The 138,425-nt window shown below is 51.0% G+C and overlaps 5 protein-coding genes across 5 annotated transcripts; 3 read left to right on the top strand and 2 right to left on the bottom strand.

Annotated features, from left to right (window-relative positions):
• The first annotated feature begins 3,489 nt into the window (after window positions 1–3,489).
• LOC116958159 (uncharacterized) lies at window positions 3,490–16,321 on the top strand. Its single transcript, XM_032980657.2, has 5 exons — window positions 3,490–3,845; window positions 4,351–5,905; window positions 9,000–9,364; window positions 10,314–10,480; window positions 11,420–16,321. The coding sequence occupies exons 2-5, from the start codon at window positions 5,534–5,536 to the stop codon at window positions 12,682–12,684; spliced, it is 2,169 nt and encodes a 722-aa protein (XP_032836548.2). The 5' UTR covers window positions 3,490–3,845; window positions 4,351–5,533; the 3' UTR covers window positions 12,685–16,321.
• A 19,168-nt stretch (window positions 16,322–35,489) lies between these two features.
• CCT8 (chaperonin containing TCP1 subunit 8) lies at window positions 35,490–53,548 on the top strand. Its single transcript, XM_032980646.2, has 15 exons — window positions 35,490–35,582; window positions 37,923–38,013; window positions 38,326–38,405; window positions 40,825–40,974; window positions 41,435–41,615; window positions 42,509–42,570; window positions 43,581–43,718; window positions 44,153–44,331; window positions 45,919–45,985; window positions 46,826–46,913; window positions 48,635–48,750; window positions 49,304–49,375; window positions 50,962–51,156; window positions 52,321–52,440; window positions 53,029–53,548. The coding sequence occupies exons 1-15, from the start codon at window positions 35,523–35,525 to the stop codon at window positions 53,110–53,112; spliced, it is 1,683 nt and encodes a 560-aa protein (XP_032836537.1). The 5' UTR covers window positions 35,490–35,522; the 3' UTR covers window positions 53,113–53,548.
• Window positions 53,549–60,661: 7,113 nt separating this feature from the next.
• LOC116958153 (sodium/hydrogen exchanger 2-like) lies at window positions 60,662–103,945 on the top strand. The gene is given in 15 exon segments (XM_076055843.1): window positions 60,662–61,275; window positions 64,052–64,341; window positions 67,620–67,793; window positions 70,522–70,772; window positions 74,536–74,753; window positions 76,018–76,082; window positions 76,084–76,221; window positions 85,667–85,756; window positions 87,570–87,640; window positions 90,301–90,450; window positions 95,851–95,959; window positions 97,619–97,720; window positions 99,536–99,641; window positions 101,418–101,570; window positions 102,227–103,945. Coding segments are annotated over 15 exon segments (2,439 nt in total). The 5' UTR covers window positions 60,662–60,914; the 3' UTR covers window positions 102,388–103,945.
• Window positions 73,549–78,994, bottom strand: LOC142906977 (uncharacterized). The gene is made up of 2 exons (XM_076055845.1): window positions 76,034–78,994; window positions 73,549–74,757 (listed from the first exon to the last, which is right to left on the bottom strand). Exon 1 carries the CDS (start codon window positions 77,935–77,937, stop codon window positions 77,005–77,007), a length of 933 nt encoding a protein of 310 aa, XP_075911960.1. The 5' UTR covers window positions 77,938–78,994; the 3' UTR covers window positions 73,549–74,757; window positions 76,034–77,004.
• LOC142906976 (uncharacterized) lies at window positions 101,517–116,428 on the bottom strand. The gene is made up of 2 exons (XM_076055844.1): window positions 114,631–116,428; window positions 101,517–101,588 (listed from the first exon to the last, which is right to left on the bottom strand). Exon 1 carries the CDS (start codon window positions 116,081–116,083, stop codon window positions 114,722–114,724), a length of 1,362 nt encoding a protein of 453 aa, XP_075911959.1. The 5' UTR covers window positions 116,084–116,428; the 3' UTR covers window positions 101,517–101,588; window positions 114,631–114,721.
• Between the last annotated feature and the right edge of the window lie 21,997 nt (window positions 116,429–138,425).

Genomic DNA, 138,425 nt, shown 5'->3' with positions numbered 1-138,425 from the left:
CCTAACCCCTAACCCTAACCCCTAACCCCAAACCCCTAACCCCAACCCCTAACCCCAACCCCTAACCCCAACCCCTAACCCCAACCCCTAACCCCAACCCCCTAACCCTAACCCTAGCACCTAACCCAAACCCCTAACCCCCAACCCCTAACACCAACCCCTAACCCATAACCCTAACCCCCTAACCCTAACCCCAACCCCTAACACCAACCCATAACCCTAACCCCCAGCCCCAAACCCCTAATCCTTATCCTAACCCCTAAACCTAACCCTAACCCCTAATCCTAACCCCTAACCCTATAACCCTAACACCATAACCCTATAACCCTAAAACCCTAACCCTATAACCCTAAAACCCTAACCCTAAAACCCTAACCCTAAAACCCTAATCCTATAACCCTAACCCTAAAAAACCTAAAACCCTAACCCTATAACCCAACCCTAACCCTAAAACCCTAACCCTAAAACCCTATAACCCTAAAACCCTAACCCTAAAACACTAACCCTTACTCTAAAACCAAAACCCTAACCCTAAAACCCTAACCCTAACCCTATAACCCTAACCCTAAAACCCTAACCCTATAACCCAAACCCTAACCCTAACTCTAAAACCCTAAACCTATAACCCTAACCCCAAAACCCTATAACCCTAACCCTATAAACCTAACCCTAAAACTCTAACCCTATAACCCTAACCCTAAAACCCTAACCCTATAACCCTAAAATCCTAACCCTAAAACCCTATAACCCTAAAACCCTAACCCTATAACCCTAAAACCCTAACCCTAAAACCCTAACCCTAAAACCCTAACCCTAAAACCCTAACCCTAAAACCCTATAACCCTAAAACCCTAACCCTAACCCTAAAATCCTAACCCTATAACCCTACAACCCTAACCCTAAAACCCTAACCCCTAACCCTAAAACCCTAACCCTTACCCTAACCCTGACTCTAACCCTAAACCCTAACCCAACCCTAACCCCTACCCCTAACCCCTAACCCCTAACCCCAACCCCTAACCCCAACCCCTAACCCCAACCCCTAACCCTAACCTCTCACCCCTAACCCTAACCCTAACCCCAACCCCTAACCCCAACCCCTAACCCCAACCCCTAACCTCTCACCCCTAACCCTAACCCTAACCCCAACCCCTAACCCCAACCCCTAACCCTAGCACCTAACCCCAACCCCTAACCCCAACCCCTAACACCAACCCCTAACCCATAACCCTAACCCCCTAACCCTAACCCCAACCCCTAACACCAACCCATAACCCTAACCCCCAGCCCCGAACCCCTAACCCTTATCCTAACCCTAAACCTAACCCTAATCCTAACCCCTAACCCTAACACCATAACCCTATAACCCTAAAACCCTAACCCTATAACCCTAAAACCTTAACCCTAAAACCCTAACCCTAAAACCCTAATCCTAAAACCCTAACCCTAAAACCCTATACCCTAAAACCCTAACCCTATAACCCAACCCTAACCCTAAAACCCTATAACCCTAAAACCCTAACCCTAAAACCCTAACTCTAAAACCCTAACCCTAAAACCCTAACCCTATAACCCTAACCCTAAAACCCTAACCTTATAACCCTAACTCTAAAACCCTAACCCTATAACCCTAACCCCAAAACCCTAACCCTATAACCCTAACCCTATAAACCTAACCCTAAAACTCTAACCCTATAACCCTAACCCTAACCCTAAAACCCTAACCCTAAAACCCTAACCCTATAACCCTAACCCTAAACCCCTAACCCTATAACCCTAACTCCAAAACCCTAACCCTATAACCCTAACCCTATAACCCTAACCCTATAACCCTAAAACCCTAACCCTATAACCCTAACCCTATAACCCTAACCCTATAACCCTAACCTTAACCCTAAAACCCTAACCCTATAACCCTAACCCTATAACCCTAAAACCCTAACCCTATAACCCTAACCCTATAACCCTAACCTTAACCCTATAACCCTAACCCTATAACCCTAACCCTATAACCCTAACCCTATAACCCTAACCCGCGCGGCCTGGCTCCGCCTTGGCCCTGCCTCCCTTCTCGAATCAGCCGTCCCGGCTGACATCACTCAGCTGCGTTGCGGGAAGCTTCAAGAACAATGTAAACAGAAGAGCGAGAATGAAAAGTTTCCAGCGAGAACCCACAGTCGTGAACCCATACCCCAGGGGTTAAACAGAGCGGCGGGTTATCGAAAGCTCACACTTCTGGAGCAGGTCCTCGTCGCTGGGGCCCCAGGTGGGACGATCATGGACTTCCTGGGGACCCCCGGGACGATGCGTAAATAGCCAAACGTTCTATACATGTTCTATTAATAAGGGCCATTAGCAGAAACGTTGCATATTACACTTTCATTGAGCGTCTGTGAAAAAGAGATTCATATTTCATAGCTCACCGGATTCCTCTAGTCGAACTCATGATTCGGACCCCAAACCCCCCCCCCTAGATTATGCACACCATGTAACACGTGGGTAATTATGCACACTTTGTAACACGTGGATAGTTATGCACACTTTATAACACGTGGATAATTATGCACACTTGTTGCGTTATTTAGTTTTGAAGTGCCGTTTATTGGTCGTATGGCAGTTGCTCACAAAGATGAATATCTCCGTAGATAAAACTCAAATCCATCCTAAATATTCATAACCCAGTAGAGTAACGGGTCCGTATTAATATCATATTCAAATACGACCGAATAATACCTTAACAAAATAAATTGTTAAATGTCGTGTATTGCACTGTGAACGGGACGGAACGTTGCTCCATGAAGTAGCGCGTCTTGTTTGCATACAGTCGCTGCAATACTTGAATATCTTCGTAAATGAAACTCGAATTAACATTTACACTTCACATTCCGGTAGAGTAAGCTCCCGATATCATTTCCAAATCCTTAAACCGCGAGCGAAAATGACTTTGAGCAAAATACAAATTAATAATATTTACTCATTTTTGACCATAGGGCAATGCTGGCGGGCCCTTATCGCATACAGCCGCGCTAAGCGTTCACCATCTCCGAAGATAAAACTAAAATTTACTTTTAAACTCCACAGCCCCGTAGAGTAAGCACGCGACGTTAATTGTAATTCATAAAACCTCGAGCGAAAAAGAATTTGAACAAAATAAAGTAAATAAAATATACCACTTTAGCACGCGAGCCTTTTTCCGCTATACGCTACCAACGGGTCGAAATATCCCCCGCAGACACAAAAAAACTAAAACTCAAATGAACTTTTAAACCCCGCGGCCCTCACAGAGCGAGCAGCCGATGTCAATTCCAACGCCGACCGGCGCGAGATTTTTTTAAAAAATGTACCTTAAATAAATAAAAGATTCGATGCGTTGTTCAGGTTGCTGAGTCGGGCGTCTTGTCCGCGTGCAGTCGCCGGCGGTGCGGCGTTAGCTTGGCTTAGGGGCGGCTTAGCTAAGCCGGGTGGGTGGGGGTGGGAGTCTAGGGGGAGGGGGCACGGGACGGTGGCTGCTGCTGCTGAGGAGGATGGGGGGAGGTTTATCCCTTCACGCCGCCTCCACGCCGCCGTAAGCCCGGACAGTAACCCCGGCCAGCACCACCACCACCAGCACCACGGCCGTCGCCTGCCCGCCAAGGCGCGACTACGAGAGGCGCGAGGTCCGAGTCGGAGTCCCCCCGAAGTCTCCCCGCCCGCCGCCTTCCTCCTACCCGGCTCCGTGTCGCTCTCTAGACCCCCCCCCCCACAACAAGAACAACAAGAAGCACTGGCCTAGAGGCCTTGCGAGTTAACAAGAGGTGGGGGGCGGCAGCCCCCCCACACCCCCCCCCACCATCGTCGTCGTGACGGTGAGTCAGGTGGTGGTGGTTTTGTTTGTGTGGCGTTTTACTGCGGCCCCGCTCGGCGAGTTTTTTTAATCCGATTTGAAAGTCGCGGCCTAGCGAGCGCCTCGCCTAAGCCCCCCCCCCCCCCCTTAGCAAGCGCTAGGCCGCGGTCTCCTCTTAACCCGCTCGCAAACGACAACAAACAAGGCTAACTCACTGCAGGTTGGTTATAGATCACTAACTACTCACTGCTGCTGCTGTTTGTTGTTGTTAGTGAGCGGCAGTGGTGGTCACAGTCGGCGTCGATTTCGATGGGGCTTTTGCAACCGGGGTCTTCGCTGAATCAGTCGGCTCCGTAGTTTTTGTCTTTATAGTGACCTTTTAAGAAGCGTCATTCGCGTCGTTTTAGTGTTTGTATGTCGTACATAATGTCGCGTGTAAACACAACTACGTCGTCAATATCACTGAATAGTTATCGATTTGACGAGAGGTTGTGTGGGTTAAGTTTCTACTTTTCGTATTTTTTTAGACTTTCGCTGCCGGATGAGGTGGAGGTTGGTGGTGGCTACTGGGTCACTTTGACCATACTTCACCAGTCTGGTTCGCACGTGAAGATCTCATCCTTGATCGATCCACTGCTGGATGAGAGCGGTGGTGACTGGCTGGGTCACTTTGACCATACTTCACCAGTCTGGTTCGCACGTGAAGATCTCATCCTTGATCGATCCACTGCTGGATGAGAGCGGTGGTGACTGGCTGGGTCACTTTGACCATACTTCACCAGTCTGGTTCGCGCGTGAAGATCTCATCCTTGATCGATCCACTGCTGGATGAGAGGGGTGGTGACTGGCTGGGTCACTTTGACCATACTTCACCAGTCTGGTTCGCGCGTGAAGATCTCATCCTTGATCGATCCACTGCTGGATGAGAGCGGTGGTGACTGGCTGGGTTACTTTGACCATACTTCACCAGTCTGGTTCACGCGTGAAGATCCCATCCTTGATCGATCCACTGCTGGATGAAGCCGCCCACAATGATGATGTGCCGCTAATCCGCACAGGGCCACTTCTGGTAACCACACGAGGTGACGGGGGCGCCATTCCTACTGCGGTGATCCTCAACACCCCTTGAGGATTCTGTGGCTTCATCCGATTCTGTCGGTGCTCGTAATTGGGATGTTGGCAAAGGTGGAGATTTTCTAAGTCGCCGAACGATTAAATTCTTTTATTTTACCGTCATAGCCGATGAGCGTCGTCATCCGATCGTAGCTGTCCGTGACAATCGGCAAGGCAAGCATCACGACCTTCATAACGACTGTCATCAACAAGCGCTCGATCATCACCGTCGTCGTCGTAGCTATAACCACAATCGCACGATAACAGTCGCCATCGTCACCACGGTCGCACAGAAACAACCACAGTCACCAGTCATAATCACCACCACCAGTCACCACCACCAGTCATCACCATTGCCACCAATCACCACCACCACCAGTCACCATTGCCACCAATCACCACCACCAGTCATCACCATTGCCACCAGTCACCATTGCCACCAGTCACCACCACCACCAGTCATCGCCACCACCATCAACCACCACCACCATCAGTCACCACCACCAGTCACCACCACCACCAGTCACCACCACCATCAGTCACCACCACCAGTCACCACCACCACAAGTCGGCACGAGTCAGCAGCAGCAGCACAACATGGCGACCATGCTGAGACGAATCCGCACGGAGAACTACTCGGAGGAGGAGAAGCGCGTCTTCCTGCGACTCCTCGCCGGGGAGTCGGGACTCCTGGACGAGACTTCAAGAGGAGGAGGAGGTGGTGGGGGAGGAGGTGGAGGAGTGGGGGATGGAGGGGGTGCTGGGCCTCCCCACCCCGCCGGGGTGGTGCTGGGGGGCGGAGGGGGTCCCTCCCCAGTGCCGCCGCGCGCCTCTCCGCTGTCCGACCGAGCGGCCGCGTGGCACCGCCTGTCGCGCCGCTACAACGCCATTCTGGCGGGCAGGGCGGCCAGCCGCGACCCCTGGCAGCTGCGGGCCCTCTGGAAGAGACTCAAGCTCAAGGCCAGGAAGGTGAGGAAGAAGCGGGTGGAGAGGGGGCGAGGGGAGGGACTTATGGACAAGGGGAGGGGCGTAGAGACCACGAGAGGGGCTTAGGGACACAGGAAGGGGCTAAAAGAGATGTATGTTGAACTTATAAAATAGAGGTTTCTGGGTTAAATCGCGTAAATATAAATTTGTCGTTAAACCCGCCACCACCCGACACAACCAATTATTAAGGGCTTGTCACGTAACACGAAACATGCTAATTCGTTACAAGTACAGCACTAACCAGTGTTGGAGAGTTAACTACTATACACTACACTACTATACACTATACACTACACCACAATACGCTTCACCAATATATACTGTTTAACCACGTAGGTTTTCGCAACCAATATCCATAAGAGGTTTTTTGGGTTAGATCGCTTAAATATTTAAATGTTGTGTCGTTAAAACTCGCCACCACCCGATACAGACAACTAGTCAGGGTTGTCACGTGAACAGAACGTGGCCAATTCGTCACTAGTACAGCACACCGGTGTGTTGGAGAGCCAAGCCACAATATTTACAATCCGAGTACTACATTTCACTAGCTTCATCACCAACCTGATGTCCCATTAAGACCCATCGTTAGTACAATAGGCTCTGCTACGTACAAATTAGCACAATGTGTAACGAAACAAATACAGCCCTACATCGGTAGGACCTCTTCGTTCATCAAAAACTCTGAACATCTCGTAAATATAATTAAACATATTAAGTTTAACTCTAATGATATTCTTGTAAGTTTTGATGTGACTTCTCTGTTCACAAGGGTTCCGGTCAACGAGTCAATTAAATTACTTGACACTGGTAACGAACAAAGGTTTAGCCAAAGATATCCCAAGACTAGCTGAACACTGTCTAAAGAACACCTACTTCTTGTGGCAAGGTGACTTCTATAAACAAAAGGAAGGAGCAGCAATGGGCTTTCCTAGATCTCCTGTGATAGCGAATTAGTACATGGAAGATTTTGAAACAAAAGCAATAGCTTGAAGCACACTAAAACCATCTGCTTGGTTTAGATATGTGGATGACACATTGGTGGTCTGGCCACATGGCAAAGATACACTGAACGCATTTCTAAATCATCTCAACTCGCAAAACCCATCCATCCAGTTCACCATGGAAGTGGAAGCTGTCAGAACGCTACCATTTCTGGATATTCTGCTCAGACGGGGTCCAAATGGTAAAATAACACACAGCATTTACCGAAATAAAATGCATGCTGATGCGTATCTGAATGCGGAGTCACACCATCACCCCGCACAGAAATATTCTCTTATCAAGACGCTCATTCACCGAGCTAAGAAACTGTCAGATGGTGACAGTCTGAGAAGTGAAATTCAACATGTTAAAGAAGCGCCGCAAATGAACGGTTACAATGATGCACAAATTAAAAAGGCATTGAATGCCAAAATCAAGTTAAATAACACGAGCGTTGAAACTGCCCAAGTTATTAAAACGATCAAAATACCGTACATTGTGGGAGTAACTGATTAACTGGCCAGATGTTTGGAAAAACCAAACATCCGAGTCAGATTTGGCACGGTACATAAAATACAAAAATCAATATCTGGTACAAAAGATGTATTACCGAAGCTATCGACAGACAGTGCGTACAGGATTAACTGCACGTGTGGCAAATGTTATGTTGGGCGAATGATCAGTACGAGACTAAAAGAACATCAGAAAAATATAAAATTCTCCCAAATACAACTGTCAGCAGTAGCAGAACACGCGTGCCAACAAGGACACTCAATTGATTTTAACAATTTTGATTTAAAGCTTTCGTGACTGCAGGGATTCATATTATTGGTTCTTTCGATAAAGTCATGTTAAAACCACACCTGATGATGATTGCTTGTGTTACAGTCGAAATGTCGTGAGAATTTTATTTATATTTTTATTATTTTATTGTTCCTCTTCTACGTGACTTTACTGAAAGAACCAAGAATCTGATTTTAATAATGTTGAAGTTTTGTGCAAAACTGGCTACTACTGGCCAAGACTAATTATAGAATCTATGGAAATTGAAAGAAATAAAATGATTTGTAACCGTTCAGATAGCTACTGCCTTAGTGCTGCACGGAAGCGAATTATCAAATAATACATTGTTTAAAAGGACCACTATACACTACACCACTATACGCCACCACTATACACTACACTATACACTACACCACTATACACCACAACACTACACCACTATACACTACACCACTATACGCCACCACTATACACTACACTATACAGTACACCACTATACACTACACCACTATACACTACACCACTATACACTACACCACTATACACTACACCACTATACACTACACCACTTTACGCCACCACTATACACTACACTATACACTACACCACTATACACTACACCACTATACACCACACCACTATACGCCAGCACTATTCACTACACTGTACACTACACTATACACCACACCACTATACACTACACCACTATACACCACCACTATACACTACACCACTATACACCACACCACTATACACTACACCACTATACACCACCACTATACACTACACTGTACACTACACTATACACCACACCACTATACACCACTATACACTACACCACTATACACCACCACTGTACACTACACTGTACACTACACTATACACTACACCACTATACACTACACCACTATACACTATACCACTACACCACACCACTATACACTACACTATACACTACACCACTATACACCACACCATTATACACTACACTGTACACTACACTATACACTACACCACTATACACTACACCACTATACACCACACCACTATACACTACACCACTATACACCACACCACTATACACCACCACTATACACTACACCACTATACACCACCACTATACACTACACTGTACACTACACTATACACTACACCACTATACACCACTATACACCACCACTATACACTACACCACTATACACCACCACTATACACTACACTGTACACTACACTATACACTACACCATTATACACAACAAAAATATACACTGCACTGCTCTACCCACTCCCCACTCTCTCACCCCCACTCCAGGACCTGGTGCTCTTCCACAAACACGGCTCGACGGGCGACCCCTCCACCTCCTCCTCATCCCTCTCGTCCCCCGCGGATGCCACACACCTCGTCGGGGTGACCAACCTCTCTTCCTCGTCGGCGTCGCCGCCCTCGTCGTTCGAGCCGGACCCCACGTCGCTGCGCGTGTGGGAGATGGCTCCCCAGTGCTTCTCTGACCTTGCCGTCTTGGGGGGCGGGGCCTCTGAAGGGGGTGGGGCCCCGTGCATTGTGGGCGGTGGCCTCGGAGGATCTGGAGGAGCTGGGGGAGGGTGGTACCAACAGGAGGTGGGGTCGGTCCTGCTCAGACCCAAAGCGGAACCAGAGGACGACCTGGGATACGAACGGTGAGTGGTGAGCGGTGAGCAGAGTGTGTGTAGGGGCGCTATGGTGGCGAGATATTATCATCATCGCCTGGTACGCAGGAGGTCGTGGATTCGATCCCGACCCTAGCGATGCTTGTTGTATAGATGGCGAAATGTTAGCACCATTGCCTGGTACGCAGGAGGTCTTGGAGTCAATCCTGACCCTAACGAAGTCTGTTGTATATTTGGCGATATGTTAACTACCTTGCCTGGTATGCAAGAGGTCGTCGGTTCGATTCCGACCCTGACGATGTCTGTTGTTTATTTGGTACCAAGCGTTGTGTACATATATTTATATATAGCTGGAATGCTGCTATCGAGCACCTATGAAGGCCGCCACTGTGGCACAAGAGGGGGTGGGTGGCAACACCACGCCCGGCCGCCTTTGTCTCCCTAGCAGCGATGTTTTCACACACCGCACCAGGGATCATTTGAGGCTGAGTCGACCTTCGGGAGGCTCAGTACCGGTTCAGATAATCACTATCACCGGTGTTGGTGGCCGTGAGTGGGAATCAGTCTTGGGTCTCTACGGGATTTGTAGCGTAGCATAGCGCTAACCGTTACACTCCCACTCCTCATACTCGCAAACAACAACCGTAATTCGCCACTAAGTGGTGGTGACATCACCATGGCGCTTGTGCCAGGCTATGTGCATGTTAAGGCCACGTGAAGTGTTAAACGTCCGCCGGCAGAAGGTCACGGAGCAGACCCAGGTGCCATGGGTCGACCAACTAAGATGACTGGCCGATGCACCACCTGTGCCCCCTACTGTGCCACACACACGTGTACACACACATACATATACACACACACATGTACATACTCACACACGTGTACACGTGTACCAGTTTGACCTCTGGCACGCTTTGAACTTTGAATTTCTGGTTGTTCGCTTTGACCCCCCCCCCCCCCCCCCCCACTATGCGTGCAGGGCCATGTCCGGGGTTATTGGGTCGGCAGAGGTGTCCTCGGTCCTTTCCGAGCTGCCCGTCATCAGCTCCGTGATGTCGGTGGGCGGAGGGAGATCCATCGAGTCGTCTGTTGTTGGGGAATCATCTGTTGGGGAGTCCGTGGATCTAAAAGGATCGCACGGGGGAGGTACGCACATGGTCGGGAGGGGGGGGAGAGGGTGGGACACCTGTGAGTGAGTGTGTATGCATTGTGTGTGGTGTGTGTGAGTGTCTGTGTAGTATGTTTGAGTATGTGGCAAGTGTGTGAATCGTGTCTTCGTGTGCGGCCGGTTGTGGTGCTGGCCACCCACCCCCTTGTGTGCTGTGCTGGCCTTCATAGGTGCTACTTGCTAACAGATCTTGCCCCAACAGTGTTAAGGCTATGCAGGGGATCTGTGTCTTTTGTGTGTACGTGTGTACGTGTGTACGTATGTATGTATGTGGTGTCTTTGTGTGCATGTGGTGAGTGTAGGTGTGGTACCTTTGTGGCATGTGTGAGTGTGTAAAGTCCGGGACCACCTCCTCCATGGTGCCGGACGGTAACGCTGTGGTGGATGTGAGAAATGCCATAAAGGAAAGGCCAATTTAATCAGCTGATCCCCTCATGGCACTTGTAGCCACCACAACGGCCAACCTGGGCTCTGGACAAGTGCGAGGGGCTGGTAACCCCTCCACCTTCAATTTAATTACCGTACAATCACGCACAAAATAAATTACTTCAGCTTTTACCGAAGGCTCTGCGGGGACAGGCGTCTATGACGTATCCTGGCCAAACCCCATTTGGCGGAACCAGGAGACTGAATCCGTATCCTCTGGGTTCCTCCAGAAACAGCAAAAGACCACTGCAAGTGGCCATGTGGAATGTCCGAACGCTCACTGTGGAGGAGAGGCTGTCGCCTGATGAAGCAAGTTGTAATGACACATTTTATATTTACGTGATCTAACCCAAAAAACCTGTTATGGATGATATTGGTCACGAAAGTCTACGTGTCGTAGTGAAAGTACCTACAGTGGGAGGGCATAGATCGGGGCGGTGGTTTCTGTAATTCTATTTTTTCTTCGTTGAATTATAATCTCCACTCCGTAGCCGGGCTCTCAACGGACGCCCTCTCCTCCCCTTGCCGCCGCCTCCTCGACAACGACGACGGCGGCAAGGAGGCGACCTCCCGCGGCGTCGCCATGGAGACATCGCCGCCGTCGGACCACCCACGCATCGGCAAGCGCGAGGAGGAGGAGGAGGAGGAGGACGACGAGGTGGAGGAGCTGCAGCAGCAGCAGCAGGAGGAGGAGGTGGAGGGACGGCGAGAGAGGTTCTCTCCCTACGAAGGGGACGGCAAAATGGCGTCGGAGGGAGGGAGACCCGAAACGTCGGACGCCGCCGCCAACGTCTCTCGCGGCAGGCCGGAGGCTTTGGGCTCGCCTAACGGCAACGGCGGCAACGGCGGCAACGGCGGCAACGCCGGTCGTGGTGACGGAGACGACACCGGTGGTGGCGGCGGTGGCGATGGCAACGACGTGATGGTGGTGGACTCCTCTCCTAGCGCGTCTGCTGCCTCCACCCTCCTCTCCCTGGCCGTGGCTCACCCCCACCCCCCCCTGCCCCCCCTCACCGCCACCCCCGCGTCTGCAAGGACGTCCGGGCAGAATGGCACCGGCGGTGGCACCGGCGGCAGAGGCGGCAGCGGCAGGAATCCGACCCTCTCGCAATCCGTGCCGCCTCTGACGCCAAACAACGCTCTGCCGCAGAGGCGGGGGATGTCCGGATTTCGAGATGGCCACCTGCGGAACGTCGCTCCCTTCAACCATCACCATCAGAACCAGCAGCAGCATCATCAGCACAGGCAGCAGCCGCAGCCGCGCAACGATAAGATAATCGCGGCGATCATGTCGAGGGTCCGCGCTCAGAGACACCGGGACCACCCGGGCCTGGCGTTCTCTCGCGACTCCCGGCGGTTTGCGGCAAACTTTTCGGCTTCTCCATCCTCCTCCTCGTCCGCCGGCACCGCCGCGAGCGCCCAGCTGTCGGTAGCACCTTTGGCTTCGGTCGGATCGGCGTCGTCGGCGGTAGCGGGAGGAGGACCACCCGGGGCTCCCGCGCCGGACGGAGAGACGCCGTCGTTCTCCGGCGTCGCCGCTCCGCCGCCGCCGTCGTCGTCGTCGGCCGCGCAGAGGCACGCGGCGGCCGCGACGCTGGAGTTTGCGCGCCGGGAGCACGTGGCCAGGATGGAGAACCTGCGGCTGGAGCGCGAGATCCTTGAGATGAAGCGCGACGTGTGGAGGCTGCGCCGGCAGAGCCTGCAGGCCGGAGTCGAGGTCTACCCACTGGAGGGGGACGACTGCGACGGGCTGTGACGCCGGCGGGGGTGGGTGGTGTGACGGGGATGATGATGGTGACGATGGTGACGACGGTCTGAGTTAGTCGGTCCGAGTCGGTCCGCCCGAGGCAGTCGGCGTCGGTCCGCCCGAGTCAGTCTGAGTCGGTCTGCCCGAGGCAGTCTGAGTCGGTCCGCCTGAGGCAGTCCGCCCAGAAGCTCAAACGGACGCAGTCAGGTCGGCGGTTCGCTTTTGGCGTTGGGCACGGTGGCGGTGGGGTAAAGTCCTGGTTAGTCCCCATTACCCTCCCTACTACCTCCCCCCACCTCCATTGTCAGGAAGGGCGCCTCGACAAAGACCCTGGACGCCCGCCTGAGCCCCCACGCCCTCCCCCCCACGCCCCCCCCCCACCCCTTCTGAAGCGGCACTCCGCCAGCGTTTGTGAGCCGGAGGAACTTTTCGCCGGCAGCGGCGCCAACGAGCCGGGCGGCTGCTGGGAGGCAGCGGTCGTAGCCGCACCTTCGTGCCGCCGCCCGTCGTGTTTGAACGCCGGATTTTAAGGGGCCCGCGGCGTCCGCCGGCGTGAAATTTTTATTTATTTCGTTTGCAAGGAAGGAAGCCCCGAGGCAAAAAAACAAAAACGGTGCCTCCTTAAACTAAACTCATTTTTATTGTTACCAAGTGGAAGGCACCCACTGAGCCCCGTAGCTTTTATCAGAAGTGGCCTGCCCATCACAAATGGCAGCAGCTCAACCAAGTGGCTGACATCACCATCACGTGGACATTGATAGCAGAAGCCAAATACTCTAAACGTGTGTTTATACAGACTCCTAGAGACCCATAGATATCCATAGACTCACATACACCCATAGAGACCCACATACACCCATAGAGACCCACATATACCCATAGAGACCCAAATATACCCATAGAGACATACACCAATAGAGACCCACCTACACCAATAGAGACCCACATACACCAATAGAGACACACATATACCCATAGAGACCCACATATACCCATAGAGACATACACCCATAGAGACCCACATATACCAATAGAGACTTACACCCATAGACACCCACACACACCCATAGAGACCCACATATACCAATAGAGACCCACATATACCCATAGAGACCCACATATACCCATAGAGACATACACCAATAGAAACTTACACCCATAGACACCCACACACACCCATAGAGACTTACACCCATAGACACCCACACACACCCATAGAGACCCACATACACCCATAGAGACAACCACCCATAGAGACCCACATACACCCATAGAGACACACACACCCATAGAGACACACACCCATAGAGACGTACACCCATAGAGACACACACCCATAGAGACAACCACCCATAGAGACCCACATACACCCATAGAGACAACCACCCATAGAGACCCACATACACCCATAGAGACCCACATACACCCATAGAGACACACCCATAGAGACTCACATATACCAATAGAGACACACCCATAGAGACTCACATATACCCATAGAGACCCACATACACCCACATACACCCACAGAGAGCCATAGAAATCCACCGTACTTATGGAGACCCATACTAAAACTAAACTATATTTATTGTTACCAAGTGTAAGGCCCCACTGATCTGCTGTTTAGCTGCTTTTCTCATAAGCGACCTGGCCTTCACTAATGATAGCAGCTCATCCAAGTGGCTGATAACATCATCACCATGTGGACATTGATAGCAGCAGGCACATACTCTTGAGCGTGTGGTGACGAACGCAGGAACCCTTTGTTCCAATGGGAAAGCAATGGGGGGTTAGCGTACTTGGAACGAGTGAAGGACATCTGTGGGGTAGGGGCGGAAATGGTAAATGTTGAAGAACAATTACGACAATAAGTGATACATTGTAAATAATGTTTTCTTTTCTATTAACCGTTGATGATTTTACGACGATGAAGGAGGAGATGGCGGTGAGGAATTCAGGAGGATGACTCCCCGGGAGATGCAGATGTTTCATTAAGAATGACGCACGGTTTATGTGGGAAAATAACGTTCAGTCCGGTTCTCCTGTAACGCGTTGGTCGTAATAACAAATAATGACACGTGACATCGGGGTGTAAAGCACAGTCCGCGATAACGCGTGAGATGCGTACGCAGGCAGAACAAAGACTCAGGCGCGTGGGTACCACCTTGAAGGATCCAGCAGCATCTCAATACCTTGTGCGATGATGATGATGATGATGACGATGATGATGCTACTTTGAGGCAGCCGTACAACCGCTAATTCCTACTCGCGTGACGTAGTTCCTTTCGCTCGATCGCGTTATGTATCCAATTCGCACCTAAGTTTCTGTACAAACGTGTTCCCTATCATTCATCATCGCGTTATGTATTCACTTCGCGTTGTGAAAACAACACGCAGCGTTGCAGCGGCAAGGGACTGTATTTGGAGGTCGGTGTCTGCGGGACGCGCTTGGATGTTGTCGGGTTACTGTTGTTTATATACTCGCGTAGGCAATTGTATAGTTTTCTAAATGCACTTGGGCATATCACTGTCGGGCGTTCAGACGCATACCGTGCGCTCCGTCGAGATACGCCTGGACGTCTGTAGAGCGTCCGGTTGCACCAATTTATTTATACTCGCCTGTCTATAGAGCCTCAATCACTTGTCCATAGATTTCAGCAGGGTGCTTCGTGTACGTACGTGTGTGTGTGAACCGCTTTGGGCACCGTACGTAGCCGACCGTGCTAATCGGGAGGTGCGGTGGGGGGGACAGCGTAGCGTCTAGATGCGGTGATGGGAAGTTTAGATTAACCTGAGTTCGTCTCAAGAGCATTGATTACCACCCACAGCAGTCGAGATTCGCCAGTTAGAGGTTAATCCGTCTGATAGAAATCCAATTATTGTAGTCCGAGATGCATCTAGGATATCACTCAGCGGTCCAGATGCAGAGATAATCGCGTTCGTTTTGCATTCTTTATTGTCGGCGGGGCGACCAGGATGCGCCATTCCGTTTGCAGGTTAACTTATTGTCTACGGAGCGTCGAGAGCAAGGGGGTCGGCAAACCCGCGGCTCCAGAGGTGCACGCGGACTCTTAAGGGCTGCTATGTGACAGCGTTTATTGTTCACGACCTTAAAATTTGACTTAAAACTTTCCTGACTGCAGGAATTCACATTCTTGGTTCTTTCGGTCAAGTTACGTAGGTAGAAAATAAAAAGTAACATAATAAAATTAAATAAAGTATAATGTTTAAGTAATGATTTGCTTTTATTATTTTCAATACATTTTTCTTTTTTCTGTTATTAAATTTTATTTTATTTTCTACCTACGTGACTTTACCGAAAGAACAAAGAATATGTTAACTACCTTGCCTGGTATACAGGAGGTCATGGGTTCGATCCCGACGATGCCTGTTGTATATTTGGAGTCCGCGTGTTTCTCTCCCCGGTGGTCGTGTGGATTTTCCCTCGACGTTTAGAATCGGTGTTCAGAGTATTTGGCTATTGCTATGAATGTCCACGTGATGATGGTGATATCAGCCACTTGGTTGAGCTGCTGTCATTTGTGATGGCCAGGTCGTTCTGAAAAAGTGCTCCGTAGCAGCTTTGTTAGGGGGGGGCCCTCATACGTGGTAAGAATAAAAAATATAGTTTCAGTTTGTCACGGACCACCGTCGTCGCGTATTCACGTTTCATTGCGGCTCTCGAAGGACTGAGTTTGTAAACGGATTTACCCCCAAAAAATGGCCCTCGTCATATCGGCTTGCCGACCCCCCTCGTCGAGTCACGTTTCATTGCGGCTCTCGAAGGACTGAGTTTGTAAACGGATTTACCCCCAAAAAATGGCCCTCGTCATATCGGCTTGCCGACCCCCCTCGTCGAGACGCGCTGATTTTCCTCCATCGTCTGCAGGAGTTTGCTCGCGGGTGGAGGGGCGTCGAGATGCGCGGCCGGTCACCTTTGAATGAACCCAGTTCCTTGCCCGCGTTGGCGTTGTTTTTAGTTTAGTTTGTAGAGCGTCGTTGTCCGGAGAGTCGGTGGACGCACTGAGTAATGTTAACCTCGCCATCCGGTTATTCTGTGATATCAGCAGGCCGCGTACGGTGGGGTAAAGTGTGGGTATGCGCAACCTCTGTTAAGACGTACCGGCCAGCGTGGAAGAAGAGTAGGCCAAATACCGCCCTACAGAGGGGCTCCGTACGGGGCAGCGCCTTTTATTAATCAGCCTGTCTACAGGGCATCTAGATCCAGTGAGACAGTGCCTACAGGACTTCTAGATCCAGTAAGATGTCTACGGGACTTCTAGATCCAGTGAGACAGTGGATACAGGACTTCTAGATCCAGTAAGATGTCTACAGGACTTCTAGATCCAGTAAGATGTCTACGGGACTTATAGATCCAGTAAGATGTCTACAGGACTTCTAGATCCAGTAAGATGTCTACAGGACTTCTAGATCCAGTAAGATGTCTACGGGACTTCTAGATCCAGTGAGATGTCTACAGGACTTCTAGATCCAGTAAGATGTCTACAAGACTTGTAGATCCAGTAAGATGTCTACAGGACTTCTAGATGCAGTAAGATGTCTACGGGACTTCTAGATCCAGTGAGATGTCTACGGGACTTTAGATCCAGTAAGATGTCTACAGGATTTTAGATCCAATAAGATGTCTACAGGACTTTAGATCCAGTAAGATGTCTACAGGACTTAAGATCCAGTAAGATGTCTATGAGACTTTAGATCCAGTAAGATGTCTACAGGATTTTAGATCCAATAAGATGTCTACGGGACTTTAGATCCAGTAAGATGTCTACAGGACGTAAGATCCAGTAAGATGTCTACAGGACTTGAGATCCAGTGAGATGTCAACAGGACTTCTAGATCAAGTGAGATTTCTACTGGACTTCTAGATCCAGTAAGATGTCTACAGGACTTATAGATCCAGTAAGATGTCTACGTGACTTCTAGATCCAGTAAGATGTCTACGAGACTTTAGATCCAGTAAGATGTCTACAGGACTTTAGATCCAGTAAGATATCAACAGGACTTCTAGATCAAGTGAGATTTCTACAGGACTTCTAGATCCAGTAAGATGTCTACAGGACTTATAGATCCAGTAAGATGTCTACATGACTTCTAGATCCAGTAAGATGTCTACAGAACTTCTAGATCCAGTAAGATGTCTACAGGACTTTAGATCCAGTAAGATGTCTACAGGACTTCTAGATCCAGTAAGGTGTCTACAGGACTTCTAGATCCAGTAAGATGTCTACAGGACTTCTAGATCCAGTAAGATGTCTACAGGACTTCTAGATCCAGTAATATGTCTACAGGACTTCTAGATCCAGTAAGATGTTTACAAGACTTCTAGATGCAGTAAGATGTGTACGGAACTTTAGATCCAGTAAGATGTCTACAGGACTTCTAGATCCAGTAAGATGTCTACAGGACTTCTAGATCCAGTAAGATGTCTACAGGACTCCTAGATCCAGTGAGATGTGTACAGGACTTCTAGATCCAGTGAGATGTCTACAGGACTTTAGATCCAGTAAGATGTCTACAGGACTTTAGATGCAGTAAGATGTCTACGTGACTTCTTGATCCAGTAAGATGTCTACATGACTTCTAGATCCAGTAAGATGTCTACAAGACTTCTATATCCAGTAAGATGTCTACAGGACTCCTAGATCCAGTAAGATGGCTACAGGACTTCTAGATCCAGTAAGATGTCAACAAGACTGCTAGATGCAGTAAGATGTCTACAGGACTTCTAGATCCAGTAAGATGTCTACAAGACTTCTAGATGCAGTAAGATGTCTACGGGACTTTATATCCAGTAGGATGTCTACAGGACTTCTAGATCCAGTAAGATGTCTACAGGACTTCTAGATCCAGTGAGATGTCTACAGGACTTCTAGATCCAGTAAGATGTCTACAGGACTTTAGATCCAGTAAGATGTCTACAAGAGTTCTAGATCCAGTATGATGTCTACAGGACTTTAGATGCAGTAAGATGTCTACGTGACTTCTTGATCCAGTAAGATGTCTACATGACTTCTATATCCAGTAAGATGTCTACAAGACTTCTATATCCAGTAAGATGTCTACAAGACTTCTAGATGCAGTAAGATGTCTACGGGACTTTAGATCCAGTAAGATGTCTACAGGACTTCTAGATCCAGTAAGATGTCTACAGGACTTCTAGATCCAGTGAGATGTCTACAGGACTTCTATATCCAGTAAGATGTCTACAGGACTTTAGATCCAGTAAGATGTCTGCAGTACTTCTAGATCCAGTAAGATGTCTACAGGACTTCTAGATCCAGTAAGATGTCTTCAGAACTTCTAGATCCAGTAAGATGTCTACAGGACTTTAGATCCAGTAAGGTGTCTACAGGACTTCTAGATCCAGTGAGATGTCTACGGGACTTTAGATCCAGTAAGATGTCTACAGGATTTTAGATCCAATAAGATGTCTACAGGACTTTAGATCCAGTAAGATGTCTACAGGACTTAAGATCCAGTAAGATGTCTATGAGACTTTAGATCCAGTAAGATGTCTACAGGATTTTAGATCCAATAAGATGTCTACGGGACTTTAGATCCAGTAAGATGTCTACAGGACGTAAGATCCAGTAAGATGTCTACAGGACTTGAGATCCAGTAAGATGTCTACGGGACTTTAGATCCAGTAAGATGTCTACAAGACTTTAGATCCAGGAAGATGTCTACAGGACTTCTAGATCCAGTAAGATGTCTACGGGACTTCTAGATCCAGTAAGATGTCTACGGGACGTCTAGATCCAGTAAAATGTCTACAGGACTTTTAGATCCAGTGAGATGTCTACGGGACTTTAGATCCAGTAAGATGTCTACAGGACTTCTAGATCCAGTAAGATGTCTACAGGACTTCTAGATCCAGTAAGATGTCTACAGGACTTTAGATCCAGTAAGATGTCTACAAGACTTTAGATCCAGTAAGATGTCTACTAGACTTTAGATCCAGTAAGATGTCTACAGGACTTCTAGATCCAGTGAGATGTCTACAGGACTTTAGATCCAGTAAGATGTCTACAGGACTTTAGATCCAGTAAGATGTCTACAGGACTTCTAGATCCAGTAAGATGTCTACAGGACTTTTGATCCAGTAAGATGTCTACAAGACTTTAGATCCAGTAAGATGTCTACAAGACTTTAGATCCAGTAAGATGTCTACTAGACTTCTATATTCAGAAAGATGTCTACAGGACTTCTAGATCCAGTAAGATGTCTACAAGACTTCTATATCCAGTAAGATGTCTACAGGACTCCTAGATCCAGTAAGATGTCTACAGGACTTCTAGATCCAGTAAGATGTCAACAAGACTGCTAGATGCAGTAAGATGTCTACAGGACTTCTAGATCCAGTAAGATGTCTACAAGACTTATAGATGCAGTAAGATGTCTACGGGACTTTAGATCCAGTAAGATGTCTACAGGACTTCTAGATCCAGTGAGATGTCTACAGGACTTCTAGATCCAGTAAGATGTCTACAGGACTTTAGATCCAGTAAGATGTCTACAAGAGTTCTAGATCCAGTATGATGTCTACAGGACTTTAGATGCAGTAAGATGTCTACATGACTTCTTGATCCAGTAAGATGTCTACATGACTTCTATATCCAGTAAGATGTCTACAAGACTTCTATATCCAGTAAGATGTCTACAGGACTTCTAGATCCAGTAAGATGTCTACAGGACTTCTAGGTCCAGTAAGATGTCTACAAGACTTCTAGATGCAGTAAGATGTCTACGGGACTTTAGATCCAGTAAGATGTCTACAGGACTTCTAGATCCAGTAAGATGTCTACAGGACTTCTAGATCCAGTGAGATGTCTACAGGACTTCTAGATCCAGTAAGATGTCTACAGGACTTTAGATCCAGTAAGATGTCTGCAGGACTTCTAGATCCAGTAAGATGTCTACAGGACTTCTAGATCCAGTAAGATGTCTACAGGACTTTAGATCCAGTAAGGTGTCTACAGGACTTCTAGATCCAGTAAGATGTCTACAGGACTTCTAGATCCAGTGAGATGTCTACAGGACTTTAGTTCCAGTAAGATGTCTACAGGACTTTAGATCCAGTAAGATGTCTACAGGACTTCGATATCCAGTGAGATGTCTACGGGACTTCTAGATCCAGTAAGATGTCTACGGGACGTCTAGATCCAGTAAGATGTCTACAGGACTTCTAGATCCAGTAAGATGTCTGCAGGACTTTAGATCCATTAAGATGTCTACGGGACTTGTAGATCCAGTAAGATGTCTACAGGACTTCTAGATCCAGTAAGATGTCTACGGGACTTTAGATCCAGTAAGATGTCTACAAGACTTTAGATCTAGGAAGATGTCTACAGGACTTCTAGATCCAGTAAGATGTCTACGGGACTTCTAGATCCAGTAAGATGTCTACGGGACGTCTAGATCCAGTAAAATGTCTACAGGACTTCTAGATCCAGTGAGATGTCTACAGGACTTTAGATCCAGTAAGATGTCTACAGGACTTCTAGATCCAGTAAGATGTCTACAGGACTTCTAGATCCAGTAAGATGTCTACAGGACTTTAGATCCAGTAAGATGTCTACAAGACTTTAGATCCAGTAAGATGTCTACTAGACTTTAGATCCAGTAAGATGTCTACAGGACTTCTAGATCCAGTGAGATGTCTACAGGACTTTAGATCCAGTAAGATGTCTACAGGACTTCTAGATCCAGTAAGATGTCTACAGGACTTCTAGATCCAGTAAGATGTCTACAGGACTTCTAGATCCAGTAAGATGTCTACAGGACTTTAGATCCAGTAAGATGTCTACAGGACTTTAGATCCAGTGAGATGTCTACAGGGCTTCTAGATCCAGTAAGATGTCTATAGGACTTCTGGATCCAGTGAGATGTCTACAGCGCGTCTAGATGCAGTCTGGTTACCACCTGCAACCCTTTGCGACGAATTTTATCGACAATAAAATGAAGAGAATTCTACAATGATGTCGTTGTCATCCTTCACGTCGACGGTTACTCGCCCGCTGCCCCCAGGAGGTCGTCCGTGGGTTCGATGCCCGACCTCCGACGATGCCCGTTGCATTAACGGAGTACGTGAGTCCTCGTCATCATCGCTCGCTCTCCACCGTGGTGGTCTCGTGGATCGGTGTCCGGCTCCTCCGGGTTTTGCCTCCACCTCCACGTTCCGTAAATGAAGCGGGTTCAGATTGCTCGAGGTCGGATCAAACGTTGTGCGGGGGGGGAATCGTTGCGGCTCCGAAACTCTCCGTCTACAGCCCTGAAGCTCCACCATCACCACTTCCTCCACCACCTCCACCACTTCCTCCACCACCTCCACCACCATCACCACCACTTCCTCCACCAACTCCACCACCACTTCCTCCACCAACAACAACAACTGCCATTCGCCACTAAGTGCCAGGCCATGTGCACCTTGAGGCCACGTGAAGTGTCGAACGCCCGCGGGCAGGAGGTCACGGGGCAGACCCAAGTGCCACGGGTCGACTGACTAAGATGACTGAGATGACTGGCTGATGCACCACCTGTGCCCCCTACTGTGCCAACCTGCTATGCTTTAGCCACCCGGCGCTCCGCTCGTTGTTGTGAGCGTCACTCCGCCCTCCCTTGTTGTTGGAGGGCGACTACCTCCAACTGCCCAGTAGCGTCCTTCACGAGCCTCCTCCACAGAGGCCGATCTTGACACCGCTGGTACCAGTCATCGGCAAGTCCACTCAGCTCCACGTCCTCCTGTACCACATCACTCCATCTCTTCTCTAGCCCATGCCGCACCCGTTTAGCCCCCTCGATCCGGCCGAACAAAAGCTGTTTCGGCATGCGGTGGCTGGGCATGTGGGCTACATGACCCAGCCAACGCAGCCTTGCCTGCCAGAGGAGCTCAGCGATGGGACCTTGCCCAGATCTTTCAAGGATTTGTGAGCTCCTCACATAATCCAGCCTGGTTAAACCCAGGATGGATCGTAGGCAGGCCAGCCTAAATGTTTCCAACCGGCGAAGATGCTCCATGAAGGGGGTCCACGTTTCGCAAGCGTAGAGAAGGGAGGGAATGACCGTGGCCGAGAAGACCTGAAGCTTAGTGCGGAGCGACAGACCAGGTAGCTTCCACACAGCATTACGCAAACGATGAAAAGATATTGCCGTTCGACTGATTCGGAGTGAGACTTCTGCTGTTAAACTGGAGCCGGTCATAAGCACACTGCCCAGGTATGGGAAACTCTTCACTCTCTCCACAACTGCCCCATCACCGATTGGAAGTTGTGGGGGTGGAGTTTCCGATGCTACAAAATACCCAGGCAGGTGCTTAGTTTTGGTGGGGCTGATGGTAAGGCCCCATCTCTTAGTGTCACGCTCCAGTCTCAGCAGCAGCGTCTCCAACTCCTTTTCTGAATGAGCAGCTATTACCAAATCATCGGCATACATAACGTGATTTAAAGCTTTCGTGACTGCAGTAATTCATATTCTTAGCTCTTTTGGTAAAGTCAGGTTGAAGGGAAACAATAAAATAATACAATATATATAAAACAATACAAATTCTCACGACGTTTCGACCATCACACAAACGGTCGTCATCAGGTGTGTCGGTTTGAATTGATTTATTTATTTTTAAACGATGTATTTATTTATTAAAACACATCAGCGCCACGTGCAGCGATTTGGCAGTTCATTTAGAAGGACTAGTCCATCTATGTTCTGAAAAGAGGAGGGGGGAGACGAAAAATTAATGTATGCTGTCTGAAAAGCCACTGTAAGCGTGAACAATAAATTAAGACCTGAAATGGTTTATCAAATCTTTCCAATGGTTGCTAAGCCAGAATCCATCTTCTCGGTTGAAATTGTCTCTGTGCTTGTATATTTGGATAGCCTCATGAACGAATCTCTCATGGCAGCCAGATGGCTTACAAAGAACCTCTGTCTTGGAAAAGTCAATGTCATGTGAGCCTACTGAATTATAACAATGATCTGCCACGGCCAAGGTGTTGGTCCTACCGTGTTTAAGGTCTGCTTTGTGTTCACGAATGCGGTCCGAGACATGGCGTTTGGTTTCTCCAATGTAACTACTACCACAGAGGCAACTTAGTTTGTAGACACCAGGGTACTGTATGCTCGGAATCACATCTTTTACAGACGGAACCAGATCACGGATTTTATGTAATGTGTTGAAACGGACCTGGATCTTGTGTTTATTCAAGATTTTTGAGATCTTTTTTTTGGCTCATTGAACCATCATGTCTCTTTTTTATTAGGACATCCAAAAAAGGTAGCTTGCCATCTTTTTCGACTTCCATGGTAAATCTGATGGCTGGGTGTATGGAATTGATGTGGTCGAAGAATTGGTCTAGAACAGGCCGGCCATGTGGCCAGATGACAAAAGTGTCATCCACGTACCTCTTCCATAAGGTTGGGCGCAGAGTGGCAGTCTGGATGGCGTCAGTCTCAAATTTCTCCATGAAAATGTTAGCTATAACCGGAGATAGGGGGGAGCCCATTGGGGTGCCCTCAGTTTGTTTGTAGAAAGTTCCATTCCAAGTGAAGTATGTATTGGTTAAACAGTGTCTCACCAGGGGGGGTACCTCAGTGTTTAGTCCTTGATGAACCAAGTCTTCAATGATTGCGATGGTGTCAGGTACAGGAACCTTGTTGAATAAGGAAACTACATCAAAATTGACAAGCAGGTCGTCTGGGGACAAGGAAATACCCTTGATTGTCGATACCAGGTGAGTAGAATTTTGTACCGCAGAGGTGGTTTTTCCAGTGAAAGGACGCAGGATTTCAGACAAAAAACGAGCCAGTTTCTAGGTGGGGGAGTTGATAGTAGAGACGATGGGACGAAGGGGTGTATCTACTTTATGTATTTTTGGTAAGGCGTATAATCTTGGTGGCCTGGCAGCAGAAGGTTTCAACGAAAATTGTTTAGATTGATCAATTAATGCGGTTGAATCAGAAATTATTTTGTTGGTTTGTGTGACGAGGCTGTTGGTGGGATCTCTTTTTATTTTTGTATAACTACCATTGTCGAGTAATTCTTTAATTTTGTTGTTGTATTCTATTTTATCCATGATGACAGTAGCATTGCCCTTGTCAGCTGAGAGGACTACAATGTCATCCCTCTTTTTTAATTTATATAATTCAAAACGCTCATCTTTGCTGAGGTTGCTAGCTGGCATCTTAGCGTGTTTGAGGGTTGCAGCGATTTCAAATCTTGCTACGTCTGCAGCGATGTGACCCAGGCCCCTGAGAGCAACGTCTACTTGGGCAATTATATCATTAACTGGTATGTGTTTAGGTGTGACTGCAAAGTTTAGACCTTTAGCTAAAACGGATTTCAGACCATCGGAAATAGAACTGTTACTGCGATTAATTACGACTTTGTGTGTGGGTCCGGTCTTTTGTTGAAGAGGAGGTTAAATTTGGAAATCAGGTTGTCCTTACATTTGGTCGATATAGTAGCAGCTGAAGAGGCAGTCATATTGTCTACATGTTCCCAATCCGATGTGGACATTGTTGCCGTCAATGATAAGTGTGATTTGTAGAGTGTCTTGTCTAACTGATCTAGTTCGGTGCGTATAAGTCTGATTTTTTCTGAGATAAGAGCTAAGCTAGTTTTGAAAATAATTCGTTTCGCATTAGAAGTTACAGCAGCAGAGGTCAGTGTAAATGCGATTGGTATTACCCCAGAGTCAAATCAATTCCTGTCTCGTCCCTTCACCTGATGAAGGCCGCTTGTGTTGTGGCCGAAACGTCGTGAGAATTTTATTGCGTCATTTTATTTTATCAATTTATTATTTTATTCTCATTCCACGTGGTAGTGACTTTACCGAAAGAACCAAAGAATACGAATCCTTGCAGTCACACGAAAGCTTTCAATCGAAATTTTATTTTATTTTACGCCAATGAATAGCAGTGGCAGCTAAGGGGGTGTACAACGCCTCTAGAGCAGTTTTGAGAGAAGATCTCATTGGTAGCGATTCGATTTGCAGTTTATTGGCAATAGCATTCCAGACCCTGGGGGCATCAATAACAAAGGCCCTTCCTCCGGTTTTTTGTACCGCTAGAGGCTACACACGGAGGAGAGAGCTTTGTCTTTGGGGGAAAGTTGTCCCGCTTCCAAGACTGTCCGGGGGCTCGGCGTGGAAGAGTAGACCAAGCACCGCTCCCGTGAACAAGCACTCACGCTCCAAACCCCCTCCCTCGCGGCTCGCCGAACCGGTAACCGATTCGCGCAACGTTAACCGGCTTCGCGATCCTTAGGGCCTTTATTTTTTTTGAAAAAAAGCGCGGGAAGATTTGCCGCCAAAGTTCTCCGGGGGGGCAGTCGCCTAGCAACCCTGAGCGATCTTCCGGAAGAACTCTACCGACTCTTCCGCGAACCAAATAAAACGATCGCGGTAGAAATCTTCCGGAAGATCGGCAGGCGCAGATCCTTCTGGATGCAACGTCCTTCCGGAAGACGTAGTCGTGTTTTTTTATATTTATGCTACTTCCTCTTCCGGCAGGGATTATCCCCCTTTCTTCTGGAAGATGGTAACAAAACAACTTCCATTATTCCGGAAGATCGGTAGAATCTTTCCAGACTGCAGGAATTGGTATTAATACTCTTTGGTTCTATTCGGTAAAGTCACGTAGGTAAAAAAAAATCACGCCGTTTCGGCCACAACACAAGCGGCCTTCATCAGGTGAAGGGACCAGCCTGTCTCGAAGACTGCGCTGGAGTGAAACAGACTACGACCTTTAAGCTGTGTGAGAGGGATTAAGGTGCCTCGACAAAGGAATTAACATAAAAAATAGCATTTGATTGGGGGAATTAGCATGATGAAAGGTGTAGCACGCGGCAGTGCACCTTTAAGCTGTGTGAGAGGGATTAAGGTGCATTGACAAAGGAATTAGCGCAAAAATTAGCATTTGATTGGCGGACTTATCATGATGAAAGGTGTAGCACAGTGATCGGCACCGGCAGTGCACCAGCCTGTGCTGCGAAAGTTTGGGGTACCACTACTTGAAAAAATATACTGTACCAATGAAAATTAGTTTAATGTTTGGTTCGATTTAGAACATCTTTCCAATGTATTCTTAGTTTTTTCGGTAAAGTCACGTTGAAGAGAAACAACAAAATAACAAAATATATATAAAACAATAAAAAAATTCTCACGACGTTTCGACCATAACTCAAACGGTCATCATCAGGTGTGTTGGTTTGCATAAATTTATTTTTAAACGGCACATTTATTTATTTATAAAAAACGTTGGCGTCACGCGCAGCGATTGGCAGTTTGCCCAGGACTAGTCCATCTTTTTTTTTTAAAAGAGGAGGGGGGAGACGAAATTTTTTATAATGTATGCTGTCTGAAAGCCACTGTAAGCGTGAACAATCAATCAAGAACTGAAATGATTTATCAAATCTTTCCAATGATTGCTAAGATAGAATCCATCTTCTCGGTTGAAATTGTCTCTGTGCTTGTATATGTGGATAGCCTCATGAACGAATCTCTCATGGAAGCCAGATGGCTTACAAAGAACCTCCGTCTTGGAAAAGTCAATGGCATGTGAGCCTACTGAATTAGAACAATGATCTGCTAAGGCCGAGGTGTTGGTCCTACCGTGTTTAAGGTCTGCTTTATGTTCACGAATGCGGTCCGAGACATGGCGTTTGGTTTCTCCAATGTAACTACTACCACAGAGGCAACTTAGTTTGTAGACACCAGGGTATTGTATGTCCGGAATCACATCTTTTACAGACGGAACCAGATCACGGATTTTATGTAATGTGTTGAAACGGACCTGGATCTTGTGTTTATTCAAGATTTTGGAGATCTTTTTTTGTGATCCCAGCAATGTAGGGTAAAGTGATGGTTTTGAAAGGCTCCTCAAGAGGGTTCTTCTTCATGGTTTGAGTGATAGCTTTGCGGATTGTATAGTCGGAGTAACCATTAGCCCTAAGAGCTTGGTGTACGTGCTTGAGTTCACTGCTTATGTGTTCCTGGTCGGATATGCATTGGGCTCTATGATACAGAGTCTTGATGAGAGAATTCTTCTGTGATGGATGGTGGTGGGAATCCGGTTTCAGATAAGCATCCGTATGGGTAGCTTTCCTGTAGACAGAGTGGCTCATTGAACCATCAGGTCTCTTTTTAATTAGGACATCCAAAAAAGGTATCTTGCCATCTATTTCGACTTCCATGGTAAATCTGATGGCTGGGTGTATGGAATTGATGTGGTCGAAGAATTGGTCTAGAGCAGGCCGGCCATGTGGCCAGATGACAAAAGTGTCATCCACGTACCTCTTCCATAAGGTTGGGCGCAGAGTGGCAGTCTGGATGGCGTCAGTCTCAAATTTCTCCATGAAAATGTTAGCTATAACTGGAGAAAGGGGGGAGCCCATTGGGGTGCCCTCAGTTTGTTTGTAGAAAGTTCCATTCCAAGTGAAGTATGTATTGGTTAAACAGTGTCTCACCAGGGGGGGTACCTCAGTGTTTAGTCCTTGATGAACCAAGTCTTCAATGATTGCAATGGTGTCAGGTACAGGAACCTTGGTGAATAAGGAAACTACATCAAAACTGACAAGCAGGTCGTCTGGGGACAGGGAAATACCCTTGATTGTTGATACCAGGTGAGTAGAATTTTGTACCGCAGAGGTGGTCTTTCCAGTGAAAGGACGCAGGATTTCAGACAAAAAACGAGCTAGTTTGTAGGTGGGGGAGCTGATAGTAGAGACTATGGGACGAAGAGGTGTATCAACTTTATGTATTTTTGGTAAGCCGTATAATCTTGGTGGCCTGGCAGCAGAAGGTTTCAACGAAAACTGTTTAGATTGATCAATTAATGCGGTTGAATCAGAAATTATTTTGTTGGTTTGTGTGACGAGGCTGTTGGTGGGATCTCTTTTTATTTTTGTATAACTACCATCGTCGAGTAATTCTTTAATTTTGTTGTTGTATTCTATTTTATCCATGATGACAGTAGCATTGCCTTTGTCAGCTGAGAGAACTACAATATCATTCCTCTTTTTTAATTTATATAATTCAAAACGCTCATCTTTGCTGAGGTTGCTAGCTGGCATCTTAGCGTTTTTGAGGGTTGCAGCGATTTCAGATCTTGCTACGTCTGCAGCGATGTGACCCAGGCCCCTGAGAGCAACGTCTACTTGGGCAATTATATCATTAACTGGTATGTGTTTAGGTGTGACTGCAAAGTTTAGACCTTTAGCTAAAACGGATTTCAGACCATCGGAAATAGAACTGTTACTGCGATTAATTACGACTTTATTAACGTCTAACTTTTTGGTGTGTGGGTCCGGTCTTTTGTTCCCAATCCGATGTGGACATTATTGCCGTCAATGATAAGTGTGATTTGTAGAGTGTCTTGTCTAACTGATCTAGTTCTGTGCGTATAAGTCAGATTTTTTCTGAGATAAGAGCTAAGCTAGTTTGGAAAAGAATTCGTTTCGCATTAGAAGAAGTTACAGCAGCAGAGGTCAGTGTAAATGCGATTGGTATTACCCCAGAGTCGCGGCATCTCTTCAGGAAGGTGAGAGACTCGATCAGCTGAGCTTTCTTATCCCGGAGTTTGTTGAAGGATCTTAAAGTTATGTGAAAACCCTCCCCGTAGAGGCGATTAAATTTTGATTTAAAGCTTTCGTGACTGCAGTAATTCATATTCTTAGTTTTTTCGGTAAAGTCACGTTGAAGAGAAACAACAAAATAACAAAATATATATAAAACAATAAAAATTCTCACGACGTTTCGACCATAACTCAAACGGTCATCATCAGGTGTGTTGGTTTGCATAAATTTATTTTTAAACGGCACATTTATTTATTTATAAAAAAAACGTTGGCGTCACGCGCAGCGATTGGCAGTTTGCCCAGGACTAGTTCATCTATTTTTTTTTAAAAGAGGAGGGGGGAGACGAAATTTTTTATAATGTATGCTGTCTGAAAGCCACTGTAAGCGTGAACAATCAATCAAGAACTGAAATGATTTATCAAATCTTTCCAATGATTGCTAAGATAGAATCCATCTTCTCGGTTGAAATTGTCTCTGTGCTTGTATATGTGGATAGCCTCATGAACGAATCTCTCATGGAAGCCAGATGGCTTACAAAGAACCTCCGTCTTGGAAAAGTCAATGGCATGTGAGCCTACTGAATTAGAACAATGATCTGCTACGGCCGAGGTGTTGGTCCTACCGTGTTTAAGGTCTGCTTTATGTTCACGAATGCGGTCCGAGACATGGCGTTTGGTTTCTCCAATGTAACTACTACCACAGAGGCAACTTAGTTTGTAGACACCAGGGTATTGTATGTCCGGAATCACATCTTTTACAGACGGAACCAGATCACGGATTTTATGTAATGTGTTGAAACGGACCTGGATCTTGTGTTTATTCAAGATTTTGGAGATCTTTTTTTGTGATCCCAGCAATGTAGGGTAAAGTGATGGTTTTGAAAGGCTCCTCAAGAGGGTTCTTCTTCATGGTTTGAGTGATAGCTTTGCGGATTGTATAGTCGGAGTAACCATTAGCCCTAAGAGCTTGGTGTACGTGCTTGAGTTCACTGCTTATGTGTTCCTGGTCGGATATGCATTGGGCTCTATGATACAGAGTCTTGATGAGAGAATTCTTCTGTGATGGATGGTGGTGGGAATCCGGTTTCAGATAAGCATCCGTATGGGTAGCTTTCCTGTAGACAGAGTGGCTCATTGAACCATCAGGTCTCTTTTTAATTAGGACATCCAAAAAAGGTATCTTGCCATCTATTTCGACTTCCATGGTAAATCTGATGGCGGGGTGTATGGAATTGATGTGGTCGAAGAATTGGTCTAGAGCAGGCCGGCCATGTGGCTAGATGACAAAAGTGTCATCCACGTACCTCTTCCATAAGGTTGGGCGCAGAGTGGCAGTCTGGATGGCGTCAGTCTCAAATTTCTCCATGAAAATGTTAGCTATAACTGGAGAAAGGGGGGAGCCCATTGGGGTGCCCTCAGTTTGTTTGTAGAAAGTTCCATTCCAAGTGAAGTATGTATTGGTTAAACAGTGTCTCACCAGGGGGGGTACCTCAGTGTTTAGTCCTTGATGAACCAAGTCTTCAATGATTGCAATGGTGTCAGGAAACTACATAAAAACTGACAAGCAGGTCGTCTGGGGACAGGGAAATACCCTTGATTGTTGATACCAGGTGAGTAGAATTTTGTACCGCAGAGGTGGTCTTTCCAGTGAAAGGACGCAGGATTTCAGACAAAAAACGAGCTAGTTTGTAGGTGGGGGAGCTGATAGTAGAGACTATGGGACGAAGAGGTGTATCAACTTTATGTATTTTTGGTAAGCCGTATAATCTTGGTGGCCTGGCAGCAGAAGGTTTCAACGAAAACTGTTTAGATTGATCAATTAATGCGGTTGAATCAGAAATTATTTTGTTGGTTTGTGTGACGAGGCTGTTGGTGGGATCTCTTTTTATTTTTGTATAACTACCATCGTCGAGTAATTCTTTAATTTTGTTGTTGTATTCTATTTTATCCATGATGACAGTAGCATTGCCTTTGTCAGCTGAGAGAACTACAATATCATTCCTCTTTTTTAATTTATATAATTCAAAACTCTCATCTTTGCTGAGGTTGCTAGCTGGCATCTTAGCGTTTTTGAGGGTTGCAGCGATTTCAGATCTTGCTACGTCTGCAGCGATGTGACCCAGGCCCCTGAGAGCAACGTCTACTTGGGCAATTATATCATTAACTGGTATGTGTTTAGGTGTGACTGCAAAGTTTAGACCTTTAGCTAAAACGGATTTCAGACCATCGGAAATAGAACTGTTACTGCGATTTATTACGACTTTGTGTGTGGGTCCGGTCTTTTGTTGAAGAGGAGGTTAAATTTGGAAATCAGGTTGTCCTTACATTTGGTCGATATAGTAGCAGCTGAAGAGGCAGTCATATTGTCTACATGTTCCCAATCCGATGTGGACATTGTTGCCGTCAATGATAAGTGTGATTTGTAGAGTGTCTTGTCTAACTGATCTAGTTCGGTGCGTATAAGTCTTGAGTTGTACCTGCGGTGATTGCTATATCGGGGAGACGAAACGACATGTCTCTGACCGAATTCGCGAGCACAAATCAGATTTGAAACACGGCAGAACGAATTCTTCTGCCGTGGCTGATCACTGTTACAACGCTGTGGGTGATCACGATATAATTTTCTCCGATACCAAGGTTCTTTGCAAACCTACAGGTTTTTTATCAGAGATTTGTTCATGAGGCAATTCAGATCTACAAGCACAGACACAATTTCAACCGAGAAGATGGTTACTAATTAAGCAACCATTGGAAAGATGTTCTAAATCGAACCAAACATTAAACTAATTTTCATTGGTACAGTATATTTTTTCAAGTAGTGGTACCCCAAACTTTCGCAGCACAGGCGGGTGCACTGCCAGTGCCGATGACTGTGCTACGCCTTTCATCATGATAAGTCCGCCAATCAAATGCTAATTTTTGCGCTAATTCCTTTGTCAATGCACCTTAATCCCTCTCACACAGCTTAAAGGTGCACTGCCGCGTGCTACACCTTTCATCATGCTAAGTCCGCCAATCAAATGCTATTTTTTATGTTAATTCCTTTGTCGAGGCACCTTAATCCCTCTCACACAGCTTAAAGGTCGCAGTCTGAGCTTGGCTCTGTTTCACTCCAGCGCAGTCTTCGAGACAGGCTGGTCCCTCCACCTGATGAAGGCCGCTTGTGTTGTGGCCGAAACGTCGTGATTTTTGTTGTTTTTTTTTTTACCTACGTGACTTTACCGAATAGAACCAAAGAGTATGGATCCTTGCAGTCACGAAAGCTTCACATCTAGAATTGATATTAACTTCTAGATTTGAAGCTTTCGTGACTGCAAGGATTCATACTCTTTGGGTTTTTTTGGTAAAGTCACGTAGATACAAAATAAAATTAAAATAAATGAAAAAAATAAATTTTGTTGTTTTTATTTACTTTTTACCTACGTGACTTTACTGAAAAAAATCAAGAAGAGTATTATTATTACTCTTTGGTTCTTTCGGTAAAGTCACAGAGATAGAAAATAATAAAATAAACATTTAATTTAAATGGAAGCCAAAAACTTACGACGTTTCGATCGCAACAAAAGCGGCCGCCTGATGACAACCGCTCGTGTTGCGATCCAAACGTCGTGAGTTTTTGGTTTTTATTAATTTTAATTTTATTATTTTCTAGCTACTTGACTTTACCGAAAGAACCAAAGAGCATGTCCAGATCCTCCGGGATATTTGGCGATGGAAAGGGTGCTCCAGATGTCTTGTGACCCCACATTTTAATGAACTAAAACTTAATACTCTTTGGTTCTTTCGGTAAAGTCACGTAGTAGGTATAAAATGAAATAAATTAAATCACGACGTTTCGAGCGCAACACAAGCATCCGTCATCAGGTGGGACAACCATAGCAAGAAACAAATTGCTGAAGTGGGCAAAAGGGCTCCTGTGACAAGAGGCTTTATAGGTAAGAGAGGGGGGAGGAGCCAGGGAGGAGAGACAGAGAGGGGGGGTAGGGGGAGTGGAGTGCTGAAGTGAGTGGTTGAGGGAGTCGGAAGGTGAAGAAGAGAGGGGGGAGGAGCCAGGGAGGAGAGGGGGGGGGTAGGGGGGTGCTGAAGTGAGTGGGGCTGGGAGTGGGAAGGTGAAGAAGAGAGGGGGGAGGAGCCAAGGAGGAGAGAGGGGGGGGTGCTGAAGTGAGTGGGGCTGGGAGTGGGAAGGTGAAGACGAGAGGGGGGAGGAGCCAGGGAGGAGAGAGGGGGGGGTGCTGAAGTGAGTGGGGCTGGGAGTGGGAAGGTGAAGACGAGAGGGGGGAGGAGCCAGGGAGGAGAGAGGGGGGGGGGTGCTGAAGTGAGTGGGGCTGGGAGTGGGAAGGTGAAGAAGAGAGGGGGAGGAGCCAGGGAGGAGAGAGGGGGGGGGGTGCTGAAGTGAGTGGTTGTGGGAGTGGGAAGGTGAAGAAGAGAGGGGGGAGGAGCCAGGGAGGAGAGAGGGGGGGGGGTGCTGAAGTGAGTGGTTGTGGGAAGGTGAAGAAGAGAGGGGGAGGAGCCAGGGAGGAGAGAGGGGGGGGGGTGCTGAAGTGAGTGGTTGTGGGAGTGGGAAGGTGAAGAAGAGAGGGGGGAGGGGGTAGGGGTAGTGGGGAGCTGCAAGACGACAAAATGTCGGGTCTGGGAAGTGAGCAGGGCTGGGGGGTAGGAGGCTGAAGAGACTGGAGATGCGGATACAAAGGCAAACTATAAAGCAAATTTTGATTTAAAGCTTTCGTGACTGCAGTAATTCATATTCTTAGCTCTTTCGGTAAAGTCACGTTGAAGGCTCACATGACATTGACTTTTCCAAGACAGAGGTTCTTTGTAAGCCATCTGGCTACCATGAGAGATTCGTTCATGAGGCTATCCACATATACAAGCACAGAGACAATTTCAACCGAGAAGATGGATGCTGGCTTAGCAATCATTGGAAGGATTTGATAAACCATTTCAGGTCTTAATTGATTGTTCACGCTTACGGTGGCTTTCAGACAGCATACATTAATTTTTCGTCTCCCCCCTCTTTTCAGAACATAGATGGACTAGTCCTTCTAAATTAACTGTCAAATCGCTGCGCGTGGCACTGAGTTTTTTTTAATAAATAAATGCACCGTTAATAAATAAATAAATGCGAACCACCCCTTCTTTCACATGTTTCTTGCCGTTGTTTTTTTCACACCTGATGACGACCGTTTGTGTTATGGTCGAAACGTCGTAAGAATTTATTATTGTTTCATATATACTTATTATTTTATTGTTTTCCTTCAACGTGACTTTACCGAAAGAGCTAAGAATATAAACTATAAAGCAGTTAAGGTTTTACCTGGTTAATAACATTCTTCAAATGATTGCTCAATTTGTACCCATCTTCTCGGTTAAAATTATGTCCACGTTTATATATCTGGATGGCTTCATGAACAAACCTTTGATGGTAGCCCGAAGATTTGCAGAGCACCTTGGTATCGGGGAAAAAATATCATGAGAGCCCTCAGCGTTATAGCAATGGTCAGCCATGGCGGAGGAGTTGGTTCTGCCGTGTTTCAGATCTGCCTTGTGTTCGCGAACACGGTCTGAGACATGACGTTTGGTTTCCCCAATGTAACAATCACCACAGGGGCAACTTAGTTTGTAGATTCTAGGATATTGCATGTCAGGAATGACATCCTTCACAGATGGGATTAGATCACGGATTTTGTGTGCTGCACGAAAACTTCAAATCTAGATTAAAACTTAATATTTTATTCATTTACTTTTTATGCATACCATTGTTGTATTTGAGATATTTCGGATTCAAGCAGCGGTTTTGAAGGAACATTTGACGTATTTTATGTTGGCATGTGAATAATTCTAAAAACTATCAAAGATCGCAGTTTCCCCTCATAAGAAGTGTTCATATTCTTAGCTCTTTCGGTAAAGTCACGTTATGGTCGAAACGTCGTGAGAATTTTTATTGTTTTATATATATTTTTATTATTTGATTGTTTCCCTTCTACGTGACTTTAGCGAAAGAACCAAAAATATAGTGTTCGCTCATTAAAAGTACTCAAAACAGCATTTTCCGGAAGATCGTTCAGGCGTCTCCCAGTGTTCTTACCCAACAACACAAAAAAACGCGACCCGATCTTCGGGAAGATGGACAAGGCGTAGATCCTTCTGGAAGACCGAGCTACCGGAAGACGTGGTGGTGTTTTTTTGTCCTCCAACTCCCCCTCCCATCTTCCTCTTCCGGCAGACTCCCCTCTCTCTCCTCCAAGACGCAGCAGCAATGGCGCTCCACGTTCCTAAGGCCCCCGGCTTTGCGCAGATGCTGAAGGATGGAGCCAGGGTGAGTCTTCGAGGAGCTTCCTCGCCGCCGCCTTCTACTCAGACCGGGCTCCTTGTTAGGGAGGGGGAGCAGGAGGGGGAGCAGCAGGGGAGGAGATTTTCATTGTGAAGTACAACACCCTAAACCCACGCGGTCTGGGTTTGTCACTCGCGTGCGTGATTCTTACCCATTAAAAACAAGTTTAATGAGGTGGAGTTGTGCTTAACTTCGTTGGGAATCGAACTAAACATACGAGGTTGCGAATGTAGGGATCTATGTTGGTTGGTGATGCTTTTAATAGCTGACGCGGCATGGAGCCGTTATCCGTTACCACGCGAAGCCTTCACCCACCAGGCCGCAAGTCGGGTTCCGAATTGGAGATTAAACATCGATTTAGCGAATAAACGTTCAGGTTTAGTGGTCGTGTAGCGATAGTACCGCTTGCCTCGACGGAGCGGCTGCCGTAATTGTTGAATGATTAAATTAATTCTGGAGAAATCCGCAGATTTGAATGGAATCTGTCACTGACGCTGCACCACAGACTCAGCACTGCCACCCATAGACTCAGCACTGCCATAGACTCAGCACTGTCACCCATAGACCCAGCACTGCCATAGACTCAGCACTGTCACCCATAGACCCAGCACTGCCATAGACTCAGCACTGTCACCCATAGACCCAGCACTGTCACCCATAGACCCAGCACTGTCACCCATAGACCCAGCACTGTCACCCATAGACCCAGCACTGTCACCCATAGACCCAGCACTGTCACCCATAGACCCAGCACTGTCACCCATAGACCCAGCACTGCCATAGACTCAGCACTGTCACCCATAGACCCAGCACTGCCATAGACTCAGCACTGCCATAGACTCAGCACTGCCATAGACTCAGCACTGCCACCCATAGACTTAGCACTGCCATAGACTCAGCACTGCCACCCATAGACTCAGCACTGTCATAGACTCAGCACTGCCATAGACTCAGCACTGCCATAGACTCAGCACTGTCACCCATAGACCCAGCACTGCCATATACTCAGCACTGCCATAGACTCAGCACTGCCATAGACTCAGCACTGCCATAGACTCAGCACTGCCATAGACTCAGCACTGCCATAGACTGAGCACTGCCATAGACTCAGCACTGCCAGACTCAGCACTGCCATAGACTCAGCACTGCCATAGACTCAGCACTGCCATAGACTGAGCACTGCCATAGACTCAGCACTGCCATAGACTCAGCACTGCCATAGACTCAGCACTGCCACAGACTCAGCACTGCCATAGACCCAGCACTGCCATAGACTCAGCACTGCCACAGACTCAGCACTGTCATAGACTCAGCACTGCCATAGACTCAGCACTGCCATAGACTCAGCATTGCCATAGACTCAGCACTGCCATAGACTCAGCACTGTCATAGACTCAGCACTGCCATAGACTCAGCACTGCCATAGACTCAGCACTGCCATAGACTCAGCACTGCCATAGGCTCAGCACTGTCATAGACTCAGCACTGACATAGACTCAGCACTGTCATAGACTCAACACCGCCATAGACTCAACACTGCCACCCATATACCCAGCACTGCTATAGACTCAGCAATGCCACCCATAGACTCAGCACTGCCATAGACTCAGCACTGTCACCCATATACCCAGCACTGCCATATACCCAGCACTGCCATAGACTCAGCACTGCCATAGACTCAGCACTGCCATAGACTCAGCACTGCCATAGACTCAGCACTGCCATAGACTCAGCACTGCCATAGACTCAGCACTGCCATAGACTCAGCACTGCCACAGACTCAGCACTGCTATAGACTCAGCACTGCCATATACTCACACTGCCATAGACTCAGCACTGTCACCCATATACCCAGCACTGCCATAGACCCAGCACTGCCATAGACTCAGCACTGTCACCCATAGACCTAGCACTGTCATAGACCCAGCACTGCCATAGACTCAGCACTGTCACCCATAGACCCCGCACTGCCACAGACTCAGCACAGACCATAGACTAACACTGCCCATAGACTCACATTTTCCATAGACTCAACCTTTGCCAAATTCGATTCCAGCTCACGGCCAACCCCAGAGACGATTATCTAACCTGTCCTGGGCCTGCCCTAGGTGGACTCAGCCTTAAATGAGTACCTGGTGTAGCGGTGTGTAGTGAACATCGCCACTGGGGAGACAAAGGCGGCCGGGCGTGGTGCTGGCCAACCACCTCGTGTGCCGTGCTGGCCTTCATAGGTGCTGCTCACTAACAGGACTTGCCCCAGCAGTCTGTTAAGGCTACACGGGGGATCTTTGTCTTTTTGTGTCTGTGTGTGTGTGCACCCTGCAGCATTACAGTGGTCTTGAGGAGGCTGTGTACAGGAACATCCAGGCCTGCAAGCAGCTGGCAGAGACCACGCGCACAGCCTACGGACCATTTGGTGAGACCAGCTGATGATGATGTTCCAGCTGATAATGATGATGCTGCTGCTACTGATGATGACGATGACTACGATGATGACGCTCCAGCTGATGATGATGGTGACTACGCTGATGCTGATGACGCTGCTGATACTGTTGATGATAATGACGCTGCTGATGATGACGCTACTACTGATGATTATGACGCTCCTGCTGCTGATGATTAGGCTGATGATGATGACGCTACTGATGATGATGACGCTACTGATGATGATGACGCTGCTGCTGCTACTGATAATGATAACAATGCTGCTGCTGCCGCGTGCCAACAGGGATGAACAAGATGGTGATCAACCACCTGGAGAAGCTGTTCGTTACGAGTGACGCAGCCACCATCGTGCGCGAGCTGGAGGTGGCCCAACGCTCACCGCTCGCTCAGCACTCGCCGCTCACTCAGCACTCACTTATCGCTTTCACACGCTCACTCACTGCTCACTCAACACTCACCGTTCACTCACTGCTCACTCAACACTCACCGTTCACTCACCACTCATTCACCGCTCACTCACCTCTCACCACTCGCACTCATCGCTCTCTCACACTCACTCACACTTGTGTGGTGTGTACAATGTTAATATACAAAGAGTGTGTGTACTGTGTGTGTGTCTATACAATGTGTGTGTGTACAATGTGTGTGTGTACAATGTTAATATACAAAGAGTGTGTGTACTGTGTGTGTATATACAATGTGTGTGTGTACAATGTTAATATACAAAGAGTGTGTGTACTGTGTGTGTGTTTATACAATGTGTGTGTGTGTGTACAATGTGTGTGTACAATGAGTGTGTGTACAATGTGTGTGTACATTGTTTGTGTACAATGTTAATATACAAAGAGTGTGTGTACTGTGTGTGTGTATATACAATGTGTGGTGTATACAATGTTTGTGTACAATGTTAATGTACAAATAGTGTGTGTACTGTGTGTGTGTATATACAATGTGTGTGTACAATGAGTGTGTGTACAATGTTAGTATACAAAGAGTGTGTACTGTGTGTGTATATACAATGTGTGTGTGTACAATGTGTGTGTACATTGTGTACAATGTTAATATACAAAGAGTGTGTGTACTGTGTGTATATACAATGTGTACAATGTGTGTGTGTACAATGTGTGTGTGTACAATGTGTGTGTACAATATGTGTGTACAATGAGTGTGTGTACAATGAGTGTGTGTGTGTACAACGAGTGTGTGTGTGTACAACGTGTGTGTGTGTGTGTACAACGTGTGTGTGTGTACAACGTGTGTGCGTGTACAACGTGTGTGCGTGTACAACGTGTGTGCGTGTACAATGTGTGTGTGTACAACGTGTGTGTGTGTGTACAAAGTGTGTGTGTGTGTACAACGTGTGTGTGTGTGTACACAGTGTGTGTTTATAATGATCAGCCTCCCATATAATGGGAGGCTGATCGATGCCCGGGTGCGGTCAAGGGATGGCTCCCTATTGCTCAACCACGTTATGTATGCCGATGATTTGGTAATAGCTGCTCATTCAGAGGAGGAGTTGGAGACGCTGCTGCTGAGACTGGAGCGTGACACTAAGAGATGGGGCCTTACCATCAGCCCCACCAAAACTAAGCACCTGCCTGGGTATTTTGTACCATCGGACACTCCCCCCCCACAACTCCCAATCGGTGAAGGGGCAGTTGTGGAGAGAGTGGAGAGTTTCCCATACCTGGGCAGTGTGCTTATGACCGGCTCCAGTTTAACAGCAGAGGTCTCACTCCAAATCAGTCGAGCGGCAATATCTTTTAATCGGTTGCGTAACGCTGTGTGGAAGCTACCTGGTCTGTCGCTCCGCACTAAGCTTCAGGTATTCTCGGCCACGGTCATTCCCTCCCTTCTCTACGCTTGCGAAACGTGGACCCCCTTAATGGAGCACCTTTGCCGGTTAGAAACATTTAGGCTGGCCTGCCTACGATCCATCCTGCGTTTAACCAGGCTGGATTGTGTGAGGAGCTCACAAATCCTTGAAAGATCTGGGCAAGGTCCCATTGGTGAGCTCCTCCGGCAGGCAAGGCTGCGTTGGCTGGGTCACGTAGCCCGCATGCCCAGCCACCGCATGCCGAAACAGCTTTTGTTCGGCCGGATCGAGGAGGCTAAACGGGCGCGGCACGGGCTAGAGAAGAGATGGAGTGATGTGGTACGGGAGGACGTGGAGCTGAGTTGACTTGCCGATGACTGGTACCAGCGGTGTCAAGATCGGCCTCTGTGGAGGAGGCTCGTGAAGGACGCTATTGGGCAGTTGGAGGTAGTCGCTCTCCAACAACAACGGAGGGCGGAGGAGCGACGCTCACAACAACGAGCGGAGCGCCGAGTGGCTAAAGCACAGCAGGTTGGCACAGTAGGGGGCACAGGTGGTGCACCAGCCAGTCATCTCAGTCAGTCGACCCGTGGCACCTGGGTCTGCCCTGTGACCTGCCCGCGGGCATTCGACACTTCACGTGGCCTCAAGGTGCACATGGCCTGGCACAAGCGTCGTGGTGACGTCGCCGCCACTTAGTGGCGAATGGCGGTTGTTGTACAACGTGTGTGTGTGTTTACAACGTGTGTGTGTGTACAACGTGTGTGTGTACATACAACGTGTGCGTGTACAACGTGTGTGTGTACAACGTGTGTGCGTGTACAACATGTGCGTGTACAACGTGTGTGCGTGCACAACGTGTGTGCGTGCACAACGTGTGTGTGTACATACAACGTGTGTGTGTACATACAACGTGTGTACATACGTGTGTGTGTACATACAACGTGTGTGTGTGCGCGTGTGCAGGTGCAGCACCCTGCAGCCCGCATGGTGCTCATGGCGAGCGAGATGCAGGAGAGGGAGGTTGGTGACGGCACCAACTTGGTGCTGCTGCTGAGCGGCGCCCTGCTGGAGCAGGCCGACTCCCTGCTGCGCTCCGGCCTCTCTGTGCCGGAGGTACGCACAGTGAAGACAAAGATCCCCCGTGTAGCCTCTTAACAGAGTGTCAGGGCAAGTGCTGTTAGTAGTAGTAGCGAGTAGCTACCTACACAGATACAGGTCCCCTGTGTAGCCTTAACAGACTGTTGGGGCAAGTGCTGTTAGCGAGTGGCCAACACCAAATACACACAGATACACACACAGATGGTTGTGGTAGTGACACTGAGTGTGCGTGTAGTCCAGGTGACTGAGGGCTGTAAGGAAGGCTTATTGTGGTTGTAGTAGTGACACTGGCCGTGTGTGGTTGCAGGCTACAAGAAGGCCGAATGTGGATGGTAGAGTGGGGGTAGTAGTGACACTGGTTGCGCGCGATTGCACGCATGTTTGCGCGTCGTGCTTGCAGGTGATTGCGGGAAACAAGAAGGCTTAGTGCAGTGGTGGCGGTAGTGCCGCTGATTGCGCGTGGTTGCGGTTGCAGGTGATTGCGGGCTACGAGAAGGCGTGCGACAAGGCTCTGGAGCTGCTGCCGTCGCTGAGCGAGCGGGCTCTGGGCAACGAGCGTGACGAGGCCGAGGTGGCGGCCGCCATCCGCACGGCCGTCTCCTCCAAGATGTACGGCATCGAGGACTTCCTGGCCAAGCTCATTGCCTCCGCCTGTGGTGAGGACGGGAGCTCACACTCAGACTCACACTCGGACTCGCACTCAGACTCGCACTCGGACTCACACTCAGACTCACACTCAGACTCACACTCACACTCAGACTCACACTCAGACTCGCACTCGGACTCGCACTCGGACTCAGACTCACACTCAGACTCACACTCACACTCAGACTCACACTCAGACTCAGACTCACACTCACACTCAGACTCACACTCGGACTCAGACTCAGACTCACACTCACACTCAGACTCACACTCAGACTCACACTCGGACTCACACTCGGACTCAGACTCAGACTCACACTCAGACTCGCACTCAGACTCGCACTCAGACTCGCACTCGGACTCAGACTCACACTCAGACTCACACTCAGACTCACACTCAGACTCACACTCAGACTCACACTCAGACTCACACTCAGACTCACACTCAGACTCACACTCAGACTCACACTCAGACTCGGACTGACACTCAGACTCAGACTCACTCACACTCAGACTCACACTCAGACTCGCACTCAGACTCGCACTCAGACTCGCACTCAGACTCGCACTCAGACTCGCACTCAGACTCACACTCACACTCAGACTCGCACTCAGACTCACACTCAGACTCACACTCAGACTCGCATTCACACTCAGACTCACACTCGGACTCGCACTCACACTCAGACTCACACTCACACTCAGACTCACACTCAGACTCAAAATCAGACTCACACTCAGACTCACACTCACAAGAGGACTCGCACTAACACGAGGACTCACACTAACACGGGGACTCACACTAACATGGGGACTCACACTAACACGGGGACTCGCACTAACACGAGGACTCACACGGGGACTCGCACGTAGACTTGCATGCTGTGCGTTTTCTGTCTTCCAGTCTCGATTCTGCCCAGCAGTGGCAACTTCAATGTGGACAACGTACGAGTTTGCAAGATATTGGTAAGAGTCTGCGTGTGTGTGTCAGTGAGTGTGTGTGTGAGTGTCGGTGTGTGTGTTAATGTGGGCAGTGTGCTAGCCTCATATGAGTAGCTGGTGCGGTGTGTAGTAAACATCGCCTGCACTGGGCAGACAAAGGTGGCCGGGCGTGGTGCTGGCCACCCCACCCCCCTTGTGTGCCGTACCGGCCGTCACAGGCTATACGGGGGGGGTCTTTGTGTGTTAGTGTGGGCAGTGTGGTTATGACCAGTTCCGGTTTGACAGCAGAGGTCTCTGAATCAGCTGAGCGGTATTATCTTTTTCATTGGTTGCGTAACGCTGTGAGAAGCTACCTGTTCTGTTGCTCCGCACGAATCTCGGCCACGGTCATGCCCTCCCTTCTCTATGCTTGCGAATGGAACATCTTCGCCGGTTAGAAACATTGAGGCTGGCCTGCCTACGATCCATCCTGGGTTTAACCAGGCTGGATTGTGTGAGGATCTCACAAATCCTTGAAAGATCTGGGCAAAGTACCATCGGTGAGCTCCTCTGGCAGGCAAGGCTGCGTTGGCTGGGTCATGTAGCCCGCATGCCCTGCCACCTCATGGCCAAGCAGTTTCTGTTTGTCCCCATAGAGGGGGCTAAACAGGCGCGCCACGGGCTCGAGACGAGGTGGAGTGATGCGGTCAGGGGAATGTGGAGCTGAGTGGATTTGCCGATGACCGGTGTATATCTAGCTCTGGTGTTCAGGTGCCCACGGTAATGAGGTGAATGTCTCTGTGTGTGTATCTGTGTGTGTAACTGTGTGTGTGTAACTGTGTGTGTGTATCTGTGTGTGTATCTGTGTGTATATCTCTGTATATGTGTGTGTATCTCTGTGTAACTGTGTGTGTCTGTGTGTGTATCTGTGTGTGTATCTGTGTGTATATGTGTGTGTATCTCTGTGTGTATATGTGTGTGTATCTCTCTGTGTATCTGTGTGTATATCTCCGTGTGTAACTGTGTGTGTAACTGTGTGTGTGTCTGCACCACAGGGCTCCGGTGTTCAGGCATCCACGGTAATGAGGGGGATGGTGTTCAAGCGCGAGGTGGAGGGCGACGTGAAGACGGCCAAGGCGGCGCGCATCGCCATCTACTCCTGCCCCTTCGACTCCATGAACACCGAGACCAAGGTGGGCGTCTGTGTGTGTCAGTGTGTGTGTGTCTGTGTTTGTGTCAGTGTGTATGTCAGTGTGTGTGTGTGTCAGGTGTGTGTGTCCGTGTTTGTGTCAGTGTGTGTGTGTCAGTGTGTGTGTTTGTGTCAGTGTGTGTGTCAGTGTGTGTGTTTCAGTGTGTGTGTCAGTGTGATCTTTGTCAGTGTGTTTGTGTCAAGCGTCGTGGTGACGTCACCGCCACTTAGTGGCGAATGGCGGTTGTTGTTGTTGTCAGTGTGTGTGTGTCAGGTGTGTCAGTGTGTGTGTGTCCGTGTTTGTGTCAGTGTGTGTGTTTGTGTGTGTGTCAGTGTGTGTGTCAGTGTGTGTGTGTCTGTGTGTGTGTATATCTGTATCTACGTACATATATCTGCGTGTGTGTGTGTATCGCTATCTCTGTGTGTGTGTGTGTGCAGGGCACGGTGTTGATCAGGAACGCCCAGGAGCTGGTCTCCCTCACCCAGGGCGACGAGTCCCTGCTGGAGTCGCAGGTGGTGGCGATCGCCAGCACCGGTGCCACCGTGGTGGTGACGGGCGGCAAGGTTGCCGACCTGGCGCTGCACTACGCCAACAAGCACGGGCTCATGCTGGTCAGGTGCGGCCCTACAAAGACAAAGATCCCCCGCGTAGCCTTTAACAGGGCTGTAGGGGCAAGTGCCGTTAGTGGCGAGTAACAGCGCCTGTGAAGGCTACCGGCACTGTGGCACACGAGGGGGTGGGTGGCCAGCACCACGCCCTGCCGCGTTTCTCTCCCCAGTGGCAATGTTCAATACGCACCGCGACACCAGGTACTCATTTGAGTCTGAGTCGACCTAGGGGAGGCCCAGGACCGGTTTAGATAATCGTCAGCGGCGTTGGTGGCCGTGAGCGGGAACTGAACTCGGGTCGCTGGGTTCGTAGCGCAGCGTAGCGCCAACCGCTACGCCAACACGCGCAGATGGAGATGTATAGAGAGATGGTTAGATACAGACAGAGAGCGATGCATAGAGAGAGAGAGATGCCCATAGCAGCTTCAGTTTGGCTGGATAGAGGGGGCTAAACGGGCGTGGCACGGGCTGGAGAAGAGATGGAGCTGATGCGGTACAGGAGGATGTGGAGCTGAGTGGACTTGCCGATGACTGGTACCAGCGGTGTCAAGATCGGCCTCTGTAGAGGAGGCTCGTGTAGGACGCTAATACTGGGCAGTGCCAGGCTAGGTGCGCTCTGAGGTTACTGGGCAGTTGGAGGCAGTCGCCCTCCAGCAACAACGGAGGGCAGAGGAGCGACGCAGCAATGAGCGGAGCACCGGGCGGCTAAAGCACAGTGAGTTGGCACAGTAGGGGGCACAGGTGATGCATCTACCGGTCATCTCAGTTGGTGAACCCATGGCACTTGCAGGGTCTGTCCCGTGACCTCCTGCCAACAGTGAGCCTTAGACACTTAATGTGGCCTCAAAATGCACCTAGCCTGGCACAAGCGCCGTGGTGATGTCACCGCCACTTCGTGGCGAATGGGGAGCAGTACCACAGCAGTTAGCGCGCTGCACTAAAAAACCTGGTGACCCAGTGATAGCGATTATCTGAACCGGTCCTGGGCCTCCCCTAAGTCGACTCAGCCTCAAAAAAGTACCTGGTGTAGCGGTGTGTAGTAAACATCGCCACCAGGGAGACAAAGGCAGCCGGGCGTGGTGCTGGCCACCCACCCCCTCTGTGTGTGCCAAAGTGCTGGTAGCAAGTGCTGCTACTAACAGCACTTGCCCCTACAGCCTGTTAGATGCTACACAGGGGATCTTTGTGTAGGTAACTACTTGCTACTAACAGCACTTGCCCCTGCTGTCTGCTAGAGGTTACATGGGGGACTTTTGTCTTTGTGTCTATATATCTTATCTTGTGGGGAGCGGTAGTGTAGCGGTTAGCGCTACGCTGCGCTATGAACCCGGCGACACGGGTTCGATTCCCGCTCATGGCCAACATCAGTGACGATTATCTGCACTGGTCCCGGGCCTCCCCTAGGTTGACTCAGCCTCAAATGAGTACCTGGTGTAGCAGTGTGTAAACATCGCCACCAAAGAGACAAAGGCGGTCGGGCGTGGTGCTGGCCACCAACCCCCTCGTGTACCGTTCTGGCCTTCATGGGTACTCGCCAACAGCACTTGCCCCTACAGTCTGTTAAGGCTACACGGGGGATCTTTGTGTCTGTCCAGGCTGAATTCCAAATGGGATCTAAGAAGACTGAGCAAGACGGTTGGGGCCACTGTCCTGCCTCGTCTGGTGAGAGACAGAGACACACGCAGGGACGCAGAGACACATGCAGAGAAACACAGAGACACAGAGACGCACACACAGAGACGCACACACAGAGACGCACACACAGAGACGCACACACAGAGACGCACACACAGAGACGCACACAGAGAGACGCACACACAGAGACGCACACACAGAGACACACACACAGAGACGCACACACAGACGCACACACAGAGCCACAGATATGCAGATACACAGAGACACAGACGCACACACAGTGACGCAGACAGAGATGCAGACACGCAGAGATGCAGACATGCAGACACACAGATATGCAGACACACAGAGACACAGACATGCAGGGACACAGAGACACATACATAAATATCCCCCATATAGCCCACACGTGCTATTGGGGCAAGTACTGTTAGTCAAATCATTGACACCCTTAGCTGTGGAGGGATAACAACGGAGCCTCTGCCACATCCTCCTACATCCTTCTTCCTCCTCCACTACCATCACCACCTCCACATCCTCCACCACGTCCACCACCATCACTTCCACCACATCCATTACCTCCACATCCATCACTACCTCCACTCCTCCACCATCACCACCACCACATCCACCACCATTTCTCCACCACCTCCCACTACATCCACCACCACATCCACCACCACCTCCTCCACCACTACATCCACCACCACAACCTCCACGTCCTCCTCCACCTCCTCCTCCACCTCCTCCGCCACCTCTTCCGCCACCTCCACCACATTTACCACCTCCATGTCCTCCACCACCTCCTACACCACCACCGCTACCACCTCCTCATCCTCCTCCACCTCCTCCTCGGTGATGCAGACCCCACCCACGGCGGATGATCTGGGTCACTGTGACAGCGTCCACCTTGACGAGGTGGGGGACACGCAGGTGGTCGTCTTCAAGCAAGGTGAGGGGTGGTGAGAGGTGGTGAGTGGTGATCGTGGTGAGTGAGTGTGGTGAGTGATTAGCGTGGTGAGTGAGTTGAGTGGTGAGTGAGTGAATGAGTGGGTTGAGTGGTGAGCGTGGTGAATGAGTGGTGAGCATGGTGAGTGGTGATCGTGGTGAGTGGAGTGGTGAGTGAATGAGTGGTGAGTGAATGCGTGAGTGAGTGGTGAGCATGGTGAGTGAGTGGTGAGTGTGGTGAGTGAGTGGTAAGTGTGGTGAGTGGTGAGTGAGTGTGGTGAGTGATTAGCGTGGTGAGTGAGTTGAGTGGTGAGTGAATGAGTGGGTTGAGTGGTGAGCATGGTGAGTGAGTGAGTGGTGAGTGAGTGGAGTGGTGAGTGAGTGGTGAGCATGGTGAGTGAGTGAGTGTGGTGAGTGAGTGGTGAGCATGGTGAGTGAGTGGTGAGCAGACAAGGAGGAGAGCGGATCTTCACCGTGCTGCTTCGTGGTGCCACCGATAATGTGATGGTGAGTGAGTGGTGAGTATGGTGAGAGTGAGTGGTGAGTGTGTGGTGAGTGTGGTGAGTGAGTGGTAAGTGTGGTGAGTGAGTGGTGAGTGAGTGTGGTGAGTGATTAGCGTGGTGAGTGAGTTGAGTGGTGAGTGAATGAGTGGGTTGAGTGGTGAGCATGGTGAGTGAGTGGTGAGCATGGTGAGTGAGTAGTGATCGTGGTGAGTGAGTGGAGTGGTGAGTGAATGAGTGGTGAGTGAGTGAGTGGTGAGCATGGTGAGCATGATGAGTGAGTGGAGTGGTGAGTGAATGAATGAGTGGTGAGCATGGTGAGTGAGTGGTGATCGTGGTGAGTGAGTGGAGTGGTGAGTGAATGAGTGGTGAGTGAATGAGTGAGTTGTGAGCATGGTGAGAGTGAGTGGTGAGTGTGGTGAGAGTGAGTGGTGAGTGGTGAGTATGGTGAGGGTTTCAAGTTTCAAGTTTTTTTCAAGTTTCATTTATTAGGTATAGCCCTGTGAGCCATGCGGCTCTTAAGTCGGGTGCAACCGCAACAAACAAAATTTGAACACAGAACATCTTAAAGCGACAACGCATAACACAAACATTCTGGAATAAACCAGCAAATATGCCACACAAAAAAACGTATTAAAACGCTGTGTGCAAAAATCAATGTGGTGCAAGCCAACAACAACAACCATAAGACAATTTGGATTAACCATATGTTTTCGAATCACCAAAATAAAGCTAAGAAAACAATGTAACAACAGTAATCATAGGAACTGTGATTTTAAATTTAACAATAAACGACATATATAACACGGACGACAAAAAACTGCAGCCATAGCTGGCAGCACAACACTCCCAGTGTATGATGTGTGAGTGAGTCAGCAGCAGCGTTAGTGTATGATGTGCGAGTCGGTGTATGATGTGTGAGCGCGTCAGCGGCAGTGTGAGTGTATGATGTGTGAGTGAGTTGAGTGGTGAGTGAGTGGAGTGGTGAGTGTGGTGAGTGAGTGGTGAGTGAGTGGTGAGTGAGTGGTGAGCCTGTGTGGTGAGCAGACAAGGAGGAGAGCAGATCTTCACCGTGCTGCTTCGTGGTGCCACCGATAATGTGATGGTGAGTGAATGAGTAGTGAGTGAGTGGTGAGTATGGTGAGAGTGAGTGGTGGGTTAGTGGTGAGTGTGGTGAGTGAGTGGTGAGTGTGGTGAGTGAGTGGTGAGCGTGTGTGGTGAGCAGACAAGGAGGAGAGCGCGATCTCCACCGTGCTGCTGCGTGGTGCCACTGAGAATGTGATGGATGACGCGGAGAGAGCTGTGGACGATGGAGTGAACTCTTACAAGGTCCTCCTGCGGGTGAGGAACGCTCACCACTCACTTACTACTCAATCACCCCTCACCCACTGGCACCGTCACCATGGCTACCATTACCGCCACTATCACGACCGTCACCATCACTGCCACCATCACCGTCACCATCGTGACCACCGCCACCAGCACCGTTACCGCCACCATTGTCGCCACCATCACCGCCACCATCATGACCACCACCATCACCACGGTGCTATGCTGATGTTGTAACATTGTGAAGCTGATGATGATTTGATGATGATGTGATGTTATTATGATGATGTGATGATGATGTGATGATGTTGTGATGATGATGTAATGATGTTGTAGTGATGTGATGTGATGATGTGATGTTATTATGATGATGTGATGATGATGTTGTGGTGATGTGATGTTGTGATGATGATGATGTTGTGGTGATGTGATGATGATGTGATGTTGTGGTGATGTGATGATGATGTGATGATGATGTGATGTTATTATGATGATGTGATGATGATGATGTTGTGGTGATGTTGTGATGATGATGTGATGATGATGTGATGCTGCTATGCTGCAGGATCGCCGTCTGGTGCCCGGTGCTGGCGCTACGGAGATTGAGCTGGCCCAGCAGATAGCAGCCTACGGGGAGGTGAGGATCGCTCACCACGACCACTCACGCATCACCACTCACCATTCACGCATCACCACTCGCCACTCATCACGCATCACCACTCACCATTCACGCATCACCACTCACGCATCACCACTCACCACTCATCACCACTCACGCATCACCACTCACCATTCACGCATCACCACTCATCACCAGTCACGCATCACCACTCACCATTCACGCATCACCACTCACGCATCACCACTCACCATTCACGCATCACCACTCATCACCACTCACGCATCACCATTCACGCATCACCATTCACGCATCACCACTCATCACCACTCATCACCACTCACCCACCACGATCGCTCACCCACCACGACCGCTCACCCACCACTCATCACCACGCACTGACCCACTGACGACTCACTCACCATGACCGCTCACCATGACCGCTCACCATGACCGCTCACCATGACCAATCACCACTCACTCGCCACTCATCACCACTCACTCACCTGTGTTTATGTGTGTGTCGATGTCTATATGTGTGTCTATGTCTATATGTATTTGTGTGTGTCTATGTCTATATGTGCGTCTATGTGTGTGTCTATGTATGTGTCTGTCTATGTGTCTGTGTGTATGTCTATGTGTGTGTGTGTCTATATGTGCGTCTATGTGTGTGTCTGTGTGTGTGTATGTGTGTGTGTCTATATGTGTGTATGTGTGTGTATGTGTGTCTATATGTGTGTGTCTGTGTGTTTGTCTATATGTGCATCTATGTGTGTGTGTCTATATGTGTGTCTGTGTGTGCGTCTATGTGTGTGTGTCTATATGTGCGTCTGTGTGTGCGTCTATGTGTGTGTGTCTATATGTGCGTCTATGTGTGTGTGTCTATGTGTGTGTGTGTCTATGTGTGTGCGTCTATGTGTGTGTGTGTCTATGTGTCTATGTGTGTGTGTCTATATGTGTGTGTGTGTCTATATGTGCGTCTATGTGTGTGTGTCTATATGTGTGTGTGTGTCTATATGTGCGTCTATGTGTGTGTGTGTGTCTATGTGTGTCTATATGTGCGTCTATGTGTGTGTGTGTCTATATGTGTGTGTCGATATGTGCGTGTCTATGTGTGTGTGTCTATATGTGCGTCTATGTGTGTGTGTGTCTATGTGTGTTTGTCTATATGTGCATCTATGTGTGTGTCTATATGTGCGTCTGTGTGTGTGTCTATGTGTGTGCGTCTATGTGTGTGTATGTGTGGCTGTGTGTGTCTGTGTCTATGTGTGCGTGTGTGTGTCTATGTGTGTATGTGTCTGTGTGTGTGTCTATGCGTGTGTGTCTATGTGTGTGTGTGTCTATGTGTGTGTGTGTCTATGTGTGTGTGTCTATGTATGTGTGTGTCTGTGTCTGTCTATGTGTGTCTATGTGTGCGTATGTGTGTGTGTGTCTATGTGTGTGTGTGTCTATGTGTGTGTGTGTCTATGCGTGTGTGTCTATGTGTGTGTGTGTCTATGTGTGTGTGTGTGTCTATGTGTGTGTGTGTGTCTATGTGTGTGTGTGTGTCTATGTGTGTGTGTGTGTCTATGTGTGTGTGTGTCTATGCGTGTGTCTGTGTACAGGCGAGTCCCGGCCTGGACCAGTACGCCATCAAGAAGTTTGCCGTGGCGTTGGAGGCGGTGCCGCGTGCACTGGCGGAGAACGCCGGAGTGAAGGCCAACGAGGTGGTGTCCCTGCTGTACGCCGCTCACCAGCACGTGGCGCCAGCCACCGCGGGCACCGGCGTCACGGGCACCGGCGTGGGCATCGACATTGAGGTGGGCCACCGGGGTGGAGCCGAGAATCCCCGGCACTGTCCGCCGCCGTCGCCGCCGGCTACTGTCACCAGCATCGTCATCGGCACCGCTAGCGCTATCACCACCGCTATCACCACCGCTAGCGCTGTCACCACCACTAGCACTGTCACCACCGCTATCACCACCGCTAGCGCTGTCACCACCGCTATCACCACCGCCAGCGCTATCACCACAACCGCTATCACCACCACCGCTGTCACCACCTCTAGCGCTGTCACCACCACCGCTATCACAACCGCTATCACCACCGCTAGCGCTATCACCACCGCTAGCGCTATCACCACCACTATCACCACCTCTAGCGCTATCACCACCGCTAGCGTTATCACCCCCGCTATCACCACCGCTAGCACTATCACCACCGCTAGCGCTATCACCACCGCTAGCGCCATCACCACCGCTAGCGCCATCACCCCCGCTATCACCACCACCACCGCTATCACCACCGCTAGCGCTATCACACCACCGCTATCACCACCGCTAGCGCTATCACTGCCAGTACCAACATTATCACCACCACCGCTATCACCGTCATCAGAATCACCACCACTATTATCACCACCAGCACCACCACTATCACCGTCACCAGAATCACCACCACCACAACTATCACTGCCAGCACCACCACTATCACCACCAGCATGTATCCGTCTCTGTAACTCTCTATATCTCTATATATGTATATGGCTCTGTATCTCTCTTTATCTCTCTATATATCTGTGTCTCTAAAAATATCTGTGTATGTATTACATATCTATGTGTATATATCTCTCTATCTGTGTGTGTCTGTGTGTGTGTCTGTGGGGAGCGGTCGTGTAGTGGTTAGCGCAAAGCTGCGCTATGAACCTGGCGACCCAGGTTCGATTCCCGCTCACGGTCAAGACCAGTGACGATTATCCAAACCGGTCTTGGGCCTCCCCTAGGTCGACTCAGCCTCAAATGAGTACCTGGTGTAGCGGTGTGTAAACATCGCCTTTGGGGAGACAAAGGCGATCGGGCGTGGTGCTGGCCACCCACCCCCTCGTGTACCGTTCTGGCCTTCACAGGTGCTCGCGAACAGCACTTGCCCCTACAGTCTGTTAAGGTCTACACGGGGTGTCTTTGTGTGTGTGTGTGTCTGTGTAGGGAGAGGGTCCCACGGTATTGGATGCCAACGTCGCAGGGATTTTGGAGCCGCTGCTGCTCAAGCACTGGGCCCTGAAACTGGCCACCAACGCGGCCACCACCGTGCTGAGCGTAGACCAGGTCACTACCACCACCACAACCACTATCACCACCACCAACTACCGCAACTACCACAACAAACACAACCACAACCACCAACGCGTCCACCACCGTGCTGAGCGTAGACCAGGTCACTACCACCACCACCACAACCACTATCACCGCCATCAACTTCGGCAACTACCACAACCAACACAACCACCAACGCGTCCACCACCGTGCTGAGCGTAGACCAGGTCACTACCACCACCACAACCACTATCACCAACCAACACAACCACCAACGCGTCCACCACCGTGCCGAGCGTAGACCAGGACACTACCACAACCACCACTGTGCTGAGCTGCAACATCATCACCACCACCCATATCAACATGACCACTCTGTGTTCAGTTGCTAACTTAATTGTACTGCTGTTGTCTCCGTACACACACACACGCGTACACTCAACAACAACCGCCATTGTACACTCGCACGCGTACACACACACGTACTCACACACATACTCACACACACATGTACACACATACTCGCACACTCTCACTCACGTACCTGCACACTCTCACTCACACGTACTCACGCGTACTCACTCCCGCGTACTCACACAGATCATCATGGCAAAGCGCGCAGGAGGTCCCAAGGCTCCGGAGAAGAAGGCCGACTGGGACGAGGATAGAGACACGGCAGAGTGAAGAGGAGACACAGAGACGACAGAGAGACACGGGGACGACAGAGAGACACTGGGACGACAGAGAGACGGGACAGATGCTGAGACACGGGGATAGGCAGACACGGGGACAGAGAGACACTGGGACAGATGCTGAGACACGGGGATAGGCAGACACGGGGACAGAGAGACACTGCGACAGATGCTGAGACACGGGGATAGGCAGACACGGGGACAGAGAGACACTGGGACAGATGCTGAGACACGGGAATAGGGGGACATAGGGACAGAGAGACACGGGGTTAGGGGGGCACAGGGGCCGATTTGGAGACAGTGTTGAGACACTTGGTGTGAGTCCAGGGACCGTGTCTCTCTCCTCATCTGCACGCTGTCTTGGTAATGTCTCGCTGCGCACTGTTAAGTTATCACTGCAGTTAATAAACTCAGAGACGTGAACACCAGCATAAGTGTACGTGTGTGTACATGTGTGTGTGTAGTCATGCACCGGTTGGAAACATTCAGGCTGGCCCTGCCTACGATCCATCCTGGGTTTAACCTGCAGGCTGGATTGTGTGAGGAGCTCACACAATCCTCAAGATCTGGACAAAGTCTCATCAGTGGGCTCCTCCAGCAGCAGGCTAACGCTGCGTTGGCTGGGTCATGTAGCCCGCATGCCCATCCACCGCATGCCCAAGAAGCTTCTGTTTGGCCGCATAGAGGGGGCCAAACGGGCGCGGCACGGGCTAGAGAAGAGATGGAGTGATGCGGTACGGGAGGATGTGGAGCCGAGTGGACTTGGCGATGACCGGTACCAGTGGTCGCCAGAGACGCCGTCGCTAAGGCTGAACCAAAGGTCACCGACGGGTCAGCCTCAGCGACGGCGTCCCTAGCGACGGCGTTCCCAGCGACGCCATCCCCAGCGACGTCATCCCCAGCGACGTCGTCCCCAGCGACGTCGTCCCCAGTGACGTCGTTCCCAGCGACGTCATCCCCAGCGACGTCGTGCCTAGCGACGTCGTTCCCAGCGACGGCGTCCCCAGCGACGTCGTCCCCAGCGACGTCGTTCCCAGCGACGGCGTCCCCAGCGACGTCATCCCCAGCGACGTCGTCCCCAGCGACGTCATCCCCAGCGACGTCGTGCCTAGCGACGGTGTCCCCAACGACGGTGCCGTTGGAACCAACTGCCTCAGCGACGGTGTCCCTAGCGACAGCGTCCCTAGCAACGGTCAGCCTCAGCAATAGCGTCCCCAGCGACGGAGTCTCCAGCGACGGAGTCCCCAGCGACGGCGTCCCTAGCGATGGAGTCCCTAGCGACGGTGTCCCCAGCGACGGAGTCCCTAGCGAAGGTGTCCCTAGTGACGGAGTCCCTAGCAATGGTGTCCCTAGCAACGGAGTCCATAGCGACGTTGTCCCTAGTGATGGAGTCCTTAGCGACGGAGTCCCCAGCGACGGAGTCCCCAGCGACGGAGTCCCCAGCGACGGAGTCCCCAGCGACGGAGTCCCCAGCGACGGAGTCCCCAGCGACGGAGTCCCCAGCGACGGCGTTCCCAGCGACGGTGCCATTGGAACCAACAGCCTCAGCGACGGAGTCCCCACCGACGGCCGGCAATTGCAAATGGGGTGGTTCAGGCGTGTGGTGAGCGGGGTGGTGTAGTCGTGATATTCATGTAGTGGTGTGGTGGTTGTTGTAATTGAGGCTAAGCAGACCTAGGGGGGAGGCCCAGGACCGGTTCAGATAATCGTCAGCGGTGTTGTCGGCTATGAGCAGGAATCGAACTCGGGCCGCCGGGTTCGTAGCGCAGCGTAGCGCCAACCGCTGCTCCACCGCTCCCCCGCATCTAGACACACAGACATGAACACGCCAATAGCCGCCATTAAGTGATGGTGACGCCACCGCGGCGCCTGTGCCAGGCTTGGTGCACTTTGAGGGCACGCGAAGTGTCAAAGGCTCTCTGCTGGCAGGAGGTCACGGGACAGATCCAGCAGGTGCCATGGGTCGACTGACCGGTGCTCCGCTCGTTGTGAGCGTCGCTCCTCTGCCCCCCGTTATTGCTGTAGGGCGACTGCCTCCAACTACCCAGTAGCCTCGCAGTGCACCTAGCCTGGCACTGCCTAGTAGCAGCGTCCTTCACGAGGCCGATCTTGACACCGCTGGTACCGGTCTCCAGCATAGACACGTAGACAAACGCGAACAGACACAAAGACACACACACATACACGTCATAGATAAAGACACGCAGACATATGGTGTACACGCGAGTAGCACCTATGAAGGCCAGAACTGCACACGAGGGGGTGGGTGGCCAGCACCACGCCCGGCCGCCTTTGTCTCCCCAGTGGCGATGTTTACACACTGCACCAGGTACTTATTTGAGGCTGAGTCGACCTAAGGGAGGCCCATGACCGGTTCAGATAATCGCTATCACTGGTGTTGGCCGTGAGCAGGAATCGAACTCGGGTCGCCAGATTCGTAGTGCAACATAGCGCTAACCACTACACTACCGCTCCCCACTGAGACACAGAGACACACAAAGACACACACAGAGACACAGAGACGCACACACAAACACAGAGACACACAGACACAGACGCACACACAAACACAGAGACACACACACAAACACAGAGACACACAGAGACGCACAGATACACACAGACACACACAGGGACACACAGAGACACACATCACTAGAGTGTCACTCTGCACGTATATTTATAAGTGAGGCGATCAACATTCGCCTGGAGGAATTTTAATTCGCAACTAAACATTACTTTGGCGATTCAAGATGACAAGGAGACGTTAACCACCTTGTGGATTCGATGTTGAGATGTTAACGACCTCGCTTGGTATGCAGGAGGTCTTGGATTCGATATTGAGATGTTAACTACCTCGCCTGGTATGCAGGAGGCCGTGGATTCGATGTTGAGATGTTAACTACCTCGCCTGGTATGTAGGAGGTCGTGGATTCGATGTTGAGATGTTAACTACCTCGCTTGGTATGCAGGAGGTCGTGGATTCGATGTTGAGATGTTAACTACCTCGCCTGGTATGCAGGAGGTTTTGGGTTCAATCCCGACACTGAAGATGCCTGCTGCTGTATATTTGGAGTCTGCGTCTCTCCTCTTCCTGCATTGATTGTTCTCTCCGGCTTCTCCCCTACACATTAAGAATCAAAGTCACCACGAGTTTAGAGAGTTTGTCTGCTGATATGAATGTCCACGTGGTGGTGATGATGATATCAGCCACGTGACTGAGCTATCATTCGTGATGGCCAGCTCGCTCAGTGGGATCTTAGGTTTGATGACAAGCATGGAATAGATATAGAGCTCTGTCGTCCCGACAGGTCTGTTCCTTTCACCTGAAGAAGGCCACTTGGTGTTGTGGTGACTTTACCGAAATAGCCAAAGATGAAGGCCGGAATGGTACACGAGGGGGTGGGTGGCCAGCACCACGCCCGACCGCCTTTGTCTCCCCAGTGGCGATGTTAACACACCGCACTAGGTACTCATTTGAGGCTGAGTCGACCTAGGGGAGGCCCAGGACCGGTTCAGATAATCGTCACTGATGTTGGCCGTGAGCGGGAATCGAACCCGGGTCGCCAGGTTCGTAGCGCAGCGCGCTAACCGCTACACTACCGCCCACACATACACACAGACACACACACCCACCCACAGACACACACCCACACAGACACAACAACCACACAGACACAACAACAACCGCCATTCGCCACTAAGTGGCGGTGACGTCACCACGACGCTTGTGCCAGGCTGTGTGCACCCTGAGGCCACGTAAAGTGTCGAACGCCCGCTGGCAGGAGGTCACGGGGCAGACCCAGGTGCCACGGGTCGACTGACTGAGATGACTGGCTGATGCACCACCTGTGCCCCCTACTGTGCACACACACACACATACTCACAGACACATACCCCCACACACACAGACACACACATACAGACACACACATACAGACATTCCTACACACACAACAACAACAACAACCGCCATTCGCCACTAAGTGGCGGTGACGTCACCACGACGCTTGTGCCAGGCTATGTGCACCCTGAGGCCACGTGAAGTGTCGAACGCCCGCTGGCAGGAGGTCACGGGGCAGACCCAGGTGCCACGGGTCGACTGACTGAGATGACTGAGATGACTGGCTGATGCACCACCTGTGCCCCCTACTGTGCCAACCTGCTGTGCTTTAGCCACCCGGCGCTCCGCTCGCTGTTGTGAGCGTCGCTCCTCCGCCCTCCGTTGTTGTTGGAGGGCGACTGCCTCCAACTGCCCAGTAGCATCCTTCACGAGCCTCCTCCACAGAGGCCGATCTTGACACCGCTGGTACCAGTCATCGGCAAGTCCACTCAGCTCCACGTCCTCCTGTACCACATCACTCCATCTCCTCTCTAGCCCGTGCCGCGCCCGCTTAGCCCCCTCAATCCGGCCAAACAAAAGCTGTTTCGGCATGCGGTGGCTGGGCATGCGGGCTACATGACCCAGCCATCGCAGCCTTGCCTGCCGGAGGAGCTCACCGATGGGACCCTGCCCAGATCTTTCAAGGATTTGTGAGCTCCTCACACAATCCAGTCTGGTTAAACCCAGGATGGATCGTAGGCAGGTCAGCCTAAATGTTTCTAACCGGCGAAGATGTTCCATTAGGGGGGTCCACGTTTCGCAAGCGTAGAGAAGGGAGGGAATGACCGTGGCCGAGAAGACCTGAAGCTTAGTGCGGAGCGACAGACCAGGTAGCTTCCACACAGCGTTACGCAACCGATGAAAAGATATTGCCGCTCGACTGATTCGGAGTGAGACCTCTGCTGTTAAACTGGAGCCAGTCATAAGCACACTGCCCAGGTATGGGAAACTCTCCACTCTCTCCACAACTGCCCCATCACCGATTGGGAGTTGTGGGGGTGGAGTGTCCGATGGTACAAAATACCCAGGCAGGTGCTTAGTTTTGGTGGGGCTGATGGTAAGGCCCCACCTCTTAGTGGCACGCTCCAGTCTCAGCAGCAGCGTCTGCAACTCCTCCTCTGACTGAGCAGCTATTACCAAGTCATCAGCATACATAACGTGGTTGAGCAATAGGGAGCCATCCCTTGACCGCACCCGGGCATCGATTAGCCTCCCATTATATCTGTACCATATGGAGATTCCCCCGGTACAGCTATTGAAGGCTTCACGAACTACGTGGTCAAAATAGATGTTAAATAATGTGGGAGCCAGAGGACATCCCTGTCGCACCCCAAGGTGTACAGGGAATGGCTCTGACTCCCGGCCACGTAGTTTTACCCGGGCCCGCTCACCATCATGAAGGTCCTTAATGATCGTGAGCAGAGGGTCAGGTACTCCAAAAGCACGAAGAACGACCCAGAGCCCAGGCCTACTGATGGTATCATAGGCCTTGACCAGGTCAATAAAGCAGAGATGTAGGTCTTGTTGGAATTCCCTACACCTCTGCTGTAGCAGACGGACAGAAAATATGGCATCTGTGCAGGACCGCCCTTTCCTGAAACCGCATTGGGGCTCCGCAAGCCTCTCCTCAGCGTGCCTGGCAAGGCGATGCTGAATAATCCTTGCCAGGACCTTTCCCGGCACACTGAGGAGTGAGATGCCCCTGTAGTTGTTACAGTCTGTGCGGTCCCCCTTCTTAAAAAGGGGGACCACCAGGGCATCCTTCCAATCCTGCGGAACCCGTCCAGTGGTCCAGACTGTTGTTATGATGTCATATAGGGCAGTCTGTGCACAAACGCCACCCTCCCTCAGCATTTCGCTTGGGAGATCATCTCTGCCCGCTGCCTTTCCTGGTCTCAGACTCCGGATCGCCTTCAATACTTCCTCAGCAGATGGCACCTCAGCCAGCCACTCACAGGGGGTGACTTCATCCAATATTTGAGGCACCGCAGCCTCAGCAGGGTCATCCTCACTTTGTGCCACGATGTTTTCCTGGCTGTGGGATTTTCCCTCCCCCAGGACCTCACAGAAATGCTCAGCAAATCTGCGAACCTGTTCCTGGGGGTCGGAAATTGGATCACCGTTTTTTCCCCTAATGATGGTAATAGGTGTGGCGCTGCAGGTTACTTTTTTGATGGAGTTAAATAGCGATTTGTGATCACGGGCCACTGAGGCAGACTCCATCTCCTCAGCAACCCGCGACCACCACCCATCCTTGCAGCGCCTCACGGCTCTCCGAACCTCCGAGCGAAGGCTGCGGTAAGCCTCCTCATTCTCTGACGTGGGATTCTGTAGCCGATGACAGTGGGCCTGTCGCTTTTTCTCAACCATCCTGAACAACTCCTCTGTCATCCAGGGTGTCTGGGGAGGTCTGGACCGCGTACCCAAAGCAGCCATTGCAGCTGCATGAGTCACAGTCCTAAACCTCGCCCATTTACCCTCGACATCAGGAGGAGTCGGGGACGATGCCAATCCCAGCCGCAAGCGATGATGAAATTCTCGCTTGCAACTTTCATCAGATAACTGAGACCAGGCCACTTTAGGTTGGAATGGGGTCCTGGGTGTACACCCACCACCGGAGTGGAAGAATGGCAGGCGCATCTTACAGATGACTAGTCGATGGTCAGAGGGCAGATCAGCTCCACGGTAGGTCCTGGTGTCAAGGACATGGGCTCGCATTCGCTGGTCCGTCACTATGTAGTCCAGCAGATGTTCTTGCTTGGACCCGGCATGCATCCATGATGTTGTGTGGATGCGCCGATGCCGGAACAGCGTGTTGGTAATTACAAGCCCATGGGCTGCACAAAAATCTAGCAGCCTCCTACCATTGTTATTGAGCTGATCTGGCCCATGCCCTCCAATCACTCCAGACCAGGTGCCAGTATCATGACCAACTCGGGCATTGAAGTCACCCAACATGATGACTCTATCCCGAGGGGCCACTTTAGCCAGCACCTGTGACAGGAGGTCATAGAAGGCATCTGACTCATCGGCTTTGCCTGCATCCCTCCACGGATGTTCATCTTCGGTGGGGGCATAAGTAACCACGACCACCATTCCTCGCCTCCGGTTGATGGGAAGGCGAGCCCAAAGTAGCCTGGGGCTTACAGCTTCCCACACCTCACCGCCACGCTCCCACGCCCCCTTCATTCTTTTGTTCAAAAGAAGACCCACACCCTGTTGTTTGGCAGTCTGCTGCCCCGAGTAGAGGACTGTCCACCCCTCATGGTGGCAGGAGCCAGAGCCGGTCCACCGGACCTCCTGAATGCCGCATAGATCCAGGCGGTACCGGTCCAGCTCCCGACAGAGGAGTGGCAGCCTCTCCTCTGCAGTGAGCGTTCGAACATTCCACGTGGCCACACACACACACCCACACACACACAGACATTCCTACAGACACATACACAGACACACACACAGACCCACACATACATTCCCACACACACCCACACAGACACACAGACAGACACACACAGACACACACATACAGACATTCCTACAGAAACATACACAGACACACACAGACACACACACCCCCACACACAGACATTCCCACACACACACAGACACACCCACACACACCCCCACACACACCCCCACACATACATATACACACCCCCACACACACACAGACACACACAGACACACACACACCCACAGACACACACACACCCACAGACACACACCCCCCACACACACACACAGACGCACACACACACAGACGCACACACACAGACACACAGACATTCCCACACACACGCGCACCGCGCTCACCACCGCTCCACCTCCACCACACGGGGAGCGAACCTCCAGGGCGGCACCGCGCTCGCTCTCTCCCCTCTCTCTCCTCGTCCCGCGGGGAGTGCGAGGAGATGGCGACTCTCACCTCTCCACCGCCGTCGTCTACCTCGTCGAGCCTCCACCACAACCACCACCGCCTCCACCTCGCATCCATGGCCACCACCATCATCATCATCGCCCTGCCCACGATCGTTATCGCGGCCTACGCCTCCCCGGCGTCCGCGCAAACGCCTCGGCCTCGCCTGGACTCGCCGCCGCAGGCGACCCCGGGGCCCGGGGACGCGGGTCACGGCGATGCGGGTCACGGCGACGCGGGTCACGTCGACGCGGGTCACGGTGGCGGGATCCACGTGGTGAGCCTCGACTACGCCCACGTGCAGGTCCCGTTCGAGATCACGCTGTGGATCCTGCTCGCCTCGCTCGCCAAGATGGGTGAGGAAGGGGAGAGACGATGCGAGACCCCCCGCTGGGGCCTGCGCTCTGTTGTGAGCCACGCCGGGCCAACACTCGGTCGAGTCGCACCCGCTCAGTCGCTCACTCAGTCACTCAATCAGTCAGCCACTCAGTCAGTGAGCCACTCACTCAGTCAGCCACTCAGTCACCCACCCACTCACTCAGCCGCTCAGCGACCCACTCACTCAGCCACTCACTCACCCACCTACTCACCCACTTACCCACCCACTCATTCACCCACTCACTCAGTCACTCACTCACCTACTCACTCACCCACTTACCCACCCGCCCACTCATTCACCCACTCACCCACTCAGTCACTCACTCACCCACTCACTCACCAACTCATTCACTCATCCACCCACTCACTCACCCACTCACTCACCCACCCACTCACCCACCCACTCACTCACCAACTAATTCACTCACTCACCAAGTCATTCGCTCACTCACCCACCCACTCACTCACCAACTCATTCACTCACTCACCAACTCATTCACTCACTCACCCACCCACTTACTCACCCACTCACTCACCCACTCACTCGCCCACCATTCACTCAGCCGCCCACCCACCATTCACTTAAACCACCTAAGCCTATGGGAGGGAGCCTTATTTTGTCTCTGTGAGCCTCAGTGATTAACATTGAACCCTATGGGAGAGGAGCTTTAGTCTGGTTCTGTGAGCCTCAGTGATTAACATTGAACCCTATGGGAGAGGAGCTTTAGTCTGGTTCTGTGGGCCTCAGTGATTAACATTGAACCCTATGGGAGAGGAGCTTTAGTCTGGTTCTGTGAGCCTCAGTGATTAACATTGAACCCTATGGGAGAGGAGCTTTAGTCTGGTTCTGTGAGCCTCAGTGATTAACATTGAACCCTATGGGAGAGGAGCTTTAGTCTGGTTCTGAGCCTCAGTGATTAACATTGAACCCTATGGGAGAGGAGCTTTAGTCTGGTTCTGTGGGCCTCAGTGATTAACATTGAACCCTATGGGAGAGGAGCTTTAGTCTCGTTCTGTGGGCCTCAGTGATTAACATTGAACCCTATGGGAGAGGAGCTTTAGTCTGGCTCTGTGAGCCTCAGTGATTAACATTGAACCCTATGGGAGAGGAGCTTTAGTCTGGTTCTGTGGGCCTCAGTGATTAACATTGAACCCTATGGGAGAGGAGCTTTAGTATGGTTCTGTGGGCCTCAGTGATTAACATTGAACCCTATGGGAGAGGAGCTTTAGTCTGGTTCTGTGAGCCTCAGTGATTAACATTGAACCCTATGGGAGAGGAGCTTTAGTCTGGTTCTGTGAGCCTCAGTGATTAACATTGAACCCTATGGGAGAGGAGCTTTAGTCTGGTTCTGAGCCTCAGTGATTAACATTGAACCCTATGGGAGAGGAGCTTTAGTCTGGTTCTGTGGGCCTCAGTGATTAACATTGAACCCTATGGGAGAGGAGCTTTAGTCTCGTTCTGTGGGCCTCAGTGATTAACATTGAACCCTATGGGAGAGGAGCTTTAGTCTCGTTCTGTGAGCCTCAGTGATTAACATTGAACCCTATGGGAGAGGAGCTTTAGTCTGGTTCTGTGGGCCTCAGTGATTAACATTGAACCCTATGGGAGAGGAGCTTTAGTCTGGTTCTGTGAGCCTCAGTGATTAACATTGAACCCTATGGGAGAGGAGCTTTAGTCTGGTTCTGTGAGCCTCAGTGATTAACATTGAACCCTATGGGAGAGGAGCTTTAGTCTGGTTCTGTGAGCCTCAGTGATTAACATTGAACCCTATGGGAGAGGAGCTTTAGTCTCGTTCTGTGAGCCTCAGTGATTAACATTGAACCCTATGGGAGAGGAGCTTTAGTCTGGTTCTGTGGGCCTCAGTGATTAACATTGAACCCTATGGGAGAGGAGCTTTAGTCTGGTTCTGTGAGCCTCAGTGATTAACATTGAACCCTATGGGAGAGGAGCTTTAGTCTGGTTCTGTGAGCCTCAGTGATTAACATTGAACCCTATGGGAGAGGAGCTTTAGTCTGGTTCTGTGGGCCTCAGTGATTAACATTGAACCCTATGGGAGAGGAGCTTTAGTCTGGTTCTGTGGGCCTCAGTGATTAACATTGAACCCTATGGGAGAGGAGCTTTAGTCTGGTTCTGTGAGCCTCAGTGATTAACATTGAACCCTATGGGAGAGGAGCTTTAGTCTGGTTCTGTGAGCCTCAGTGATTAACATTGAACCCTATGGGAGAGGAGCTTTAGTCTGGTTCTGTGAGCCTCAGTGATTAACATTGAACCCTATGGGAGAGGAGCTTTAGTCTGGTTCTGTGAGCCTCAGTGATTAACATTGAACCCTATGGGAGAGGAGCTTTAGTCTGGTTCTGAGCCTCAGTGATTAACATTGAACCCTATGGGAGAGGAGCTTTAGTCTGGTTCTGTGGGCCTCAGTGATTAACATTGAACCCTATGGGAGAGGAGCTTTAGTTCTATGAGCCTCACCCGCACCATCGCTCCGCGTAGCCTGCAGCAGACTGTTGGAGGCCAGCGCTGTTAGTAGGCCGGCACTGTGGCGCACACAGCCACAGAAGGGCGGTGGTGGGTGGCCAGTGAGCGCCACGCTCGGCCGCCTTTGTCTCCCCGGTGTAAACTTGCGTGGGGGACGAGGCCCCCCGGGGTCAACCGGTTCGGACGGCCGCCACCACCGGCGGGGGAGCCGAACCCCGGGTGCTCGGGGCTCGGGGGCAGCGCCGGCCCGACGCTCGCTCTCGCCCCGCGCGCAGGCTTCCACCTGGCGCCGAAGGTGTCGTCGCTGGTGCCCGAGAGCTGCCTGCTGATCGTGGTGGGCCTCCTCGTGGGCATGATCATCCTGGTGGCGCGCGAGCAGTCGCCGCCCGTCATGAGCACCGACGTCTTCTTCTTCTACCTGCTGCCGCCCATCGTGCTCGACGCCGGCTACTTCATGCCCATCCGGCCCTTCTTCGAGAACGTGGGCACCATCCTGTGGTACGCTCTGGTGGGCACCCTTTGGAACGCCTTCGGGATCGCCTTCTCGCTCTACGCCATCTGCCAGGTGAGGGTGGTGAGGGATAGGGTGGGGTGTGTGGTGGCAAGGGTGGCGAGTGTGTGGTGGGTAAGGTGGCGAGTGTGTGGTGGGTAGGGTAGAGTAGTGAGTGTGTGGTGAGTGTGTGGGAACCATCTGTCAGTCATCTCAGTCAACCCATGGCACCTGGGTCTATCCCGTGACCTCCTCCTACTACACCTAGCCTGGCACAGCAGTAAACTGATGGCATCCGAGTCTGTCCCATGACCTCCTGCACCTAGCCTGGCACAAAAACCAACCCATGGCACCTGGGTCTGTCCCGTGACCTCCTCCTTGTGCACTTAGCCTGGCACAGCAGTCAACCCATGGCACCTGCTGGGTCTGTCCCGTGACCTCCTCCTGCACGAGCGAGACAAAGGTTGGCGGGCGTGGTGCTGGCCACCCACCCCCTTGATAGGTGCTGCTACTACCCCAACAACAGACTGAAAGGCTACACGGGAGATCTTGTGTCTACGTGTGTGTCTGTGTGTGTCTGTGTGGGCAGCGGTAGTGTAGTGGTTGGCGCGCTGCGCTATGAACCCGGCAACCTGAGTTCGATTCCCGCTCACGGCCAACACCAGTGATGCCGATTATCTGAACCGATCCCTAGGTCGACTCAGCCTCAAATGAGTACCTGGTGTAGCGGTGTAGTGTAGTAAACGTCACCACTGGGGAAACAAAGGCGGCCGGGCGTGGTGCTGGCCACCCACCCCCTCGTGTGCCACAGTGCCGGTAGCCTTCATAGGTGCTGCTACTCGCTAACAGCACTTGCCCCAACAGTCCGTTACAGGCTATACGGGGGATATTTGTCTTTGTCTTGCTATTGTAGTGTGGATGCTGTTGCAGTGGGCGTTGTTAAGCTTCCACACCCCCTGTCAAGCACAGAGGTGCGGTTCACAGTAGCCCATTAACACAGCCGCCCAGCGCTGGTTTATGGGTGCGTGCACACGTGTGTGTCTGTGTGTCTGTGTGTGTGTGTCTGTGTGTATCTGTATACGTGTGTGTGTGTGCGTGCATATGTGTCTGTGTATACATGTGTGTGTATGCGTGTGTTGTGTGTGTCTGTGTGTATATACGTATGTGTGTGTATACGTGTATGTTTGTGTAAAACTACGACTACGTAGTTCGTGAAGCCTTCCATGGCTGTACCCGAGGAATTTCCATCTGACACAGATACAATGGGAGGCTGATCGATGCCCGGGTGCGGTTAAGGGATGGCTCCTTATAGGTCAACCATGTTATGTATGCTGATGATCTGGTGATTGATACTCACTCAAGAGGAGAGGTGGGGCCTTACCATCAGCCCCACCAAAACGAAGCACCTTTCTGGGTATTTTGTACCATCACACACTCCACCCCACAACTCCCAATCAGTGATGAGGCAGTTGTGGAGAGAGTGGAGAGTTATCCATACCTGGGCAGTGTGCTCATGACTGGCTCCGGTTTGACAGCAAAGGTCTCACTCCGAATCAGTCGAGCGGCATTATCTTTTCATCAGCTGCGTAACGCTGTGTGGAAGATACCTGGTCTTTCGCTCCGCACGAAGCTTCAGGTCTTCTCGGCCACGGTCATTCCCTCCCTTCTCTACGCTTGCGAAACGTGGACCCCTTTAATGGAGCATCTTCGCCGGTTGGAAACATTTAGGCTGGCCTGCCTACGATCCATCCTGGGGTTAACCAGGCTGGATTGTGTGAGGAGCTCACAAATCCTTGAAAGATCTGGGCAAAGTCCCATCGGTGAGCACCTCCCGCGGGCAAGGCTGCGTTGGCTGGGTCATGTAGCCCGCATGCCCAGCCACAGCTTTTGTTCGGCCGGATCGAGGGGGCTAGACGGGCGCGGCACGGGCTAGAGAAGAGATGGAGTGATGTGGTACAGGAGGACGTGGAGCTGAGTGGACTTGCCGATGACTGATACCAGCGGTGTCAAGATTGGCCTCTGTGGAGAAGGCTCGTGAAGGACGCTACTGGGCAGTTGGAGGCAGTCACCCTCCAACAACAACGGAGGGCGGAGGAGCGACGCTCACAACAACGAGCGGAGCGCCGGGTGGCTAAAGCACAGCAGGTTGGCACAGTAGGGGGCACAGGTGGTGCATCAGCCAGTCATCTCAGTCATCTCAGTCAGTCGACCCGTGGCACTTGGGTCTGCCCCGTGACCTCCTGCCAGCGGGCGTTCGACACTTCACGTGGCCTCAAGGTGCACATGGCCTGGCACAAGCGTCGTGGTGACGTCACCGCCACCTAGTGACGAATGGCGGTTGTTGTTGTGTGTCTGTGAGTGTGGTGGGGAGTGGTGGTGTAGCTGTTAGCGCTACGCTGTGCTATGAACCTGGCGACCCGGGTTCGATTCCGACTCACGGTCATCACCCATGATGATTATCTGAACCGGTCCTGGGTCTAGGTCGACTCAGCCTCAACCGAGTACCTGGTGGTGGTACTCATTTTAGAAAAAGGCAGCCGGCCGGGTAGACGTGTTCCTGGCCACCCAGCCCCTCGTGTGCCATGTGTCTCCCTGTGTGTCTCCTCCGTGTGTCTCTCCCCCCCGTCTTCATGTGTCTCCCCCCCTCCCCGTGTCTCCCCGTGTGTCTCCCCCCCCCCGTGTCTCCCCGTGTGTCTCCCCGTGTGTCTCCCCCCCTCCCCGTGTCTCCGTGTGTGTCTCCCCGTGTGTCTCCCCTCCTCCCCGTGTCTCCGTGTGTGTCTCCCCCCCCCCGTGTCTCCCCGTGTGTCTCCCCGTATGTCTCCCCCGTGTGTCTCCCCCCCCCCCGTGTCTCCCCGTGTGTCTCCCCGTGTGTCTCCCCCCCTCCCCGTGTCTCCGTGTGTGTCTCCCCGTGTGTCTCCCCTCCTCCCCGTGTCTCCGTGTGTGTCTCCCCCCCCCCGTGTCTCCCCGTGTGTCTCCCCGTATGTCTCCCCCGTGTGTCTCCCCCCCCCCGTGTCTCCCCGTGTGTCTCCCCGTGTGTCTCCCCCCCTCCCCGTGTCTCCGTGTGTGTCTCCCCGTGTGTCTCCCCTCCTCCCCGTGTCTCCGTGTGTGTCTCCCCCCCCCCCGTGTCTCCCCGTGTGTCTCCCCGTATGTCTCCCCCGTGTGTCTCTTCCCCCCCGTGTCTCCCCGTGTGTCTCCCCCCCTCCCCGTGTCTCCCCGTGTGTCTCCCCCCCCCCCCCCGTGTCTCCCCGTGTGTCTCCCCGTGTGTCTCCCCCCCCCCCATGTCTCCCCCCCCCTCCCCCCCGTGTCACCCCCCGTGTCTCCCCGTGTGTCTCCCCGTGTGTCTCCCCCCCCAGGTCCCGGCGTTTGGCCTGGCCGACGTGTCCCTGCTCCAGAATCTGCTGTTCGGCGCCCTCATCTCCGCCGTGGACCCGGTGGCGGTGCTGGCTGTGTTCGAGGAGATCCACGTCAATGAGCAGCTCTACATCCTCGTGTTCGGGGAGTCGCTGCTCAACGACGCTGTCACCGTGGTGAGTGCCCGGTGCTCCCCACTCCGCTCGCTCCCCACTCTCACTCCCCACTCTCTCCCTACTCACTCTCCCCACTCACTCCCTACTCACTCTCCCGACTCTCTCCCCACTTACTCTCCCCACTCACTCTCCCCACTCACTCTTCCCACTCACTCTCCCCACTCACTCTCCCCACTCACTCTCCCCACTCACTCTCCCCACTCACTCTCCCCACTCACTCTCCCCACTCACTCTCCCCACTCACTCTCCCCACTCACTCTCCCCACTCTCTCTCCCCACTCGCTCCCCACCCTCTCCCCACTCACTCCCCACTCTCACTCCCCACTCACTCCCTACTCACTCTCCCCACTCACTCTCCCCACTCACTCTCCCCACTCACTCTCCCGACTCTCTCCCCACTCACTCTCCCGACTCTCTCCCCACTTACTCTCCCCACTCACTCTCCCCACTCACTCTTCCCACTCACTCTCCCGACTCTCTCCCCACTCACTCTCCCGACTCTCTCCCCACTCACTCTCCCCACTCACTCTCCCCACTCACTCTCCCCACTCACTCTCCCCACTCACTCTCCCCACTCACTCTCCTCACTCTCCCCACTTGCTCTCCCCACTCGCTCCCCACCCGCTCCCCACTCACTCCCCACTCTCACTCCCCACTCACTCTCCCCACTCACTCTCCCCACTCACTGTCCCCACTCTCTCTCCCCACTCTCTCCCCACTCGCTCCCCACTCACTCTCCCCACTCACTCTCCCCACTCACTCTCCCCACTCACTGTCCCCACTCTCTCTCCCCACTCTCTCCCCACTCGCTCCCCACTCTCTCCCCACTCACTCTCCCCACCCTCTCCCCACTCTCCCTATCTCTCCCCACTCACTCCCCACTCTCACTCCCCACCCTCTCCCCACTCTCTCCCCACTCACTCCCCACTCTCACTCCCCACGCTCTCCCCACCCTCTCCCCACTCACTCTCCCCACTCATTCTCCCCACTCACTCTCCCCACTCACTCTCCCCACCCTCTCCCCACCCTCTCCCCACTCTCACTCCCCACGCTCTCCCCACCCTCTCCCCACTCACTCCCCACTCACTCTCCCCACTCTCTCCCCACTCACTCTCCCCACCCTCTCCCCACCCTCTCCCCACTCTCTCCCCACTCTCACTCCCCACTCTCTCCCCACCCTCTCCCCACTCACTCTCCCCACTCACTCTCCCCACTCTCTCCCCACCCTCTCCCCACTCTCTCCCCACCCTCTCCCCACTCTCTCCCCACTTCTCCCCACTCTCCCCCCACTCTCTCCCCACCCTCTCCCCACTCACTCCCCACTCTCTCCCACTCTCTCCCCACTCTCTCCCCACTCCACTGTCCCCACCCTCTCCCCACTCACTCTCCCCACTCTCTCCCCACTCACTCCCCACTCACTCTCCCCACTCTCTCCTCACTCTCTCCCCACCCTCTCCCCACCCTTTCCCCACTCTCTCCCCACTCACTCCCCACTCACTCTCCCCACTCACTCTCCCCACTCTCTCCCCACTCTCTCCCCACCCTCTCCCCACTCATTCCCCACTCACTCTCCCCACCCTCTCCCCACCCTCTCCCCACTCTCTCCCCACTCTCTCCCCACTCTCCCCACTCACTCTCCCCACTCTCCCCACTCACTCCCCACTCACTCCCCACACTCACTCCCCACTCACTCTCCCCACTCACTCTCCCCACTCTCTCTCCACTCTCTCCCCACTCACTCTCCCCACCCTCTCCCCACTCTCTCCCCACTCACTCTCCCCACTCTCCCCACTCACTCCCCACTCACTCCCCACACTCACTCCCCACTCACTCTCCCCACTCACTCTCCCCACTCTCTCTCCACTCTCTCCCCACTCACTCTCCCCACCCTCTCCCCACTCTCTCCCCACTCTCTCCCCACTCTCTCCCCACTCACTCCCCACTCTCTCCCCACTCTCTCCCCACTCACTCTCCCCACTCACCCTCTCCCCACTCTCTCCCCACTCACTCTCCCCACCCTCTCCCCACTCTCTCCCCACTCTCTCCCCACTCTCTCCCCACCCTCTCCCCACTCACTCCCCACTCTCTCCCCACTCACTCTCCCCACTCACTCTCCCCATTCTCCCCACTCACTCTCCCCACCCTCTCCCCACCCTCTCCCCACTCTCTCCCCACTCACTCCCCACTCACTCCCCACTCACTCTCCCCACTCACTCTCCCCACCCTCTCCCTACTCTCCCCACTCTCTCCCCACTCACTCCCCACTCACTCTCCCCACTCTCTCTCCCCACCCTCTCCCCACTCTCTCCCCACTCACTCCCCACTCTCTCTCCACACTCTCCCCACTCTCTCCCCACTCTCTCCCCACTCACTCCCCACTCTCTCTCCACACTCTCCCCACTCTCTCCCCTCTCTCTCCCCACTCACTCCCCACTCACTCTCCCCACTCTCTCCCCACTCTCTCCCCACCCTCCCCACTCTCTCCCCACTCACTCCCCACTCTCTCTCCACACTCTCCCCACTCTCTCCCCTCTCTCTCCCCACTCACTCCCCACTCACTCTCCCCACTCTCTCCCCACTCTCTCCCCACCCTCCCCACCCTCCCCACTCTCTCCCCACTCACTCTCTCCCCACCCTCCCCACTCTCTCCCCACCTTCCCCACTCTCTCCCCACTCACTCTCCCCACTCTCCCCTCTCTCTCCCCACCGCCGCCGTCACTGCCGCCAGGTGCTCTACCAGCTGTACGCGGCCCTCTGTGCCATGGCGGTGATCTCGGCGAGCGACTTTGCCCTGGGCGTGGCCAAGTTCTTCGTGGTGGGGCTGGGCGGCATCGCCGTGGGCGTGGTCTACGGCCTGCTGGCCGCCCTCACCACGCGCTTCACCGCGCACATCCGCGTCATCGAGCCGCTCTTCGTCTTCCTCTACAGCTACGCCTCCTACATCACCGCCGAGATGTTCCACCTGTCGGGGATCATGGCGTGAGTGTGGTGGGTGGTAGGGTGAGTGGTGGGGGTAGTGTGAGTGGTAGGGGTAGTGTGAGTGGTAGGGGTAGTGTGAGTGGTAGGGGTAGTGTGAGTGGTAGGGGTAGTGTGAGTGGTAGGGGTAGTGCGAGTGGTAGGGGTAGTGCGAGTGGTAGGGGTAGTGCGAGTGGTAGGGGTAGTGCGAGTGGTAGGGGTAGGGTTGTAGAGGCAGTGTGAGTGGTAGGGGTAGTGTGAGTGGTAGGGGTAGTGTGAGTGGTAGGGGTAGTGTGAGTGGTAGGGGTAGTGTGGAGTGGTAGGGGTAGTGTGAGTGGTAGGGGTAGTGTGAGTGGTAGGGGTAGTGTGAGTGGTAGGGGTAGTGTGAGTGGTAGGGGTAGTGTGAGTGGTAGGGGTAGTGCGAGTGGTAGGGGTAGTGCGAGTGGTAGGGGTAGTGCGAGTGGTAGGGGTAGTGCGAGTGGTAGGGGTAGTGCGAGTGGTAGGGGTAGTGCGAGTGGTAGGGGTAGTGTGAGTGGTAGGGGTAGTGTGAGTGGTAGGGGTAGTGTGAGTGGTAGGGGTAGTGCGAGTGGTAGGGGTAGTGCGAGTGGTAGGGGTAGTGCGAGTGGTAGGGGTAGTGCGAGTGGTAGGGGTAGTGCGAGTGGTAGGGGTAGTGTGAGTGGTAGGGGTAGTGTGAGTGGTAGGGGTAGTGTGAGTGGTAGGGGTAGTGTGAGTGGTAGGGGTAGTGTGAGTGGTAGGGGTAGTGTGAGTGGTAGGGGTAGTGTGAGTGGTAGGGGTAGTGTGAGTGGTAGGGGTAGTGTGAGTGGTAGGGGTAGTGCGAGTGGTAGGGGTAGTGCGAGTGGTAGGGGTAGTGCGATTGGTAGGGGTAGTGCGAGTGGTAGGGGTAGTGCGAGTGGTAGGGGTAGTGCGAGTGGTAGGGGTAGTGTGAGTGGTAGGGGTAGTGTGAGTGGTAGGGGTAGTGTGAGTGGTAGGGGTAGTGTGAGTGGTAGGGGTAGTGTGAGTGGTAGGGGTAGTGTGAGTGGTAGGTGTAGTGTGAGTGGTAGGGGTAGTGCGAGTGGTAGGGGTAGTGCGAGTGGTAGGGGTAGTGCGAGTGGTAGGGGTAGTGCGAGTGGTAGGGGTAGTGTGAGTGGTAGGGGTAGTGTGAGTGGTAGAGGCAGTGTGAGTGGTAGGGGTAGTGTGAGTGTGAGTGGTAGGGATAGTGTGAGTGGTAAGGGCAGTGTGAGTGGTAGGGGTAGTGTGAGTGGTAGGGGTAGTGTGAGTGGTAGGGGTAGGGTTGTAGAGGCAGTGTGAGTGGTAGGGGTAGTGTGAGTGGTAGGGGTAGTGTGAGTGGTAGGGGTAGTGTGAGTGGTAGGGGTAGTGTGGAGTGGTAGGGGTAGTGTGAGTGGTAGGGGTAGTGTGAGTGGTAGGGGTAGTGTGAGTGGTAGGGGTAGTGTGAGTGGTAGGGGTAGTGCGAGTGGTAGGGGTAGTGCGAGTGGTAGGGGTAGTACGAGTGGTAGGGGTAGTGCGAGTGGTAGGGGTAGTGCGAGTGGTAGGGGTAGTGTGAGTGGTAGGGGTAGTGTGAGTGGTAGGGGTAGTGTGAGTGGTAGGGGTAGTGCGAGTGGTAGGAGTAGTGCGAGTGGTAGGGGTAGTGCGAGTGGTAGGGGTAGTGTGAGTGGTAGGGGTAGTGTGAGTGGTAGGGGTAGTGTGAGTGGTAGGGGTAGTGTGAGTGGTAGGGGTAGTGTGAGTGGTAGGGGTAGTGTGAGTGGTAGGGGTAGTGTGAGTGGTAGGGGTAGTGTGAGTGGTAGGGGTAGTGTGAGTGGTAGGGGTAGTGCGAGTGGTAGGGGTAGTGTGAGTGGTAGGGGTAGTGTGAGTGGTAGGGGTAGTGTGAGTGGTAGGGGTAGTGTGAGTGGTAGGGGTAGTGTGAGTGGTAGGGGTAGTGTGAGTGGTAGGGGTAGTGTGAGTGGTAGGGGTAGTGTGAGTGGTAGGGGTAGTGTGAGTGGTAGGGGTAGTGCGAGTGGTAGGGGTAGTGCGAGTGGTAGGGGTAGTGCGAGTGGTAGGGGTAGTGCGAGTGGTAGGGGTAGTGTGAGTGGTAGGGGTAGTGTGAGTGGTAGGGGTAGTGTGAGTGGTAGGGGTAGTGTGAGTGGTAGGGGTAGTGTGAGTGGTAGGGGTAGTGTGAGTGGTAGGGGTAGTGTGAGTGGTAGGGGTAGTGTGAGTGGTAGGGGTAGTGTGAGTGGTAGGTGTAGTGCGAGTGGTAGGGGTAGTGCGAGTGGTAGGGGTAGTGCGAGTGGTAGGGGTAGTGCGAGTGGTAGGGGTAGTGCGAGTGGTAGGGGTAGTGCGAGTGGTAGGGGTAGTACGAGTGGTAGGGGTAGTGTGAGTGGTAGAGGCAGTGTGAGTGGTAGGGGTAGTGTGAGTGTGAGTGGTAGGGATAGTGTGAGTGGTAAGGGCAGTGTGAGTGGTAGGGGTAGTGTGAGTGGTGGGGGTCGTGTGAGTGGTAGGGGTAGTGTGAGTGGTAGGGGTAGTGTGAGTGGTAGGGGTAGTGTGAGTGGTAGGGGTAGTGTGAGTGGTAGGAGTAGTGTGAGTGGTAGGGGTAGTGTGAGTGGTAGGGGTAGGCTGGTAGAGGCACTGTGAGTGGTAGGGGTAGTGTGAGTGGTAGGGGTAGGGTGGTAGAGGCAGTGTAAGTGGTAGGGGTATGGGCAGTGTGTTTCCATAGTTCCATAGTTTCATTTATTTGGTATAGCCCTGTGAGCCATTTGGCTCTTGAATCGGGTGCAACCGCAACAAACAAAAAAACATGAACAAGAAAACATCTTAAAGTGACTTTATGTGACTGTGCAAACAGAAAATCCAGGAAAAAAAACATCAAAATATTCCTGAAATAGCACCGTACACCACCGCTGTGTGCAAAAATCCCAGCGGGATGCAAGTGAAACAACAACAACCACAAGACAACTAAGATTAAGGCCATCAGTCTAACTCCGTACGACAATAAACAAAAACATGGCCAAACCAAAAAAAACGTTTTCGAATCACCAAAATAAAAGCCATAAATGCAATGTAACAGTGATCATAGGGACTGTGACTGAATTTTTAACAATAAACAACATAAATAACATGTAACACCAAACCCTAGAGCCATATTTTAGGCCACTGAATAGCAGTGGCAGCTAGGGGTGTACAACTCCTCTAGAGCAGTTTTGAGTGAAGATCTCATTGGTAGTGATTCAAGTTGCAGTTTATTGGCAATAGCATTCCAGACCCTGGGGTATCAATAGCAAAGGCCCTTCCTCCGGTTTTTGTACGGCAATAGGGAATGTGAAGCTGGTAAATGAGCGAAGACCTGAGGTCACATTTGTTCTTTGAAACAGAGAGGAGATCCAACAGGTAGTCTGCGGATTTTTTTGTACGTACATCGTGAATAAATAAGATCTGGTGCACAAGCCGTCGAACATTAAGAGATGTTAAGTTTGACCCAATGTAGAGATCACAGTGGTGAGTCCTATATGGGCAGTTCAATGCAAATCTTCAGGCCGAGTGATAGATGGAATCAAGCTTCTTCAGTACAGTACTTGGGGCTGATTTATACACGATGTCACAGTAGTCAAGTAGAGGCAGTATGGTAGCTTTTATCAATTCCAAACGGAACATTGGGGGGAAGCAGTGCTTGTGTCGATACAGAAAAACAATTTTTATTTTTGTCTTTTTACCAGTATGATAGGTTAAAAGGGGTATGGTAAGAGTAGAGGCAGTGTGAGTGGCGTGCACCATGCGCATCTCTCTCTGTGCCCTACAGGCTGATAGCGTGCGCCATGTGCATGAAGCGCTACGTGGAGGCGAACGTGTCGGAGAAGTCCGCCGTGACCATCAAGTACTTCATGAAGATGCTGAGCAGCGTGAGCGAGACGCTCATCTTCATCTTCCTGGGCGTGTCCACGGTGGACGATCAGCACGAGTGGAACTGGGCCTTCGTGTGCGCCACGCTCCTCTTCTGCCTCGTCTGGAGGGCCACGGGTAGCTGTGGGGGGGGGGGGAGTGGGGGGGGTGGGTGGGGGTGATGGTGGTTTGGTGAGGATTGTGGGTGGGGTGATGGTTGGTGAGGTGGGTGGCAAGAGTGGGTGGGGTAATTGTGGGTGGGTGGGGATAGTGGGTGGGGTGATGGTGGGTGGGGATTGTGGGGGGAGGACATGGAGCTGAGTAGACTTGCTGATGACTGCTAACAGCGGTGTCAAGATCAGCCTCTGTGGAGGAGGCTCGTGAAGGACGCTGCTACTGGGCAGTGCCAGGCTAGGTGCACCGTGAGGCTACTGGGCAGTGCCAGGCTAGGTGCACCGTGAGGCTACTGGGCAGTGCCAGGCTAGGTGCACCGTGAGGCTACTGGGCAGTTGGAGGGCAGAGGAGCCACGCTCACAACAACGAGCGGAGCGCAAGGGATGAGTGAGACACAGCGGTGGTAAGGGAGGGACAAGGTGGATGTCTCTCTCACTCTCTCTCACCGTGGTGTGTCTCTACACACACGCGTACGCATGCACACACACGCTGCACACACACGCACGTACACACACACCACACACGTCACACGTCGCACACACGAACGCACACACGAACACACACACGCCGAACATGCACACGACAACACGCACACACACGCCGCACACACACGCACACCAACACACGCATGCACATACCGCACACACATGCACACACATGCACACACGCTGCACACACGCCGCACACACGCCGCACACACACACACACACCGTACACACACACACACCGCACACACACACACCGTACACACACCGTACACACACACACACCGTACACACACACACACCGCACACACGCACCGTACACACACACACACACACCGCACACACTGCACACACACACGCCGCACACACACGCACACACGCCGCACACACACCGCACAAACACCGCACACACACCGCACACACACACACCACACACACACCGCACATACACACACACCGCATACACACACTGCACACACACACACCACACACACACCGCACATACACACACACCGTGCACACACACTCCGCACACGCCGCACACACACCGTACACACACCGCACACACACACCGCACACACACTGCACACACACACACTGCATACACACACACACACTGCATACACACACACACACTGCACACACACACACTGCACACACACACCACACACACACACCGCACACACACCGTGCACACGCCACACACACACCGCACGCACACACACTCCGCACACGCCACGCAGGGGTGTTCCTGCTCACGTTCGTCATCAACAAGTTCCGCATGGTGACGCTGACGAAGAAGGATCAGTTTCATCATCGCCTACGGGGGCCTGCGCGGTGCCATCTGCTTCTCGCTCGTCTTCCTCCTCGACAGCGCCCACTTCCCCCGCAAGAAGCTCTTCATCACGGCCACCATCGTCGTCATCCTCTTCACCGTCTTCGTGCAGGTGAGGAGTGAGCGGTGGTGACGGATGAAGGGGGGTGAGGAGTGAGTGGTGGTGAGGAAGGCGGTGAGGAGTGAGCGGTGGTGACGGATGAAGGGGGGTGAGGAGTGAGTGGTGGTGAGGGATGAAGGGAGGTGAGGAGTGAGCGGTGGTGAGGAAGGAAGGGGGGTGAGGAGTGAGCGGTGGTGAGGAAGGAAGGGGGGTAAGGAGTGAGTGGTGGTAAGGAAGGCGGTGAGGAGTGAGCGGTGGTGAGGAAGGCGGTGAGGAGTGAGCGGTGGTGACGGATGAAGGGGGGTGAGGAGTGAGCGGTGGTGACGGATGAAGGGGGGTGAGGAGTGAGTGGTGGTGAGGGATGAAGGGGGGTGAGGGTGAGTGAGCGGTGGTGAGGAAGGAAGGGGGGTAAGGAGTGAGTGGTGGTAAGGAAGGCGGTGAGGAGTGAGCGGTGGTGAGGAAGGCGGTGAGGAGTGAGCGGTGGTGAGGGATGAAGGGGGGTGAGGCGTGAGCGGTGGTGAGGGATGAAGGGGGGTGAGGAGTGAGCGGTGGTGAGGGATGAAGGGGGTGAGGAGTGAGCGGTGGTGAGGGATGAAGGGGGGTGAGGCGTGAGCGGTGGTGAGGGATGAAGGGGGGTGAGGAGTGAGCGGTGGTGAGGGATGAAGGGGGGTGAGGAGTGAGCGGTGGTGAGGAAGGCGGTGAGGAGTGAGCGGTGGTGAGGAATGAAGGGGGGTGAGGTGAGTGAGCGGTGGTCGATTTTGCCCACCCCCCGTGCCTCCTCCTGCTGCCGAATGTTCATCGTGGATGAGAGGCTACCCGTTCTGCCGTCAGGAGCTGGACCGGTGCCGCCGGGACCCCTGTGGAATACAGAGGTCCCGTGGACCGGATCTGGTGGGTAGGTGGGTGGGTGTGCAGGGGGTGACTGTGTGTGTGTGGGTGACTGTGTCTGTGGGTGTGTGTGTCGGTGTGTGTGTGGGTGGGTGTGCAGGGTGTGGGTGTGTGTGTGGGTGGGTGATTTTGTGTGTGTGTGTGGGTGACTGTGGGTGTGTGTGTGGGTGGGTGCAGGGGGTGACTGTGTGTGTGTGTGTGGGTGACTGTGGGTGTGTGTGGATAGGTGCAGAGGGTGACTGTGTGGGTGACAGTGTGTGGGTGTGCAGGGTGGGTGGTGGTGGTGTGTGTGTGGGTGGGTGCAGGGGGTGACTGTGTGTGTGTGTGGGTGACTGTGGGTGTGTGTGTGGGTGGGTGTGTGGGTGGGTGGGTGACTGTGGGTGACTGTGGGTGTATGGGTGGGTGGGTGACTGTGGGTGGGTGCAGGGGGTGACTGTGTGTGGGTGATTGTGGGTGTGTGGGTGTGTGGGTTACTGTGGGTGTGTGTGTGACTGTGTGTGGGTGACTGTGTGGGTGTGTGGGTGACTGTGTGTGGGTGTGTGGGTGACTGTGTGTGGGTGTGTGGGTGACTGTGTGTGGGTGTGTGGGTGACTGTGTGTGGGTGTGTGTGTGGGTGGGTGCAGGGGTGACTCTGTGTGTGGGTGTGTGGGTGACTGTGGGTGTGTGGGTGGGTGACCGTGGGTGGGTGCAGGGCGTGACTGTGTGTGTGTGTGTGGGTGACTGTGGGTGTGTGGGTGTCCGGCAAAACAACCCCCTACCTCCTCGCGGTGCCGGACGGGCAACTCTGTCGTGGACAGCGCTGTGGGGGGAGATCCAATTTTGATTGGCTCCTCCCCTCATGGCATATGTGTCCACCACAGGGGCTAAACGGGGGCTCTGGACGGGTGCGAGGGGCTGGTAACCCCTCCACCTTCAATTAATTACCACGAAACTACGAATGAAATATGTAACAACTAAGCTTGTGCCGGAGGCCCCGGGGGGCCAGGCGTCTATGACGTCTCCTGGCCAAACCCAATTGGCGGAGCCAGGAGATTGAATACCTACCCTCGGGGCTACTCCAGAAACAACGAAAAGCCACTACGGTTGGCCACGTGGAATGTTCGAACGCTCACTGCAGAGGAGAGGCTGCCACTCCTCTGTCGGGAGCTGGACCGGTACCGCCTGGATCTATGCGGCATTCAGGAGGTCCGGTGGACCGGCTCTGGCTCCTGCCACCATGAGGGGTGGACAGTCCTCTACTCGGGGCAGCAGACTGCCAAACAACAGGGTGTGGGTCTTCTTTTGAACAAAAGAATGAAGGGGGCGTGGGAGCGTGGCGGTGAGGTGTGGGAAGCTGTAAGCCCCAGGCTACTTTGGGCTCGCCTTCCCATCAACCGGAGGCGAGGAATGGTGGTCGTGGTTACTTATGCCCCCACCGAAGATGAACATCCGTGGAGGGATGCAGGCAAAGCCGATGAGTCAGATGCCTTCTATGACCTCCTGTCACAGGTGCTGGCTAAAGTGGCCCCTCGGGATAGAGTCATCATGTTGGGTGACTTCAATGCCCGAGTTGGTCATGATACTGGCACCTGGTCTGGAGTGATTGGAGGGCATGGGCCAGATCAGCTCAATAACAACGGTAGGAGGCTGCTAGATTTTTGTGCAGCCCATGGGCTTGTAATTACCAACACGCTGTTCCGGCATCGGCGCATCCACACAACATCATGGATGCATGCCCGGGTCCAAGCAAGAACATCTGCTGGACTACATAGTGACGGACCAGCGAATGCGAGCCCATGTCCTTGACACCAGGACCTACCGTGGAGCTGATCTGCCCTCTGACCATCGACTAGTCATCTGTAAGATGCGCCTGCCATTCTTCCACTCCGGTGGTGGGTGTACACCCAGGACCCCATTCCAACCTAAAGTGCCTGGTCTCAGTTATCTGATGAAAGTTGCAAGCGAGAATTTCATCATCGCTTGCGGCTGGGATTGGCATCGTCCCCGACTCCTCCTGATGTCGAGGGTAAATGGGCGAGGTTTAGGACTGTGACTCATGCAGCTGCAATGGCTGCTTTGGGTACGCGGTCCAGACCTCCCCAGACACCCTGGATGACAGAGGAGTTGTTCACGATGGTTGAGAAAAAGCGACAGGCCCACTGTCATCGGCTACAGAATCCCACGTCAGAGAATGAGGAGGCTTACCGCAGCCTTCGCTCGGAGGTTCGGAGAGCCGTGAGGCGCTGCAAGGATGGGGGGTGGTCGCGGGTTGCTGAGGAGATGGAGTCTGCCTCAGTGACCCGTGATCACAAATCTCTATTTAACTCCATCAAAAAGTAACCTGCAGCGCCACACCTATTACCATCATTAGGGGAAAAAACGGTGATCCAATTTCTGACCCCCAGGAACAGGTTCGCAGATTTGCTGAGCATTTCTGTGAGGTCCTGGGGGAGGGAAAATCCCTCAGCCAGGAAAACATCGCGGCACAAAGTGAGGATGACCCTGCTGAGGCTGCGGTGCCTCAAATATTGGATGAAGTCACCCCCTGTGAGTGGCTGGCTGAGGTGCCATCTGCTGAGGAAGTATTGAAGGCGATCCGGAGTCTGAGACCAGGAAAGGCAGCGGGCAGAGATGATCTCCCAAGCGAAATGCTGAGGGAGGGTGGCGTTTGTGCACAGACTGCCCTATATGACATCATAACAACAGTCTGGACCACTGGACGGGTTCCGCAGGATTGGAAGGATGCCCTGGTGGTCCCCCTTTTTAAGAAGGGGGACCGCACAGACTGTAACAACTACAGGGGCATCTCACTCCTCAGTGTGCCGGGAAAGGTCCTGGCAAGGATTATTCAGCATCGCCTTGCCAGGCACGCTGAGGAGAGGCTTGCGGAGCCCCAATGCGGTTTCAGGAAAGGGCGGTCCTGCACAGATGCCATATTTTCTGTCCGTCTGCTACAGCAGAGGTGTAGGGAATTCCAACAAGACCTACATCTCTGCTTTATTGACCTGGTCAAGGCCTATGATACCATCAGTAGGCCTGGGCTCTGGGTCGTTCTTCGTGCTTTTGGAGTACCTGACCCTCTGCTCACGATCATTAAGGACCTTCATGATGGTGAGCGGGCCCGGGTAAAACTACGTGGCCGGGAGTCAGAGCCATTCCTGTACACCTTGGGGTGCGACAGGGATGTCCTTTGGCTCCCACATTATTTAACATCTATTTTGACCACGTAGTTCGTGAAGCCTTCAATAGCTGTACCGGGGGAATCTCCATATGGTACAGATATAATGGGAGGCTAATCGATGCCCGGGTGCGGTCAAGGGATGGCTCCCTATTGCTCAACCACGTTATGTATGCTGATGACTTGGTAATAGCTGCTCAGTCAGAGGAGGAGTTGGAGACGCTGCTGCTGAGACTGGAGCATGCCACTAAGAGGTGGGGCCTTACCATCAGCCCCACCAAAACTAAGCACCTGCCTGGGTATTTTGTACCATCGGACACTCCACCACCACAACTCCCAATCGGTGATGGGGCAGTTGTGGAGAGAGTGGAGAGTTTCCCATACCTGGGCAGTGTGCTTATGACTGGCTCCAGTTTAACAGCAGAGGTCTCACTCCGAATCAGTCGAGCGGCAATATCTTTTCATCGGTTGCGTAACGCTGTGTGGAAGCTACCTGGTCTGTCGCTCCGCACTAAGCTTCAGGTCTTCTCGGCCACGGTCATTCCCTCCCTTCTCTATGCTTGCGAAACGTGGACCCCCCGAATGGAACATCTTCGCCGGTTAGAAACATTTAGGCTGGCCTGCCTACGATCCATCCTGGGTTTAACCAGACTGGATTGTGTGAGGAGCTCACAAATCCTTGAAAGATCTGGGCAGGGTCCCATCGGTGAGCTCCTCCGGCAGGCAAGGCTGCGATGGCTGGGTCATGTAGCCCGCATGCCCAGCCACCGCATGCCGAAACAGCTTTTGTTTGGCCGGATTGAGGGGGCTAAGCGGGCGCGGCACGGGCTAGAGAAGAGATGGAGTGATGTGGTACAGGAGGAACGTGGAGCTGAGTGGACTTGCCGATGACTGGTACCAGCGGTGTCAAGATCGGCCTCTGTGGAGGAGGCTCGTGAAGGATGCTACTGGGCAGTTGGAGGCAGTCGCCCTCCAACAACAACGGAGGGCGGAGGAGCGACGCTCACAACAGCGAGCGGAGCGCCGGGTGGCTAAAGCACAGCAGGTTGGCACAGTAGGGGGCACAGGTGGTGCATCAGCCAGTCATCTCAGTCAGTCGACCCGTGGCACCTGGGTCTGCCCCGTGACCTCCTGCCAGCGGGCGTTCGACACTTCACGTGGCCTCAGGGTGCACATAGCCTGGCACAAGCGTCGTGGTGACGTCACCGCCACTTAGTGGCGAATGGCGGTTGTTGTTGTTGTGTGTGGGTGACTTTGGGTGTGTGGGTGACTGTGTAGGTGACTGTGTGTGGGTGTGTGGGTGGGTGGGTGCAGGGGATGACTGGGTGTGTGGGTGTGTGGGTGACTGTGTGTGGGTGACTTGTGTGGGTGTGTGGGTGACTGTGTGGGTGTGTGGGTGGACTGTGTGTGGGTGTGTAGGTGTGTGGGTGACTGTGTGTGGGTGTGTGGGTGACTGTGTGTGGGTGTGTGGGTGACTGTGTGTGGGTGGGTGGGGTGGTGGGTGACTGTGTGGGTGGGTGTGTGGGTGGGTGGGTGCGTGGGTGGGTGCAGGGGATGACTGGGTGTGTGGGTGACTGTGTGTGGGTGTGTGTGTAGGTTACTGTGGGTGTGTAGGTGACTGTGTGTGGGTGTGTGGGTGACTGTGTGTGGGTGTGTGGGTGTGTGTGTGGGTGGGTGCAGGGGGTGACTCTGTGTGTGGGTGACTGTGGGTGTGTGGGTGACTGTGGGTGTGTGTGGGTGGGTGCAAGGGGTGACTGTGTGTGTGGGTGTGTGTGTGTGGATGTGTGTGGGTGACTGTGTGTGGGTGTGTGTGTGTGGGTGGGTGTGTGTGGGTGTGTGTGGGTGACTGTGTGTGTGTGTGGGTGACTGTGTGTGTGTGTGGGTGGGTGCAGGGGGTGACTGTGGGTGTGTGTGTAGGTGGGTGCAGGGGGTGACTGTGTGGGTGTGTGTGACTGTCGATGTGTGTGTGGGTGTGTGAGTGACTGTGGGTGGGTGGGTGTGTGGGTGACTGTGTGTGTGACTGTGTGTGTGACTGTGTGACTGTGTGTGTGTGTGGGTGACTGTGTGTGTGACTGTGTGTGGGTGACTGTGTGGTGGGTGTGTGTGTGGGTGGGTGCAGGGGGTGACTCTGTGTGTGGGTGTGTGGGTGACTGTGGGTGTGTGGGTGGGTGACCGTGGGTGGGTGCAGGGCGTGACTGTGTGTGTGTGTGTGGGTGACTGTGGGTGTGTGGGTGACTTTGGGTGTGTGGGTGACTGTGTAGGTGACTGTGTGTGGTGTGTGTGGGTGGGTGGGTGCAGGGGATGACTGGGTGTGTGGGTGTGTGGGTGACTGTGTGTGGGTGACTTGTGTGGGTGTGTGGGTGACTGTGTGGGTGTGTGGGTGACTGTGTGTGGGTGTGTAGGTGTGTGGGTGACTGTGTGTGGGTGTGTGGGTGACTGTGTGTGGGTGTGTGGGTGACTGTGTGTGGGTGGGTGGGTGTGTGGGTGACTGTGTGGGTGGGTGTGTGGGTGGGTGGGTGCGTGGGTGTGTGGGGTGGGTGCAGGGGATGACTGGGTGTGTGGGTGACTGTGTGTGGGTGTGTGTGTAGGTTACTGTGGGTGTGTAGGTGACTGTGTGTGGTGTGTGGGTGACTGTGTGTGGGTGTGTGGGTGTGTGTGTGGGTGGGTGCAGGGGGTGACTCTGTGTGTGGGTGACTGTGGGTGTGTGGGTGGGTGACTGTGGGTGTGTGTGGGTGGGTGCAAGGGGTGACTGTGTGTGTGGGTGTGTGTGTGGATGTGTGTGGGTGACTGTGTGTGGGTGGGTGTGTGTGGGTGGGTGTGTGTGGGTGTGTGGGTGACTGTGTGTGTGTGTGGGTGACTGTGTGTGTGTGTGGGTGGGTGCAGGGGGTGACTGTGGGTGTGTGTGTGTAGGTGGGTGCAGGGGGTGACTGTGTGGGTGTGTGTGACTGTCCGATGTGTGTGTGGGTGTGTGAGTGACTGTGGGTGGGTGGGTGTGTGGGTGACTGTGTGTGTGACTGTGTGTGTGACTGTGTGACTGTGTGTGTGTGTGGGTGACTGTGTGTGTGACTGTGTGTGGGTGACTGTGTGTGTGTGTGTGACTGTGTGTGTGTGACTGTGCCTCAAATATTGGAAGAAGTCACCCCCTGTGAGTGGCTGGCTGAGGTGCCATCTGCTGAGGAAGTATTGAGGGCGATCCGGAGTCTGAGACCAGGAAGGCAGTGGGCAGAGATGATCTCCCAAGCGAAATGCTGAGGGAGGGTGGCGTTTGTGCACAGACTGCCTATATGACATCATAACAACAGTCTGGACCACTGGACGGGTTCCGCAGGATTGGAAGGATGCCCTGGTGGTCCCCCTTTTTAAGAAGGGGGACCGCACAGATTGTAACAACTACAGGGGCATCTCACTCCTCAGTGTGCCGGGAAAGGTCCTGGCAAGGATTATTCAGCATCGCCTTGCCAGGCACGCTGAGGAGAGGCTTGCGGAGCCCCAATGTGGTTTCAGGAAAGGGCGGTCCCTGCACAGATGCCATATTTTCTGTCCGTCTGCTACAGCAGAGGTGTAGGGAATTCCAACAAGACCTACATCTCTGCTTTATTGACCTGGTCAAGGCCTATGATACCATCAGTAGGCCTGGGCTCTGGGTCGTTCTTCGTGCTTTTGGAGTACCTGACCCTCTGCTCACGATCATTAAGGATCTTCATTATGGTGAGCGGGCCCGGGTAAAACTACGTGGCCGGAGTCAGAGCCATTCCCTGTACACCTTGGGGTACGACAGGGATGTCCTCTGGCTCCCACATTATTTAACATCTATTTTGACCACGTAGTTCGTGAAGCCTTCAATAGCTGTACCGCGGGAATCTCCATATGGTACAGATATAATGGGAGGCTGATCGATGCCCGGGGTGCGGTCAAGGGATGGCTCCCTATTGGTCAACCACGTTATGTATGCTGATGATTTGGTAATAGCTGCTCAGTCAGAGGAGGAGTTGGAGACGCTGCTGCTGAGACTGGAGCGTGCCACTAAGAGGTGGGGCCTTACCATCAGCCCCACCAAAACTAAGCACCTGCCTGGGTATTTTGTACCATCGGACACTCCACCCCCACAACTCCCAATCAGTGATGGGGCAGTTGTGGAGAGAGTGGAGAGTTTCCCATACCTGGGTAGTGTGCTTATGACTGGCTCCAGTTTAACAGCAGAGGTCTCACTCCGAATCAGTCGAGCGGCAATATCTTTTCATCGGTTGCGTAACGCTGTGTGGAAGCTACCTGGTCTGTCGCTCCGCACTAAGCTTCAGGTCTTCTCAGCCACGGTCATTCCCTCCCTTCTCTACGCTTGCGAAACGTGGACCCCCCTAATGGAACATCTTCGCCGGTTAGAAACATTTAGGCTGGCCTGCCTACGATCCATCCTGGGTTTAACCAGACTGGATTGTGTGAGGAGCTCACAAATCCTTGAAAGATCTGGGCAAGGTCCCATCGGTGAGCTCCTCTGGCGGGCAAGGCTGCGATGGCTGGGTCATGTAGCCCGCATGCCCAGCCAACGCATGCCGAAACAGCTTTTGTTCGGCCGGATTGAGGGGGCTAAGCGGGCGCGGCACGGGCTAGAGAAGAGATGGAGTGATGTGGTACAGGAGGACGTGGAGCTGAGTGGACTTGCCGATGACTGGTACCAGCGGTGTCAAGATCGACCTCTGTGGAGGAGGCTCGTGAAGGATGCTACTGGGCAGTTGGAGGTAGTCGCCCTTCAACAACAACGGAGGGCGGAGGAGCGACGCTCACAACAACGAGCGGAGCGCCGGGTGGCTAAAGCACAGCAGGTTGGCACAGTAGGGGGTACAGGTGGTGCATCAGCCAGTCATCTCAGTCAATCGACCCGTGGCACCTGGGTCTGCTCCGTGACCTCCTGCCAGCGGGCGTTCGACACTTCACGTGGCCTCGGTGCACATGGCCTGGCACAAGCGTCGTGGTGACGTCACCGCCACTTAGTGGCGAATGGCGGTTGTTGTTGTTGTGTGTGACTGTGTGTGTGGTTGACTGTGTGTGTGACTGTGTGTGACTGTGTGTGTGACTGTGTGTGACTGTGTGTGACTGTGTGTGTGACTGTGTGTGACTGTGTGTGTGGTTGACTGTGTGTGTGACTGTGTGTGTGACTGTGTGTGTGTGACTGTGTGTGTGCGACTGTGTGTGTGTGACTGTGTGTGTGTGACTGTGTGGGTGCAGGGGATGACTGTGTGTGTGACTGTGTGTGTGACTGTGTGTGTGACTGTGTGTGTGTGACTGTGTGTGTGTGACTGTGTGTATGTGACTGTGTGTATGTGACTGTGTGTGTGACTGTGTGTGTGTGTGACTGTGTGTGTGACTGAGTGTGTGTGTGACTGTGTGTGTGACTGTGTGTGTGGGTGGGTGCAGGGGATGACAATCCGTCCGCTGGTGGAGCTGCTGGAGATCAAGAAGAAGAAGGAGCACGATCCTAGCATCACGGAGGAGACCAACATCCGGGTGACGACATTGTCCACCACCACATCCACCATCACCACATCCACCACCACCACATCCACCACATCCACCACATCCACCACCACATCCACCACCTCCACATCCACCACCACATCCACCACCACCACATCCACCACCACCACATCCACCACCACCACCACATCTACCACCTCCACATCCACCACCACATCCACCACCACCACCATATCCACCACATCCACCACCACATCATATCCACCACATCCACCACCACATCCACCACCACCACATCCACCACCACCACATCCACCACCACCACATCCACCACCACCACCACATCCACCACCACCACATCCACCACCACATCCACCACCTCCACATCCACCACCACCACATCCACCACATCCACCACCACCACATCCACCACCACCACATCCACCACCACCACATCCACCACCTTCACATCCACCACCACCACCACATCCACCACCACCACATCCACCACCTTCACATCCACCACCACCACCACATCCACCACCACCACATCCACCACCACCAACATCCACCACCACATCCACCACCACCACATCCACCACCAACATTCACCACCAACATTCACCACCACATCCACCACCACATCCACCACCACCACATCCACCACATCCACCACATCCACCACCACCACATCAACCACCACCACATCCACCACCACATTCACCACCACCACATTCACCACTACCACATCCACCACCACCACATCCACCACCACCACATCCACTACATCCACCACCACCACATCCACCACCACCACATCCACTACATCCACCACCACCACATCCACCACCACCACATCCACCACCACCACATCCACCACCACATCCACCACCACATCCACCACCACCACCACCACCACATACACCACTACCACATCCACCACCACCACATTCACCACTACCACATCCACCACCACCAACATCCACCACCACATCCACCACCACCACATCCACCACCACCACATCCACCACCACATCCACCACCACCACATCCACCACCACCACCACATCCACCACCACATCCACCACCACATCCATCACCACATCTACCACCACCACATCCACCACCACCACATCCACCACATCCACACATCCACCACATCCACCACCACCACCACTACAGCCACCACATCCACCACCACCACCACTACAGCCACCCACCACACCATCAATCATCATCAGGACCGCTACCATCACCACCACCAGTGTGTGATGATGGTGATGGCGATGTTGCACATTATGATGTTGATGATGATCATGTTGTTCATGATGTGTATTATGATGATGATGTTTATGTTAATAGGTTTTTACCCTTTTAGCTGGCACAAAAACTGACACCTTTATACAAGGGATCATGTTTGCAATAACCACAACGCAAGCAGTCAAAAATGCAAACACAAAGAAACAACTCTGATAACGATGATGGCACTGTCGTTGAATTTGATTGGTCCACACCCGAGACGGCTTTTCTTAGAGCCTAGTCTCCATTTTTTACTGCTTGTGTTGTGGTTATTGCAAACATGATCCCTTGTATAAAGGTGTCAGTTTTTGTGCCAGATAAAAGGGAAAAAACCTATTACTATATCTTGTTACTGGCAAAGGAGGTCTCATAATGTTTATGTTGTTTATGATGTATATTATGATGATGATGGTGATAATGTTGTTTATGATGTATATTATGATGATGATGTATATGTTGTTTATGATGTGTATTATGATGATGATGTTTATGTTGTTTATGATGTTTATTATGATGATGATGTGTATGTTGTTTATGATGTCAGTTTATGGATCACATCCTGGCCGGAGTTGAGGACATCTGTGGGCACTATGGCCATCACCACTGGAGAGACAAGTACCTCACTGACTCACATACTCACTCACCTACTCACCTACTCACTCACCTACTCACATACTCACTCTCCTACTCACCTACTCACTCACCTACTCACTCAACTACTCACTCAACTACTCACCTACTCACTCACCTACTCACATACTCACTCACCTACTCACTCACCTACTCACATACTCACTCACCTACTCACCTACTCACTCACCTACTCACATACTCACTCACCTACTCACTCACCTACTCACCTACTCACTCACCTACTCACTCAACTACTCACCTACTCACTCACATACTCACTCACCTACTCACCTACTCACTCACCTACTCACATACTCACTCACCTACTCACCTACTCACTCACCGACTCACTTACTCACTCACCGACTCACATACTCACTCACCTACTCACCTACTCACTCACCTACTCACCTACTCACTCACCTACTCACTCACCTACTCACCTACTCACCTACTCACTCACCGACTCACATACTCACTCACCGACTCACATACTCACTCACCTACTCACTCACCTACTCACCTACTCACATACTCACCTACTCACTCACCTACTCACCTGTTCACTCACCTACTCACCTACTCACTCACCGACTCACTCACCTACTCACTCACATACTCACCTACTCATTCACCTACTCACTCACCTACTCATCTACTCACTCACCTACTCAGTCACCTACTCACCTACTCAGTCACCTACTCACCTACTCACTCGCCTACTCACCTACTAACTCACTTATTCACTCACTCACCTACTCACCTACTCACTCACCTACTCACCTATTCACTCACTCACCTACTCACCTACTCACTCGCTCACCTACTCACCTACTCACCTACTCACCTACTCACTCACATACTCACCTTCTCACTCACCTACTCACCTACTCACCTGCTCACTCACCGACTCACTCACTCATTCACTCACCTACTCACTCACCTACTCACCTACTCACTCACCTCACCTACTCACTCACTTACTTATTCACCCACTCACCTACTCACTCACCTACTCACTCACCTACTCACCTGTTCACTCACCTACTCACCTACTCACTCACCTACTCACCGACTCACTCACCTACTCACTCACATACTCACCTACTCATTCACCTACTCACTCACCTACTCACCTACTCACTCACCTACTCAGTCACCTACTCAGTCACCTACTCACCTACTCAGTCACCTACTCACCTACTCACCTACTCACTCTCCTACTCACCTACTCACTCACTTATTCACTCACTCACCTACTCACTCACCTACTCACTCACTCACCTACTCACCTACTCACTCGCTCACCTACTCACCTACTCACTCACATACTCACCTTCTCACTCACCTACTCACCTACTCACTCACCTACTCACCTACTCACTCACCGACTCACTCACTCATTCACTCACCTACTCACTCACCTACTCACTCACCTCACCTACTCACTCACTTATTCACCCACTCACCTACTCACTCACCTACTCACTCACCTACTCACTCACTCACCTACTCACCAACTCACTCATCTACTCAACTACTCACTCACCTACTCACTCACCTACGCACTCACCCACCCACTCACTCTGTCACTCACCCACCTACTCACTCAGTCACCCACTCACCAACTCACCCACACACCCACTCACCCACCCACCCACACACCCACTCACCCACCCACCCACACACACACTCACACACACACCCACTCACCCACCCACCCACACACACACCCACCCACTCACCCACCCACACACCCACTCACCCACACACACACACACCCACCCACTCACCCACCCACCCACTCACCCACCCACACACACACCCACCCACACACACACCCACCCACTCACCCACCCACACACACACCCACCCACTCACCCACCCACCCACTCACCCACCCACCCACTCACCCACCCACCCACTCACCCACCCACCCACCCACCCACTCACTCACCCGCCCACCCACCCACTCACCCACTCACCAGCTCACCCACCCACTCACCCACCCACCCACTCACCCACCCACCCACTCACCAACACACCCACCCACTCACCAACACACCCACCCACACACCCACTCACCCATCCACCCACACACCCACCCACACACCCACCCACCCACTCACCCACCCACCCACTCACTCACTCACCCACCCACCCAATCACTCACTCACTCACCCACCCACTCACCCACCCACTCACCCACCCACTCAGCCACCTACCCACTCACCCACCCACTCACCCACCCACCCACTCACCCACCCACCCACCCACTCACCCACCCACCCACCCACTCACCCACCCACCCACCCACTCACCCACCCACCCACTCACCCACCCACCCACTCACCCACCCACTCACCCACCGACTCACCCAGCCACTCACCCACTGACCCACCCACCCACTCACCCACCCACTTACCCACCCACCCACTCACCCACCCACTCACCCACCCACTCACCCACCCACCCACTCACCCACCCACTCACCCACCCACCCACTCACCCACCCACTTACCCACCCACTCACCCACCCACTCACCCACCCACTCACCCACCCACCCACTCACCCACTTACCCACCCACCCACTTACCCACCCACCCACGTCTGCGTCTCTCCTCCCCGCCACCGGCCCCAGGTTTGAGAAGTTCAATACCCAGTACCTGAAGCGCTTCCTCCTGCGCGACCCAACGTCCCGGGAGTCGTCCATCGTGAACACGTACAACAAGATCGAGCGGCGCCTCGCCATCCAGCAAATCACGCACGCGCCCTCCACCGCCTCCGCACTGTGCGTACCCCACACACGCACACACACACAGGCACGCACAGGCACGCACAGGCACACACAGGCACACACACACGTACACACACGCACATACAGGCACCCGCACGCACAAAGGCACACGCACACATGTACACACACACGCACGCGCCCTCCACCGCCTCCGCACTGTGCGTACCCCACGTACGCACGCACAGGCACACGCACGCACACATACGTACACACGCACACACACACGCACGCACAGGCACACACATACAGGCACGTACACACGCACAGACACGCAGGCACGTACACACGCACAGACACGCACAGGCACACACATACAGGTACACACAGGCACGCACACACACACACACAGGCACGCACACACACGCACACGCATGCACATACAGGCAAAAGACAAAGATAAAGATCCCCCATATATCCTTAACAGACTGTAGGGGCAAGTGTTGTTAGCGAGCACCTATGAAGGCCAGTAACGGTACACGAGGGGGTGGGTGGCCAGCACCACGCCCGACCGCCTTTGTCTCCCTAGTGGCAATGTTTACACACTGCACCAGGTACTCATTTGAGGCTGAGTCGACCTAGGGGAGGCCCGGGACCGGTTAAGATGATCGTCACTGGTGTTGGTCATGAGCGGGAATCGAACCCGTGTCGCCAGGTTCATAGCGCAGCGCGCTAACCGCTACACTATCGCTCCCCACATACACACACAGATACATACACAGATACACACACACGTACACACACACACACAACAACAACAACCGCCATTCGCCACTAAGTGGCGGTGACGTCACCACGACGCTTGTGCCAGGCCATGTGCACCTTGAGGCCACGTGAACTGTCGAACGCCCGCTGGCAGGAGGTCACGGGGCAGACCCAAGTGCCACGGGTCGACTGACTGAGATGACTGAGATGACTGGCTGATGCACCACCTGTGCCCCCTACTGTGCCAACCTGCTGTGCTTTAGCCACCCGGCGCTCCGCTCGTTGTTGTGAGCGTCGCTCCTCCGCCCTCCGTTGTTGTTGGAGGGTGACTGCCTCCAACTGCCCAGTAGCGTCCTTCACGAGCCTCCTCCACAGAGGCCGATCTTGACACCGCTGGTACCAGTCATCGGCAAGTCCACTCAGCTCCACGTCCTCCTGTACCACATCACTCCATCTCTTCTCTAGCCCGTGCCGCGCCAGTTTAGCCCCCTCGATCCGGCCGAACAAAATCTGTTTCGGCATGCGGTGGCTGGGCATGCGGGCTACATGACCCAGCCAACGCAGCCTTGCCTGCCGGAGGAGCTCACCGATAGGACCTTGCCCAGATCTTTCAAGTATTTGTGAGCTCCTCACACAATCCAGTCTGGTTAAACACAGGATGGATCGTAGGCAGGCTAGCCTAAATGTTTCTAATCGGCGAAGATGTTCCATTAGGGGGGTCCATGTTTCGCAAGCGTAAAGAAGGGAGGGAATGACCGTGGCCGAGAAGACTTGAAGCTTAGTGCGGAGTGACAGACCAGGTAGCTTCCACACAGCGTTATGCAACCGATGAAAATATATTGCCACTCAACTGATTCTGAGTGAGACCTCTGCTGTTAAACTGGAGCCGGTCATGAGCACACTGCCCAGGTATGGGAAACTCTCCACTCTCTCCACAACTGTCCCATGACCCATTGGGAGTAGTGGGGGGGGAGTGTCCGATGGTACAAAATACCCAGGCAGGTGCTTAGTTTTAGTGGCACGCTCCAGTCTCAGCAGCAGCGTCTCCAACTCCTCCTCTGAATGAACAGCTATTACTAAATCATCGGCATACATAACATGGTTGAGCAATAGGGAGCCATCCCTTGACCGCACCCGGGCATCGATCAGCCTCCCATTATATCTGTACCATATGGAGATTCCCCCAGTACAGCTATTGAAGGCTTCTCGAACTACGTGGTCAAAATAGATGTTAAATAATGTGGGAGCCAGAGGACATCCCTGTCGCACCCCAAGGTGTACAGGGAATGGCTCTGACTCCCGGCCACGTAGTTTTACCTGGGCCCGCTCACCATCATGAAGGTCCTTAATGATCGTGAGCAGAGAGTCAGGGACTCCAAAAGCACGAAGAACAACCCAGAGCCCAGGCCGACTGATGGTATCATAGGCCTTGACCAGGTCAATGAAGCAGAGATGTAAGTCTTGTTGGAATTCCCTACACCTCTGCTGTAGCAGACGGACAGAAAATATGGCATCTGTGCAGGACCGCCCTTTCCTGAAACCGCATTGGGACTCCACAAGCCTCTCCTCAGCGTGCCTGGCAAGGCGATGTTGAATAATCCTTGCCAGGACCTTTCCCGGCACACTGAGGAGTGAGATGCCCCTGTAGTTGTTAGAATCTGTGCGGTCTCCCTTCTTAAAGAGGGGGACCACCAGGGCATCCTTCCAATCCTGCGGAACCCGTCCAGTGGTCCAGACTGTTGTTATAATGTCATATAGGGCAGTCTGTGCACAAACGCCACCCTCCCTCAGCATTTCGCTTGGGAGATCGTCTCTACCCGGTGCCTTTCCTGGTCTCAGACTCCGGATCACCTTCAGTACTTCCTCAACAGATGGCACCTCAGCCAGCCACTCACAGGGGGTGACTTCTTCCAATATTTGAGGCACCGCAGCCTCAGCAGGGTCATCCCCACTTTGTGCCACGATGTTTTCCTGGCTGAGGGATTTCCTCTCCCCCAGGACCTCACAGAAATGATCAGCAAATCTGCAAACCTGTTCCTGGGGGTCGGAGATTGGATCGCCGTTTTTTTCCCCTAATGATGGTAATAGGTGTGGTGCTGCAGGTTACTTTTTTGATGGAGTTAAATAGAGATTTGTGATCACGGGCCACTGAGGCAGACTCCATCTCCTCAGCAACCCGCGACCACCACCCATCCTTGCAGCGCCTCACGGCTCTCCGAACCTCCGAGCGAAGGCTGCGGTAAGCCTCCTCATTCTCTGACGTGGGATTCTGTAGCCGATGACAGTGGGCCTGTCGCTTTTTCTCAACCATCCTGAACACCTCTGTCAGCCAAGGTCTCTGGGGAGGTCTGGACCGCATACCCAAAGCAGCTATTGTAGCTGCATGAGTCACAGTCCTAAACCTCGCCCAGTTACCCTCGACATCAGAAGGAGTGGGGAGACGATGCCAACCCCAGCCGCAAGCGATGATGAAATTCTCGCTTGCGCCTTTCATAAGATAACTGAGACCAGGCCACTTTAGGTTGGAATGGGGTCCTGGGTGTACACCCACCACCGGAGTGGAAGAATGGCAGGCGCATCTTACAGATGACTAGTCGATGGTCAGAGGGCAGATCAGCTCCACGGTAGGTCCTGGTGTCAAGGACATGGGCTCGCATCCGCTGGTCCGTCACTATGTAGTCCAGCAGATATTCTTGCTTCGACCCGGCATGCATCCATGATGTTGTGTGGATGCGCCGATGCCGGAACAGCGTGTTGGTAATTACAAGCCCATGGGCTGCACAAAAATCTAGCAGCCTCCTACCGTTGTTATTGAGCTGATCTGGCCCATGCCCTCCAATCACTCCAGACCAGGTTCCAGCATCATGAACAACTCGGGCATTGAAGTCACCCAACAAGATGACTCTATCCCAAGGGGCCACTTTAGCCAGCACCTGTAACAGGAGGTCATAGAAGGCGTCTGACTCATCGGCTTTGCCTGCATCCCTCCACGGATGTTCGTCTTCGGTGGGGGCATAAGTAACCACGACCACCACTCCTCTCCTCCGGTTGATGGGAAGGCGAGCCCAAAGTAGCCTGGGGCTTACAGCTTCCCACACCTCACCGCCACGCTCCCACGCCTCCTTCATTATTTTGTTCAAAAGAAGAGCCACACCCTGTTGTTTGGCAGTCTGCTGCCCCGAGTAGAGGACTGTCCACCCCTCATGGTGGCAGGAGCCAGAACCGGTCCACTGGACCTCCTGAATGCCACAGAGATCCAGGCGGTACCGGTCCAGCTCCCGACAGAGGAGTGGCGGCCTCTCCTCCGCAGTGAGCGTTCGAACATTCCACGTGGCCATCCGTAGTGGCTTTTCGTTGTTTCTGGAGGAGCCCCGAGGGTGGAGATTCAATCTCCTGGCTCCACCAATTAGGGTTTGGCTAGGAGACGTCATAGACGCCTGTCCCCCCGGGGCCTCCGGCACAAGCTTATTAGTTAAATTTTGTATTCGTAGTTTAGTGGTAATTAATTGAAGGTGGAGGGGTTACCAGCCCCTCGCACCTGTCCAGAGCCCCCGTTTAGCCCCTGTGGTGGACACATATGCCATGAGGGGAGGAGCCAATCAAAATTGGATCTCCCCCCACAGCACTGTCCACGACAGAGTTGCCCATCCGGCACCGCGAGGAGGTAGGGGGTTGTTTTGCCGGACCACACGCACACACACGCCCACACACGCACACACACGCCCACACACGCACACACAGGCACACACACGCACACACATGCAGGCACACACACACGCAGACATGTACAAAAAAGACAAAGATCTCCCGTATAGCCTGTAACAGGCTGTCGGGGCAAGTGCTTTTAGCGAGAAGCAACCCCTATGAAGGCCGGCACGCATACGAGGGGGTGGGTGGACAGCACCACGCCCGGCCGCCTTTGTCTCCCCAGTGCTAGCGATGTTTACTACACCGCTACACCAGGTACACATGTACACACGCACACATACCACACCATACCGTACCGCACACACGTACTGCGCCAGCTTCAAGTGAGATACCTGGTGTAGCGGTTGTGTAGCAGTAAACATCGCCACTGGGGAGACAAAGGCGGCCGGGCGTGGTGGTGGTGCTGGCCACCCACCCCCTCTGTGTGTGCCACAGTGCCGGTAGCCTTCATAGGCGCTGCTGCGACTACTGACAGCACTTGCCCATACAGTCTGTTAGAGGTTACACGGGGGATCTTTGTCTGTGTAGGTAGCTACTACTAACAGCACTTGCCCCTACAGCCTGTTAGAGGCTACACGGGGGATCTTTGTCTGTGTAGGTAGCTACTCGCTACTACTGACAGCACTTGCCCATACACTCTGTTAGAGGCTACACGGGGGATCTTTGTCTGTGTAGGTAGCTACTCACTTTTACTGACAGCACTTGCCCCTACAGTCTGTTAGAGGCTACACGGGGGATCTTTGTCTGTGTAGGTAGCTACTACTAACAGCACTTGCCCCTACAGTCTGTTAGAGGCTACACGGGAGATCTTTGTCTGTGTAGGTAGCTACTCGCTGCTACCGACAGCACTTGCCCCAACAGTCTGTTAGAGGCTACACGGGGGATCTTTGTCTGTGTAGGTAGCTACTCGCTACTACTGACAGCACTTGCCCCTACACTCTGTCAAGACTGCGCGGGGGACCTTTGTCTGTGTCTGTGTGCCAGGTACCGGCAGGGCGAGGAGGCGGTGGTGGTGGCGCCGGAGATGAACCCGGAGCGCATGGAGGACGTCCGCAAGCTGGTGGAACAGCACTTCTACCGCACGCGCCAACGCGTACGTACACACGCACACACACACACGTACACAGCACGTACATACACGGTGTACACACACACACGTACACACCACATACACACACGGTGTACACACACACACACACACGTACACACCACGTACACACACACAGTGTACACACACGTACACACACGTACACACACGTACACACAACAACAACAACAACCGCCATTCGCCACTAAGTGGCGGTGACGTCACCACGACGCTTGTGCCAGGCTATGTGCACCCTGAGGCCACGTGAAGTGTCGAACGCCCGCTGGCAGGAGGTCACGGGGCAGACCCAGGTGCCACGGGTCGACTGACTGAGATGACTGGCTGATGCACCACCTGTGCCCCCTACTGTGCCAACCTGCTGTGCTTTAGCCACCCGGCGCTCCGCTCGCTGTTGTGAGCGTCGCTCCTCCGCCCTCCGTTGTTGTTGGAGGGCGACTGCCTCCAACTGCCCAGTAGCATCCTTCACGAGCCTCCTCCACAGAGGCCGATCTTGACACCGCTGGTACCAGTCATCGGCAAGTCCACTCAGCTCCACGTCCTCCTGTACCACATCACTCCATCTCTTCTCTAGCCCGTGCCGCGCCCGCTTAGCCCCCTCAATCCGGCCAAACAAAAGCTGTTTCGGCATGCGGTGGCTGGGCATGCGGGCGTACACACACGCACACACATGCACACACACGCACACATACACGCAGTGTGTACAGGTACACACACACACGTACAGGCATAGTGTATGTGTACGTGTGTACACATATACATGTGTGTACACACGTACACACAGTGTACATCGAACCCACGACCTCCTGTACACCAGGCGAGGTGGTTAACATCTCAACATCGAACCCACGACCTTCTGCATACCAGGCGAGGTAGTTAACATCTCAACATCGAACCCACGACCTTCTGCATACCAGGCGAGGTAGTTAACATCTTAACATCGAACCCACGACCTCCTGCATACCAGGCGAGGTAGTCAACATCTCAACATCGAACCCACGACCTCCTGCACACCAGGCGAGGTAGTTAGCATCTCAACATTGAACCCACGACCTCCTGTACACCAGGCGAGGTAGTCAACATCTCAGCATTGAACCCACGACCTCATGTATACCAGGCGAGGTAGTTAACACCTCCCTAGCCACCATGGCGATACTAACAGCACTTGCCCCCACAGACTTGTTAAAGGCTGCACGGGGGAGCTTTGTCTGTGTATCCCCACACACACAGACAAAGGTCCCCCATGTAGCCTGTAACGGACTGTAGGGGCAAGTGCTGTTAGTAGCAGTAGCAGCAGCGCCTATGAAGGCTACCGGCACCGTGGCACACACAGAGGGGGTGGGTGGCCAGCACCACGCCCGGCCGCCTTTGTCTCTCCCCAGTGGCGATGTTCACGCCGCTACGCCGCTACACCGGGTGCTCACTTGAGGCTGAGTCGACCTAGGGGATGAGCCGCCGGTTCAGATGATCGCTGCCACGGAGTGGTGGTGGTGGTGGCGGCGGCCGTGAGCAGGAATCAAACTCTGCCGGGTTCGTAGCGCAGCGTGGCGCTAACCACTGCACCACCGCTCCCCCCCACCCCCCCCACCCCTTAAACCCCCCCACCCCCTCCCACCCACCTACCCCCCACCTACCCCCCACCAACAGCTGACTTCGTACAACCGCCACACGCTGCCGGCCGACCTCATGGAGAAGCAGGCCGGAGAGATTCTCTTGCGGCGGCGAAAGTTCAACGACCTCAAGCGGCGGGTGAGGGGCCAGCGCCGATCGGCACGCCGGAGCCGCCGGTGCCCGGTTCACGCTGTGCCGTGGCGGTGATGGTGGCGGTGGTGGCGGTGGTGGTGGTGGTGGTGGTGGTGATGGTTGTGGTGGTGGTGGTGACGGTGGTGGTGGCGGTGGTGGTGGTGGTGGTGGTGGCGGCGGTGGTTGTGGTGGTGACGGTGGTGGTGGTGGTGGTGGCGGTGGTGGTGACGGCGGTGGTGGTGGTGACGGTGGAGGTGGTGGTGGTGGTGATGGTGGTGGCGGTGGTGGTGGTGGTGGTGGTGGTGGTGGCGGTGGTGGTGGTGGTGGTGGTGGCGGTGGTGGTGGTGACGGTGGAGGAGGTGGTGGTGATGGCGGTGGTGGTGGTGACGGTGGTTGTGGTGGTGACGGTGGTTGTGGTGGTGACGGTGGTTGTGGTGACGGTGGTGGCGGTGGTGGTGGTGGTGGTGACGGTGGTGGCGGTGGTGATGATGGTGGTGGTGATGGCGGTGGTGATGGCGGTGGTGATGGCGGTGGTGGCGGTGATAACCCTGCCGATGGTTCTGCTGCTGTGGTTGATGCTGTGGTTGATGCTGTGGTGGTTGCCGTGGTTACCATGGTTAACCCCATGGTTAACATCGAGGTGGCGGTTACTGTGGCTACAGTGGCGGTTACCATGGTTACCGTGGCTGTTACCATGGCTACCGTGGCTGTTACCATGGCTACCGTGGCTGTTACCATGGCTACCGTGGCTGTTACCATGGCTACCGTGGCTCCAGCACCGCAGCTGTCGGCGGTGACTTGCTGTGGTTACCGTGGCTGTTACCATGGTGGCTGTTACCGTGGCTGTTACCGTGGCTGTTACCATGGTGGTTGTTACTTTGGTGGCTGTTACCATGGTGGTTGTTACCGTGGCTGTTACCGTGGCGGCTGTTACCGTGGCTGTTACCGTGGTGGCTGTTACTGTGGCTGTTACCGTGGTGGTTGTTACCGTGGCTGTTACCGTGGCTGTTACCATGGTTGTTACCGTGGCTGTTACCGTGGTGGTTAGCGTGGTGGCTGTTACCGTGACTGTTACCGTGGTGGCTGTTACCGTGGCTGTTACCGTGGTGGTTGTTACTGTGGCTGTTACCGTGGCTGTTACCGTGGTGGTTAGCGTGGCTGTTACCGTGGCTGTTACCGTGGTGGTTGTTACCGTGGCTGTTACCGTGGCTGTTACCGTGGCTGTTACCATGGTTGTTACCGTGGCTGTTACCATGGTGGTTAGCGTGGCTGTTACCGTGGCTGTTACCGTGGTGGCTGTTACCGTGGCTGTTACCGTGGCTGTTACCATGGTGGTTAGCGTGGCTGTTACCATGGTGGTTAGCGTGGCTGTTACCGTGGTGGTTGTTACCGTGGCTGTTACCGTGGCTGTTACCGTGGTGGTTGTTACCGTGGCTGTTACCGTGGCTGTTACCGTGGTGGTTGTTACCGTGGCTGTTACCGTGGCTGTTACCGTGGTGGTTGTTACCGTGGCTGTTACCGTGGCTGTTACCGTGGCTGTTACCATGGTGGCTGTTACCATGGCTGTTACCGTGGTGGTTGTTACCGTGGCTGTTACCGTGGCGGTTACCGTGGCGGTTACCGTGGCTGTTACTGTGGCTGTTACCGTGGCTGTTGTTACCGTGGCTGTTACCACGGCTGTTGTTACCGTGGCTGTTACCACGGCTGTTGTTACCGTGGCTGTTACCACGGCTGTTGTTACCGTGGCTGCTGTTACCGTGGCTGTTACCATGGCTGTTGTTACCGTGGCGGTTACCGTGGCTGCTGTTGCCGTGGTTGCAGTTCAACTCGGAGCGGCCCAAGCGGGGGGAGCTGCAGCATCAGCTGTCGGTTCCCACGGAGACGGCGTCCGACGCTCACGGCCGCAAGCTGAACCGCGCCAAGACAGGTCGGGGCCTGCAGAGGCCGTGAGAGGCCGGCCACTACCACAACCACACACACACAGACACACACAGACACACGCACACAGACACACAACAACAACAACCGCCATTCGCCACTAAGTGGCGGTGACGTCACCACGACGCTTGTGCCAGGCTATGTGCACCCTGAGGCCACGTGAAGTGTCGAACGCCCGCTGGCAGGAGGTCACGGGGCAGACCCAGGTGCCACGGGTCGACTGACTGAGATGACTGGCTGATGCACCACCTGTGCCCCCTACTGTGCCAACCTGCTGTGCTTTAGCCACCCGGCGCTCCGCTCGCTGTTGTGAGCGTCGCTCCTCCGCCCTCCGTTGTTGTTGGAGGGCGACTGCCTCCAACTGCCCAGTAGCATCCTTCACGAGCCTCCTCCACAGAGGCCGATCTTGACACCGCTGGTACCAGTCATCGGCAAGTCCACTCAGCTCCACGTCCTCCTGTACCACATCACTCCATCTCTTCTCTAGCCCGTGCCGCGCCCGCTTAGCCCCCTCAATCCGGCCAAACAAAAGCTGTTTCGGCATGCGGTGGCTGGGCATGCGGGCTACATGACCCAGCCATCGCAGCCTTGCCTGCCGGAGGAGCTCACCGATGGGACCCTGCCCAGATCTTTCAAGGATTTGTGAGCTCCTCACACAATCCAGTCTGGTTAAACCCAGGATGGATCGTAGGCAGGCCAGCCTAAATGTTTCTAACCGGCGAAGATGTTCCATTAGGGGGGTCCACGTTTCGCAAGCGTAGAGAAGGGAGGGAATGACCGTGGCCGAGAAGACCTGAAGCTTAGTGCGGAGCGACAGACCAGGTAGCTTCCACACAGCGTTACGCAACCGATGAAAAGATATTGCCGCTCGACTGATTCGGAGTGAGACCTCACAGACAGACACACACACAGACACACACAGACACACACACACAGACACACACACACAGACACACAGACACACACACAGACACACACAGACACACACACACACAGACAGACACACACACAGACACACACACACAGACACACATACACACACAGACACACACACAGACACACAGACACACACACACAGACACACAGACACACACACAGACACACACACAGACACACACACACAGACACACACACAGACACACACACACACAGACACACAGACACAACAGACACACACACACACACCAGACACACACACACACACACAGACACACACACACACACAGACACACACATAGACACACACACAGACACACACACAGACACCCGTGTAGTGTGTATAGTAGTGTAGTGTATAGTAGTGTAGTGGTGTAGTGTATAGTAGTGTAGTGTATAGTAGTGTATAGTGTAGTGTATAGTAGTTAGTGTAGTGGTGTAGTGTATAGTAGTGTGTAGTGTATAGTGTAGTGTATAGTAGTGTAGTGGTGTAGTGTATAGTAGTGTATAGTAGTGTAGTGTATAGTGTAGTGTATAGTGTAGTGTATAGTAGTGTAGTGTATAGTGTAGTGGTGTAGTGTATAGTAGTGTAGTGTATAGTAGTGTAGTGTATAGTAGTGTAGTGTATAGTGTAGTGTATAGTGTAGTGGTGTAGTGTATAGTGTAGTGTATAGTAGTGTAGTGTATAGTAGTGTAGTGTATAGTAGTGTATAGTGTAGTGTATAGTAGTGTAGTGTATAGTGTAGTGTATAGTGTAGTGTATAGTAGTGTTGTAGTCGAAGCTCGTGGCTACTTCTCGCTGCGCTTGCCCCCGACGGTGCCTGTGCAGTGGGCTACTACGTGGAGGTGGACGAGACGGAGGAGGGGGGGGACGAGGAGGTCGCGACCCCCACGAGCCCCCGCGACCCCCGCGCCGACCCCGGCACCCCCGGCGACGAGGACGTCTTCACCCCCGGCGACGTCGCCGCCGGCTCTCCCCCGGGTCCGCTCCGACAAAAAGCTAAAATCAACGTCACAACGTGACACCCGTGGTGTGACCCCGTGGTGTGACCCCACGGTGTGACCCCACGGTGTGACCCGTGGTGTGACCCCACGGTGACCCTACTGTGACCTCATGGTACACATGTATAGTATGTATGTGCATTAATGTATGTACATTATGAATGTATATTATGCATGCAAATAATGTGCATGCATAATGTGAGTGAGTGAATAACCAGTTGAGTGGGGGTGAGTGGCTGGGTGAGCGAGTGAGTAAGTTACTAGGTGAGTTGGTGAGTGACTGGGTGAGAAAGTGAGTAAGTTACTAGGTGAGTAGCTGGCTGAGCGAGTGAGTGAGTTACTAGGTGAGTGGCTGGCTGAGCGAGTGAGTGAGTGGCTGAGTGAGTGAGTGGCTGGGTGAGCGAGTGAGTGAGTGGATGGGTGAGTCGCTGGGTGAGTGGCTGGGTGAGCCAGTGGGTGAGTGAGTGAGTGAGCGAGTGGGTGAGCGAGTGAGTGGTTGAATGGCTGGGTGAGCGACTGGGTGAGCGAGTGAGTGAGTGGCTAGGAGAGCGAGTGAGTGAGTTACTAGGTGAGTGGCTGGGTGAGTGGCTGGGTGAGCGACTGAGTGATGTAACCCGGCCGTCTTTGTCTTTCCAGGCTTCCCCAATAACGGCCCTCCCCAGAAGCCTCGTGCCTCTCGGCTTGGATCAGAACCAGGGCCACAGCGTCCTGGGCCCAGCTTTGAGGAGGAGGAGGAGGAAGATGGTGATGGTGGTGGTGATGGAACGAGCCAGCCCTTCCTCAAAAAGAATGCGTGACGGAGGTGTGGGGGTGGTGGTGATGGTGGTGATGATGGTTTAGACGGTGATGATGGTTTAGACGGTGGTGGTGGTGGTGGTGGTGATGATGATGGTGGTGGTGATGGTGGTGGTGATGGTGGTGGTGATGGTGGTGATGGTGGTGGTGGTGATGGTGGTGGTGGTGATGGTGGTGGTGATGATGATGATGGTGGTGGTGATGGTGGTGGTGATGGTGGTGATGGTGGTGGTGATGGTGGTGATGGCCACCTCCATTACCTGCAACGTTCCCCTCTGTAACCCACATGGTCAGATCTCTCATCCACACCACCACTACCACCGCCACACTACTACCACTACCACTACCACCACTCCTACTACCACGACTACTACCACCACTATTACTGCTACCACTACTACTTCCACTACTACTACCACCACCACCGAGGGACTAGTATTCTCTGTGTCGGCGTCTCGTCGAGAGATGTTGGTAACTGTGCGTTGTGCATCTGTCTACAGGGTGAATGCAGTCACTATAAACACAGCTTGTACGTCCTGAACACATTTCACATCGCCCCTCGTGACAAATGTGCGCATAGGTGAGTCAGTAAATTAATGATAGAATTTACTCACTTGTCAAAATAGCGATCACTTTATTTTTAAAGGGAATAGCAGTGCTGCCAATAATACTCACCCAGCCACTCACCTTCTCACCCAGCCACTCACCAACCTACTCACCCAGCCACCCATCTACTCACCCAGCCACCCACCTACTCACCCAGCCACTCACATACTCACCCAGCCACTCGCCTACCTACTCACCCAGCGACTCGCATACTCACACAGCTACTCACCTACTTACCCAGCTACTCGCCTACCTACTTACCCAGCCACTCACCAACCTACTCACTCAGCCACTCACCTACTCACCCAGCCACTCACATACCCAGCCACTCGCCTACTCACCCAGCCACTCACCGACCTACTCACCCAGCCACTCACCTACTCGCCCAGCCACTCACCAACCTACTCACCCAGCCACTCACCTTCTCACCCAGGCACTCACCTACTCACCCAGCCACTCATCTACCTACTCAACCAGCCACTCACCTACTCACCCAGCCACTCACTCACCCAACCACTCACCTACCTACTCACCCACCCACTCATTTACTCACTCATCCATCCGGAGTCAGCTTGATGGTGGCTGGTGGTGTGGGTGGTGATGTGGGTGGTGGTGGTGGGGTAGGTGTGATGATGATGGTGTGGGTGGTATGTGTGGGTGGTATGTGTGTTGGTGGTAGTGTTACTGATGGTGGTCGTGGTGTGTTTTGATGGGCAATGTTTGTGTTGAGTCTATGGGTGGCAGTGCTGAGTCTGTAGGCAGTGCTAGTCTATGGGGAATGTTAGACTATGGGACAGTGTTAGTCTATGGATCATGTAAGATTATAAGCAATGTTAGATGGGCAATGTTAGTCAATGGGACAGTGTGAGTCTATGGATCATGTAAGATTATAAGCAATGCTAGATGGACGATGTTCGTCTATGGACAATGTTTATGAGAAATCAGAGGCACAAACGCAAATCGTAGTTACGCAGCGGAGAGACAATCGCAGGGGGTGGGGCCAGACGTGGGGTGGGGCCAGACGGGGGGGCGGGGGCCAGACGGGGGGCGGGGCCAGACGGGGGGCGGGGCCAGACGGGGGGCGGGGCCAGACGGGGGGTGGGGCCAGACGGGGGGTGGGGCCAGACGGGGGCGGGGCCAGACGGGGGCGGGGCCAGACGGGGGGCGGGGCCAGACGGGGTGGTGGGGCCAGAGCTGAACCGTTGATTGGGTGGCCACCGCTCGCGCCGCAACCAGTTGCAGAGACGGAACGCGTGCGTAAAGCGGTCGCGCGCAACTGGTTTCCCCCGGGTTGCGGGCGGGGGGGTTTGTTGCAGGGTCGGTCGGGCGAACGCGGTGGTGCCATCTCTAATTGGCACGTAAATCGGCGGTGGTGGTTGAGTGCGCTTGAGGGACTAAGGTGAACTTTGGTGTTTTTTGGGGCTTTTAAATGGGGACAAACATCTCATTTTTTACACAAACTTTGTGTGGTCGTAGTTAATGACGATGCTGATGATGCGACGTTAATAGTTACTGTTTGGGGTGCTTCTTAGGGTGACATTCCTCAGTGAGTACACTTTGTAATACAGAGCACCATGCGAGTGTGTGTGTCTGTGCGTCTCTGTGCGTGTATCTACGCGAGCATCTGTGTGTGTGTGTGTGTCGGTGTGTGTCTACCAGAGTGTCTGTGCGATCCGTGTGCACCTAACGTGGCACAAGCACCCTGGTGACGTTGCCATCGCTTAGTCGTGTTGGACAGCAGCCGTTGTTGTTGTATATGCGTGTGTGTCTGCATGTGTCTTTGTCTTGTGGTGTCAAAAGTGCACCTACCCTGGCACAAGCGCTGTGGTGACATCACCACTCAGCGGTGAATGGCAGCTGTTGTCGTGTTTGTGGTATCTCTGTGTGTGTGTGTCAGTGGAGGCATGCAGGCAAGGATGATGAGTCGGATGCCTTCCATGACCTAATGTCCTAGGTGCTAGATAAATTGGCCCCTGAAGATAGAGGCATCCTGTTGGATGACTTTAATGCCCGAGTTGGTCATGACACAGGCACTAGAAGACAGCGCCGGGCAGAGACGATCTCCCAAGTGAACTGCTGAGGGAGGGTGGCATCTGTGTGCAGACCGCCCTACATGACATCATCACAATAGTTTGGACCACTGGATGGGTTCCACAGGATTGGAAGGATGCCCTGGTGATCCTCCTCTTTAAGAAGGGGGACCACACATACTGTAACAACTACAGGGGCAACTCACTCCTCAGTGTGCCGGGAAAGGTCCTGGCAAGGATTATTCAACATTGCCTTGCCAGGCACGCTGAGGAGAGGCTTGCGGAGCCCCAATGTGGTTTCAGGCCAGGGCAGTCCTGCACAGATGCCACATTCTGTCTGCTTATTACAGCAGAGGTGTCGGGAATTCCAGCAGAAACTACATCACTGCTTTATTGATCTGGTCAAGGGCTATGATACCATCAATAGGTGTGGGCTCTGAGTTGTTTTCGTGCTTTTGGAGGCCCTGACTGCTCAAAATCATTAAGGGCCTTCATGATGGTGGGCAGGCCCAATTGTACGTGGCCGGGAGTCGGAGCCATTCCCTGTTCACTTTGGGATTCGACAGGGATGTCCTCTGGCTACCACATTATGATACATTATCTTCGACCACGTAGTTCGTGCAGCTTTCTATGGCTATATTGGAGGGATCTTAATCTGGTACAGATATAATAGGAGGCTGATCGATGCCTGGATGTGGTCAAGCGATGGCTCCCTATTGGTCAACCATGTTACGTATGCTGATCTGGTAATTGCTGCTCAGAAGAGGAGTTGGCAGCGCTGCTACTGAACCTGGAGCGTGACACTAAGATGTGAGGTCTTCACATCAGCCCCACCAAAACTAAGCACCTGCCTGGGTAAATGCAGCAAGTTGGCACAGTAGGGGACACAGCTGATGGTGCATCTGCCGGTCCTCTCAGTCGGCCGACCCACGGCACCTGCTGGGTCTGTTCTGTGACCTGGCAGCAGCGAGCCCTCGACACTTCAAGTGCACCTAGCCCGGCACAGGCGTCGTGTTGACATCTCCACTCCGTGGCAAGTGGCAGCTGTTGTAGTCTTGGGTGTGACGGTGTCTACGTGTATGTCGCTGTTAATTTGTGTCTGTGAAGAGTGGTAGCGCAGCGGTTTGCGCACTGCACTCTGCGGTGTCCGGCAGAGACCCCGGTTCGAATCCCGCTCACGGCCAACGTCAGTGGCGAGTGGTGTCAGAACCAGTCCCGAGTCCTCCCCTAGGTCGACTCGGCCTCAAATGAGTACCTGGTGTAGCGGCGTAGCGGCGTAAACATCGCTAGCACTGGGGAGACAAAGGCGGCCGGGCGTGGTGCTGGCCACCCACCCCCTCTGTGTGCCGTGCCGGCCTTCATAGGTGCTGCTACTCGCTAAAAGCACTTGCCCCTACAGGCTACGCGGGTGGATCTTTCTCTTTCGTGATTGTGAATGTAAGCGGATGTTACTGCCGACACCGCAGGTAGCTTTTGGTGTGGGTCTCCCCTCGGTCGACTCGGCACCGAAAAGCAACAATAATCTGTGATTGCTTGTGAACGTGCCATACCCATCCATTGTACGATATCGGACAGCGCGTTGCTCGTGTGAGATGAGAATTGTACTGACTACTGAGTGCTTATAAAAGGCTATGCAATGCAAAACAGACTCGCTCAATCGTTTGCTCGCCAACTCAGCTCCAAAGCAGCAGGTCCCAATCGGGGGTCTGAGGAACTCCTTGGTGGTCTCCTAGGGTACTGCTGGGGTCTGCGGAACCCCTGGTGGTCTACTAGGGTACTGCAGGGGGTCTGAGGGACTTTTGGTGGTCTAGGGTACTGCAGGGGTTCTGCGGGACCCCTGGTGGTCTGCTAGGGTACTACAGGGGGTCTGTGGGACCCCTGGTGGTCTGCTAGGGTACTACAGGGGGTCTGAGGGACCCCTGGTGGTCTGCTAGGGTACTGCAGGGGGTCTGCAGGACCCCGGTGGTCTGCTAGGGTACTACAGGGGGTCTGCGGGACCCCTGGTGGTCTGCTAGGGTACTGTAGGGGGTCTGAGGGACCCCTGGTGGTCTCCTAGGGTACTGCAGGGGATCTGCGGGACCCCTGGTGGTCTGCTAGGGTACTACAGGGGGTCTGAGGGACCCCTGGTGGTTTGCTAGGGTACTACAGGTGATCTGAGGGACCCCTGGTGGTCTGCTAGGGTACTACAGGGGGTCTGAGGGACCCCTGGTGGTCTCCTAGGGTACTGCAGGGGATCTGCGGGACCCCTGGTGGTCTGCTAGGGTACTACAGGGGGTCTGAGGGACCCCTGGTGGTCTGCTAGGGTACTACAGGGGGTCTGAGGGACCCTTGGTGATCTCCTAGGGTACTACAGGGGATCTGAGGGACCCTGGTGGTCTGCTAGGGTACTACAGGGGGTCTGAGGGACCCTTGGTGATCTCCTAGGGTACTACAGGGGATCTGAGGGACCCTGGTGGTCTGCTAGGGTACTGCAGGGGGTCTGTGGGACCCCCTGGTGGTCTGCTAGTCAGGGACTCCCTCAGAGTTGAGGGAGTCCCTGACTGCTCAAAACACAACAACTGGTGGTGGTTGTGGTGGTGGTGGTTGTGGTGGTGGTGGTGGTGTGGGGGTGACGGTGGTGGGTGGCGCGTGTGCGTGGTACGGGTGGGTGGAGTGTGGTGTGTGTGTGGTGTGTGTGTTGGTGTGTGGTGGTGTGTGTGGTGTGTGTGTGGTGTGTGGTTGTGTGTGGTGGTGAGTGTAGTGTGGTGGTGTGTGTAGTGTGGTTGTGTGTGGTGGTGTGTGTGGTGTGTGTGTGGTGTGTGTGGTGTGGTGTGTGTGGTGTGTGTGTGGTGTGTGTGGTGTGTGTGTGGTGTGTGTGGTGTGTGTGTGGTGTGTGTGTGTGTGGTGTGTGTGTGGTGTGTGTGGTGTATGTGTGGGGTGTGTGGTGTGTGGTGGTGTGTGTGCCTCAGGTGAGCACCTGGTGCTGCGGTGGTGTGAACATCTACACTGGGGAGACAAAGGCGGCCGGGCGTGGTGCTGGCCTTCCCACCCCCTCGTTTGCCACAGTGCCGGCAGCCTTCATCGGCGCTCGCTACTGACAGCACTTGCCCCAACAGTCTGTTGAGGCTACACGGGGGATCTTTGCCTGTGTGTCTGTGTCACTTTGACCCCGTCACAAACAACACTTCCCCACTCTCCCTTGAAATCTCACAGGGACTCAATCATTACACAAGCTGCACCATCCCTGTCACCTACCACTCACCTCTCTCACTCACCCATCTCACCCCTCTCACTCACCCATCTCACTCACCCCTCTCACTCACCCTTCTCACCCCTCTCACTCACCCCTCTCACTCACCCATCCACCTACCACTCACCCCTCTCACCCATCTCACCCCTCTCACTCACCCCTCTCACTCACCCCTCTCACCCCTCTCACTCACCCATCTCACCCCTCTCACTCACCCCTCTCACTCACCCCTCTCACCCCTCTCACTCACCCATCTCACTCACCCCTCTCACTCACCCATCTCACTCACCCATCTCACTCACCCCTCTCACTCACCCCTCTCACTCACCCCTCTCACTCACCCATCTCACTCACCCCTCTCACTCACCCTTCTCACTCACCCCTCTTACTCACCCCTCTCACTCACCCATCCACCTACCACTCACCCCTCTCACTCACCCCTCTCACTCACCCATCTCACTCACCCCTCTTACTCACCCCTCTCACTCACCCCTCTCACTCACCCATCTCACTCACCCCTCTCACTCACCCATCTCACTCACCCCTCTCACTCACCCATCTCACTCACCCCTCTCACTCACCCGTCTCACTCACCCCTCTCACTCACCCATCTCACTCACCCCTCTCACTCACCCATCTCACTCACCCCTCTCACTCACCCCTCTCACTCACCCCTCTCACTCACCCCTCTCACTCACCCTTCTCACTCACCCCTCTCACCCCTCTCACTCACCCATCCACCTACCACTCACCCCTCTCACCCACTCACCCATCTCACTCACCCATCTCACTCACCCCTCTCACTCACCCCTCTCACTCACCCCTCTCACTCACCCATCCGCCTACCACTCACCCCTCTCACTCACCCATCCGCCTACCACTCACCCCTCTCACTCACCCATCTCACTCACCCCTCTCACCCCTCTTACTCACCCCTCTCACTCACCCATCCACCTACCACTCACCCCTCTCACTCACCCCTCTCACTCACCCATCTCACTCACCCCTCTTACTCACCCCTCTCACTCACCCCTCTCACTCACCCCTCTCACTCACCCTTCTCACTCACCCCTCTCACCCCTCTCACTCACCCATCCACCTACCACTCACCCCTCTCACCCACTCACCCATCTCACTCACCCATCTCACTCACCCCTCTCACTCACCCCTCTCACTCACCCCTCTCACTCACCCATCCGCCTACCACTCACCCCTCTCACTCACCCATCCGCCTACCACTCACCCCTCTCACTCACCCATCTCACTCACCCCTCTCACTCACCCCTCTTACTCACCCCTCTTACTCACCCCTCTCACTCACCCATCCACCTACCACTCACCCCTCTCACTCACCCCTCTCACTCACCCATCTCACTCACCCCTCTTACTCACCCCTCTCACTCACCCCTCTCACTCACCCCACTCACTCACCCCTCTCACTCACTCATCCGCCTACCACTCACCTCTCTCACCCACTCACCCCTTTCACTCACCCATCCACCTACCCACTCCTCGCCTACCACTCCAGCTACCCCTCTCATAGGCTACCACAGGGTTCAGTGTTGAATCAATGAGGCTCACAGAGCCAGACTGAGGCTCCCACAGGGTTCAGTGTTGAATCAATGAGGCTCACAGAGCCAGACTGAGGCTACCCCAGGGTTCAGTGTTGAATCAATGAGGCTCACAGAGCCAGACTGAGGCTACCCCAGGGTTCAGTGTTGAATGAATGAGGCTCACAGAGCCAGACTGAGGCTCCCACAGGGTTCAGTGTTGAATCAATGTGGCTCACAGAGCCAGACTGAGGCTACCCCAGGGTTCAGTGTTCAATCAATGAGCCTCACAGAGCCAGACTGAGGCTACCACAAGGTTCAGTGTTGAATCAATGAGCCTCACAGAGCCAGACTGAGGCTCCCACAGGGTTCAGTGTTAAATCAATGAGGCTTACAGAGCCAGACTGAGGCTCCCACAGGGTTCAGTGTTGAATCAATGAGGCTTACAGAGCCAGACTGAGGCTATCCCAGGGTTCAGTGTTCAATCAATGAGCCTCACAGAGCCAGACTGAGGCTACCACAAGGTTCAGTGTTGAATCAATGAGCCTCACAGAGCCAGACTGAGGCTCCCACAAGGTTCAGTGTTAAATCAATGAGGCTCACAGAGCCAGACTGAGGCTACCCCAGGGTTCAGTGTTGAATGAATGAGGCTCACAGAGCCAGACTGAGGCTCCCACAGGGTTCAGTGTTGAATGAATGAGGCTACCACAGGGTTCAGTGTTGAATCAATGAGGCTCACAGAGCCAGACTGAGGCTCCCACAGGGTTCAGTGTTGAATGAATGAGGCTCACAGAGCCAAACTGAGGCTACCCCAGGGTTCAGTGTTGAATGAATGAGGCTCACAGAGCCAGGCTGAGGCTACCCCAGGGTTCAGTGTTGAATGAATGAGGCTCACAGAGCCAGACTGAGGCTCCCACAGGGTTCAGTGTTGAATGAATGAGGCTCACAGAGCCAGGCTGAGGCTACCACAGGGTTCAGTGTTGAATCAATGAGGCTCACAGAGCCAGACTGAGGCTACCACAGGGTTCAGTGTTGAATGAATGAGGCTCACAGAGCCAGGCTGAGGCTACCCCAGGGTTCAGTGTTCAATCAATGAGCCTCACAGAGCCAGACTGAGGCTCCCACAGGGTTCAGTGTTGAATGAATGAGGCTCACAGAGCCAGACTGAGGCTCCCACAGGGTTCAGTGTTGAATGAATGAGGCTCACAGAGCCAGGCTGAGGCTACCACAGGGTTCAGTGTTAAATCAATGAGGCTCACAGAGCCAACCACAGGGTTCAGTGTTGAATGAATGAGGCTCACAGAGCCAGACTGAGGCTCCTTTATAGTTGAGTACACGAGTGGGAGGGGAGGAGGGGGAGGTGGGGGGGAGGGCAGAAAGTGGTTGAGGATGTGGGGGGAGGGGTAAAGGTAGGGGGGAGGGGGTGAAGGTGAGGGAGGGGTGATGGTGGGGTGGAGGGGGGGGTGGTGGAGGGGATGACGGTGGGGGGGAGGAGGAGGGGGGTGAAGGCGGGTGACGGTGGGGGGTGAAGGGGGGGTGACGGTGGGGGGGGTGAAGGGGGGGTGACGGTGGAGGGGTGAAGGTGGGGTGGAGGGGTGGTGGAGAGGATGACGGTGGGGGGGAGGAGGAGGGGGTGAAGGGGGAGGTGACGGTGGGGGGGGGTGAAGGGGGGGGTGAAGGGGGGGGTGACGGTGGGGGGGGGGGGTGAAGGGGGGGGGTGAAGGGGGGGTGACGGTGGGGGGGGTGAAGGGGGGTGACGGTGGAGGGGTGAAGGTGGGGTGGAGGGGTGGTGGAGAGGATGACGGTGGGGGGGAGAAGGAGGGGGTGAAGGGGGAGGTGACGGTGGGGGGGGGGTGAAGGGGGGGGTGAAGGGGGGGGTGACGGTGGGGGGGGGGGTGAAGGGGGGTGACGGTGGGGGGGGGTTGACGGTGGGCGGGTGGAGTAGGGGGTGGGGTTGAGGCTGTGATCTTGAGACGGCGTCTCAAGAAACCTTGACGCGGGTCTGCACGCGGGCATCATCGTCGTCGTCGTCAGCTACATCGCGAGGTGAGGATGAGATGGTGGTGATCGATGGGAGAGATGATGATGATGGAGAGATGGTGGTGATCGATGGGAGAGATGATGATGATGATGGAGAGATAGTGGTGGTGGTGATCGATGGGAGAGATGATGATGATGATGATGGAGAGATGGTGGTGGTGGTGGTGGTGGATGGGAGAGATGATGATGATGATGGAGAGATGGTGGTGGTGGTGGATGGGAGAGATGATGATGATGGAGAGATGGTGGTGGTGGTGGATGGGAGAGATGATGATGATGATGGAGAGATGGTGGTGGTGGTGGATGGGAGAGATAATGATGATGGAGAGATGGTGGTGGTGCTGGCCACCCACCCCCTCTGTGTGTGCCACAGTGCCGGTAGCCTTCATAGGCGCTGCTGCTGCTACTAACAGCACTTGCCCCTACAGTCTGTTAGAGGCTACACGGGGGATCTTTGTCTGTGTAGCACTGCGTGATACAAGTTGTAGTACCCCGCGGATGTTCCTGCGTGTTCAACTTCTTTGGCACCGTATGTAGCCAACCAATCATCTGGATGATGATTTAAAAGTGACCGGCTCCAGAGAATTTTCTAATATCGGAAGGGAAGAGCGTTCCAGACGGCCACGGAAGCGAGTCTGAAAGCGCCGCACGGTGATGCGGTGACCACCATCTTTGTACGCTCACCCACTCACTCACTCACCCACTCACTCACCCACTCACCCACACAGCCACGCACTCACCCACTCACTCACCCACTCACTCACTCACCCACTCACTCACTCACTCACCCACTCACTCACCCACACAGCCACTCACCCACACAGCCACTCACTCACTCACCCACTCACTCACTCACTCACCCACTCACCCACACAACCACTCACTCACCCACTCACTCACTCACCCACTCACCCACTCACTCACCCACACAGCCACTCACCCACACAGCCACTCACTCACTCACCCACTCACTCACCCACACAGCCACTCACCCACACAGCCACTCACCCACACAGCCACTCACTCACCCACTCACTCACTCACTCACCCACACAGCCACTCACTCACCCACTCACTCACTCACCCACTCACCCACACAGCCACTCACTCACTCATTCACTCACCCACTCACTCACTCACCCACTCACTCACTCACCCACACAGCCACCCACTCACTCACCCACTCACTCACTCACCCACACAGCCACTGACTCACCCACTCACTCACTCACCCACTCACTCACTCACCCACCCACACAGCCACCCACTCACTCATTCACTCACCCACTCACTCACTCACCCACTCACTCACTCACCCACACAGCCACCCACTCACTCACTCACCCACTCACTCACCCACTCACCCACAGAGCCACTTACTCACTCACCCACACAAGCCACTCCCTCACCCACTCACTCATTCACCCACTCACTCACCCACCCACACAGCCACCCACTCACTCACTCACCCACTCACTCACCCACTCACTCACCCACACAGCCACTCACCCACACAGCCACTCACTCACTCACCCACTCACTCACCCACTCACTCACTCACCCACTCACCCACACAGCCACTCACTCACCCACTCACTCACTCACCCACTCACTCACTCACCCACACAGCCACCCACTCACTCACCCACTCACTCACTCACCCACACAGCCACTGACTCACCCACTCACTCACTCACCCACTCACTCACTCACCCACCCACTCACTCACCCACTCACTCACTCACCCACACAGCCACTGACTCACCCACTCACTCACTCACCCACTCACACACTCACCCACCCACACAGCCACCCACTCACTCATTCACTCACCCACTCACTCACTCACCCACTCACTCACCCACTCACCCACAGAGCCACTTACTCACTCACCCACACAAGCCACTCCCTCACCCACTCACTCACTCACCCACCCACTCACTCACCCACCCACTCACTCACTCACCCACACAGCCACTGACTCACCCACTCACTCACTCACCCACTCACACACTCACCCACCCACACAGCCACCCACTCACTCATTCACTCACCCACTCACTCACTCACCCACTCACCCACAGAGCCACTTACTCACTCACCCACACAAGCCACTCCCTCACCCACTCACTCACTCACCCACTCACTCACCCACCCACACAGCCACCCACTCACTCACTCACCCACTCACTCACCCACTCACTCACCCACACAGCCACCCACTTACTCACTCACCCACTCACTCACCCACACAGCCACTTACTCACTCACCCACATAGCCACTCACTCACCCACTCACTCACAAACTCACTCACTCACCCACGCAGCCACTCAATCACCCACTCACCCACGCAGCCACTCAATCACCCACTCACTCACCCACTCACTCACCCACCCATTCACCCACTCACTCACTCACCCACCCACTCACCCACACAGCCACTCACCCACACAGCCACTCACCCACCCACTCACTCACCAACCCACTCACCCACTCACTCACCCACACAGCCACTCACCCACCCACTCACTCACCAACCCACTCATTCACCCACTCACTCACCAACCCACTCACTCACCTATCCACTCACTCACCCAAACAGCCACCCACCCACTTACCCACCCACCCATCCACGCACCCACTCACTCAATCACTGATTCACCCATTCACCCACCCACTCGCTCAATTATTGACTCACCCATTCACCCACCCACTAATCCACCCACTCAATCACTGACTCACCCATTCACCCACCCACTCACCCACCCATCGATGTATTTTTCACTCACCAATGTCGCTGCTGCTGCTGCTGCAAGGCTTCCAGGAGTTTGCGTGATGATAGTTGGATGCTGATCTGCCCCTCTGACCATCGGCTTGTTGTCATCTGTAAGATGCCGCCTGCCATTCTTCCACTCCGGTGGTGGGTGTAGACCCAGGGACCCCACTCCAACCACACACGCAGCAGTGGTCTGGCCTCGGCCAGCTGGGCATGAAAGCTGCAAGCGAGAATTTCGACATCGCCTGCACACTCCTCCTGCAGATGTCGAGGGGGAATGGGCGAGGTTCAGGACTGTGGCTCGTGTAGCTGATGATGATGGTGGTAGTGGTGGTGTTGGTAGTGGTGATGATGGTGGTGGTGATGATGATGGTAGTGGTGATGATGGTGGTGGTGATGATGATGGTAGTGGTGATGATGGTGGTGGTGATGATGATGGTAGTGGTGATGATGGTGGTGGTGGTGATGATGGTGGTAGTGGTGGTGTTGGTAGTGGTGATGATGGTGGTGGTGATGATGATGGTAGTGGTGATGATGATGGTAGTGGTGATGATGGTGGTAGTGGTGGTGTTGGTAGTGGTGATGATGGTGGTGGTGATGATGATGGTAGTGGTGATGATGGTGATGATGATGGTAGTGGTGATGATGGTGGTGATGATGATGGTAGTGGTGATGATGGTGTTGGTGATGATGATGGTGGTAGTGGTGATGATGGTGGTAGTGGTGATGATGGTGGTGGTCATGATGATGGTGGTAGTGGTGATGATGGTGGTAGTGGTGATGATGGTAGTAGTGGTGATGGTGGTAGTGGTGGTGATGATGGTGGTGGTGATGATGATGGTGGTGGTGATGATGGTGGTGATGATGATGGTAATGGTGATGATGGTGGTAGTGGTGATGATGGTAGTGGTGATGATGGTAGTGGTGATGATGGTGGTGGTGGTGGTGGTGATGATAATGATGATGATGGTGGTGATGGTAGTGGTGATGATGGTGGTGGTGATGATGATGGTAGTGGTGATGATGGCCGTGGTGATGATGATGGTAGTGGTGATGATGGTGGTGGTGATGATGGTAGTGGTGATGATGGTGGTAGTGGTGATGATGGTGGTAGTGGTGATGATGGTGGTAGTGGTGATGATGGTGGTAATGGTGATGATGGTGGTAGTGGTGATGATGGTAGTGGTGGTGATGATGGTAGTGGTGATGATGATGGTAGTGGTGATGATGGTGGTGATGATGGTAATGGTGATGATGGTGGTGATAGTGATGGTGATGATGGTGGTGATGGTGATGATGATGGTAGTGCTGACCATGCTAGTGATGGTGATGATATTGATGATCGTAGTGATGGTGGTGATGATGATGATATTGATGATCGTAGTGATGGTGGTGATGGTGATGATGATGATATTGATGATCGTAGTGATGGTGGTGATGGTGATGATGATGGTAGTGCTGACCATGCTAGTGATGATGATGATGATATTGATGATCGTAGTGATGGTGGTGATGATGATGATATTGATGATCGTAGTGATGGTGGTGATGATGATGATATTGATGATCGTAGTGATGGTGGTGATGATGATATTGATGATCGTAGTGATGGTGGTGATGATGATGATATTGATGATCGTAGTGATGGTGGTGATGATGATATTGATGATCGTAGTGATGGTGGTGATGATGATGATATTGATGATCGTAGTGATGGTGGTGATGATGATGATATTGATGATCGTAGTGATGGTGGTGATGATGATGATATTGATGATCGTAGTGATGGTGGTGGTGATGATGATGATATTGATGATCGTAGTGATGGTGGTGATGATGATGATGATATTGATGATCGTAGTGATGGTGGTGATGATGATGATATTGATGATCGTAGTGATGGTGGTGATGGTCGTGGTAATGGGTGAAGTTCAGGACCGTGGCGTATGCAGCTGCAATGGCTGCACTGGGTACCCGGTCCAGACACTCCCAGAGACCCTGGCTCGTCTCGCCTAGGGGCACCCCCAGTGGCAGCTGTCCCTGTGTCAGTCTGCCGCCAGTAGTGGGGGTAGTGATGGGCACTGCTGCTGCTGTGGTCTCGCCTAGGGGCACCCCCAGTGGCAGCTGCCCCTGTGTCAGTCTGCCGCCGGTAGTGGGGGTAGTGATGGGCACTGCTGCTGCTGTGGTCTCGCCTAGGGGCACCCCCAGTGGCAGCTGCCCGATAGAGAGACGAAGACGTGGCCGAGAGAACAGCACGCAGGGTAGAGACATCACCACCGCCACCACCGCCATCACCACCACATCCAGCAGTGGATACTCCATGATGACGGTGATTACAGTAGGGTGTGTACAGTAAGGTGTGTACAGTGCGTACAGTGTAGAGGGGGAGTGCGACACTCGGGGCTCCTTAACGTGGAGGTGCGAGACGACCACCAGGGGGGAGGGGGCGAGGGGAGGGGGCGGGGGGAAGGGGGCGAGGGGAGGGGGCGGGGGCCGAGGGGAGGGGGGATGGGGGCGCGGGGGCGGGAGGGGGCGAGGGGAGGGGGCGAGGGGGCGAGGGGAGGGGCGAGGGGGGAGGGGGGGAGGGGAGGGGCAGAGTGAGACGCGGGGGGGAGGAGGGGGTGGGAGGGCGAGGGGAGGGGAGCGAGGGGAGGGGCAGAGTGAGACGCGGGGGGGGGGAGATTCAGGGTAGGGTCGGTTGCCAGCACTGCAGAAGAATAACACAGAGCAGTAGTACTAGTAGTAACAGTAGTAGTAGTAACAGCAGTAGTACTAGTAGTAGTAACAGTAGTAGTAACAGTAGTAGTAACAGTAGTAGTAGTAACAGTAGTAGTAGTAACAGTAGTAGTAACAGTAGTAGTAGTAACAGTAGTAGTAGTAACAGTAGTAGTAGTAACAGTAGTAGTAACAGTAGTAGTAGTAACAGTAGTAGTAGTAACAGTAGTAACAGTAGTAGTAGTAACAGTAGTAGTAGTAACAGTAGTAGTAGTAACAGTAGTAGTAGTAACAGTAGTAGTAGTAACAGTAGTAGTAACAGTAGTAGTAGTAACAGTAGTAGTAACAGTAGTAGTAACAGTAGTAGTAGTAGTAACAGTAGTAGTAGTAACAGTAGTAGTAACAGTAGTAGTAACAGTAGTAGTAGTAGTAACAGTAGTAACAGTAGTAGTAACAGTAGTAGTAGTAACAGTAGTAGTAGTAGTAACAGTAGTAGTAGTAACAGTAGTAGTAGTAACAGTAGTAGTAACAGTAGTAGTAGTAGTAACAGTAGTAGTAGTAACAGTAGTAGTAACAGTAGTAGTAACAGTAGTAGTAGTAGTAACAGTAGTAACAGTAGTAGTAGTAACAGTAGTAGTAACAGTAGTAGTAGTAGTAACAGTAGTAGTAGTAACAGTAGTAACAGTAGTAGTAGTAACAGTAGTAGTAACAGTAGTAGTAACAGTAGTAGTAGTAACAGTAGTAGTAGTAACAGTAGTAGTAACAGTAGTAGTAGTAACAGTAGTAGTAGTAACAGTAGTAGTAGTAACAGTAGTAGTAGTAGTAACAGTAGTAGTAGTAACAGTAGTAGTAGTAACAGTAGTAGTAGTAGTAACAGTAGTAGTAGTAACAGTAGTAACAGTAGTAGTAGTAACAGTAGTAGTAACAGTAGTAGTAACAGTAGTAGTAGTAACAGTAGTAACAGTAGTAGTAGTAACAGTAGTAGTAACAGTAGTAGTAACAGTAGTAGTAGTAACAGTAGTAGTAGTAACAGTAGTAGTAACAGTAGTAGTAGTAACAGTAGTAGTAGTAACAGTAGTAGTAGTAACAGTAGTAGTAGTAGTAACAGTAGTAGTAGTAACAGTAGTAACAGTAGTAGTAGTAACAGTAGTAGTAACAGTAGTAGTAACAGTAGTAGTAGTAACAGTAGTAGTAGTAACAGTAGTAGTAGTAACAGTAGTAGTAGTAACAGTAGTAGTAGTAACAGTAGTAGTAGTAACAGTAGTAGTAGTAACAGTAGTAGTAGTAGTAACAGTAGTAGTAGTAACAGTAGTAACAGTAGTAGTAGTAACAGTAGTAGTAACAGTAGTAGTAACAGTAGTAGTAGTAACAGTAGTAGTAGTAACAGTAGTAGTAACAGTAGTAGTAGTAACAGTAGTAGTAGTAACAGTAGTAGTAGTAACAGTAGTAGTAGTAACAGTAGTAGTAGTAACAGTAGTAGTAGTAACAGTAGTAGTAACAGTAGTAGTAACAGTAGTAGTAGTAACAGTAGTAGTAGTAACAGTAGTAGTAGTAACAGTAGTAGTAACAGTAGTAGTAGTAACAGTAGTAGTAACAGTAGTAGTAGTAGTAACAGTAGTAGTAGTAACAGTAGTAGTAGTAACAGTAGTAGTAGTAACAGTAGTAGTAACAGTAGTAGTAGTAACAGTAGTAGTAACAGTAGTAGTAACAGTAGTAGTAGTAGTAACAGTAGTAGTAGTAACAGTAGTAGTAACAGTAGTAGTAACAGTAGTAGTAGTAACAGTAGTAGTAGTAGTAACAGTAGTAGTAACAGTAGTAGTAGTAACAGTAGTAGTAACAGTAGTAGTAATAACAGTAGTAGTAGTAACAGTAGTAGTAACAGTAGTAGTAACAGTAGTAGTAACAGTAGTAGTAGTAACAGTAGTAGTAGTAACAGTAGTAGTAACAGTAGTAGTAGTAACAGTAGTAGTAACAGTAGTAGTAGTAACAGTAGTAGTAGTAACAGTAGTAGCAGTAACAGTAGTAGTAACAGTAGTAGTAACAGTAGTACTAGTAGTAGTAACAGTAGTAGTAACAGTAGTAGTAACAGTAGTAGTAGTAACAGTAGTAGTAACAGTAGTAGTAGTAACAGTAGTAGTAGTAACAGTAGTAGTAGTAACAGTAGTAGTAGTAACAGTAGTAGTAGTAACAGTAGTAGTAGTAACAGTAGTAGTAACAGTAGTAGTAGTAACAGTAGTAGTAACAGTAGTAGTAGTAACAGTAGTAGTAACAGTAGTAGTAGTAACAGTAGTAGTAGTAACAGTAGTAGTAACAGTAGTAGTAGTAACAGTAGTAGTAGTAACAGTAGTAGTAGTAACAGTAGTAGTAACAGTAGTAGTAGTAACAGTAGTAGTAGTAACAGTAGTAGTAACAGTAGTAGTAGTAACAGTAGTAGTAACAGTAGTAGTAGTAACAGTAGTAGTAACAGTAGTAGTAGTAACAGTAGTAGTAGTAACAGTAGTAGTAACAGTAGTAGTAGTAACAGTAGTAGTAGTAACAGTAGTAGTAACAGTAGTAGTAGTAACAGTAGTACTAGTAACAGTAGTAGTAGTAACAGTAGTAGTAACAGTAGTAGTAGTAACAGTAGTAGTAACAGTAGTAGTAGTAACAGTAGTACTAGTAACAGTAGTAGTAGTAACAGTAGTAGTAACAGTAGTAGTAGTAACAGTAGTAGTAACAGTAGTAGTGACAGTAGTAGTAACAGTAGTACTAGTAGTAGTAACAGTAGTAGTAGTGACAGTAGTAGTAACAGTAGTAGTAGTAACAGTAGTAGTAGTAACAGTAGTAGTAACAGTAGTAGTAGTAACAGTAGTAGTAACAGTAGTAGTAACAGTAGTAGTAGTAACAGTAGTAGTAGTAACAGTAGTAGTAGTAACAGTAGTAGCAGTAACAGTAGTAGTAACAGTAGTAGTAACAGTAGTAGTAGTAACAGTAGTAGTAGTAACAGTAGTAGTAACAGTAGTAGTAACAGTAGTAGTAACAGTAGTAGTAGTAACAGTAGTAGCAGTAACAGTAGTAGTAGTAACAGTAGTAGTAGTAACAGTAGTAGTAGTAACAGTAGTAGTAGTAACAGTAGTAGTAGTAGTAACAGTAGTAGTAGTGACAGCAGTAGTAGTAACAGTAGTAGTAGTAACAGTAGTAGTAACAGTAGTAGTAGTAGTAACAGTAGTAGTAGTAGCAGTAGTAGTAACAGTAGTAGTAGTAACAGTAGTAGTAACAGTAGTAGTAGTAACAGTAGTAGTAGTAACAGTAGTAGTAACAGTAGTAGTAGTAACAGTAGTAGTAGTAACAGTAGTAGTAGTAACAGTAGTAATAACAGTAGTAGTAGTAACAGTAGTAGTAGTAACAGTAGTAGTAGTAACAGTAGTAGCAGTAACAGTAGTAGTAACAGTAGTAGTAGTAACAGTAGTAGTAGTAAGAGTAGTAGTAGTAAGAGTAGTAGTAGTAACAGTAGTAGTAACAGTAGTAGTAGTAACAGTAGTAGTAACAGTAGTAGTAGTAACAGTAGTAGTAGTAGTAGTAACAGTAGTAGTAGTAGTAACAGTAGTAGTAGTAACAGTAGTAGCAGTAACAGTAGTAGTAGTAACAGTAGTAGTAGTAACAGTAGTAGTAGTAACAGTAGTAGTAGTAACAGTAGTAGTAGTAACAGTAGTAGTAACAGTAGTAGTAGTAACAGTAGTAGTAACAGTAGTAGTAACAGTAGTAGTAGTAACAGTAGTAGTAGTAACAGTAGTAGTAGTAACAGTAGTAGTAGTAGTAACAGTAGTAGTAGTAACAGTAGTAGTAACAGTAGTAGTAGTAACAGTAGTAGTAGTAGTAACAGTAGTAGTAACAGTAGTAGTAGTAACAGTAGTAGTAACAGTAGTAGTAGTAACAGTAGTACTAGTAACAGTAGTAGTAGTAACAGTAGTAGTAACAGTAGTAGTAGTAACAGTAGTAGTAACAGTAGTAGTAACAGTAGTAGTAGTAACAGTAGTAGTAGTAACAGTAGTAGTGACAGTAGTAGTAACAGTAGTACTAGTAGTAGTAACAGTAGTAGTAGTAACAGTAGTAGTAGTAACAGTAGTAGTAGTAACAGTAGTAGTAGTAACAGTAGTAGTAACAGTAGTAGTAGTAACAGTAGTAGTAACAGTAGTAGTAGTAACAGTAGTAGTAGTAACAGTAGTAGCAGTAACAGTAGTAGTAACAGTAGTAGTAGTAACAGTAGTAGTAGTAACAGTAGTAGCAGTAACAGTAGTAGTAACAGTAGTAGTAACAGTAGTACTAGTAGTAGTAACAGTAGTAGTAACAGTAGTAGTAACAGTAGTAGTAGTAACAGTAGTAGTAACAGTAGTAGTAGTAACAGTAGTAGTAACAGTAGTAGTAGTAACAGTAGTAGTAGTAATAGTAGTAGTAACAGTAGTAGTAGTAGTAACAGTAGTAGTAGTAACAGTAGTAGTAACAGTAGTAGTAGTAACAGTAGTAGTAACAGTAGTAGTAGTAACAGTAGTAGTAACAGTAGTAGTAGTAACAGTAGTAGTAACAGTAGTAGTAGTAACAGTAGTAGTAACAGTAGTAGTAGTAACAGTAGTAGTAGTAACAGTAGTAGTAACAGCAGTAGTAGTAACAGTAGTAGTAACAGTAGTAGTAGTAACAGTAGTAGTAACAGTAGTAGTAGTAGTAACAGTAGTAGTAGTAGCAGTAGTAGTAGTAACAGTAGTAGTAACAGTAGTAGTAACAGTAGTAGTAACAGTAGTAGTAGTAGTAACAGTAGTAGTAACAGTAGTAGTAGTAACAGTAGTAGTAACAGTAGTAGTAGTAACAGTAGTAGTAGTAACAGTAGTAGTAACAGTAGTAGTAGTAACAGTAGTACTAGTAACAGTAGTAGTAGTAACAGTAGTAGTAGTAACAGTAGTAGTAGTAACAGTAGTAGTAACAGTAGTAGTAACAGTAGTAGTAACAGTAGTAGTAACAGTAGTAGTAGTAGTAACAGTAGTAGTAGTAACAGTAGTAGTAACAGTAGTAGTAACAGTAGTAGTAGTAACAGTAGTAGTAACAGTAGTAGTAGTAACAGTAGTAGTAGTAACAGTAGTAGTAGTAACAGTAGTAGTAGTAACAGTAGTAGTAGTAACAGTAGTAGTAGTAACAGTAGTAGTAGTAACAGTAGTAGTAGTAACAGTAGTAGTAGTAACAGTAGTAGTAGTAACAGTAGTAGTAGTAACAGTAGTAGTAGTAACAGTAGTAGTAGTAACAGTAGTAGTAGTAACAGTAGTAGTAACAGTAGTAGTAGTAGTAACAGTAGTAGTAGTAACAGTAGTAGTAGTAACAGTAGTAGTAACAGTAGTAGTAGTAACAGTAGTAGTAACAGTAGTAGTAGTAACAGTAGTAGTAGTAACAGTAGTAGTAACAGTAGTAGTAGTAGTAACAGTAGTAGTAGTAACAGTAGTAGTAGTAGTAACAGTAGTAGTAGTAACAGTAGTAGTAACAGTAGTAGTAGTAACAGTAGTAGTAGTAACAGTAGTAGTAGTAGTAACAGTAGTAGTAACAGTAGTAGTAGTAACAGTAGTAGTAGTAACAGTAGTAGTAACAGTAGTAGTAGTAACAGTAGTAGTAACAGTAGTAGTAGTAACAGTAGTAGTAGTAACAGTAGTACTAGTAACAGTAGTAGTAACAGTAGTAGTAGTAGTAACAGTAGTAGTAGTAACAGTAGTAGTAACAGTAGTAGTAACAGTAGTAGTAGTAACAGTAGTAGTAGTAACAGTAGTAGTAACAGTAGTAGTAGTAACAGTAGTAGTAGTAACAGTAGTAGTAACAGTAGTAGTAGTAACAGTAGTAGTAGTAACAGTAGTAGTAACAGTAGTAGTAGTAGTAACAGTAGTAGTAGTAGTAACAGTAGTAGTAACAGTAGTAGTAGTAACAGTAGTAGTAGTAACAGTAGTAGTAGTAACAGTAGTACTAGTAACAGTAGTAGTAACAGTAGTAGTAGTAACAGTAGTAGTAACAGTAGTAGTAGTAACAGTAGTAGTAACAGTAGTAGTAACAGTAGTAGTAGTAACAGTAGTAGTAACAGTAGTAGTAACAGTAGTAGTAGTAACAGTAGTAGTAACAGTAGTAGTAGTAACAGTAGTAGTAGTAACAGTAGTAGTAACAGTAGTAGTAGTAACAGTAGTAGTAACAGTAGTAGTAGTAACAGTAGTAGTAGTAACAGTAGTAGTAACAGTAGTAGTAGTAACAGTAGTCGTAACAGTAGTAGTAGTAACAGTAGTAGTAACAGTAGTAGTAGTAGTAACAGTAGTAGTAGTAACAGTAGTAGTAGTAGTAACAGTAGTAGTAGTAACAGTAGTAGTAACAGTAGTAGTAACAGTAGTAGTAGTAACAGTAGTAGTAGTAACAGTAGTAGTAGTAGTAACAGTAGTAGTAACAGTAGTAGTAGTAACAGTAGTAGTAGTAACAGTAGTAGTAACAGTAGTAGTAACAGTAGTAGTAACAGTCGTAGTAGTAACAGTAGTAGTAACAGTAGTAGTAGTAACAGTAGTAGTAGTAACAGTAGTACTAGTAACAGTAGTAGTAACAGTAGTAGTAGTAACAGTAGTAGTAACAGTAGTAGTAGTAACAGTAGTAGTAACAGTAGTAGTAACAGTAGTAGTAGTAACAGTAGTAGTAACAGTAGTAGTAGTAACAGTAGTAGTAACAGTAGTAGTAGTAACAGTAGTAGTAACAGTAGTAGCAGTAACAGTAGTAGTAGTAACAGTAGTAGTAGTAACAGTAGTAGTAACAGTAGTAGTAGTAGTAACAGTAGTAGTAACAGTAGTAGTAGTAGTAACAGTAGTAGTAACAGTAGTAGTAGTAACAGTAGTAGTAGTAACAGTAGTAGTAGTAACAGTAGTACTAGTAACAGTAGTAGTAACAGTAGTAGTAGTAACAGTAGTAGTAACAGTAGTAGTAGTAACAGTAGTAGTAACAGTAGTAGTAACAGTAGTAGTAGTAACAGTAGTAGTAACAGTAGTAGTAGTAACAGTAGTAGTAACAGTAGTAGTAGTAACAGTAGTAGTAACAGTAGTAGTAGTAACAGTAGTAGTAGTAACAGTAGTAGTAACAGTAGTAGTAGTAACAGTAGTAGTAACAGTAGTAGTAGTAACAGTAGTAGTAGTAACAGTAGTAGTAACAGTAGTAGTAACAGTAGTAGTCGTAACAGTAGTAGTAGTAACAGTAGTAGTAACAGTAGTAGTAGTAACAGTAGTAGTAGTAACAGTAGTAGTAACAGTAGTAGTAGTAACAGTAGTAGTAGTAACAGTAGTAGTAGTAACAGTAGTAGTAGTAGTAACAGTAGTAGTAACAGTAGTAGTAGTAACAGTAGTACTAGTAACAGTAGTAGTAGTAGTAACAGTAGTAGTAACAGTAGTAGTAGTAACAGTAGTAGTAACAGTAGTAGTAGTAACAGTAGTACTAGTAACAGTAGTAGTAGTAACAGTAGTAGTAACAGTAGTAGTAGTAACAGTAGTAGTAACAGTAGTAGTAACAGTAGTAGTAGTAACAGTAGTAGTAGTAACAGTAGTAGTGACAGTAGTAGTAACAGTAGTACTAGTAGTAGTAACAGTAGTAGTAGTGACAGTAGTAGTAACAGTAGTAGTAGTAACAGTAGTAGTAGTAACAGTAGTAGTAGTAACAGTAGTAGTAGTAACAGTAGTAGTAACAGTAGTAGTAGTAACAGTAGTAGTAGTAACAGTAGTAGTAGTAACAGTAGTAGTAGTAACAGTAGTAGCAGTAACAGTAGTAGTAACAGTAGTAGTAGTAACAGTAGTAGTAGTAACAGTAGTAGCAGTAACAGTAGTAGTAACAGTAGTAGTAACAGTAGTACTAGTAGTAGTAACAGTAGTAGTAACAGTAGTAGTAACAGTAGTAGTAGTAACAGTAGTAGTAACAGTAGTAGTAGTAACAGTAGTAGTAACAGTAGTAGTAGTAACAGTAGTAGTAGTAACAGTAGTAGTAGTAACAGTAGTAGTAGTAACAGTAGTAGTAGTAACAGTAGTAGTAGTAACAGTAGTAGTAGTAACAGTAGTAGTAACAGTAGTAGTAGTAACAGTAGTAGTAACAGTAGTAGTAGTAACAGTAGTAGTAACAGTAGTAGTAGTAACAGTAGTAGTAGTAACAGTAGTAGTAACAGTAGTAGTAGTAACAGTAGTAGTAGTAACAGTAGTAGTAGTAACAGTAGTAGTAACAGTAGTAGTAGTAACAGTAGTAGTAGTAACAGTAGTAGTAACAGTAGTAGTAGTAACAGTAGTAGTAACAGTAGTAGTAGTAACAGTAGTAGTAACAGTAGTAGTAGTAACAGTAGTAGTAGTAACAGTAGTAGTAACAGTAGTAGTAGTAACAGTAGTAGTAGTAACAGTAGTAGTAGTAACAGTAGTAGTAACAGTAGTAGTAGTAACAGTAGTACTAGTAACAGTAGTAGTAGTAACAGTAGTAGTAACAGTAGTAGTAGTAACAGTAGTAGTAACAGTAGTAGTAGTAACAGTAGTACTAGTAACAGTAGTAGTAGTAACAGTAGTAGTAACAGTAGTAGTAGTAACAGTAGTAGTAACAGTAGTAGTGACAGTAGTAGTAACAGTAGTACTAGTAGTAGTAACAGTAGTAGTAGTGACAGTAGTAGTAACAGTAGTAGTAGTAACAGTAGTAGTAGTAACAGTAGTAGTAACAGTAGTAGTAGTAACAGTAGTAGTAACAGTAGTAGTAACAGTAGTAGTAGTAACAGTAGTAGTAGTAACAGTAGTAGTAGTAACAGTAGTAGCAGTAACAGTAGTAGTAACAGTAGTAGTAACAGTAGTAGTAGTAACAGTAGTAGTAGTAACAGTAGTAGTAACAGTAGTAGTAACAGTAGTAGTAACAGTAGTAGTAGTAACAGTAGTAGCAGTAACAGTAGTAGTAGTAACAGTAGTAGTAGTAACAGTAGTAGTAGTAACAGTAGTAGTAGTAACAGTAGTAGTAGTAGTAACAGTAGTAGTAGTGACAGCAGTAGTAGTAACAGTAGTAGTAGTAACAGTAGTAGTAACAGTAGTAGTAGTAGTAACAGTAGTAGTAGTAGCAGTAGTAGTAACAGTAGTAGTAGTAACAGTAGTAGTAACAGTAGTAGTAGTAACAGTAGTAGTAGTAACAGTAGTAGTAACAGTAGTAGTAGTAACAGTAGTAGTAGTAACAGTAGTAGTAGTAACAGTAGTAATAACAGTAGTAGTAGTAACAGTAGTAGTAGTAACAGTAGTAGTAGTAACAGTAGTAGCAGTAACAGTAGTAGTAACAGTAGTAGTAGTAACAGTAGTAGTAGTAAGAGTAGTAGTAGTAACAGTAGTAGTAACAGTAGTAGTAGTAACAGTAGTAGTAACAGTAGTAGTAGTAACAGTAGTAGTAGTAGTAGTAACAGTAGTAGTAGTAGTAACAGTAGTAGTAGTAACAGTAGTAGCAGTAACAGTAGTAGTAGTAACAGTAGTAGTAGTAACAGTAGTAGTAGTAACAGTAGTAGTAGTAACAGTAGTAGTAGTAACAGTAGTAGTAACAGTAGTAGTAACAGTAGTAGTAGTAGTAACAGTAGTAGTAACAGCAGTAGTAGTAACAGTAGTAGTAACAGTAGTAGTAGTAACAGTAGTAGTAACAGTAGTAGTAGTAGTAACAGTAGTAGTAGTAGCAGTAGTAGTAGTAACAGTAGTAGTAACAGTAGTAGTAACAGTAGTAGTAGTAGTAACAGTAGTAGTAACAGTAGTAGTAGTAACAGTAGTAGTAACAGTAGTAGTAGTAACAGTAGTAGTAACAGTAGTAGTAGTAACAGTAGTAGTAGTAACAGTAGTAGTAGCAGTAGTAGTAGTAACAGTAGTAGTAGTAACAGTAGTAGTAACAGTACTAGTAACAGTAGTAGTAACAGTAGTAGTAGTAGTAACAGTAGTAGTAGTAGTAACAGTAGTAGTAGTAACAGTAGTAGTAACAGTAGTAGTAATAGTAGTAGTAGTAACAGTAGTAGTAACAGTAGTAGTAACAGTAGTAGTAGTAGTAACAGTAGTAGTAGTAACAGTAGTAGTAACAGTAGTAGTAGTAACAGTAGTAGTAGTAACAGTAGTAGTAGTAGTAACAGTAGTAGTAGTAACAGTAGTAGTAGTAGTAACAGTAGTAGTAGTAACAGTAGTAGTAGTAGCAGTAGTAGTAGCAGTAGTAACAGTAGTAGTAGTAACAGTAGTAGTAGTAACAGTAGTAGTAGTAACAGTAGTAGTAGTAACAGTAGTAGTAGTAACAGTAGTAGTAACAGTAGTAGCAGTAGTAGTAGCAGTAGTAACAGTAGTAGTAGTAACAGTAGTAGTAGTAGCAGTAGTAGTAGCAGTAGTAACAGTAGTAGTAGTAACAGTAGTAGTAACAGTAGTAGTAGTAGCAGTAGTAGTAGCAGTAGTAACAGTAGTAGTAGTAACAGTAGTAGTAACAGTAGTAGTAGTAACAGTAGTAGTAGTAACAGTAGTAGTAGTAGTAACAGTAGTAGTAGTAACAGTAGTAGTAACAGTAGTAGTAACAGTAGCAGTAGTAACAGTAGTAGTAGTAGTAACAGTAGTAGTAGTAACAGTAGTAGTAGTAACAGCAGTAGTAGTAACAGTAGTAGTAACAGTAGTAGTAGTAACAGTAGTAGTAACAGTAGTAGTAACAGTAGTAGTAGTAACAGTAGTAGTAGTAACAGTAGTAGTAGTAGCAGTAGTAGTAGCAGTAGTAACAGTAGTAGTAGTAACAGTAGTAGTAACAGTAGTAGTAGTACTAGTAGTAGTAACAGTAGTAGTAGTAACAGTAGTAGTAGTAACAGTAGTAACAGTAGTAGTAGTAGCAGTAGTAGTAGCAGTAGTAACAGTAGTAGTAGTAACAGTAGTAGTAGTAACAGTAGTAGTAGTAGTAACAGTAGTAGTAGTAACAGTAGTAGTAGTAACAGTAGTAGTAGTAACAGTAGTAGTTACAGTAGTAGTAGTAACAGTAGTAGTAGTAACAGTAGTAGTAGTAACAGTAGTAGTAGTAACAGCAGTAGTAGTAACAGTAGTAGTAGTAACAGTAGTAGTAACAGTAGTAGTAGTAGTAACAGTAGTAGTAGTAACAGTAGTAGTAACAGTAGTAGTAGTAACAGTAGTAGTAACAGTAGCAGTAGTAACAGTAGTAGTAGTAGTAACAGTAGTAGTAACAGTAGCAGTAGTAACAGTAGTAGTAGTAGTAACAGTAGTAGTAGTAACAGTAGTAACAGCAGTAGTAGTAACAGTAGTAGTAGTAACAGTAGTAGTAGTAACAGTAGTAGTAGTAACAGTAGTAGTAGTAACAGTAGTAGCAGTAGTAGTAACAGCAGTAGTAGTAACAGTAGTAGTAGTAACAGTAGTAGTAGTAGTAACAGTAGTAGTAGTAACAGTAGTAGTAGTAACAGTAGTAGTAGTAACAGTAGTAGTAACAGTAGTAGTAGTAGTAACAGTAGTAGTAGTAACAGTAGTAGTAACAGTAGTAGTAGTAACAGTAGTAGTAACAGCAGTAGTAACAGTAGTAGTAGTAACAGTAGTAGTAGTAGTAGTAACAGTAGTAGTAACAGTAGTAGTAACAGTAGTAGTAGTAACAGTAGTAGTAACAGTAGTAGTAGTAACAGTAGTAGTAGTAACAGTAGTAGTAACAGTAGTAGTAACAGTAGTAGTAGTAACAGTAGTAGTAGTAACAGTAGTAGTAGTAACAGTAGTAGTAGTAGTAACAGTAGTAGTAGTAGCAGTAGTAGTAGTAACAGTAGTAGTAGTAACAGTAGTAGTAACAGTAGTAGTAGTAACAGTAGTAGTAGTAGTAGCAGTAGTAGTAGTAACAGTAGTAGTAGTAACAGTAGTAGTAACAGTAGTAGTAGTAACAGTAGTAGTAGTAACAGTAGTAGTAGTAGTAACAGTAGTAGTAGTAACAGTAGTAGTAACAGTAGTAGTAGTAACAGTAGTAGTAACAGTAGTAGTAGTAACAGTAGTAGTAGTAATAGTAGTAGTAACAGTAGTAGTAGTAACAGTAGTAGTAGTAACAGTAGTAGTAGTAACAGTAGTAGTAGTAGTAACAGTAGTAGTAGTAACAGTAGTAGTAGTAGTAACAGTAGTAGTAGTAACAGTAGTAGTAACAGTAGTAGTAGTAACAGTAGTAGTAGTAACAGTAGTAGTAGTAACAGTAGTAGTAGTAACAGTAGTAGTAACAGTAGTAACAGTAGTAGTAGTAACAGTAGTAGTAACAGTAGTAGTAGTAGTAACAGTAGTAGTAGTAACAGTAGTAGTAGTAGTAACAGTAGTAGTAGTAACAGTAGTAGTAACAGTAGTAGTAGTAGTAGTAACAGCAGTAGTAGTAACAGTAGTAGTAACAGTAGTAGTAGTAACAGTAGTAGTAGTAACAGTAGTAGTAACAGTAGTAGTAGTAACAGTAGTAGTAGTAACAGTAGTAGTAGTAACAATAGTAGTAGTAACAGTAGTAGTAACAGTAGTAGTAACAGTAGTAGTAGTAACAGTAGTAGTAACAGTAGTAGTAGTAACAGTAGTAGTAACAGTAGTAGTAGTAACAGTAGTAGTAACAGTAGTAGTAGTAACAGTAGTAGTAGTAACAGTAGTAGCAGTAGTAGTAGTAGCAGTAACAGTAGTAACAGTAGTAGTAACAGTAGTAACAGTAGTAGTAGTAACAGTAGTAGTACTAGTAGTAGTAACAGTAGTAGTAGTAACAGTAGTAGTAGTAACAGTAGTAGTAACAGTAGTAGTAGTAACAGTAGTAGTAGTAACAGTAGTAGTAACAGTAGTAGTAGTAACAGTAGTAGTAGTAACAGTAGTAGTAGTAACAGTAGTAGTAGTAACAGCAGTAGTAGTAACAGCAGTAGTAGTAACAGTAGTAGTAGTAACAGTAGTAGTAGTAACAGTATTATTAACAGTAGTAGTAGTAACAGTAGTAGTAACAGCAGTAGTAGTAACAGTAGTAGTAGTAACAGTAGTAGTAGTAACAGTAGTAGTAGTAGTAACAGCAGTAGTAGTAACAGTAGTAGTAGTAACAGTAGTAGTAGTAACAGTAGTAGTAACAGTAGTAGTAGTAACAGTAGTAGTAGTAGTAACAGTAGTAGTAGTAACAGTAGTAGTAACAGTAGTAGTAGTAACAGTAGTAGTAGTAACAGCAGTAGTAACAGCAGTAGTAGTAACAGTAGTAGTAGTAACAGCACTAGTAGTAACAGTAGTAGTAACAGCAGTAGTAGTAACAGTAGTAGTAGTAACAGTAGTAGTAGTAACAGCAGTAGTAGTAACAGTAGTAGTAGTAGTAACAGTAGTAGTAGTAACAGTAGTAGTAACAGTAGTAGTAGTAACAGTAGTAGTAGTAGTAGTAACAGTAGTAGTAGTAACAGTAGTAGTAACAGTAGTAGTAGTAACAGTAGTAGTAGTAACAGCAGTAGTAACAGCAGTAGTAGTAACAGTAGTAGTAACAGCACTAGTAGTAACAGTAGTAGTAACAGTAGTAGTAGTAACAGCAGTAGTAGTAACAGTAGTAGTAGTTACAGTAGTAGTAGTAACAGTAGTATTAGTAACAGTAGTAGTAGTAACAGTAGTAGTAGTAACAGTAGTAGTAGTAACAGTAGTAGTAACAGTAGTAGTAGTAACAGTAGTAGTAGTAACAGTAGTAGTAACAGCAGTAGTAACAGTAGTAGTAGTAACAGTAGTAGTAGTAACAGTAGTAACAGTAGTAGTAACAGTAGTAGTAGTAACAGTAGTAGTAACAGCAGTAGTAACAGTAGTAGTAGTAACAGTAGTAGTAGTAACAGTAGTAGTAACAGTAGTAGTAGTAACAGCAGTAGTAGTAACAGTAGTAGTAGTAGTAACAGTAGTAGTAGTAACAGTAGTAGTAACAGTAGTAGTAGTAGCAGTAGTAGTAGTAACAGTAGTAGTAGTAACAGTAGTAGTAACAGTAGTAGTAGTAACAGTAGTAGTAACAGCAGTAGTAGTAACAGTAGTAGCAGTAGTAGTAGTAACAGTAGTAGTAGTAACAGTAGTAGTAGTAACAGTAGTAGTAACAGTAGTAGTAGTAACAGCAGTAGTAGTAACAGTAGTAGTAGTAGTAACAGTAGTAGTAGTAACAGTAGTAGTAGTAACAGTAGTAGTAACAGTAGTAGTAGTAGCAGCAGTAGTAGTAACAGTAGTAGTAGTAACAGTAGTAGTAGTAGTAACAGTAGTAGTAACAGTAGTAGTAACAGTAGTAGTAGTAGTAACAGTAGTAGTAACAGCAGTAGTAGTAACAGTAGTAGTAGTAACAGCAGTAGTAGTAACAGTAGTAGTAGTAACAGCAGTAGTAGTAACAGTAGTAGTAGTAACAGTAGTAGTAGTAACAGTAGTAGTAGTACTAGTAGTAGTAACAGTAGTAGTAGTAACAGTAGTAGTAACAGTAGTAGTAGTAACAGTAATAGTAGTAACAGTAGTAGTAGTAACAGTAGTAGTAACAGTAGTAGTACTAGTAGTAGTAACAGTAGTAGTAGTAACAGTAGTAGTAGGGTTTTAACCGAGAGGGGTGAACGCACCAGCGACGCCGTCCCCAGCTAATTTTAACACATTGGGGACGCAGGACTTCCACTACCTCAACCGGGCCTCGCCATGGTCTGAGGAGTTTGGCCGACGTGGACACCGGCACCTGGGGGCAGTGGAGCCACGCCCTTGAACTTCTGGTTTCCATTTCCAACCACTTCTGACTCCAGTTGTAGTGTTGTAAGGACGAGCAGACTTCTTTAGGAGGCACACTGTTTATTGTATTATTTCCTTATACAACGCTTAACACACACAGAGGGATATTCGGTCCCCTCACCCGATACCCTAGGGAGGTACAGCCTCCGGACTTGGCGGGACTCACACGTCTACCGCTAACCTCCTTGATACCTAAGGAGGTACAACCTCCGGCCTTGGCGGGACTCGCACGTCTACCGCTATCCTAGTCCTCCGGCTAGGACCTAGGGGAGGCTATCTGACCCACCGCTGGCCCGGTGGGTCCTGACCACTGGGTATGCCGAGCCTTAGCCCTTAGAAGGGCTGAAAGGCTGGTCCAGGGTCCTAGCTAGGCTTCAGCCCAGTCTTCTGTCTTCGTGCAGGGAGAGAACTCCCCGAGGTCCGTTGGGTCACCCGTCTTATACCCCTTCGTGGCCAGGTAGAACCAATCATACATTCCCACGTGGAACCGTCTGATTGGTTCGCACCAAACCCTGGCCACGATCCGTTTCACCTCAACTGACCCCAACCGTTGTACCCAGGGGTAATGCTGCACTGCCCTGGTGGCAACGCAGGTTACGCAACAGCGCGTAGTTAACACCTCTACAGTAGTAACAGTAGTAGTAGTAACAGTAGTAACAGTGGTATTAGTAACAGTAGTAGTAGTAACAGTAGTAGAAGCAGTAGTAACAATAGCAGTAGTAACAGTAGTAGCAGTAACCAACAGCCTGGTTACCAAAACGAACAAAATAATCTCTGATTCAACAGCATTAATTGCTGATTCAACAGCATTAATTGCTGTTGAATCAGAGACCAAACAGTTCTCGTTGAAACCGTCTGCTGCCAGACCACCAAGATTATATGGCCTTCCAAAGATACACAAAGAAGATACACCCCTTCGTCCCATCGTCTCCACTATCAACTCCCCCACCTACAAACTGGCGCGTTTTCTGGCTGATATACTGCGACCTTTCACTGGAAAAACCACCTCTGCGGTACTAAATTCTACTCACCTGGTATCGACAATCAAGGACATTTCCCTGTCCCCAGACGACCTGCTTGTCAGTTTTGACGCGCTGTCCTTATTCACCAAAGTTCCGGTACCTGACACCATCGCAATCATTGAAGACCTGGTTCATCAAGGACTACATACGGAGGTACCCCCCCTTGTGAGACATTGCTTAACCAACACATACTTCACCTGGAATGGAACTTTCTACAAACAGACTGATGGCACCCCAATGGGCTCCCCCCTATCTCCAGTTGTAGCCAACGTGTTCATGGAAAAATTTGAAACTGACGCCATCCAGACTGCCACTCTACGCCCGACCTTATGGAAGAGGTATGTGGATGACACTTTTGTCATCTGGCCACATGGCTGACCTGCTCTAGCCCAATTCCTCGACCACATCAACTCCATACACCCAGCCATCAGATTTACCATGGAGGTCGAAAAAGAAGGCAAGCTACCCTTTTTGGATGTCTTTATTAAAAGGAGACCTGATGGTTCAATGAGCCACTCGGTCTACAGGAAAGTTACCCATACGGATGCTTACTTAAAACCGGATTCCCACCACCATCCATCCCAGAAGAACTCCCTCACTCAAAACCATCACCTTACCCTACATTGCAGGGGTCACTAAAAAGATCTCCAAAATCCTGAACAAACACAAGATCTAGGTCCGATTCAACACAGTACATAAAATCGGTGATCTGGTTCCATCTGTAAAAGATGCTGTTTCAGACATACAGTACCCGGGCGTCTACAAACTAAAGTGCCTCTGTGGTAGTAGCTACATTGGAGAAACCAAACGACATATCTCTGACCGCATCCGCGAACATAACGCAGACTTGAAACACGGTAGGACGAACTCCTCTGCCGTGGCAGATCACTGTTATAATTCAGTGGGCTCACATGACATTGACTTCTCCAAGACAGAGGTTCTTTGCAAGCCAACCGGCTACCATGAGAGATTCGTTCATGAGGCCATCCACATATACAAGCACAGAGACAATTTCAACCGAGAAGATGGATTCTGGCTTAGTAGCCATTGGAAAGATGTTTTAAACCATTTCGGTTCTTAATTAATTGTATTTTACGGTGACCTTCAGACCGCAGCCCTTTCGCTGGCATTGACTCTTAATACCTCTCACATCACGGTTAATGGTATGGTTTATAACATGGAGTATAACAGCGCATCGTGGCTGTTTCTCTCCCCTCCTGCGTTCCGAGCATAGATGGACTCGTCCGTCTGAACAAAGCTCGTCGCTGTCCGTGGTGCTAACGTTGAAAAGAAAAAAACGCCACCCATTTTTTTCGCCATATGGCATTGTAATGTATAACGACTTATTGTTAGTAGCTCAGCTGATTGGAGATTATATAGAGTTTATTGATAACATTGATGTAGTTTATATTTTTGTTTTTTATTAGTTTACTATATGGTATTCATTATATAGTGCAGTGTATACCCAGTTACTTTATGTTAATAGCTCAACTTATTGATTAATATATTGAGTACATTTATTATATTGATGTAGTTTATACTTTGTTTTTTCACATCGGTTTATTGTATATTTGGGTAGTTGCAGTCCTTTAGCTTCCATATACTTAATGCCTCTGTTGATATGTAAACTTTGACTTTAACATAGCTATTTCCATGACCAGTCACATGCTAATCCCTCACATTAACATCATGCTAATCTCCCAGTCACATGCTAATTTCTGACTTTAGCACCCTGCTGATCCAACACTTTAACGCAGCTATTTCAATGCTAAATTCTCCTGTTTGATATGTAAACTCCTTTATCAAGGCGCTATACCTCTCCCACCTAGCCTAAGAGACGCTGCGAATCTTAGCAGCGTTCACTGAAGCGCTGTCGTCCCAACAGTTCTGTTCCTTCACCTGAAGAAGGCTACTTGTGTTGTGGCCGAAACGTCGTGAGAATTTCATTGTCTCATTTTTATTTTGTTTTATTGTTTTATTCTCATCCTACGTGACTTTGCCGAAAGAACCAAGAAGATGACATCAACTAAGTTTAGTTGTAGTGAGGGTCTCTGTGAGTATGGGTTTCTATGCGTCTCTGTGGGTATCTGCGGGTCTCTGTGGTTCTGGCGTGTGACGCGACCCCCACGGGGAGAGAGACACCGCCAACTCCTCATGTGCACGTGTCGGGATCGAACCCACGACCTCCTGCATACCAGGCGAGGTAGTCAACATCTCAGCATCAAACCCACGACCTCCTGCATACCAGGCGAGGTAGTTAGCATCTCAGCATCGAACCCACGACCTCCTGTACACCAGGCGAGGTAGTTAACATCTCAGCATCGAACCCACGACCTCCTGCATACCAGGCGAGGTAGTCAACATCTCAGCATCGAACCCACGACCTCCAGCATACCAGGCGAGGTGGTTAACATCTCAGCATCGAACCCACGACCTCCTGCACACCAGGCGAGGTAGTCAACATCTCAACATCGAACCCACGACCTCCTGTACACCAGGCGAGGTAGTCAACATCTCAACATCGAACCCACGACCTCCTGCATACCAGGCGAGGTGGTTAACATCTCAGCATCGAACCCACGACCTCCTGCACACCAGGCGAGGTAGTCAACATCTCAACATCGAACCCACGACCTCCTGTACACCAGGCGAGGTAGTCAACATCTCAACATCGAACCCATGACCTCCTGCACACCAGGCGAGTTAGTCAACATCTCAGCATCGAACCCACGACCTCCTGCACACCAGGCGAGGTAGTCAACATCTCAACATCGAACCCACGACCTCCTGCATACCAGGCGAGGTAGTCAACATCTCAACATCGAACCCACGACCTCATGCATACTAGGCGAGGTAGTCAACATCTCAACATCGAACCCACGACCTCCTGCATACCAGGCGAGGTAGTTAACATCTCAACATCGAACCCACGACCTCCTGCATACCAGGCGAGGTAGTCAACATCTCAGCATCGAACCCACGACCTCCTGCATACCAGGCGAGGTGGTTAACATCTCGACATCGAACCCACGACCTCCTATACACCAAGCGAGGTAGTTAACATCTCAACATCGAACCCACGACCTCCTGTAGACAAGGCGAGGTAGTCAACATCTCAGCATTGTACCCACGACCTCCTGCATATCAGGCGAGGTGGTTAATATCTCAACATCGTACCCACGACCTCCTGCACACCAGGCGAGGTAGTCAACATCTCAACATCGAACCCACGACCTCCTGTACACCAGGCGAGGTAGTCAACATCTCAACATCGAACCCATGACCTCCTGCACACCAGGCGAGTTAGTCAACATCTCAGCATCGAACCCACGACCTCCTGCACACCAGGCGAGGTAGTCAACATCTCAACATCGAACCCACGACCTCCTGCATACCAGGCGAGGTAGTCAACATCTCAACATCGAACCCACGACCTCATGCATACTAGGCGAGGTAGTCAACATCTCAACATCGAACCCACGACCTCCTGCATACCAGGCGAGGTAGTTAACATCTCAACATCGAACCCACGACCTCCTGCATACCAGGCGAGGTAGTCAACATCTCAGCATCGAACCCACGACCTCCTGCATACCAGGCGAGGTGGTTAACATCTCGACATCGAACCCACGACCTCCTATACACCAAGCGAGGTAGTTAACATCTCAACATCGAACCCACGACCTCCTGTAGACAAAGAGAGGTAGTCAACATCTCAGCATTGTACCCACGACCTCCTGCATATCAGGCGAGGTGGTTAATATCTCAACATCGTACCCACGACCTCCTGCACACCAGGCGAGGTAGTCAACATCTCAACATCGAACCCACGACTTCCTGGACACCAGGCGAGTTAGTCAACATCTCAGCATCGAACCCACGACCTCCTGCACACCAGGCGAGGTAGTCAACATCTCAACATCGAACCCACGACCTCCTGCATACCAGGCGAGGTAGTCAACATCTCAACATCGAACCCACGACCTCCTGCATACCAGGCGAGGTAGTCAACATCTCAACATCGAACCCACGACCTCCTGCATACCAGGCGAGGTAGTTAACATCTCAACATCGAACCCACGACCTCCTGCATACCAGGCGAGGTAGTCAACATCTCAGCATCGAACCCACGACCTCCTGCAAACCAGGCGAGGTGGTTAACATCTCGACATCGAACCCACGACCTCCTATACACCAAGCGAGGTAGTCAACATCTCAACATCGAACCCACGACCTCCTGTACACCAGGCGAGGTAGTTAACATCTCAACATTGAACCCACGACCTCCTGCACACCAGGCGAGGTAGTTAATATCTCAGCATCGAACCCACGACCTGTACACCAGGCGAGGTAGTCAACATCTCAACATCGATCCCACGACCTCCTGTACACCAGGCGAGGTAGTTAACATCTCAACATCGAACCCACGACCTCCTGCATACCAGGCGAGGTAGTCAACATCTCAACATCGAACCCACGACCTCCTGTACACCAGGCGAGGTGGTTAATATCTCCCTAGCCACCCTTAACCCAGACCTTAACCCAGACCGAGATCCCAACCTTGACCTGGAGAGAGACACAGGGAGAGAAGGAGGAGAGGGGGGAGGGGAGAGGGAGGAGAGGGGGGAGGGGGAGAGGGGAGAGGGGAGAGGGGGGAGAGGGGGAGGGGGGAGAGGGGGAGGGGGGAGGGGCACAGAGAGAGAGAGGGGGGGAGAGGGGGGGTGGAGAGGGGGGAGAGGGGAGAGGGGGGAGGGGGGAGAGGGGGGAGAGGGGAGAGGGGGGAGAAGGGAGAGGGGGGAGAGGGGGGAGAGGGGGGAGAGGGGGAGGGGCACAGAGAGAGAGGGGGGGGGCTGAACTCTTCGCCACGGAGTGACGCCCCATTCACCGCGTGGTGTTTTTGCGGAAATGTTTCAGAAAACTAAAAAAATACTACGGGGGAGAGGGTGGAGAGAGAGAGGCCACCACCACCAGCAGTGACGATTGTTTCAACCGGTCCTGGGCCTCCCCTAGGTCGACTCAGCCTCAAACGAGTACCTGGTGTAGCGGTGTGTAAACATCTCCACTGGGGAGACAAAGGCGGCCGGGCGTGGTGTTGGCCACCCACCCCCTCGTGTGCAGTGCTGGCCTTCATAGGCGGTGCTCGCTAACAGCACTTGCCCCTCCAGTCTGTTAAGGCTACACGGGGGATCTTTGTCTTTGTGTGTGTTGAACTTCGTAGTGCTAATCTATGGGTGTGTGTGGGTGTCTGTGTGTGTTGAACTTCTTTCACACCGTACGTAGCCTACCGTGCCAATCTATGAGTGTCTGTGGATGTGTGTGTGTGTGTGTAGATAGTGTAGTGG

The sequence above is a fragment of the Petromyzon marinus genome, chromosome 73 (assembly GCF_048934315.1).
Source record: "Petromyzon marinus isolate PM22_M1 ecotype Great Lakes invasive population chromosome 73, UKy_Petmar_22M1.pri1.0, whole genome shotgun sequence".
NCBI classification, from domain to species: Eukaryota; Metazoa; Chordata; class Hyperoartia; order Petromyzontiformes; family Petromyzontidae; genus Petromyzon; species Petromyzon marinus.
The sequence above is the reverse complement of the archived record's forward strand: the minus strand, read 5'-3'. Positions and strand labels throughout refer to the sequence as shown.

Coding starts and splice junctions, on each gene's coding strand:
- LOC116958159 (XM_032980657.2), top strand. CDS start 5,534: ATGGCGACCATGCTGAGACGAATCCGCACGGAGAACTACTCGGAGGAG. Junction 9,365..10,313: donor GACGACCTGGGATACGAACG/GTGAGTGGTGAG, acceptor CTATGCGTGCAG/GGCCATGTCCGGGGTTATTG. Junction 10,481..11,419: donor AAAAGGATCGCACGGGGGAG/GTACGCACATGG, acceptor TCCACTCCGTAG/CCGGGCTCTCAACGGACGCC.
- CCT8 (XM_032980646.2), top strand. CDS start 35,523: ATGGCGCTCCACGTTCCTAAGGCCCCCGGCTTTGCGCAGATGCTGAAG. Junction 42,571..43,580: donor TACGAGTTTGCAAGATATTG/GTAAGAGTCTGC, acceptor TCTGCACCACAG/GGCTCCGGTGTTCAGGCATC. Junction 45,986..46,825: donor CCACTGTCCTGCCTCGTCTG/GTGAGAGACAGA, acceptor TCGGTGATGCAG/ACCCCACCCACGGCGGATGA.
- LOC142906977 (XM_076055845.1), bottom strand. CDS start 77,937: ATGAGGGGAGGAGCCAATCAAAATTGGATCTCCCCCCACAGCGCTGTC.
- LOC142906976 (XM_076055844.1), bottom strand. CDS start 116,083: ATGGTCAGCACTACCATCATCATCACCATCACCACCATCACTACGATC.